Consider the following 144,179-nt stretch of genomic DNA (forward strand, 5'->3'; position numbering starts at 1 on the left):
CCTCAGAGAGTGGAGAGAAGGTGGGGGAAGGAGCCGAGGCCAGTGTGGCTGGAACGCAGGACTGGCATCTGGCTTGGGGAGGGAGTAAGTGTGCCAGGGGAGGAGTGTGGACCAGGAAGGCCTTGAGTTCCACATCATAGGTCATTCATTCCTTCATACATGTCAGCCACGTTGACTGTATCTGGGGTACCAGAATTGCTCAATCAATATTAGCATCATTATTATTACTACTATTAACATCAAGTCCTTTCCAGGCACTATGTCACTGAATTCTCAAAACAACCTTGGGAAGTAAATTCTATCGTCCTGGTCTATAAGACAAGAAGGAAGGTGGGCCCTGCGTCATTTGGCCAAGGTCACTGACTCAGTGGGGGCGGAGCCAGCAGGTGGTGGAGCTGGACTTAGAGTCCGGTCTGAGTCCAGAGCCTAAGGACTCTCTTCCCTGAGACGTGGTGCTTTCTCAGTGTTTAAGGCCACTGCCCTAACACAGTGCTTCCTATTTGCCTCGCTAAATTGGATCGTATATGAACAATGCAATACCATTTACATGGAAAAGAATTAGACTAAAGGAACCCAGTAAATCAGTCGACGGGGATCTTGGGTGAAAGAGTATACCTTGAGTCTAGGCAGTATTTCAGGCAGCCTGGGAGGGGGGACTCCTGGGCTGTATCCCCAAGGCCATCTAACTCCTTGCTGTCCTCACCACAAAAATTGCCGTGACAACCCTCGGCAGGGCTGGGTGTTAACTGACACCCTCTGGGCCACTTTGCTTGGAACAAGGGCTTGACTGCCTTGGGGGTCAGTGTGGACTGTCCCTGTCCCCAGGCTGTGACCAAGTGCCCAGATATCTTCTCTGGCCCAGGGCCTGCGGTAGCTTCTCTTCCCACCATTCACCCTTGGCCCAGGCATTTGGGTCCTGGGTCAATTCACCTGGTTCTCTCCCCTTCTTTTGGGAGACATTCACTGGTCAAAGACACTTGGTCATTAGGTAACTGTGGGTCCTTAACCCCTCCTGGCAAGTTGCTGGGGAGGGGAGAACCACCCCCATGAGGAAGCAGACAGTGGGCCCCAGGGACCACCCCCCCAAGCCCTTCCCGTTCACTGGGCCCTGGTATCTTCAATCCAGATGATGAAGAAATCAGTGTGGATCCTGTGGCACTGGAACAGCTGTCTCTCCTTAGCATCCCATGCCGAGGGGCCAATCTGCAGACACGTGGTCTCGTCCGACAACCCTTCTCTGCCCTCCCCCAAATCACCCTTATTCCCTGCCTTTTTCTTTACAACACTTCCTCTGATTTGTAGTTCATTTTGTGGATGGGAAACTCCACATTGGCAGGGTGCGTGTCTCCTTATCCCCTGTTGGGTAGCCAGCCATGAGCGCATGTGGGGTGCGTGGACTTTCAGCCTGCATCTCTGGGCGTTCCTGTGTTACCCGCTTTTCCTGCTTAAGTGCCTTCTCCACTCCCTGGCCTTCACTGTTGAGTCCCTGGAGGCTGGCTCTCAGGTCATCTTCATTCACCCCTCAGTCTCCCTCCTAAGCCATCAGGTCCTAAGCCATCCTAGGCATCAGGTCCCCTACATGACATCTTTGTATGTCTTAAAGGCACCCCAAATTCCCGTGACCAAGGCAAAGACACATGACCTCTTCCCTATGGCTTGGCCCCTTCCTGGAGTTCTCTGAGTAAGTGACTCCATTGGGCAGCTGTTTGGGCCAAGCGGGACGCTGGGAGTCATCCTGACTCCTCCTTGTTGTCTAACCCTGCCCCCCACCCCGTCTGAACCCGGCGGCTCCTTATCTGTCCCCAGATCCCTCTCCTTCTCCCCCCGTCTGCTGTATCCACCCCAGTACCTGCCCCCTGCTCCTCTCCCCCCTGCCTGCCTCCTTCACCAGCCTTCACACTTCTATTCTGGTCCCTCCATTCTCCACGCTCCTGCCAGAACGTTCTGGAAATTCAAATGCGATCACGTGGCTGTCATTCCTCCCTCCTCCACACGTGCAGTTTAAAACTCTGCAGTAGATTTTTTTGCTCTTACACTCACAGCCGACAGCCTTGACCGCAGTAGGGGGACTCGGGAGATGTATTCTGGGGTGGTCTCCTGCAGACACCCCAATCTGGCCTTCGTGTGGTGTGAGGCATCTCCCTCTGGCAGGGCCCCCTCTTAGACCGCGTCCCTTCAAGATGCCTCAGCCTGGTTACCCCCCACGGTCTGCTCTTGGCCTGCAAGGAGATCCAGCCTCCTGGCATGCCAGGTGGCTGGAGGACCCTTGCGTTTGCCCCTTGGCATCCGTCCTGTACGGGCCCACCAGTGAGGGACACTCGGGAGTGCAGTTTAGCTGCGGGCTTTCCTTTAGATTAGAGTTGTAGAGCAGTCTGTTAAGTTTCCCTAAACTCCACACGACCTGTAGAAATTCCTTAGAGTGGTATCCGTGAGGGGAGCGGGGACTCAAACCCAGTTCTCGCTGAAGAAATGTTCTCTTCCTGCCTTTCTCTCTCGGCTCTTCCATAGCCAGGAGTGGGGCTGGAGGAAGTGTCACAAGAGGAGTGGGGTCACCTCTGTTGCCGGTCCTCAGTACGCGGGACATCATTTCACGTTGGAATCTGGGGGCGCTTTACCTTCTCCCGAATCCTTCTGGGGGCTACAGGCAGAACTGAGCCGAAAGACTTCTAGTTACAGAATCCTGTTTTACACAGAAAGGGCTCAGTGGTAGGATTTGGTTAGAATCTACTAATATGAGGCAAGAAGGGGCATGTTCCTTCTGGAGAGCTCCAAGCAGCTAAGAGCCCCACAGGGCCCAGGACATGGAGGGGCTGTACCAGCTGACTGCGTCCATCACCACCATACCTGGGGGCCCAAAGTCAGGGTGCAGGGTCTTCTGCAGCCCTCAACCTCCCCCTCCCACCCTCTCGGTCAGCCCCTAGATGCCATCTGGTGTTCCCGTCATACACTGAGCACAGAGAGCGTATGGACAGTCAAAGCAGACCTCAGGCCATGTGACTATGGATAACATTGTCTAAGGGCACTTGCTTCCCAAACGTACATCCTTCTCCAAAGGAGATTTCTGAAGGATGGTGCCTAGTGCATACCAAAAAATGTGTGTGTGGAGCTTAGCAATAGGGAAATCATATGAGCCCTTACCTTCCAATCTAATCCAGTAAGTCTGGGTATTTCTGGGAATATTTATTTTAAACACTCTTCCCTATAGATTCCGATGCTCAGAGAAGGTCTGAGAACCACAATTTAGACTGCGATGGAGCACAGTCCATTTAGTTTTTAAGGATTCCATGTCTTGTTTTCATGGCTATATTTTTCATTCTAACCACAAAGCGATAGGGAGAAGAGCAGTAACAGAAGACACCATGTCGCTTGTGCACATAGAGATACATAGAAATTTAGACACACAGACATGTGGATATAAAAATGTAGAAAAATCTAGAATGACTTCAGTCTGCGAAAGCATTCTGCTCACAGGTCAAGAATGGGCACTTGCCGTCTTTTCCTCGGGGTCCTGGGAAGTGGGTGTGTGTTTCCATGCTCACCTTACCAGCGACTGCTGAGATTCCCCCTAAGAATGTGGTCTTCAAAGCAACAGGGAATTCCTTTTCATTTGTGCCTAATCTGACTGTGTCCTCCCTATTGTCTGCAGGTCAGAGTAGTAAATCAGGGGTGCAATTTTTTCCACTGTTAGGAGGACATCCATTCAGTGGAATGTGCTTTTAATTCTGCCCACTGGTTCTCAAAATGTGCTGGACATTGGAATCACCAGGAGAGATTTCAAAATCAAATGTCCTGGGGTGCCTGGGTGGCTCAGTGGGTTAAACATCTGCCTTTAGCTCAGGTCATGATCCCAGGGTCCTGGGATCGAGTCCTGCATCGGGCTCCTTGCTCAGTGGGAAGCCTGCTTCTTCCTCTGCCTGATGTTCCACCTGCTTGTGCTGTCTCTTCTCTCTCTCTCTCCCCCCGACGTATAAATAAAATCTTGAAAAAAAAAAAAAAAGACCAAATGTTCTGGGTGTAACTCTAACTAATTCCAACAGAATCTCAGGGTGGGTGATCAGTTCTCAGATATTAGTATTTTTAAAGTCCCCAGGGGATTCTGAGTGCATCATGGTCGAGAACTATCAATTTGACCTACATTCCACCCAAGGAAGAAATAAAAGTATAGCAGGACGGCTCACTGAAAAGCCAGGAGAAAAATATTCCTTTCCCTTGTGCCCTTCCTGCACTCATGATTTCATGATTACTTTCTGTATCCACTTGTCCTTCTGTGGTTTGATTTGCTTTTTTCCTTTTTCTTTTTGCAGACTTCAAAGACTACCCTGTGGTATGCACCTGTATTGTAGTTTTGGTACATTCAGAACTGGAAAGATCTTATGACCCAGCCATTTTGCTTCAAAGTCTGACCACATGACTGCCGGTTATCTGGATGCTTTTTAAAGAAGGACGCTCCTAGTCTCTGGCCGATACTCGCTGAATCACAATTGCTAGGGGTGGTTCCATGAATCTGGATTTTTAACAAGTTCCTCAGTGATTCTTATACTCCAAAGTTTGGGTATTTCTGCCCTGAACTCACTGGTCCAGTTATAGGTGCAGTCATGTTTAGGGTCCAAAATATTGGAGTGGGGACCCAAGAACAAGCTTAATAGGAATGTGATCTATTTTAACCCCAGGAAGATGAACATTCTGAGAACAGGGATGAGCAGAGGGCTGATTTTTAAGTTACTACCTACATGAACTCTAGAGATATAAATGAAAATCCTTAAGACTATTCCCCAAGGCTATCCTTAATAAACTGAGCTAGGAGAAATTTCCCAGTCCAGATTCTGTATGGGATGCAGTACTGACTGCCTCCAGCATTTCCATTGTATCGGCTACCTATTCTCACAACCATGCTGCGGAATATACAACCACAGAACCTCAATAGCACAATAAGAAATAGTGAGCTTTGGGGCACCTGGGCGACTCGGTTGGTTAAGCATCTGACTTTGACTCGGGGCATGATCTTGGGGTTCTGGGACTGAGCCCTGTGTGAGGATCCACCATTAGCGGGGAGCCTGCTTCTCCCTCTCCCTCTGCCTCTCCCCCAGCTCATGCTCATGCACAGGCACTTGCACAGGCAAAATCTCTCTCAAACTCTTTCTCTCTCTCTCTCTCTCAAAAAAAAAAAAAAAAGAATGAGTTTTGCTCATGCGTCTGGGTTGCCTGGGAGATTCCTCTGATCTGGACTGGGCTTGGCAAGTGAGCAATCAGTTGTAGGTAGGCTAATGTCGTTACTGATCTTGGGTGGGTTTCTCCAACCCGGGCCTTGGCGAGAGCATCTGGAACAACTCAGCGGGCTGCCAACGTCTCATCCTCCAGCAGGCTGGCCCCAGACACAGCAGGATTCTGAGAGACAGCAGAAGCATACAAGGTTTCTCAGAACCTAGGTCTGCAACTTGTACAATGCTGCTGCCGCTTCACTGTTGGAGAAGTCAAGTCACCCGATGAACCCAGATTCAAGAGAAGTAGATTCCAACTCTTGATGAGAGAAGTTGTCGAGTTCTAGTCCAAAGGTGGTGGCTGCTAGAAGGATATTAACCGTTGCACTTACGCAATCTCCCACATCTATTACTTAAACTTTGCCTGTTTGGGTAATGCCTAGCTTGAAGGCACGGAATTCTAATGGCTCCAGATTGGTCCTGGGCATCGGAAGGCTCTTGTGTGGGAAGGGATGACCTTGCATGGCCATAGTGTGCTCGCAGGATCTTAATTTACCGATGGGAGCCTGGCGTACATCGTCAGAGGGGAGGGCAAACGTATTCAGGCAGAAAACTTCTAAAGATGGCATTGCACTTACTTTGCACATCTTGTTTCCATGAGCCCCTGAAATTCTAGGCAGGCTCTGGTTGTCAAGGTGATGCTGTGGTTTCAAAGTGGGACGCATCCATTCCTGTGCTCAAGACCTACCGAAAATCGCTTTCATTTCCTTTTCCGAATGAATAAATACAGTGCTTGAGCCTGACCGTGACAACCCTGCATGGTCTGAGCAAATGACACTTTCTAAATTCATCTAATGCGAAGCCTTACACATCTGGCCTGAATATTGTACTTCGGGTTTTTGCTCCCTTGGTCGTCTCTGCCTAATTGTGCTGTTCCTTAATCTCTGCGAACCCAAGTCTTACCAGTTCTACCAGTTAAACCTTCACTGAAGACACCAAACAAAAGGAAAGACTTTCCTCTTTATTTGGCAAGGAAGAAACAGAACAGCAACTAAAATGAAACAGACCTCAGAATGTTCTACCATCCACCTGTTTGACCTTAAACAAGTCGCTTATTTTTTTCACCTATTTTTTTTTTTTAATGCTTTCAAGGGGGAGATACCTACTTGAAGGGTGACTGTAATAAAATGAATGTATTTAAAGTTCCTAACATTTAGAAGTTTCTGGAAAAATGATAGTTTTATGACTCCCTGCTATACGAACTATTCCCTTATTCTTTCCTCTGTTGTCTGATGTCCCTCAGCTAGCCTCTTCCTACCCACACTTCCCCTTTCTTAAGGACAGGCGCTAGGCTCTCCTTCATACTGTTATCTACATTTTACAGAGGAACTCAAGAAACCACAGGATTAGGTAACTTGTTCCAGGCCAGACAGCTAGCAATGCTGGCGTTGAGATTTGAAATTATTCTGGGATGTGTTTTCTAAATTCCTATCCTGTACTGCCTTATCTTGGTCTAGACTATCCTGGAAGCAAAGCCAGAAACCACTGTTTAGGAGACTGGAGAAAATGGCGAGGACAGGGGAGGGAGTGGGGAAGAGGGAAAGGCAATAGAGTTGGGCGAGTCCTTGATTCTCCAGGCCCTCGGAGTCTCCAGACCATTGCCTGGGAGATTAAAAGAAGGAAGCGTCCATCCTGTCCTTATGGCCAGGGGTTAACTGTTCACTCCCAGCATTTCACATACCTCATGCAAACGCAGTTCCCTCTGGCATCCTACACTAGCACTCAGGGCAGCCCCTCTGAGGAGGGTGGTGAGCAGAAGCCAGATGTCAGTAGCCCCAAGGCCACCAGACATGCTCCCCCGCTGAACCTGGGTCAGCAAGGGGCTGCCGTGACTGTGCAATGGTGCCGAAGGGACGTGCCCTAATGCCTCTGGGCAAGGGAAGGAGAGAGCCAGCGGGTCGTGGAGAGTTCTGTAACCGGGCCCTTTTTCCTAAATTTCACCTTGATACGAAGAGTAAGGATTTGTTCACGTTCATTTTAGGAGCAGGCTTGTGCCAGAGGGAGTATGAGTTCTTGCCTCAGCTGCTCTCAAAAGAGTTCTAGGGAAAGGTTTGCTCACCCGTGTTTTGAAACATGTCAAAGATGTGAGATGAGGGACAAGAGACGTCTTCTGTGTGAGAAAGTGAGGTGCGTTAGCAACTATGATTTTGAACTGGTGACTTCCACCATTTGGTGGAATGGTGCTAAAAATAGAAATGTAATATAGTTTTAAGCTTTCCTGAGTCTTCTCTAGGATCAGGCTTGTTGTTCTCGTAGGGGAAATTCTTAGCCTTTGAATTTACAGGTACAGATTTGATATAATTGGTTTGGGAAACTTCCCCCTTGGGGACCATCTTTTAAATCAAAGTGCCCCTACATGACTAGAGGAAAGAAACCTGATTTTTTTTAATTAAAAAAAGTTGCAATTTAGCTGGATAGGAAAGTTATCTAACCTCTTGTTTGGAGCATAGACTATCCTTTAAGTTTTCAAGTAAAATGTCGTGTTGGTAGTATTTACACCATCACGCAAGGAACTTAGACTATAAGGAAGTTCCTTATAGGAAGTGGTATTAGAAGGACAGAAGGTCAAACCCTCAGTGAGCGAGGCTCTCTGATACTCAGTTTCCTCACCTGTAAAATGGAGGTAACAATTCTCCTCAAAGTTAACCTGAGGAGTAAATGAGATCATGTATGTGAAAGGACAAAGCACACACAGAAACCTGGACTTTTATTTCACTTTGAAGAATGGTTCAAAGCTAATAAATTCCCAGGGAACAAGTGTCAAAAAGGCGGATTCTTGGGGGTGGGGGGGCGGGTGTCTTGAGGAAGGGCTGGGCTGCTGACTTGGCTGCATGTGCCCCTTCCTCTCCCCTAGATGTTGTCTATTATTGAAAGAGGCTCTCATCAGCAAGGACCTGGGTTCTGCCAATTGTCAGTGGACAGCTGGACACAGGGCACAAAGGGAGAGCTCGCGCCTTTGATACGAAATTTTATGTAATCAGCATAAATCAAAATTAGGACTTGCATGAAAGGCTTTACACATCCTCTGTAGCTTTCCAAAAGCCTGTCTTCCATATCTCCTTGAGACCTTACCATCCCTGCCCATTCCAGGTGAATAACCTCCCCTTCCCCATCTGTTGTCCTTCCCACCTCTTTATTTCAATTAGAAATCACACTGTTGTCAAGCTTTCTCATCTACCCTTTGAAACCCGCTACCGTTCTGTATATTTCAAATACATGATTACATTTCACCTCATTCTCCAACAACCACATCAAGAAGGTAATGTTCCCTTCACATGGTGGTGTGGAAATCAAGGTTCCCAGAGATTAAATTACTTCTAAGGTCACAAAGCTAGTATTAGAATGAGAAGAAAAAGTTTTTAAAGCCAGGCTCTGACCCCAGGTTCAATGCCCCTTTCCCATTCTGCATTACCATTTTGGCTAACAAGAGACAATAGTGAAATTAATGTGCCTCTTTCTGTGACCACAACAGACGTTTTAAAAGGCAGCAATAATTATGTATTTTGCACCACTTATGCTATCATAATATTCCATTAATGCAATATCGAGTGATTATATGAAATGTCACCCAAAAAACTGTGGGTCGGGAATAAAAGGAAAAAAAAAAAAGACAATTCTGATGTGTTTCCGAAAGCACGTCTCAATATCGCGCAGAAATGAACCTAGGTAAGAATGCTACTCCAATGTAAAGATAAATATTTATAAAGCAAATAATCAGAGTTCAGTTTTGCCAATTTTATTGAACCAATAAAATTCCTACTAATAACAATGAAATAAATTTCTGCAAGTATAAATGTGATACAGTTTAACAAAACCCATTGTTCTGTACCTATAAATAGATTTTCAAAATGTCATAAAAAGTGCAGTTATGAATTGTTGTTAACATGTTTAATACACAGTTCCTTTATTTCAAATTTGTTTGTCTTGACCCACTAACAGTTCCTTCTGCATCTGTTCAAATAATATTACCCATCCCTCCAAAAAAAAAAAAAAAGCCATTAAAGCACTCCAATATTACACATAAACTGATCCATTCAGGTCAGCTTTAGTCAGAATTGTAAAATCGGCAACATAAGAAAAATAAAACCTACTTATACATACAAAAAGCTTTCATGGGTTCTATAAATTCCTTTACGGCTGACTCCCGTGGAGGGCACAATATAGTTGAAAAGGCTTATATGGTTAACTACCTTAGACGACTACATCTAGAGCAGGGTCTGGTTTGCCAGAATGAGTTTAAAGTGGCTGTTTATCAAGTCTGCTATTTCCAGAATTGAAACTATAAATACAGGACTGCCGTTTGACGCTGAAACCTGTGTGAATCCTAAGTTGCATCAATGATCTATTTGATAAAAGCTTATTCTAATTGAAAACCATATATAGTAAGACTGACCTATATAGCAGTCTCAAAGATCATGTCATCTGCCTCACATTAGTCCAAAGTCACGTGCTTCGTAAAAAAAAAAAATTACAGTAACAAAGCACAGGACTACAAAGGCAAAACATCACAGCTTCTGATTACATTGAATAAAAAGTACCAAGGAACGCAAAAGATAAATCTGTATTAATACTGATGAATTAAAGAACTATAATAGACATTTCACAGCATGCTACATATATCGCTCACAACTGAAGGATAAAAGGATGTCTAAAATTGAAAGTCAAGAAGTTGGCAATCGGATTTCATGTGCAATTCAGCTACAAAGTCTTAATATATACATTCATCATGTAGCCGCCCTGCAACAATCAGGAATTTTTTTTTTTTTAAAGAGATTTCAAGTTCAAATCCTATTTCATAAGCTAAAGGATACATCCAGTTCTTCCATGACCAGGAAAGTTATTTTCGGGTTCAAAGGAGCTAATCTGAGGAGCAAGGCCATGTTGCAAGTTGACCTGATGGGGTTCTCTGTCACCTCGCTCAGACGGCGCACGTGGATGGGACTATTCTATTAGCATGGAGAAGATGCCAGACTGGCTTGGTTGGCTTCCTGTGTCTATCTTAATTTGGGCTGAAAAGGGTATGTATGAAGAGAAAGAGGAAGGGGAAAAATCGTATTTTCTTTCCGGAGAAGATCTATGGATGCAAAGAAAGCATGCCCTAGAGTTTGGCTCACTGTCCTTGACGAACAAGGGTACCACTGAACTCTTGCCTTTCCTTTTAGAGAACTTGTGAAATTCAGAAAGGAGAAAACAGTCTCTCAACATCACAAAGGAAATGTCTTTCTACCCAGCTGATGGGTTTCCTTTATCCTTCCTTTTGATCTTTCCTGATGAGATTTGGAAGTCTGTGGAAATCTGTAAAGACGGATTAATTTAAGAAAGAGATGTAGAGCCACTTTCATTTGCTAAGTGTCGTAAGGCACACACTCAGCCACTCAGAAGTCATGAACAATACTTTAGCATTTAAGACCGGAGGTTCTCTCTCCCTTTGATAATCTTCCTGTGGAAATTATACATTCATTTTTTTAAGAGGTTCAACCGAGGGGTACAAGAAAAATAGACTGTTTTAGCAAAATTTATATACCAAAAATTCTATTTATCATACTTAGACTTACTAATGTTTGATGTTGTCCTATCAGCTATAAGTAGAATGGGGTGTTTTTTCTAAAGGCTATTTTATAAGGTACGTTTCATTATCTCAAAGATTTCCACAAGCACTGGGAAGAAATCAGATATTCCTTCTACACCCCCCACCCCCAGATTTTTCCTTTTTCAATTCTCTACTTCGTGGTGGTGCAGTCATAATGAATTTAAAGCTAGAACGAACACCTCATGATGTATGATTTAGTAAAAACCGTCCCTTCAGCGTCTATTATTAAGTCTCATTTCTTAACGACCCATTGATTCACTCCTGGGCCCCTGAAGGCATTTCACTAGACTCTGCTGTCTGGCTGGGTTGCTCAGGAACAGAATGTACAGCATTCGAATACCACCTCAGATTGTAATACTTTCTACTTCCAAACAGGGTGGTTCATCCTCAGGTCAGACAACCATTGGTAGAGCAAACGTCCCCTGTTAGAAACCTGACAGGTTTCCATCCATGGAGGACACAGCGCGGGCACTGGCTAGAGAGGAAGAACTTGCTTCTTCCTCTTCTGTGCACGTGTTCCTTAATGACAAAGTCTGGACAGACCTGAAATGCAGCCGGGGGAAGATAGACTACAAAGTCAATGCATTCCCTTTCTGTCCCGTCCCCTCCCCTCCCCCCATGACAGCAGGGTATAAGAAAGGGGATGAGAAGCTTAGTCTGACCCAGGAAAGCTTGTCCAAACTCTGATGTATCCAATTTTGTGGTATTTTCTCCATGTTATTTATCAAATGGGCTTGTGTGATCCAATGGGATCGCCTGAACACCCTTTGTTGCATGTCCTTCTATTAAGAACTGTTTCATGGCCCAAGCGATAGCAATCAAACAAGTTCTCTGAAACACCAGCCGTTTCTACGCCAGAAGGTTCCTGTTTCACCGAAGGGTCATGGATCGATCTGGATTGCTAGAGAATTTTAAACGTACATTCAAATAACTTGGACTGACACCAGTATTTATTCCCTAATATAGATCCAGTTTAGGATGGTAACTCGGTCATGTTAAAGTCCCACTAAATGCTAAGTTCTGCATGATAGAAATAGTTCCATTTCTGTATCATGTATAAATATAAAGACTTCTACTTTGATAGAAGGCAAAAATCTTCTATGATTTATTAAAATATGGAAGTAGCATTACTGAACAACAGAGAGTGAATCCATGAAAAGTTTGGATACTCTGAATTTATAGGCTCTTTGGGGATGAGGTAGAGGACAGCAAGGTATTTTGGCAGTCGGGAAAGGGGAGAAGAGTATGGGATGGACAGGACTCCACTTGGTGCCGCATGGTTTCTGGGAGGGTGTCCAGGGCAAGGGTTAGCCAAAATGTAGCTGGACGACTGAGGCATTTAGGGGAGCTGGGACAAAGTCCTGTTCTTAATGAGTGGAGAAAACGTAACTCAGAAAAGTAAATGCTGGTGACTATCAGCAGGTGGCTGGTGATGTTTGGCTTGGATGGTGGCCAAGGTGGGCTGAGGGCAGGGGCGGGGGGGAAGCAAGCGTGGAGAAGGTTGAGGCACTTGGGGAAAAGAAAGCAGGCAGGGAAGGACCGAATGCGGGTCGGAACTCCCACAAGGGAAGGTTCCTTGATACTAGGTGTGGGATGCTGAGGATGGCCACACTCAGTGATGTTCCATGTGTTCTTTGACAACCTCTTCCTTCCTCACAGGGCTCTCTCTGCCTCTGCCTCTAGGGTCCATTTCGCCACAGCTGCTTTTGTTCTAGGTCTCACCTGAGTGGACATTGCTCACAAAGCCAAATTAGCATGGAAATCAGCTCCACACACAGGGGCATTTAAATTCTGGTGACCGAGAGGAATACATTCATGTTACAGTACTGTTCTGAGGAAAGACTCCATAATTTGATTCTCAGTCTCCAGAGGGATACAGTAGGGAAACACAGATCAAGAGGACGGCCACCACGAGTGGGTTCTGATAAGACAAATTAAGTAACTTCGCACTCGATCTGAACTGAGGGGCCGCATGTCTCTTAGGGTGCTGTGGAATTACACCACCAAGAAAATTCCGGGTACTGTTCATATATCATTATTGTTGCATACTTTTTACTTCATGCAAGACCGCCTATTTGCAGAAAAGAAGAAAAAGTCTGTTAGATAAAGAGTTTAAGGTCTTGCTTTTCAGAGGAATGATTTCGAATTGTCTTCAAAACACAACACAAAACAAAAACCTCATTTTACTAACACAGTGCAAATCATTTGTATCACATGCACTGAAATTTATTATTTTTTTTTCCCCTCGATGAACTACTTGTCTTTAAGAGTTTAAAAGAATCTTATGGTCATATATGCATGGTGAACTATTTTTAAGTATAGATCTTCAATTTTTTGCCAATCATTTTATTTTGTCATGGCATAAAAATCCAAGATTTTTGGATTAAAAAACTCTATAAGGTGGAAGAGGAGAAAAAAAAAAAACTGCTCTGGAATAATGTTGTTTAGTCTTCAGAAGAATTTAAGAACTTTAGGAGACTTTATAACACAATTAAAATAGGGGCTCTGGTTCAAATATGGTTTTAATATAAAGTTTCCACTGAGTTTTCTGTTCTAAAAGAGCCCTGCATTGCTCTGCCATTATTTGGGTTTAAAGGCCAAGGCCATGGTCTGGATTCCACACTAGCCATCTTTTATGGTAAAAGTACCCCAGATGGGATGAAGATTCTTCCTGGGACTGAGACAACACATGTGGTTCAAGAAGGTGAAGAAGGTAACAGGTGGTCTCATCTCAGAAAGCCTCTTTGCTGCTGATTATCGTGAGTCCATCTGAGTGGGTCTAAACTGAAGGATCAAGTGGGCGGCTGCCAGGCCACCCCCACCGCCAAGCGATCCGCTTCCGGAACAGAGTCACCTTCTGACGGGAGAGTATTCAGGTATTTCCTATGGTGATCTCAGAAATCACAAATTACTACTGAAGCTGGGAAGTAAATAGACATCGATCAAGCATATACATCAGCGGGTTGTTAGACTAATTTTAACCTGATAAGCAAGGAAGTCAGAGAATTCACATTCGCATGTGCTTTTTTTTTTTTTTTTTTCCCAAGTACACTTGCACGTTTAAAGTTTGGCACAATGTGAGCCCCCAGGTGTAGGTTAGCATACTGTAGAATCACGTCATTACACTAATTGAACCAGGTATCTCTTTTAAAAATATCACATTTTAATATAAAAAGCTATACTATAAATTACTACATAGTAAATTCAATACTCTGAAAAAATACCACCCTGGAAAACCACATCAGAATTTCAAGTTTGCGTTAGAGAAGGTTCCCAGCAAACTTGTTTAAAATGGTATTCACGCCCTGGAATGCTGCACGTGCTGTAGCTTACTGGGGGTGCCCTAGCACCCCCAGAAGTCGATTTTTCTAGGCTGGTTCACTGAGGTTCATAAATATATTGTTTTGTTTTTGTTTATAGGTCCAAGTCAACTTAGGTTCCTGATTACTGAGGAGATAGATCAATACGGAGCTAAAAAGAAACTTTGCTAGAAAAGAGATCTAGTAAAGGCACTAAATATTTCCAAAACTCAAACTCCAACTACTTACATTTCTGGGGGTAAAAAAATAAAAGACAAAAACTAAGTGGCCATTTTCATTACTTACACCTTGTTTCCCCTTTTGGTCTAAAGCTCATATGGTGTTCTGTGAGAATTTCTCTTTTTCCTTTTATAAAGATCATTTCTAATCCTGTAACACAGGTCACCTGCACAACATAGAGGGCTATTAAATGAAAGGACTGTAGGAAAAAGAAACAAAACAAAACAAAAAGAACCAAACCCAGATGTCAAGAATAAAAGACATCCCCAACTTGAAAAGTTCTAAGGTTGGGGACGTCAAATGAACATTTTGCTATCATCTATGTTTTGTCATTTTCCTACTTTCCTTGCAGTTAATACATCTCTGTATAACGTGATGCCGAATAAAATCAACATATGGTATATGCAATTAAACAGAAGAGATCTGGCATGAATTCTCTGAATAGTATCTTTAAATAAACCACCCTGTCTTAAAAAATATTAGTGATTTTTTTTCCTCACACGGAAGATCTCACACGAGATCCTGGGATCGAAAAATGCAGAACGGCCTCATGTTTGTAGGCTTACAGTCACCTTTCTATTTTCTTGTCTGGAACAAAATCTAAAAGAAAGCAACCTAAGATGTTGTACCAGAAACGGATGAGGAATGGATGGGCCGAAAGATCTAACGAAAACCCTCATCCACGATCCTTTCATGACAAAACTCCTATAGAACAAGTAAGGAAGTAAGTCTAAGACGAAATCTTTGTGGGAACCCTAATGGAGAATTTCGACAATATTATTTACTATGAACAAATGGAGCAGTTTTTTTGTTTTTTTAAATCAGCATGTTTAAAATTCAAGTCACCCTTAATTAACCAAAAAGTGTTCAAGCAGTGCAGTCGTGTCCCACTGGATAGCTGTAAGCGTCTCTTCAGGCACTTCACTGGTTCATTAACACAAGACAAATTAAAGCTATAAACACATAAGGTTGTGCTCTGTGAAGATAGTCTAATCAAGCAACATAAACCAATGCAAAAATGTGACTTTTTGGATGCTTATTCCTCCCCTAAGACTTGATATTTTTTTAAAACCAGTTGTCCAAAGAGATTTTTTTTCCCCTGGGGAAGGGGGTGCTTTGGCATTAGGAAAAGAATATCGTTCAACCCCAGTAAGGCAAAAGCCTTGCGCGATAAAGAAAATTGGAACAAATTTCTTTATGGCTCTGTTCAAAAGGACACTTCTGCAATGACGTAATGGGGGGGGGGAGTTCCGCGGAGTACTTTTTCCCAACATATTGCACTTTTTTTTGTTGTTGCTGTTCGATCACATTAATGCATAGAAACAAAATTTTTACCTCTGAATATTCAACTGTTCAACCTATTAGAAGGAAAATAACAGGAAAGAAGTTCTAAAGGCCTACTAGGAAAAAAATACAAGTATATTAACCTTCCTCTGCTTAACTGCAATACAGAAAACACTATGAGAAAAGAAAAATGTGCAAAGAAACTTTTTGGTCAATCTTGTGTGGGTACAGGCTTGTACGTGCCGACCGAATGAACTGTGAGCAGCTCTGTGAGCACTGATTATCCCGGTGACCGAGGATGGCTGTCCGTGATAGAAAGGATTGTGCATAATTTCACTTTTAATATATACATCTGATATAGAAAACGGAAACTTCTGTTTCCAAAGAGAAAGAAAACAGCTGAATTTGGCATTTCAGTAGCATGCTATAGAATTCATCATGATTAATTTCACATTAAATTATGGACAATGGCTGTATCACATTTCATGTTATCGCCAATAGCAGTAAAAAAACCAAACCAAAACAAAACAAAAAACAAACAAAAAAACCCAAAAACAAACAAAAAAACCCCCCACAAACAGTGCCTGACAAATAATCTCCTGGGGACACAGACACGTGTCCTGTGAGCAGCTTAGTTCAACAGCGCATGCTTCTCCTCCACCAGATTTAGGACACAACATTAAAGTTTAGAATGGCCAGAGGAGGTCATTCTGTGCTGAATTCCACTAGCTGAAAAACAATTGCTTGAGCAGATTGTAAGCGCTTTTCCTTACTTAAAATAAAAAAAAAAAAAAAAAAAAAGGAAAGAAAAGAATACACATACGTACAAACCCCAAAGCGCTGAAGTTAAGCATTAATAAACCAGGTTCATGATTTATGACCAGTATCCAAAAAATCCAGCTATAAAACAATGCAAAGTAGTGCTCCTCAGTATTATTTTTGCAATTGTTAGTAATGTTAAGCATCAAGAAAAAGAAAACACGTCATTGCACATTACAGCCGCCAGAAAGAACGGCTAAACTTTGCCACTAGAGAATTGAAAAATTTTTGATGCTACATCACAAACAGCTTCTGATGTGTGTCTTGTGTGAAAAGGTCTTTCCACACGTAGGACATTTTCGCTGGGTGATGATGCTATCAGGTCAAATGCCGAGTTATGGCACGAAGCGCATAAAGGAGTTCAGCCTGCATCCGTGCTTCCATTAGAAGTAGATTCACATGAACCTAGAAATGAAAATGTTATCTCCTTAGTGATCGGCATAAACAACTGAAAAAAACTTACTTTTTTTTTTTAAACATATCAGACATTCATGAAGGTTTACCATGCAAATAGGCGTTATCTACACATGTAAATGACGTAACGATCATTGATGAAAGCTGTTCAAAAAAAAAGCAATGGGTCTTGTGAGCAGTGAAAATGACTGCTAAAAGCCTGCAAAATACCAATCATTATGTCAGGATATATATTAGGAAAAGCCAATCAATCTCCTGGATTATGCAATAACTTTAAAAAAAAATACACACACACACACACACACACATACACACACACAGGAATACTATGCAGCCATCAAAACCCCCAAAATCTTGCCATTTGCAATGGCATGGATGCACCTAGAGGCTATTACGCTAAGTGAAATAAGTCAATCAGAGAAAGACAATTATCATATGATCTCATTGATATGAGGAATTTGAGAGGCAGGGCGGGGGGGGTCATGGGGGGAAGGGAGGGAAAAACGAAACAAGATGGGATCAGGGAGGGAGACAAACCATAAGAGACTCTTAATCTCAGGAAACAAACTGAGGACTGCTGGAGGGGAGAGGGTGGGAGGGACAGGGTGGCTGGTTGATGGACAATGAGGAGGGTATGTGCTATGGTGAGTGCTGTGAATTGTGTTAAGACTGATGAATCACAGACCTGTACCCTGAAACAAATAATACATTATATGTTAATACTATATATACACATATGTGTGTGTGTGTGTGTGTGTGTGTATATGTATGTATATATATGTATTTATTTATTTATAAATGACAACTTTCCTGCAAGTGCTACTATCTTTCAGTCATCAAATCTTATAGGTCTAAATCTTAGAGGTCTAAAAATCAGCTCTACACTCATTAGAGCCTATGTTCATTACTTGGGAAGCTTTTAAACAACATTTTTAAACAACATTTCTTACTGGATCCTTGAAAGATCTTAAGGTGAAAACCTGAAGCCGAAAGCAGTTTGTAATTAGCGTCTGGTCCTTGTTAGATTTGGGTAGCTTCCCTGTAGTCTTTCAGATACAACTGTGAACAAGCCTCTAAGTTTTGGGGGACATACACCCCAGCTGATGGATTAAAATGAATATCCACTTTTTTTTTGAAATTTACTACAATGCTTTTTATATTATATTTATTTTGATAATGCTCTACAGGTTAGACATGCTGTTAGATATATTCTCTTGATGAGTAAAGAGAATTTCTAGATACAACCTGGTAAAGGGAGAAAATCTAATGCAAACATATAAACAGGGCATAAAGATCCATCAAGAAGACATGCTGGCGGTAACATGGGTATTTATCTGATGTGGGATTGTCTCTAAGGTTTCAAAAAAATCGGTTAGGTTTGGAGGTTGTAACATCCTCTGCCAAGGTCACAGAATTAACTAGTGACTATTGGGACCCTAAAGAGATTTTCTTACTCTCAAAATCTTGGAAACTGGTATAAATGGAAGATTCTTCGACTTACAGGTTGAAAAGACCTAGGATATAAGGTTCTTACACTATAATGTTGGTAGAGATCCTTAACATTTATTAGGTCTTAAATAGTGATTTCTATACATTTCATCCAAAGAAATATTCTCACATAATGGTACATACATTTGGCTCAAAGTTCATGCATTAGATTATCAAAATACTAAATTACCAAGTTGGAATGAGAAACTGTTGTTCTAATAAGTCAACTCTAGTGGCTAGAGTTAATCTCTAATCCGACATAACTTCTGGGCCTGGCCTGATCATTAGGTTTGATTTTTATGAATCATGAGAACTGTAGACATTTTCCTAAAAGTACTATAAAAATATCAATATCTGGACCCAGCCTTTCAAAGGCTGATGCTACAAGTGTGCTGTACCCACCACGTTGGCTGAAACACAGAATCAAAATTTAGTTAATATTCAATAAACTGGAATTTAAACACATTTTGAAAAGACAGCCGAATGATGTCACTTCTTTTCTTTAATGGCACTAACTTATCAATATTTTCCTGTATAATGTTTGCTGATCATTACTAATTATACCGGACACAGGCCTAAGGGGTCTATAATGTCGAGTCATGAAACACACCTTTTCTGAGTGCTTGAACTGACGCCAGTAACTATCGTACATGCGCTTGGTGGTTCTTTCCGGATAGCAGGTCACTGTCTTAATGTAAACCTTCAGGCTTCGTTCAAGTAATTGATTAACTTCTCCATAATCATAGTCATCATACCTATGGGCCAAAGACAAATGAAAAAATCAAAATTTCTGATTTCTAAGTCGGTATCAAGAGATGTTTATGGTCTAGCATTTCAATACCAAAAACTCATTAACTAATTGTTGTCACAAATATTTACTGGGTGCCTGTTAGGTGCCGTGTCCTTTCCATGGAGCTTTCTAGGCACTGGTGATACAGAGATGAACAGAATAAACAAAGATCTCCAGTCCCATGGAGTTTCAATCCTACTGGAGAAGAAAGTTAAAACATAGACAAGCATGTGATCTGTTGGGGGGAGTTCACTGCTGTGGAGGGAAGGGAAAGGAGGCTGTGAGAAGAAAAGCTGTGCTTTTTAGGGAGGGGGTGAGGCTGTTCTCTGAGGAGAAGGTGTCAGCGGAGAGCCCTGAGGCGGGAGTCATCATGGGGGGCAGAGGGAGTGACCCACTGTGTCCCATGCTGCTGACGAATCAAATGCGACAGGAACTGAGCCCTGAGCCCTGGGAGCAGGTGTGAGGAGGGTCACAGGCAACCTTGCCCAGAGGGGTTTTGTTGGTGCGGTGCTGTAGTGCATTCAAGAGGGAATGGGGGATAAAATAGTGAGCAAGTGTCTGTTTTTATGCCAGTACCATGCTGTCTTGGTGATCACAGCTTTGTAGTAAAGCTTGAAATCAGGTAACGTGATGACGCCAGTTTTCTTTTTGTTTTTCAACATTTCCTTAGCAATTCGGGGTCTCTTCTGATTCCATAAAAATTTTAGGATTATTTGCTCCAGCTCTTTGAAAAATACCAGTGGAATTTTGATCGGAATGGCATTAAAAGTATAGATTGCTCTAGGCAGTATAGACATTTTAACAATGTTTATTCTTCCGATCCAAGAGCATGGAATGGTCTTCCATCTTTTCATGTCTTCTTCAATTTCTTTTATGAGTGTTCTGTAGTTCCTCAAGTACAGATCCTTCACCTCTTTGGTTAGGTTTATTCCGAGGTATCTTATGGTTCTTGGTGCTATAGTAAATGGAATCGATTCTCTAATTTCCCGTTCTGTATTTTCATTGTTAGCGTATAAGAAAGCCACTGATTTCTGTACATTGACTTTCTAGACCAGTGGAACAGAGTAGAGAGCCCAGATATGGACCCTCAACTCTATAGTCAAATAATCTTCGACAAAACAGGAAAAAATATCCAGTGGAAAAAAGACCATCTCTTCAATAAATGGTGCTGGGAGAACTGGACAGCTATATGTAGAAGAATGAAACTCGACCATTCTCTTACACTGTACACAAAGATAAACTCGAAATGGATAAAAGACCTCAACGTGAGACGGGAATCCATCAGAATCCTAGAGGAGAACATAGGCAGTAACCTCTTCGATATCAGCCACAGCAACTTCTTTCAAGATATGTCTCCAAAGGCAAAGGGAACAAAAGCGAAAATGAACTTTTGGGACTTCATCAAGATCAAAAGCTTCTGCACAGCAAAGGAAACAGTCAACAAAACAAAGAGGCAACCCACGGAATGGGAGAAGATATTTGCAAATGACAGTACAGACAAAAGGTTGATATCCAAGATCTATAAAGAACTCCTCAAACTCAACACACACAAAACAGATAATCATATCAAAAAATGGGCAGAAGATATGAACAGACACTTCTCCAATGAAGACATACAAATGGCTACCAGACACATGAAAAAATGTTCATCATCACTAGCCATCAGGGAGATTCAAATCAAAACCACATTGAGATACCACCTTACACCAGTTAGAATGGCCAAAATTAGCAAGACAGGAAACAACGTGTGTTGGAGAGGATGTGGAGAAAGGGGAACCCTCTTACACTGTTGGTGGGAATGCAAGTTGGTGCAGCCACTTTGGAGAACACTGTGGAGATTCCTCAAGAAATTAAAAATAGAGCTTCCCTATGACCCTGCAAGTGCACTACTGGGTATTTACCCCAAAGATACAGATGTAATGAAAAGAAAGGCCATCTGTACCCCAATGTTTATAGCAGCAATGGCCACGGTCGCCAAACTGTGGAAAGAACCAAGATGCCCTTCAACGGACGAATGGATAAGGAAGATGTGGTCCATGTACACTATGGAGTATTATGCCTCCATCAGAAAGGATGAATACCCAACTTTTGTAGCAACATGGATGGGACTGGAAGAGATTATGCTGAGTGAAATAAGTGAAGCAGAGAGTCGATTATCATATGGTTTCACTTATTTGTGGAGCATAACAAATAACATGGAGGACATGGGGAGATGAAGAGGAGAAGGGAGTTGAGGGAAATTGGAAGGGGAGGTGAACCATGAGAGACTGTGGACTCTGAAAAACAACCTGAGGGTTTTGAAGGGGCGGGGGGTGGGAGGTTGGGGGAACCAGGTGGTGGGTATTAGGGAGGGCACAGATTGCATGGAGCACTGGGTGTGGTGCAAAAACAATGAATACTGTTACGCTGAAAATAAAAAAAATAAAATAAAATAAAATAAAATAATTTCTAAAAAAAATAGTGAGCAAGTAAACAACACTTTGTCAAAGAAATGGGCTGTGTGTGGGAGCATGAAGACGAGGCAATGGCTAGAAGGCAAAGAAGGAGGAAGAAAGGAATTTTTTCTAAAGATGAGAGAAGTCACAGCAGTGTGTATATACTGATGGGAAAGATCCAGTGAAGACGGTAAAGTTGGTTTTGCAAGAGGGAGAAGGAAGAATTTTTTTTTTTAAAGTAGGGGCTTGAACTCACGACCCTGAGATCAAGACCAGAGCTGAGATCAAGAGTTGGATGCTTAACCGACTGAGACACCCAGGGGCCCTGGGAACAAGGAACTTTGATTTTTATTTATAGTTGACATACCATATGATATTAGTGATAGGTGTAGGACACAGTGATTCAGCATTAATACGCTCCACAAAATGCTCCCCACCAATGTAGTTACCATCTGTCACCAGACAAAGTCATTACAGTCTCACCGACTGGAGTCCCTGGGCTGAGATATTGCATCTCCATGACTTACTCATTTTGTAACTGGAACTTTTACCTCTCGATCCCCTTTACCCATTTAGCCCTCTTCTTCCTCTCCCCCGACAGCCATCAGTTTGTTCTCTGTATCAGTCTGTTTCTGTTTCCTGGTTTTGCTTTTTAGATTTACCCACAGGTGAAATTATATGGTTCTTGTCTTTCGCTGGCTTATTTCACTTAGCATTACACCCTCTAGATTCGTCTGTGTTGTCACAGATAGCAAGATCTCATTCTTCTTTGTGGCTGAGTGATATTCCAGTGTGTGTGTGTATACACATACATACATATATGCAGTATGTACATACACATACATATGATATACTGTCTATCTACCATATCTTCTTTGTCCTAGAATAGGGATCTTTAAGTGAGGGGAGATGAGACTTTGTGCTCAGGTACACAGGACTATAACAGTCCATCCATTTCGAGAGAGAAGAGAGTCAATGGGCACAGAGACAAATAAGAGGGTAAATGCAGTAATGGGAGTTCGTGGGATTTCTTTTCTTTATTTTCAGTTAATTTTTTTTTCAAGATTTTATTTATTTATTTGACACAGAGATCACAAGTAGGCAGAGAGGCAGGCAGAGAGAGAGGAAGGGAAGCAGGCTCCCCACTGAGCAGAGAGCCCGATGCAGGGCTTGATCCCAGGACTCTGGGATCATGACCTGAGCCAAAGGCAGAGGCTTAACCCACTGAGCCACCCAGGAGCCCCTTCAATTAATTTTTAACCCAAACATATAATTAGTTAAAAAATAAGTATTCAAAAATCTTATATGAGCTTTATTTGGTAGCATCCAAAAGTTAATATAATCACCATAACATTTGTCATGTATCGTCTTGAACATAATTTATCACAATTGAATTGAATTATTAGTGTTTATTTTTCTTTTTTTTTAAAGATTTTATTTATTTATTTGATAGAGATTACAAGTAGGCAGAGAGGCAGGCAGAGAGAGAGGAGGAAGCAGGCTTCCCACTGAGCAGAGAGCCCGATGTGGGGCTCAATCCCAGGACCCTGGGATCATGACCTGAGCTGAAGGCAGAGGCTTAACCCACTGAGCTACCCAGGCACTCCAGTATTTATTTTTCTTAAAGTAGGTAGTTATGACATACGTGTTTTAAAATGTGATGATTCAGTGTTAAGTTATTGTCTGGAATGACAAATGAGCAAACAGCATAGTTAACTACCATCGTGCCGGTGTCTTCTAGGTAGAATGCTTGACTATTAGCTGATGTTTCAGGAAAATTTTTTTACATTAAAATGATAGAAAATACTTTGCTTAGCAAATTGAATTCTAACTCCATGCCATAAAGGCTTTCTGTGACTATATTAGAAAGGAGAACGTAGAGTCAAATTAAATGTATTCATAACTGGGCATTTTTTCTTTCTGCAAATCTATCTCCATAAACGCCTTCAAAACCCAGCTCAAAAAGGCACATTCTCCCAAAAAAGCTTTCCTGATTAGACCATTCAATCTCACTCACTCATTTACTCACTGTCCTCTCCTTGCCAATTTCTAAATTTAGAGGCCATTAATTTATATTGACTGATAGTTTCATTTCAGTGTTCTTTTTTTAATTAACAAATAATGTATTATTTCAGGGGTACAGGTATGTGATTCATCAGTCTTACACAATTCACAGCACTCACCATAGCACATACCCTCCCCAATGTCCATCACCCCACTACCCCATCTCTCTAACCCCCTTCCCCTCCAGCAATCCTCAGTTTATTTCCTAAAATTATGAGTCTTTTATGGTTTGTCTCCCTCTCTGGTTTCATCTTGTTTCATTTTTCCCTCCCTTCCCTCATCTCTCAAATTCCTTGTATCAGTGAGATCATATGATAATTGTCTTTCTCTGACTGACTTTTTTCGCTTAGCCTAACACCCTCTAGTTCCATTCACATTGTCAGGAGGTAGGCTGGATTTAGCCCACAGGCCATAATTAGCTGACCTTTAATCTAAGATGTTAGTAGAAAACTATTTCATACCTTAACATTGGTAGCTTCTTTCCCTCACTTACCCTTAATGACATTCTTCAGAATATAGTAGGCCTCAGCTCCAACACTCATGGCTTTCTTGATGTTTAGAGCATCAATAAGGAGAACCATGAATTCCTGAATTGCCATTTTTTGCCATTGTGGGAGTTAACATGATTCACACTAAATATTAGTAAGATAGCATCTGCATTGCCATCCAGGTCAGCAATATGGCAGTATAGTGAAACTCCATTTCCAGTATATCTAGTCTTATAAACGGTAAAAGACTCCTAGTGTACATTTGCATGAATCTGGGTTTACTGTTGGTGCCATTCTTTTTCCCTCCTATCCCACAACACTCAATGTTTTATTGTTGTGCTCAGCAGTTCTGGAGATACCTTTCCTACAGAGCTGGTTTTTCTCTCTCTGACCTCTAGGGCATCACAAAGACCAGTTGACCTGGCAGCTCTGAAGATTTTTATATTAAAAAAAAAATATATATATATATTTTATATATAAAAATCTACCTCAAGGGGCACCTGGGTGGCTCAGTTGTTAAGCATCTGTCTTCGGCTCAGGTCATGATCCCGGAGTCCTGGGATCGAGCCCCACATTGGGCTCCCTGCTCAGCGGGAAGCCTGCTTCTCCCTCTCCCACTCCCCCTGCTTGTGTTCCCTCTCTCACTTTGTCTCTCTCTCCTTGTCAAATAAATAAAAATCTTTAAAAAACAAATGTTCCTCAATAGACAGGGTTCTATCAGAATCAAGGAAGTCTCTGGCAATGATCTTAAGAACAGGCTTAGTTCTGGCTTAGGTTCTGGGAACCCAGGAAAAGGCAGAGGATGCTGTAGAGTAGTGTTAATGCTATCAACTAAAGAATCCTAAGAATAGGAAGGTCTGATATTGAATTTGAAATTATCTATGTACGTGAAATTATCTATGGTGCACTGTAAGCCTATTTCCCCAAATCTTAAAATCAGCTGTTCTTATGTGAGCTTTATGAAGACACAATCTATCCCAGTTTTATTTATACCCTAAATATCATTCCTTTAAAAATATACAAACAAACCAGCATTTATTACAGTGGGCCAAAGAGGCACAATAAATGTTTTTTAACTGTCTAATTCTTCCAGGAAGGATACTTAAATTGAGTCTGATTCTATCGTATCCCCCAATGATTACTGATACTTTTTTCCCCCTCCTTAGTAAATTCTCATTACTGTATTTGCAGGTGCACGCTAAGATTCCGAACAGTCAAACAAGGAAAAATGTTCTTCTATCAACTGGAAGTCATTTTTCAAAATCAGAAGTCCACATGTAGTATTTTTCTCCCCAGGGCTCTATAGCACTAAAAAGGACAGGAGCAAAACTTGCGTCAGAACTGTCACTTAGAAACGTTTAAAACAGTCTCGACAATGAACGTACCTGATTCCAAACATACAGTGAACGTAGTTAAATAAAGCTCTGCGCAGCGTGGTTGTGTCAACATCCTCATGGGAGGCCATAGTGTTATAGGTGAGATTGTAGACCATGCGGAACTTCTCATCAAGAAGATGTCCAATGTCAGAATAAAGTCTGTTCACCAGGGAGAACCCATGATTTTCCCAGGTATAGTCCTGAAAGAAGAAATTATATCGAGTTACCAAATGGGCAGTCTCCATTTAAATTCCATGTTTGTGGGAAACAACTACTGAAGCAAGGAAGTGAAGATATTTCAAATGTAATAAGATATTTCAAATGTAATAAGTTGACAGCCTTACTAAGAACCCTTCACATAGGTTCCTGGATCAGAGCACCATGCAGTTTCCTCAGTGGGGTCCCTGGTTGGATATACTGGTGATGAACTCTGGCCTCCCCCTTCGGTCGGGTACTATGCAAACTACATCCTTATCTGGAAGAGCCCCAGGAGATCTGAGAAAATTCCCATGTGACCAAACCTACTCAGTGACACGGATAATTAGCAGATTAGTGAAACAAGTGCAAAGGAGTCTGTCTTAATTCAAACTTCCACTCTCTTTGGGAGCCACATCGCTACTGTGACTCTGTCCTCTAGGGGTTTTCGTGGGGTAGCCCTTAATCCCAGAACTACTGGTATATGATCTTACTACAAAATGCCATTTTATTATAAATGTAACTTTATTGCTTGATTTTCTCCCTGCTCCTTAAGAAAAAAAGGGTATGAACATTATACAATTACCATGTAATGTTGCAAGTAACCGAATGAAACCATTTCCTTTTGCCTTCTTAGAGGGGGAAACATTGAAATAATAATTTATCTACTGGGAGATCAAATTAGACTGGGCCAAAAATGAGATTACATAAAAAGATCTACAGACTCTATCAATTTAGAAGGCAATGGACTTACATCTCAACATTTCACAGTTAAAACGACAAGATTTTTTCTCTAGTTTCTTTGAATTAAAGGCATCTTATACCTGAGCTCGGAATGTTGGCAAATGTTCTTCTCCTCGTCTGGCAAAGTCCTCATACCCAAAACCAGGGTCTTCAATATATCGGGAGACATCAGATGTTATAATCATGTCATCTTCAAAATCTGAGGACAATAATGAGCAATCTAGAATAAAGGAAACTGTGCATAGAACAATGAAACGCTCCATTTCCCTCCACTTTTTAGCTTTCCCATGGATTTTTGAAGTGACAATATTGACTTCCTCGCTTACGTTTGAATTCAATTTCAATTCAATTGCGTTACCAAATACTGGCAATCTTAACATTTAACTGTATTTGTCTGGGCAAAAACATGACTCCATTGAAATAGCTAAGCAGTAGCAGTGAAGAATCAATACCCTGGCTTTCCTTATTCAGAAAAGGAAGATGGCACAGTGCTTTGAGTACAGAGCTTAAACATTTTTTGAACTCCTACTTGATGAAGTGGGGTATGGGGAAAGAGAAGACAGGAAGGTGAAAGAGGACTTGAGTGGACTTTAATGTTAAGATAGATTTTGTTAAAATTTAACAGTACTTCATATGGATGTATTCATGCTGAAAATCAGTGCAATCTCATCCATTTTTGGCTCACAAAGAGGCATTTAGGGAGAAGGTCTGGGAAGGGAATTGGAACAAGGAGGAAAGTGACCTTCTGGGTGCCACCATTATTCAGAGCTGGCTTGGGCACTAGAATAGAAAGGGTCAGTTTGAGAAAATCCATTGAGTTTTACACCTAACCAACATGCGCTTTTCAATGTACATGGAAATAAAAAGGCATATAAAGTACGAAGTAAAACAATGTGTTGATGAGATTGTGATCAGAATATTATAAGTGGCATTCAGGAAGATAAGAAGACTACAACAATCTTTTAAGACAGCTGACTTCTGCATACTTGATAATATTAGAAATCTACCACTGAAAAATTTAAGTACCCAATGCATGTTAATTTTGCTTCAAGAAAATTCTAACTCACTTTTTTTTTAGGGTAGTTAGTCTGTTTTTATAATTACTTTTTTCTGATTTCAGTCACCGAAAGGGAATGAACAGCTTTTATTTACCAACTCCTATTCTAGAAAATGAACATATTGTTTTCAAAATTTAAAAAAAGGCTCCTTCTATGCAAAGAACAGTATTTTCTTATTAAGAATTTTAATCAATATCAAATAAATGTAATACTTAATAATTAATAAACAAGTATTAAACAGCTTCTAAAACAATTTTTTAGCATTTTATTTACTTACTTGAGAGAGAAAGATAGCACAAGCATGAGGTGGTGAGACGGGCATAGGGAGAGAGAGAAGCAGACTCCCTGCTGAGCAGAAAGCCCTACTCGGGGCTCGATCCCAGGACCCTGAGATCATGAACTGAGCTGAAGGCAGATGCTTAACCCACTGAGCCATTCAGGTGCCCCACCTAAACAATTTGATGGCATAAGAACTGGACAGTCTTGAGAGGTTTAAAAGAACAGTTACAATTACAGTAATTCATCAAAAAATGTAGTAAATTAGTAGTGCCTTCATTATCTTAATCTTTGCTATTTCATGAAAATCCTAGCAATAATTACTCTTTCCTCACAAGGTTGAATCCTTAGGTCACTGCCATGGACTAACAGGGTGCTCGATAATGGCAGGAAAGATCAACTACCCAGGCTATCCAACTCTGGAAATATTAAAATTCTTACCTAACTTCTTTATTACCCATGATGCAAAGAGACTGACATTTGTTGAGCACTTTTTTTATTTGTTTGTCGCGAGAGCCCAAGAAGGGAGAGGGCCAGGGCAGAGGGAGAAGCAGGCTCCCCGCTGAGCAGGGAGCCTGATGTGGGACTTGATCCCAGGACTCTGGGATATGACCTGAGCCAAAGGCAGACATTTAACTGGCTGAGCCACCCAGGAGAGGGGCAGGGCAGAGGGAGAAGCAGGCTCCCCGCTGAGCAGGGAGCCTGATGTGGGACTCGATCCCAGGACTCTGGGATATGACCTGAGCCAAAGGCAGACATTTAACTGGCTGAGCCACCCAGGCATCCCTGCTGAGTACTTAATATATACCAGGTAATATGTTATGTGCTTAATATCAATTTTTTGTTTTATTAATGCAAAAAGAAATACCTTCTTAAGAAATTAGTAAACTACCTGTAAGCTACTAATAGCACTGTCCATACCGTAAGTAAGAACTAAAACGCAAATTAGTTTAGGATGGTGTGGAAAATTTGTGAACTCTGAAGTACTTAATCTGATCTGAGGCTTTTAAGTGACTTTCAGTTTTCTAAAGCGAAATCTCGGGCTTATCCCTAGTCCAACCCATGACTGCTGCTTTGTCTCCTTGGGCTGCAGAATTCTGTTCGGGTAAATGGAAACACGTGGAAAATGGTGTTTTCAATGTTTTGTCTCTCCATATTTATGAATGAGGTTATGTTTTCCTTAATTCAGTACATCACATACTAATCAAAAGAAACAAAACAAAACAAAACAAAAAAAATTGAAAATGTGGTTAGCGATCACCAACCCTGCTAAGAACACTAGGAGTTTTGTGGGCTGTGAAGTAAAATCAAACCCAGGATGGTGAGTGAGAACTAAAGTCTGCAAAACAAGTTTCTCCCCTGATGTGATCTCTCCACCCACACTGCACAAGCAGTTGATTTCACGGGGCAAATACCGATTCTGGAGTTGACGATCACACAGCTGGTTCATTTGATGATGTTAGTTTCTGATTTGCCCGTAAACATTTTCAACTTGTCATATGACTTTGAAACATTTTAAAATAAACAATAATGAGCCCCTGGACTCCAACAAGATAGAATTTATTCTATGAATAATATCCATTTATTCATTTTAAAATTAGGAGTCAATCAAGACCTGTCTTCTAGACCATTTTGTTCATAGAAAGAAATGAACTCAGGTCTCTCAAACTACAGATCCTTTTTTTCAAATTTAAGAAGTTAAGATCAGTACTCTGATCAACAAATCTAAAACTCCAATTTCAATTCTTTTTTTTTTTTTTTAGATTTTATTTATTTATTTGACAGACAGAGATCATGAGCAGGCAGAGAGGCAGGCAGAGAGAGAGGGGGAAGCAGGCTCCCTGCTGAGCAGAGAGCCCTATGTGGGGCTAGATCGATCCCAGGACCCTAAGATCATGACCTGAGCCGAAGGCAGAGGCTTAACCCACTGAGCCACCCAGGCACCCCTCCAATTTAATTCTAACTAAACAAATATTTCCAAGTCTGGACTCAAAGGAAATAGCATTTTGCACATTGGCTCAATTCTGCTGTCCCAAACATAATATAGAAAACGCTCTATTATAGTAACAGAACAGCCTTCTAACTTGAAAAACAAAAAAAGAGTAAGAGCTGGTTAACTCTTACCAAGCTATGGAATACTACCTCTGTAGAACATTTTAAACATTTATTTTCTTCCAAAGGCTTGAACAGCTATTCTTAGAATCTCCACATGGAATCTGGAATGCTCTATCACACGGGTCAAACCAAGAAATTCATAACAGAAAAAAGTACATTTCTATTTCCATTTTAAAACATGGTAAGGTTATAAAAAGGACTCATGCAGCTACTCCACAGAGTCATTTTTCTGTTACCTTTGTGTGACCAGCAAATGTAGTACTGGGAATGCTGAAGGGTAAACAACAAAATGACTTATTTCCTTGTCCGACTTACAAATGATACAGCCTCTTCTGTCAAAACTAGAACATAATTTTTGGCGAGAATCTAAGACTTGCTAGTCAAAATTCACTACTGTACGAGGCAGGAGTCTCTGCTCAAGAATCCAAGAAGGTAGAGGCGGGGGCCCAAAATATATTTTCAAGGGGCGCCTGGGTGGCTCAGTCAGTTAAGTGTCCAACTCTTGATCTCAGCTCGGAGCTTCATCTTGGGGTCATGAGTTCAAGCCCCACATTGGGCTCCATGCTGGGTGTGGAGTCTACTCAATAAGAAAACAAAACAAAACAAAACAAAACAAGCTCTCAGAAGAGCTTTGATTAAAGAAACAACATCTATTTTTTAAAATAATTTTAAAATTTTTTTATAAACACATAATGTATTATTAGCCCCGGGGGTACAGGTCTGTGAATCGCCAGGTTTACATACTTCACAGCGCTCACCACAGCAGGAAACAAAATCTATTTTCAACATTAAAAAACGACTAAGGGAAATAAAACATTTATATCCCTCAAGCTCTAGTGATGTTCGAGAAGCTCTTAAAAATAATGTCTAAAAGCAAATAGAGGGGTGCCTGGGTGGCTCAGTGGGTTAAAAGCAAATAGAGATTACTAGCCTTAATAAAAATCTTTACATTTTATAATCTTGGTTTCCCTTGAAGGTTCACCCTAGGCTTATGATTTTCCTCTGTCCCATGTGTTCCCTCTGGATGGTTTTTATAAACAACTCTCCTGGTTTTAACGCCCAATCATATGCTGATAATTTCCAAAATTTTGTCTGGAGTTTAAAAGCCTGTCCTGACCTTCAGACCATCTGCCAGGCCCTCACTACTGCGGGTGGTTTGTAAACTGGCAGCCTGGCCACCACGTGGAGGAATGAGAGCCATGTGTCCTCTCAGGTCCTAGACAGACTGAATCAGAATCTGCCTGTCGGTGAGATTCCCAAGTGACTCAGTGCAATGGAAGGTTAAGAAGCAGTGTACTAGACATCTCCACACTTCAGGTTTTACAGGCCTCTTACCTCAAAATGTCCGAAATATGACAGGCTGCATGCTTCTTAAGGCTAGAAAGGTTATCACGATAAAGCCTCTGTTTACCTGAGCAGCCTGTGTGATGACATCACCCGCTTCATGGTTTATACCCACTTGCTTCTGTGCCCGGCATCCTGTTCCCTTAGCAGGGGGCCTTGGCTCCATCGATTATTTACCACCAATGCCAGCCGCTGCCTGACTCCCTTGCACTCGAGCCCCTAAGACTGGAGGAAGTCTTCCTCGAGGACCCCTTCTAAGCACACTCCTTCCCCACTGAGGCTGGGTTCAGGGTCCTTTTCTAGGTTCATATACTGCTCACACTCTGCTATGGATTGAAACTGTTTCTCTCCCACCAGCAAGAAGAGCGCCCGGAAGGCAGGAATCGTCTCTTATTTAGCCTGAAAACCTTAGTACCCGCTACAGGGCTGAGACCATAAAGGGTACTCAGTAACTGCAGAATGGATATTAAGGCAATAACTAAAACACCAAGTTTCTTTATTTGGGATTTCCTGCTGCTTAGAAGCTCTGAGAAACTAGAACTTAATATAGTCAATGTGGTGGATAAAATCTTTCATAAAAAAGACCACAGGGGAGATGATAAAAAGGGTTTTTGTTCTTTCTGGCGAAACTTCTGAGAACTACTGGTCAGTGCTATGTTTAACATTAACAAACATGTTATGGCCCAATCAGTTACCCTCGGAATTTATGAGACTGATTGGCCTTAAGACTAAACATTTCTTAAACCAATGGAACTCTATTTTTAAAATGTTATGTAGATTGATGACTTTGGAGGGCTTCAGTTTTCTACTGAGTCAATGCTATTTTTTAAAAGACTTATTTTATTTATTTTAGAGAGAGAGAGAAAGAGAGAGAGTAGAAGAAGGGACACAGGGAGACGGAGAGAGAGAATCTCAAGCAGACTCCTCGGGGCTCGATCTCACGGCCCTGCGATCATGACCTGAGCTGAAACCAAGAGTCAGATACTCAACTGACTGAACCACCCAGGCACCCCAAGGCTATTTTAATAACATTTACTATGTGGTGTTCAATATCTTTTTTAGTCATAACTGAAAATTGTCTAATTCAAAGTCTCTTAGAGTATTAGGGGGTAAAAAGTATCTTTTTAAGACTAGAGCAAAGATGTCTAGCTTTTAATACAGAATGAATTCCTCCAAATTCAGTATAAGAAAATGACCTAAATAATGAATTTTTATAAAATCCCAAAGATGTCTCCAAAGAAATGCAAATGCGAGTACAATGTAATTTTAGAACTAATCTGGAAAAGTAGCAGCACAAGAACAATCCTCCCACATACTCCCCACACACAAAAAAGGCAGAGATGCATGTGTTGTTTTTTTTTTTTTAATTTTATCTATTGAAAGAGGATTTCACTTATCACTTAAAAACATCACAAAAGTAGAACAAATTAGGTATCTCTATCTAGCTTTACAGGCGACTGCTCTGGCTTCAAATCGTGTTTTATCCAGGATGAGTGTGGACTACAAGGTTGGGAGTCCCTCTCAACTGGACCTGGAGTGTATTCAAAGACACACCAAAAGAAGGGGGGGGACAGCATCAGGGGGGCTGTAGGAGGAAGAAATAAAAGGGACATGGTAGTAGAGGCACTTTTACAGATCCGTATGGAAAACTTGGAACGTGGTCTGTCAGGGATGCAACAACCCAAAGGCAAAGACAGTACAGGGTGGGCTGGGGGGAGCTCACCTGAATGTGGAAAGGAGTGAAAAGTGTCTCCAGAGACCACAAAAAGACTTTCCTTCTTCTCCTTCTCAAAACGAGTGGTCATTTCTTCCTGAGATGCCTCTTCATCTTCCCTCTCTTCTCGAAGCCTCTTCATTCTGTCCATCAAGGCCTCTAGCTCACTTAGGGAATCGACGATCTGGAGCCAGGGAAGATGGTGTTGGGTGTTAGTAATACCAAGAATTATTCTGGTCAAGGTTCCTGTCTAGTAAATGCCACCTGATTATGTACAGAGGTGTGGGCCCTTAAGTTCCTAAGTGGGTTTTCCATTAATGCCAAAGAAAATCAAATGACAGATTCAAACATTTTCTAGAGTATGATGTTTTTGCTGCAGTTATAAATCTAGAAAACTTATAAGTATAGATATATTTAATCTAGAATTTGAGCATTTGGTATATATTAAGTTATAGTTTATTTTTAAAAATAAGGTGGCCTTATGATTTGTCATAATATCTATTTGCTTTACTATTTTTTCCGAAGATTTTATTTACTTATTTATTTGAAAAAGAGAGAGAGAGTGCATGAGCAGGAGCAGAGGGAGAAGCAGACTCCCTGGTGAGCAGGGAGCTCAGTCTCAGGACCCCAGGATCACGACCTGAGCCAAAGGCAGATGCCTAACTGACTGAGCCACCTAGGCACCCCTATCTATTTGCTTTAAAAGCCTTATCCTTAAGACAATTCAGAACTTCATGTACAAGTTAAGTTTTTACAGTAGTAAAAGTTGTGCAAAAATAGTTCAAGTATACAATGTCCTGTTGAGTCAGACAAACTCTTTCTAGGTATTTTTCAGGCAAAATAGTGAAGAAAAACAAAGTTCAGAACACTAACCCCGAAGTTGTTGCCTGTAAGGGATGCATTCTCTATGTTGTTATCGTTGGCAAGATCGCAAACACAGAAATTGTTGACTGATATAAGCCTGAATCCATTAGAGATTTCTGGATCTCTCTCCGGATTGATGCCACTACCAAAAACAAAGCTTGCCAAAGCATGATAATGTGCCAGTAAGACCACAGCATGTACCAGCTCGGGGAGAGACCAGTTATTTTCTCCAGTTTTGACAAGTTTCTGTAATGAGAAAGTGAATCAAAGTAAGAATGAAAACCACAGAATGCTGCAAAGCAATATCAGAAAGCATGGAAAATCCACCAAATTTTTAGGTCCATTTATAGCAATCAAACTTAAACTTTTAAAACTCCCTTTTAAAACTTCCTTTTAAAAATGTTTCATATAATAAAGATATGGCTTTGGCCAAACAACATTATATTCAACTGGCAAAACTAACAATATAATTATGTTGTAGATTATTCTGAATTCCTTAGAGGTACCATGGATCTTCTGTTTCCAAAGCACGCTTACATATTGTGTTGTTTCCATAAGATAGTTCAGAGAATCAAAGAACACTGAAGCTAGAAGGGCCGTTAAAGATTATCTAGCAAAGCCATCCACTTTAAGGTTTTTAGGTAAAGATTTGACCTTAAAAGTCACATAAAAATCCAAAAAAACCAAACAAACCCCTAATTCATTAAGTCAACTTTTAGGTGCCTTTTCTGATGGAGAAAGAGCTGATGGCAGAGGATAGGAACAGTAGAATTACTACCTCACCTTTGAATAAGAACTTTAAAAGTTCCAAAGCACTTTTTCGTGTGCTATTTCACTTGATCCTTCAACTGAAGGATGGAATCACAAGTGAAGGCATTAAAAACAATGATGTCTCCATCCCCACTTTCTCCAAGAGCCAATTCCATCTGTCAGCACATCAGAGAGTCTTTCCCATCGGTGTCCTCTCTGTCTAGCTTGGTACACATGCGTGTGCGTGTTTTGCTGCTCCCTACATTTCTACACTTTAAATTCTGCTCACTTCACAGCCAAGCCCCCACCAGAAACCTCTTTGGCTTTATTCTCCATTAACTGCCCTCCCCTCCAACACACAGGAAATTTAGTATATTACCAAAAGCTCAGTTAAAGGAAAAGGAAAAATTAATCAGATTCTACCACCCTAAGATAACTTTCCCATATTTTATTTTTATAAGCATTATTATATAATCAGAGTAACACTTCTAATTTTCTCTGCTTTGCAAACCTGACATTTTGACATGTTCAATGTCTTAGACTGAGCATGGCCTTTACACTGCATAGAAATGGATATAGAGAGCTACTTCTCCATTTTTTTACTGTTAGATATTCAAATTGCTGCTAAGTTTTTTTTTTGTTGTTGTTTATTTGCTGTTATAAATAGCACCTTCATCCCTTGCTGTATCTATGCTATAAATAGCATTTTTAATTCCTAATGGGATTTTGAGGGCAATCACATTTTAAGGACTTTTCATAATACTGCCAAAGAGCCTTTTCCAAAAAACAGGTAGAATTTACAATGCCTTTGTCAGTTTTTCCAAGAGTATGAAACCTGAAAGGATAGACAGCCAGCACTCATCACCTCGAATTTCTCATCTCACATTCATTTCTGTTTCTTTAATTCATTATAATTTGTTCCCTTTTTTAAGCAGCCTCCTGAAAACAACTTTCGCGAAGGTCAGGTATGACTCCCAATGGCCAAATCCAAGTATTTCTTTTTAGTAGTTATCCTATTGGGTCTCTGTAGGATTTATGCTTTCCTTACTTCCTCCTTTCTTGAAATTAATCTCCCTTGACTTCAGCAGTTCCACTAAATTTTTTTTGCACCCTTTCTCCCCTGAGATGCACGTTTCCCTGTCTTCCTCTCAGCCCACTTTTTCTGCTTGCCTCCAAATGTTGGCTTGCTCTATTTGACCCCAGATGGATCATTCATTCGTTCAACTTGACCTTTGCCTACTGCCAATAGCTATCCGATCCTATTTCTAATCTATCCTTTATCTTGAGTTACAGACCTGTATTTCCTTCAGTAACTAGACATCACTATCCAGAGGTAACAGTATTCTGCTTTCAGCCCAGAGTGTGCTGTCCTGCTCATGGCATTGCCTTCTCCCAGTCAGGAAGGTAGAAACCTTACTTATTCTCCTGTCCTTCCCCTCTCCTCCATCTTCACATTCTGCTAGTCACCACGTCCTGCCTCTTTCCATGCAGAATGCTTACATACAGTCTGATCTCTCCTTTGGCTTTAAAAAAAAAAAAATCATCTCTCATGTGGACTACTGCAATTGCTTTATGATTGACTCCCCTGTTTCTAGACCGTACCATTTGTGATTTATCTCCTGCATCACCACACACGTTCATATTAAAACTCAGCTCAAAAACCTCTGATGACTCCTAATTCTTCATCATACTCATCTCCAAAATCTTTTGATCACATATACTACTACTTTTTTTTTTTAAGATTTTATTTTATTTTAGACAGACAGAGGGAGGGAGAGGGCACGAGCAGGGGGAGGGGCAGAGGGAGAGGGAGAGAGAGAATCCCAAGCAGACTCTATGCTTGAGTGTGGAGCCCTACATGGGGCTCGATCCCAGGACCCTGAGGTCATGACCTGAACCAAAATCAAGAGTGGACACTTAACTGACTGAGCCACCCACTGCCCCTTGATCACATATACTTCTGACAGTAACATTTGGGGGCTCCAACCTCTGATAGTATATACCTTTGTTTATAAATAAACACTTATAAAATACAGCATTTTATATAGATGAGTAATACACATGTACTATAATACTAATATTGTAAAATATACAAATAGAGAAATTTATTAAGGTAAGAATACATGTGGGTGCACACACACAAATGATTTTCCAACATTTTGAAGGATTGCCTTCTGCATCCCCTGAAGTAATATAATATAACTCTGAAGAACATATGTTTCTGAGGATAAAACATAAATTCTTTAATACAGTACTCATTGTGTCATAAGGACATGCTCCCCATTCTTCCCATCTCCTACCCCCACACCTCACATAACCTTCCCTACTATCAGTGACATGAAGCCGTTAGTTACTTTTCCAACATACAATGTTTCATAAGCCCCCCACCCCCGCCTTTCGTTGAAAATTGCCACGTACTCTTCAAGACCTATCTCAAATGTTACCTCTCTCAGCTGTTCATATCTTCACATACCACTGTGCTGTGTTTATGGTCATTATCTCCCCCTCTTTCTTCCCCTAGATTCCAAGCATGCTGAAGGGCAGGGTCTACCTTTTTGGACCCACCAAAGTACATGGCACAAAGTAATTAACATAGGACATAAAAATAAGGATCAATTCCTCTATCTAAGTAACATCTTATCAAGTCAGAACATAAAGCTTAGGGCAATGTTATGTTTCATATATTCCCAGACAGGTAACTCAATTTCTAAGAGTATAGAGACTGATAAAAGCTCAGTTTGGTTTAACTGGGCAAATAGCTAACAAAAATGTAGTCTAACCGAGAGGATCAACAAAACCAAGGACATGTCTACACATTAGAAGCAGGGAATTCAAATACCTATGTATTGAATAGCGACCAAGTGCCAAGCACGGTGCCAAGGCTTCACCCCGTGTGCCTTTGACGGAAGCCCCTTTCCATCTGCAAGTACTCTAGTCAATTGCAACTGTGTTTCTCATCTCAGCTCTAGCTTCTAAAGGCATTGAAGCGTTCACACCAGTTGGCACATCGCTTTTTATTTGCAAAACTGTAATTTGCAGATCTTAAAATTATGAAATGTTAGAACTAGAAAAGAGCCTGGAACTCATTTAATCTAGGCCCCTCATGTTATAAAGGGGAGAGCTACTGAGGTCCACAGAAGATAATTTACTCAAAGTCATGAGCGGGAGAACCCAGGGAGTCCATTGTGCAATTTATTTTGTCTACCTCCTGCTTGAAAACAGAAATCAACTTTTCTCATGGCCACTCACTAAGGTACCTAGGTAGCTCATTATTGATTACCTTAAGAGGAATATCCATTGGCACTTAAATTTAACCCACAGACTTTCTACATTTATCTTTTCTATATACTGAGAGCCTATGTTGTAAGTTTCTAATATGCAAGTATTTTAAGATTAAGTCTTAGCCCCCCCCCAAAAAAAAGAAAGAAAGAAAGAAAGAAAGGAAAAAGGAAAAAATAGGAAAAGAAAGAAAAGAAAAATGAACTCTCAGCCAGAATCATGAGCAAATCTCTTTTTCATTTCCAAACAGCACTCAGTACCTGAATGTGCTCTTTTGTGATCAGCCAGGGCCGGTGTGCAAGCAGCTTGTTAATTTCATTAAGATTTTTCAGTCTTTGCGGCACATATTCCAAACCATTCAACCACTCAGCAATACCTCCTGTCTTTAAAAATTCATCCACGTGCATGTTTATTAGGTAGGAACACTGATGTCTAGCTGCAGCCTAAAACACAAGAAGACTCTGTTGATAAAGCAATCGTGGTACATGTCACATTCCACTAGTTCTAAACCAATAATAATAATGATAATTGATTTGGAGTTTAATAATTTTAATAACCAATAATTCTTTTCTTACAGATTCCTCCTCCTCCTCCAACTTCTATCACAATATGCCATAGATTCTTGAACCAGTACACATAGTCGATATTTGTACAAGCGAATAACTGTCCCATGTAGGCAATTACCTCCTCAGCCAGAGGTGGGTACGGATTAACCTCAAATGCACTTCCTGGTTATATCAAGAACATACATGTCCCTTTCATCACGGTAAATGACATAAACTACGTTCTATTTAAAACTCAATAAAATCTCACTAACTTGTATTCTACCCACTCAGAACACAGGCTAATTTGGGTGCTCCTCTTACCCCCTTTAAGATAACTACGATTTCAGTCTTATCTGGGCACATCACCCACTGAGATAAGACAAGTTCACTGACACCTTCCTGCCCGTGCAGTCAAACCAGTCTTGACCCTGGGAGTTTGGGAAATCCTTGCAAAGCAGACTTTTCACTGCTCCTTTCCCTAGGCCTGCTTCTCAGGAAAACAGTATCGTTTCTTCATCCTATTTTCTATATCTTGCTTATCTCTTAGTTTATGATGGTTCTAAGGCTGCCTAGGAACTCGCTGTGGTCAAATCTGTAAGCGGGAATTACAGTCTCAGTCGTGTTCATCCGTGAAGAAACACAGAGCGCTGCCCTTTTCTTGTTTAAAACTTTGATGAGAGCATAAACAAGATAATCAAATCAAAGTTGGGAAAAATGAACCTGCTGACTGCCAGCTACCTCTGCCAGCCAGATGTTCTCCTAAACCACCCCAACACAAGGCACTGGGACCAGTTCCTCCGTCTTTTTCTCCAGGAATAGTCCACCCGTGACACTGTTCCTTTCTACCTTTCTCATCCCGATTTATAATTCTCTCCCCACCCCCACTGAAACATTAACTAGTTCACTAGTTTGTACCAAGTACTATATTTCGTGGGGTTATGACTCATTTAAGAATTTTTCCCCCATTGGTGCTAATGGATACTCTCCTCTCCTCTGGCCAAATCAGTAACATTCTTCAAGCAGAAAATGTCTAAATCAGATGTCACAACCAACCTGTTTTATATTAATAATAAAAAACAAGGCATCAAGAGCCAAAACACGACCTGTGGGATCTTAGGGATAGTCCCTTGGACCCTACAAGCGCCATCAATTTATGAAAATTCAAGGAGAAACTGAACCCTTTAAGACATGTAAAGCATTCCAAATGCATCCCAGACACGCGGTATCCTAAAGACCGCCACAGGCTTCTTCAAGTCTTACTTCTAGAAAAGGGTACTGAGCTCTACACACACACACACACACTAGGAGTGGGGAGAAGGGACGCGCAAGGGCGGTGTGGCGGGAGCACAGGCAGCTGGGAAGCGGACGCACCATTATCGCGATGTAGTGCCTGTGCGGCAGAGGAAGGGGGCCGTCCATGCGCAGCATATAGAACTGGCTCCGCAGGAAAGACTCCAGGTACTGAGTGTGCAAACTCATGACCTGCGTGATGTTGTCCAGGCGGCCGGAAGTAGAGTACTCCTCCACAAGAAAGTTCGTACGCTCATCCACCGTGTTCGCTTGGACAACCTGGTGACGCGGAAGCACACAATGAGTACTGAGAAGCGATGGAGCTTTTGTTTACACACATGATGCCACTCTGGAAGCAAACGCATGTTCTCTGGGTAGGAACAGACCCCGAAATTACGCAGTTGCTCCTACCAGTGACGGAAATAAAAATAAAAAGAAAGAAAAGAAAAAAGCACCGCTCATTTTTGGCTCTGGGACCGCAATTTATTAAACAACAAATGTCAAATCATCAAACACACAGCTCTGAACTTGGAGAAAAGCGGCTTCCATCTGCTCTACCAGGCACAATTTCCAGGGCCCACTTGCCTGGCCGTTATCACGCCAACGGGTGGAGAGGGAAGCGGTGGTATTCGATTCCCACAGTTACAATTTTATCTCAACGGCCCATGAAGTATCTAATTACATTGTCTTAAGACAAGAGTTCCAGTCTGCTCTTGTGCTTGTTTTTGTTCAACATAAAATAAGTTTTCTGAAATCTTTTTAGAAACAAAGGAAAACATGATAATTTGTAGGAAAGTGTTAATTGAAAAATTAATAAGGACACTAGAATACTGTCATTCCTATTTTCAGCCTATTGTATTAATTGTTAAAAACAAGGTTGGTTATTAAAATGGACATCCTCTATCCCAGGGAATCAAAAGAGTTTTCTCAAAAATAGATTATTATATGTAGCTTTATACACAGTGACAGCTTGGGCATCACACCAAGAATTGGGTCTGAAGGTGTTAAGAGCTTATTAGCACCTTGTAGAAGGACCCGGCTCTGTGGGAATTAATGGACATGAGATGAATATTTCTAGGACTGGTTCATTATTTATTGATATTTTAGAATTAGAATTCTAGACTTAAGAATACATTTCTTATTTCAGATTCAAAATTAAATTCGAGCTCATACACCTACTTAACCGCAGCCCTGGTCTAGAATCCATATTTTCTAAAGTCGAGACTACTGGTCTTCCCAGAGATCCATACTGTTATTAGAAACTTTGTTTACTCTTTAAGTCTGGCTCCACAGTCTCTTCTGAAAAATAAGTACAAATTATACAAAGGCACTACTGACCGAGGAAGATGTAATCCCAAAGGAAATAGAATGTTTGGAAAGTGTGAATTGTGAGGAACTGTTAATTACAATGGCGTAAAAAAGCAATTTCAGTTCAGCTAGTTATAAAGCCAAGTACACTTTCATTTGCCCATTTCCCCCCATTTTGTCAACTACAGGGACCAAGTGATGTTAAAAACAATAAGCTCCGGATTAACCACATGTAATTAAACATAGAATATTTGTTAATTTTGTTTTGTCTTCTCCAGCAGAGTTTCTTTTGTTTAAGCAATGCCAAAGGCGTCAACAAATGCAAGAGGTCCTGAGAATAGCGGTGGCTTCTGCAAACCACCTTACCTTCAATATATAGTGTGAAAAAGACTGTTTCAGGAAGTCTTTATGTAAATGAGGTAATCACTCTACCAAGATCCCTATGCTGTAGGAGAAAGTGGGCACAAACACAGCCCTTTTTGTAAGTACTGGTCCCACCTAGATCAGCTAGAGACGGAGTTCCCAATGTTAACTTGTTAACATGTTTCCCATGTTAACATGGCTGTTCACATTCCTTTAACCTTTCCATTCAGATGGTAAGGTCACTCAAAAAGCAAAATGAAGATGTAGGACTACTCACTCTGGCAAGGACCTGGCATGTATTTTTCGAATTTTATTCATTCCTTCTTTTAAGACAATGCCTGGCACATAACAGGTGCTCTGTGTATCTTTGTTGACTGCTTTCAGAACAATATAGGAATAATGCTGGTGCTTTAAGATAAATGTCTTTGCAGTACTGAATCAGGATATACAATCGTATTCAATAAGGCAATAACTTCTTCCAGCAGAGAAAAACTCCCCAGTTTAGTGGTTCTTAAACTTTTCTTAGCTCAAGTATCTATCTGAGTGGCATCTAGGAATCTAGGATGTCGGGCACTTTGCTGTGATCTTTCATAAGGATGTATACCCACAAAAAGGCACAAATTTTCTCTTGATTGTCATTTTACAACCTCTCCTTCTTGCAATTACCATCTTGCCTCCCGCCCCCCCCAACTAAAGGTACATACTGTACAGAATGAATTGACATTCTGTCCAAGAGACTTCTTAGAACCAAAACAAACGAAAGAGTAACGACTAATGGTGTAATGTCATTATATTACGTACAATGTAACGACTAATGTCGTTAAATTAGTAACGACTAATGTCGTTAAATTAGTAACGACTAATGTCGTTAAATTAGTAACAACTAATGATATTCTGCTTAATAGGTTTAGTTGGGAAACTCATTTTTTCAACTCAAAATATATTTTCTTAACATTTATGAAACCTATAATCACCATGAAACAGTGGACATTTAAAAACCTGAAACCTTTGGGTTAATATTAAACTTTATTTAAAAGAAACGTTATTACTGTTAGTAGCCTTGTTCAGAAAAGTTATACTTGAAATCAAATATGGTAAAACTCACTTTTTTCTAACCTTGCAGAATTCTAACTCTAAACTAACTCTAAAATAAGATGGCAGATTACTAAACACACAAACTTTTAAGTGAAGTTCAAAAGAAAATACCTCTGTGGTTCTCTGAAATATAAAAAAGGAACAAAAAGCAAAACACAGGTTTACTCCCATATTAAAAATGGAGATATCCTTTGATACAATCCAGTTATTTTTTTGTATCACACTTAATGTATTTTAAGACAGATAAACTTACTTCCTTCTCTGGAATAAAGGCACTTGGTCCTCTTGTCAAGGGCTGAGATACTCTGATTCTTTTATCCTGTTTTCAAAAAGAAAAGTTTTATGTGTTAATGATGACTTTCTAATTAAAGTTAAAAGGGTGCTGAGGTACTGAAACAAACTGAATAAATAGAACATAAAATCAAAATAAGGGACAGGTCTCAGATCACAGAAAATCCACAGGGCTAATGTGTGAATAAAATAATGGGGCAAATTCCTCAAAAAGTTAAAAATTGAACTTACGATCCAGCAATCACATGACTAGTTATTTACCCAAAGAACACAAGAACACTAATGCAAAAGGATACATGCTTCCCTATGTTTATAGCACCATTATTTACAATAGCCAACATATGGAAGCCGCCCAAGTGTCCATTGATTCATAAATGGATAAAGAGGGTATAGTATATATATACAACAGGATATTATTCTGCCACAAAAAGAATGAAATCTCGCCATTTTGCAACAACATGGATGGAGTCAGAGAGTATAGTGCTAAGCTAAATAAGTCACTCAGAGGAAGACAAACACCATATGATTTCACTCATATGTGAAATTTAAGAAACAAAACAAACATGCAAAGGGAAAAAAAGGAGAGAGAGAGAGAGATGAATCAAGAACCAGACTCTCAAACTGTAGGGAGCAAACTGATGGTCACCAGGGGGAGGCGGGTGGAGGGATGCGTGAAATAGGGGAGGGGGATGAAGGAGAGCACTTGTGAGGAGCACCAGCTGATGGACAGAATTGGTGAATCACTATATTGTACACCTGAAATGAATTTAAACACTGTATATTAACTAACTGGAATTAAAATACAAACAAGAAAAAAAAAAAAAAGGATAATGGGGCAAGTGCCAACCCAGTCCAAAATTTCATTTCCCTCAGTCATCTTCTACAGCCCCGGAGATTTTTAGCCCATAGCTGGCGTGACGGAAACTGTCGATCTCCATAATAAAATCATATCTAACAGTATACTACTGCACTGCTAGACCTCAATCTGGAAGCTCCAGGAAAGCTTGAAATCAGAGGATTCCATGCAATTCCCCAAAGCAATGACCTGACCTGTGGGGTTCTTTTTCCACAGTAAAATAGGAATAGACATATCTAATATAAAGTTTTGAAGCTTTAAGTAAGAAAAATGTAAAACTTGGAGAAGTAGAGGTTAACTTAAGGTAAGAAATGGAGAACTTAGCAATCCATATTGGCCCACTTGCTATCCTATTGAGGACTAACTGGGAGATTGTCAGTGGTATTCTGAGTGTTAGATTTATTTGAAGTTTTTTTTTTGTTAATTTTTTTTAATTAAAAAATATTTTGGTAACCCCATTTAAGTGTGATATCTATAAAGCTGCAAACATTCCAATCAGGTAATAACTTCCTTCTCTGCAGGCATGTTGGAAAGCTGGAATAGTCAGAGAGAGGCTCTCAGGGCTCTGAAGTCCTTCTTAGCCAGGAGGAGAGAGAGAGGAGACATGGCCACTTAATTTTCTATACTAAAAGTAATATTCTAAAGTTCTAAAAAAGAAGCCCTCTAAAACCGTAACATAAAAACAGGGACTATGCTTACACCATACACAAAAATTGACTCAAAATGGATTAAAGACTTGGATGTAAGACCAAAACCCATATAACTCCTAAAAGAAAACATTGGCGGTAAGCTCCTTGACATTGCTCTCGGCGGTATTTTTTTTGGATCCAACTCCAAAGGCAAAGGCAACAAAAGCAAAAATAAACAGGTGGGACTACATCAGACTAAAAAGCTTCTGCACAGTGAAGGAAACCATCAATGAAATAATAAGGCAACCTACCGAATGGGAGAAGATATTTGCAAATCATGTACCTGATAAAAAGTTAATATCCAGAATACATAACGGACTCATATAATTCAACAGCAAAAGCAAAAGTTCAATTTAAAAAATGGGCAGAGGACCTGAAAAGACATTTTTCCAGAGAAGACATTCAGATGACCAATGGATACATGACAAGGTGCTCAACACCACTCATCATCAGGGAAATGCAAATCAAAACCACAATGAGATATCACTTCACACCTGTCAGAATGGCTAAACTCAAAAATGCGAGAAACAGCAAGTGTTGATGATGATGTGGAGGAAAAGGAACCCCAGTGCCCTGTTAGAGGGAGTGCAAACTGGGGCAGCCGTTGTGGGAGACAGGATAAAGGGTCCTCAAAAAATTAAAAGCAGAACTACCCTAGGATCCAACCATTCTACTTCTGGGTATTTATCTGACGAAAATGAAAACACTAATTAGAAAAAAATATATACACCTCTATGTTTATTGCAGCATTATTTACAATAATCAAGGTATGGAAATAACCTATTCATGAATGGATGAATGGATAAAGAAGACGTGGTATACTGTACATGTACAACAGATTACTCCTCAGCCATAAAAGACAAAGAAATCCCTCCATTTGCGACAACACAGACAGACCTTGAGGGTATTAGTCTAAGTGACGTAAGTTAGAGAAAGATAAATATGGCATGATTTCACTTACATGTGGAATCCAAATGATGAAACAAATGAACCCACAAAACCAAACCAAACTTCCAGATAGAGAAAATAGGTTGGTGGTTGCCAGAGGGGAGAAGAGTGGAGACGTGGGCAGACTGGTGAAGGGGGTAAAGAGGTACTAACTTCCAGTTATAAAATCAGCAAGTCACAGGGATGTGATATACAGCGTGGTGACTACAGTCAATAATATTGCATAGCAAATCTGAAAGTTACTAAGAAAGTAAATCTTAAAGGTTCTCATCACAAGACCAAAAAATGTGTCACTGTGTGGGGTGACAGATGGTAACTCGGCTTAAGGGGGTGATCATTTTGGAGTGTATACAAATGTCGAATCATTATGAGGTACACCTGAAACTAGTATAATGTATGCCAATTATACTTCAATGAAAACAAAATAGGGACTCGGCCATGGTTTGCAAAGATTATAAAGACTGTGTGGGAAATTGAAGAACATGAGAACAGAGGTCTCCTGGAAAAGAGTGCATTAAGCTTCAGGTGCCACCAAGCCCTCCTCAGGCAACTTCCACACCGAGGAAGTGACTGTAAATGGTTCCTTATCCAATGCTGGCAATATCTATTTCGTGTGACCTTGTCTCTTGTCCAGAGCAGATCAGACGAAGCAGCATAAAAACAGATCTGCCGCCTATGGGTGCTTTGATGCAGAAGTTCTGCCCAAATACAACTGAGGGCAATTTGTTGGACGGGTTAAAATTCTAGAGTTACTGGAGGTATATGCAAGTAATGGACCCTGACAACAAGAAGAGCAACAACATAGCACTCAGAAACAGAGGCAGAGAACACAATAAAGGCACATTAACACGTGTCTGCTGCTAAGGGGAAAAGCACTAGTATTTCTATAGGGTCACCAGCTAAGTCAAGTCTAATCATGGGCTCTCCTGTGTCTTTTCCTCCCTTCCATCCTCCCCTCTTTCTCTCTCCATAAGGAAACTGGAGTCTTTTTTGTTCCTTAAAATCAAAGAGCCTACCAAACACAAAATCGTTATTCTAATCCATTGCTTTTATTTTTTTTAAGATTTTTATTTATTTATTTGACGGAGACACAGCCAGAGAGGGAACACAAGCTGGGGGAGTAGGAGAGGGAGAAGCAGGCTTCCCACTGAGCAGGGAGCCTCATGTGGGGCTTTTAGTTCCCAGGACCCTGGGATCATGACCTGAGCCAAAGGCAGACACTTAACGACTGAGCCACCCAGGCAACCCCCAACCCCTTACTTCAGTGAACAGCAGTTACAAAACCAACGGACAAAAGGAGACAGCCAGGCGTTCAGTGATTTTTTTGAGAATCTGATCAGGTACTGTGACAGACTCAGAGGATAGAGAGCAAGCAAAAGAGGGAGGGTTCCTGCTCTCATGAGCATGGCATACAACCTCCATCAATTTTCAGAATTCTATCGGAATAAATATATTGAGTAATGATAACCTAAAATGGCTTAGGTTTCAGAAGGGACCAGGCATTTAGGTAGTATTTATAAAGTGATGACAAATATATCTTAACCTACTGGTCAAAAATACTAGACGACTCCATGTAAAAAGGAGTGATTTAGAAATTCTAATATCGGCATTTCCTGTCTATATCAACCCAAATCTAGTTTTACCCAGAAAAATAATTTAAAAGAAAATAACAGATTTCTTCCCTCTGCGAGCTGCTGTGAGTTATAGGAAACAACATTTCAAATACTCTCTCTGTAATACAGCCTATGTGAATGCAGTCCTATGTGAAAAGCAATTTCCTTGATGACGAATCATTTCAAATGAATAGAGCAGTTAAGAGAAACTGATTGTGAGGACCTACCACAGGTCTGAGGAGAAAAAATGCCAATGGGAAGGTAAGTGGGGGTTTTTGTTTATATTTATAAAAAATACATAAAATTCAGAGAAAAGACAGGGAGAGAAAAACCAAAAGCATATGAAGGGACTTCGGGAGACAAAGAATGATTTATTACTAATAGGATTTGTTTGTAAAAATCAGCTTTGAGACATTTATTAACTGAATTTACCGTTACATGCTTGAAATTGTTATTCTGCCTACCATAATATTTTCTGGAACAGAAGATGTTTAAATCTGAAATAAGTCTTCATTACAAATGGAACTGCCCACTGCTGCACTTCAAAGAACATAACATCTCTTCGTTTGACCAATTGATAAGAAGCAACAGAGACTCAATTTCATTTGTGTCAACATTCGTTTGCTCATTTAGTCAGCAAACATTGAGAATCTACAATGTGCCAGACACAAATAAGGATTAACCTGACAGAAATGCCTACAGCCAACCACGCAGCATATGACAGAGCCCAGAGCAGATGCATACCCACGGTGATGAAGGAAGAGATCATTTTAACAATTACCACTTGCTCAGTCATCCCCCTTTGGTTGAACATTGAAGTTATGTCCAGTTTTCCCTATTATAAATAATGCTATGATGAGGATCTTTGTATAAAGAGATTTGAGGGCAGACTGTGGTATTCAGGATAGGTTCTTTAGAAGAATCCCCGACGTGGATTTCCTGAGCTTTAGGCCAAATAGCCTTAAAGTTCTTGTTGCAAACCGCAAAGGTGCTAACAAAAATCTTTTACCAATTTTATGTTCATCAGCTGAGAAAATGCCCACTTAACTCATTCACTTCAAAAGTGAAAAACAGCATCCAAAAATGTGCTTGAAACTTTCCATGATATCTGAGGTAAAATTTCTTACATGGAGATGTGTAATATAATTAATAATAATACAATATTTTAAATAATAGTTTTTTTTTTTTAATAATACAGTCTGGGGGTGATGTAGCCCCCGAGCCTGGGACTAACACAAACAAACCAACTAACAGAAACTCCCCAGTTGGGCAGTTACTGCAATAGCCCCGGGGAGAGATGATGTGGGCTGACCTAAGAGAGCTGCTTAAGCACTGACGGGAAGGAAAAACTAACATCATTTTTTTAAAAAAATTTTTTATTTATTTGAGAGAGAGAGAGAGCGCACGAGCATTGGGGTGGGGGCAGAGAGAGAGGGACAAGCAAAATCTGCAGTGAGCATGGAGCCTCGGGTGGGGCTTGATCTCAAGACCCTGAGATCATGACCTGAGTGGAAACCAAGAACCAGATGCTTAACCAACAGAGCCACCCTGGTGCCCTTGAAAACTAACATCATTTTTAAGTTTTGCCATCATGTATCCTTTTTTGGTTACTTTTTTTAAATGGCACCACTACTGAAATGATCAGCTAGTTCCTGCTTCTATAAAAGGAGCACCTTTTCTGGTGAGGATTCTAGTACTGTCTCAGTTAGCTGCTTTGTATATTTATAAGAAGGTGAAAAACAAAATTGAAAGAATGATCATGGCAGCTCATAAATTCTACTGTGAACTCCTTTTTCTAAGTACCACACCCCTCAGCCCACCTACTTTCTGTCTTTATGTTTTGAAAGTTGATAAGGTCAAACCCAAAAGAAAGAGGATGGCACCATGTCCCAAAGATTCATCTTCAAACCCTAAGCTGAAGCTCTAGTCTCCTGTAATACCCTGTGACACCTTTCCTCAGCTTTTTAAATTTTTTTTAAATTGTATTTATTTTTTTTCTTTCCTCAGCTTTTATTTCAAATCCAAAATGCCCAGGACCAAGTTGCTACCTCGTTCACAACCTGATTAACTTTTCTGACGTCTCTAGGCCTATGTTGCCTTGTACAGTAGCCATCAGTCACATGTGATGACATTTAAATTAATTAAAATTAAAGCTAAAAGTACAGTTCCTCAACCATGCTAGTCACATTTCATGTGCTCAACCACCACATAAGTCCATGGCTAACATAACATAAAGGACAGTGCCTACATTCACCTGCGGCGATGCAGAAAGTTCTACCAAATAGCACTGCTCTAGAGTCTTCATTTAAATTAAACAAAAAAAACCCAAAACAAAACCAAAAACACATCTTTGGCATTTTAATGGCTTTTTGAAATGATAAATGATTTCTCTGCAGAGTTATTGATTTGATGATCACAACTACTCAATCCCATAACCAAGCATTTTAATGTCATTGCAGAAATGCTCTCAACCAAATTGAGAGTGAATGCAGATAAGGGTAATTCAGGAAAAACAAACAAACAAACAAGCAATCAGCCAGTCCCAAGAATCCCTGTCTCAATTTCTGCTCTTAGAACAGTCTCCAGAAAAATAAAACCTTTCTCTCCCTTTTACAAAATTATGGTAAAAAAACACATACCATGAGATCTGCCATGTTGACAAATCAAATGTACAGTACAGAATTGCTCACTGTAAGGACAGTGTTGTACAATAGATGTCTAGGATTTATCTTGCGTAACTGAAACCTTATACCCATTGAACAACAACTTCACATTTCCCTCACCCCCCAGTCCTTGGCAACCACTACTTTGTGCTTTTTATGTCAGCACACTCTTCAGATCCCAGCTGAGATGCTCCTTACATAATCACCAGCCTTCTTGCTTCCTCGCGCCGTTCAGATCTGTCTCCTGTGCAACTCCACTCTTGGTTGCCTCTCTAACACCAGAGCACCCATCCTACGGAGTCCTTGACCACTCGTGCATTTTCCCTGGACATCCCTGGCATTTCTTTCATTACTATTCATTCTCTCAAGTCAGCATCCTTTTCTAGGGTTTACATCTTCTTTCCATAAAACCAAATTTACTGAGTTGTGTGACAGTCCCTGTACCAGGAGGTGGGCGGTAGGGGGTGGAGAGCAGGGAAAAAAGGGCATGTGAACTGAAAATGAGCAAGCCAGGCAACTGACTCCTGAATCTTGTTCTCTAGCCCAGAGCTAGCTCTTCCTGGCTCTGCAGTCTAGCTGTGGGGCATTCTGAGTTGCCGTTGACTTCATCTGTTTGTAATTTTTGCACCTTAAAATCAACGCGTTTGAAACCATTCTTCTGGGGCGTCTGACTTCAGCTCAGGTCTTCATCTCAGGGTCCTGGGATCAAGCCACAAGTCGGGCTCCCTGCTCAGCAGTGGGGGGAGGGAACGGGAGGGTCCTGCTTCTCCTTCTCCCTTTGCCCCTTGCCCCACTTGTACACTCTCTCAAATAAATAAATGAAATCTTAAAAAAAAATCTTCTACATCAAATCCACTGTCCCTTCTCACTTTCCTGATTGAGTTGTAAAGTCACCACACGTAGCAGTAGCCTTGGTTCCAATGGAGAGTTAGCTTTGACTCCTCATCCTAGGAGCCTGCGTTCAAACAGTTGCCAGACCCTGTCAACTGCCTTTTCCCCACTCAATCTTTAAGTCATCCTCTCCACAGACCCTCCTCAGCCATAAGAATTGAGAAATAGTTTCCCCTCACAACTGAGAATAATGTCAATTCAGCGTCTTAGCTTTCCCTCTTGTGGGGAGGCTTTGAGAAGATAACACATAAAAAATGCAATGCATAATTCAAAATGAGGTCTTAGTTTTAGTTTTCTTTCTGCCAATTTCCCCTGATATAAAACAAGACCAAACACCCCAAATAAGAATAGCTATATTTTCTCAACAGACGCTGCTCTAATAGAACTCAAGGGTTGTTCGTGGAGTGAAAGTCACCTGCAGCCGCACTAATTTTGAGGAATAACACCGCCATATTTTCCTCTTTTTAAGTATAAAGGTGATATCTTATTCTGCAGAAGCAAATGGCTTTGATCATACCAGCGATTCTTGTACAATGGCCTTGTTTTGTTTCTGTGAAAGTCTAAAATCCCAGGGCGCCTGGCAGGCTCAGTTGGTGGAGCATGTGACTCTTGATCTCAGGGTTGTGAGAAAAAGCCCCACGTACGGTGCAGAGATTACTTAAAAAAAAAAAAAAAAGAAAAAAAAAAGTTAAAGAAAATCTAAATTCCCAAAGCTAGCTCTCGAGTTTTTTAGCTGCATTATCTATTACAATAGTCACATGTGGCTCTTTCCATTTAAGTTAACTTTAAATAAAGTTAAAAAATGCAGCGCCCAAATTGCATTCCTGACCTTTGAGGGTGTACAACAGTCACAGGTGGCTACCGAGATTTGCACAGTGCAAATCTAGGATTTTTCTAATCATCGCCAAAGTGTCTGTGGTATAGCATTGCTCCATAGCATCACTTAGTCCTGATTTTGGCCGCTGGGATGATGCAAAGATACAAAATGGTTAAAATTTCAGGAATGAACAAAAACATAATAAACACGTATTAAAGTAACTTTAGGGGCACAGGTGGCTCAGTCAGTTAAGCAGCCAACTCTTGATTTTGGCTCAGGTCATGATCTCAGGGTCCGGGGATTGAGGCCCATGTTGGGCTCTATGCTCAGCAGGGAGCCTGCTTGAGACTCTCTCTGCCCCTCCCTGGGGCCCACCACTCATGCTTTCTCTCTCTAATAAATAAATAACTCTTTTTTTTTAAAGTAACTATAGAAATAAAAATTGATTTGCATATTAAAACTGGAAAACCAAACTACAATGGCAGTAAAGTTGGAAGATACCATTCTTCGGAATCTTAATTTGATGACAATGTTCAAATTACTATGTAAAAAGAACCATCTCTAAAATGTTGACTTTGGTGTTAAAAAAATAAAAGAGCACAGAGAATTTTAAGAAACTTTAAACAATAGTAAATGTAAGTAGGCTTTGTTTTCAAATGTCTTAGACAGTAGTCACAGGATTTGTTTAAATTTTTTCCATAAAATTCCATAATTTCAATCAAGAAAAGAAAACTAGGTATAAAATAGGAACCGAGACTCTGTCAGTTCTATGTGTTCTAAGATTGTCTTACAAGGGTTGTAGGGTCAAGAATGCTACCATGGGGGCGCCTGGGTGGCTCAGTGGGTTAAAGCCTCTGCCTTCGGCTCAGGTCATGATCTCAGGGTCCTGGGATCGAGCCCCGCGTCGGGCTCTCTGCTCAGCAGGGAGCCTGCTTCCCTTCCACTCTCTCTCTGCCTGCCTCTCTGCTTACTTGTGATCTCTGTCAAAATAAATAAAATCTTTAAAAAAAAAAAAAAAAAGAATGCTACCATGAGGAAAGTTTCATTTTTCAGATATGTTATTATAGCTGAAAGAAGTTATGTGTGAAATTCATCAGTGGAGATTATGCCTATTAAGTCATTATCTGCTAGAAAACAAAACACTGTAAGGATGAAGATTAATTACATTTAGAAAACGGCTTCTTTTGACATGTAACAGCTAAGCAATTTGCCAGATAACTTTATATAAATCAATTTCAGACACTTGGAAGTCAGGAATTCTTAAAATTATGAGTTTTTAGAGGTAATCAACAAAATATGTGGCCCAAAAAAGCTGATTACCCTGCAGAATTAAGTGCTACAACTTCCTGCTCCTAAATACTTTAAAATTATTAAATTTCATTTTCACTTATCTCACCAGTTTATCACAGGAAAGCAAAACACATGCACATCCCATTTATTAAAATGTAAAAACTACATATGAATTTATCTCTTTAGGAGAGAAAATATTGAGTAATATGTATCATTAACTTTACACAGAGACATTTAAGAGAGGTTTTTAAAATCTTCAACATATAAAAATTATGGCAAAACAGAAATCTGACTCCAGAGTGCACAATGATCCCATAGCTTTTAAAGATATCCTGAGGGGGTGCCTGGCTGGCTCAGTTGGTAGACCATGTGACTCTTAATCTCAGGGTCGCAAGTTCAAGCCCCACATTGGTTGTGGAACTTATTTAAAACAAAATAATAAATAAGTAAGTAAGTAAATCCCAAGAAGGCAATTTAATACCTTCAACACTCGTTTTTTTAACATACAACAATGACAAAGCATCCTGCCTATGAAACACATGGCCCAAGCAAAAATTTTAAGTGTGACTACAAGAAAGCCAACTGCAATGATCAATACGAACAGTACATTTCAGTTGTTGAGTCGCCTTCTACTCTTTACAGGCGTTTGACTTTGGCACAAACTACTGCAGGAAGGGCAGAGACGGACAGGTGGCTCCATGCTATTCGGTAATGCTGATGCCATCTTTTTGTTCCTTGGCAGACGATTTCAGGGATAAGGCCTGGGTTTAGAGAAATTGATGACATTGCATATTTCAGAGGAAAAGGGCAACTGGAAAGGAACATAGAGATTAAAAACTCTTATCACTACCTAAAGGAGAAAAGAACAGGCTCTAAGATTAATTTTAACAGACTGGTAATTTTACAGTAAACCCAAATTTAAATTTCTGTAATGATCTGGAATATACATTATGTTCCCACCACCTAAATGGCCTAAAAGACAATTTAACAAAGTTGTGACTTCTCCTACACTAGATTAAGATATGTGTTGACCTGCATGATATAATAACTGAGATCCGAGGTCATTTTGTGAGAAAAGATCTGGTAGCGGAAAATGGCAATAGCACCAAGGATGGGAACCTTTCAAATCCTGCCAAAATCTCTCCTATGACTTGGAGCTGGGGCGTGCAAAGAACCACTGACGCCAGGAGCCCCACCAGGCATCGTAGCACGTGGCAGAGATGTACTGATACGCCAAAGAGCGCTCAAAATTCCCCTTCACAGGTGGGAGAACCTGCCTCATTCCCAGGGCCTGAGGCCAGGAGTGGACTCCTTTTAACACACCCAGTAAAATGAAGGCTACCAAGTCCCTCTAGCAACAACAGCTCCAACCCGGCCACAGCCACTGGAAGAACATGCAAAGACCTTATTGACTTTGAATTTCAGTGATTCCTTATGAACACATACTGGCTAAAATTTTACCTTGAAATCTCAAAACACTTCCACTAAAAGCAATGCCCTTATCCAGTGTATTTTTTGTAAAGATTTTATGTATTTATTGGCGGGGAGGGGTGGAGGGAAAGGGAGACGCAGGTGACTCTCCGGGCAGGGAGCCCAACATGGGGCTTGATAGCAGGACCCTGAGACCATGACCTGAGACAAAGCCAGATGCTTAACCAACTGAGCCACCCAGGTGCCCCCTTACAGTGTAATTTAGCGATTTCCTTACCTTCTCATTCCCCTGCTAAGCCATCAGCTCCTGGTGGTCCTGCATAGTGCCTTGTCCACCTTTGAGCATTTCAACTTAATACAAACTACAATGTGAGATAAACATCTGGCCCATTTTTGAAAGTTTTACGTAATGATCATTTGAATAACAGGATTTTTTTTTTCTATTTCATTTTTCAAAAATTGAGTTCCAAGAAATGAGGCATCATGATTAAGCAACTCTCATTAAAAAAACAAAAAACTTGGTGTGCCGTTTGGTAGGAACCATTTGGTAAATGTGTTTTACCAACAGTGGGCCTAAAGAAAAATAAATTCACCTACTAAGTAGGAGTATTATCGAGTAGAAATCAGTAATAATAGTTGCTGTAGCAGCTGCAGTCAAGTACACAAAGATGAATGGGCCTCATCCCATCAATAAATTAAACACGTATATCCATATAGCAAAGGGGAGCTAATGAGTTAAACTTGCACTGCAGTATAGCTGAATTTCTAAATGAGCTTTCCCCTGGCTAGTAATAAAAATCTCTTAAATTTTATTCATTAGAACACATGGTGAACTCTGTGCAAAGTGCAGGCAAGTTTTTCTATTTTTATACAGACTATGAAATAGCAAACTTGTAAAAACAAAAGGACCACTAGCACTCTGTACAACCACAGCCTAACACCAACTTACAAAGGTAGGAATATTAAAAGCAAATATGGGAGAGGTGTCTGGGTGGCTCAGCCAGTTAAGCATCCAACTCTTGATTTCTGCTCAGGTCACGATCTCAGGGTTTTAAGATTGAGCCCCACGTCATCGGGCTCCAGTTGGGTGTGAAGCCTACTTAGGATTCTCAATCTCTCTCTCTTAAAATAAAATAAAATAAAATAAAATAAAATAAAATAAAATAAAATAAAATACGGGGCTGGGACAGTCTTAAATTACTTGAGTAGCATCATACTACAAGCTAATCCTTTAAACTGGAAGTAAATCTAAAATCATGTTCATGTCCAGGCCATCCAGAGGCAAGCAGTAAAGAACACACATGCTTTTCCACTTTGCATGTAATGCCACAAAGTAGCATAAATCTATCAAGTTAGTTTCACCTGTAAATTAAAAGTTGGTAGTTCTTTTAAAAGATTTTACTTATTTATTTGAGACAGAGAGAAGGAGAGCTGGGGGGTCAGGAGGGGCAGAAGGAGAGGGCCTTCCTCCCACTGCTAGCTGTGGGAGTCCACCCCAGGACTCGATCCCAGAGCCTGAGATCATGACCTGAGCCAGAGACAGACGCTTAGCTGACTGAGCCCCCCAGGTGCCCCTAAAAATCGGTAGTTCTAATATGACAGGTCTTTTCTGTATTCTGTGGAACTTAGATATATTTAACCAGCGCTTCCTGAGACTCTGCCTTGCCTTTTTGATGTCTATTGAAATTCTACCCATTCCCCCTTTAAGACCTGGCTCAAGTATCATCTCCTTTGGTCTCCCCCCCACTCCTACCAATTCCCAAGACCTGCTTTGAATTTAAACCTATTCTTCTTAAGATTCACAATTGTGTTCCTCTCTTTTATAACTATTAACATATACTGTTATCTTTTCACTCCTTTCAAATAATAAATAAGCTCCTTAAAGAGCAAGATCAATTTCTGATACAGTATCTGTAGTGTGACAGCAGAGCAGCATGAAAACAATGGGGGACAGGAGTCTGGTACAGACTTTTGCTTCAGGGCAAAAGTATCCTGTGCACCTGAGGCCATTGTCTGTCTTCTCAGTGAGAAACAACAGTAAGTCAAACTCATAAACAGTGCTGGACACCAATCCATTACACTTTCCCTGCACCCCCTGGGTTCCCTATGTGGCATGTTTTCCTGTTTATTTTCTTATATTGATAAAACAAATAATATCTGCAATTTCCCATATTTTGTAATATTTTCTAGAAATCAGTAATAATATTATTACATGCTATGACACTAATAATCTGGAACAACAAACGCTCCTATATAAGCTTTTCAGCATTGAGCACTTTTTTTTTTTTTTTAAGAGATGCGGAACTAAGAAATACACTTGCTAAACATGTTATTAAAATTTTGGGCTCAAGCCCAAGACAATGAGGAGAGGACTATTACTCTTTGTATCTGAGATAATGGGAGTCCATAATAACTACCTAACTCAGTACTTCTCTATTAACATATAGACAATATACTTTCCTACTACCAATTATAGGATCTCTCCCCAAGTCCCACAAAAGTACTAAGAAGGGCTTTACTTCTCTACAAACAATGTTTCAAGTTTTGTATTGTGTAATAATAAAAACTCTCCTTGATTTTAGTAAGTTTTACTATTAAAGTTAGGTCCTAATTAGATTAAAGGAAATTAAAATTGGGAGTTTGAGAAAGTAAGACTTTTGAAGAAAAAAAAATGCTATGAATGTAGTTTCCTTGGTATATGAAGGAAACATAGTTTCGTTTTTTAAAGATTTACTTATTTATTTGAGAGACAGAGCATGCAAGGGGAAGGGGCAGAGGGAGAGGGGGGAGGGGAAGAGAGAGTCTGAGTGCCCAGCCCTGAGGTCATGACCTGAGCCTAAACCAAGAATCAGATGCTTAACGGACTGTGCCACCCAGGTATCCCAGGGAAACACAGTTTTAAATCAATCTTCTAAACTCAGCATCTACCGCGTAGGTTGTAACAAAATCAAAAGGCCTTTAGGTTATTCTAATGCAACACAGGATGCCGGCACAGTTTCCAGATCTTTCAAAACAGGATGATTAACAAAATACAGATCACTTGCTTAGCTTAGAGGAATCAGGAGAAAAACATCAAATACAATTGATTTGTAGATTTACAAAACATCAGCATTTTAACCACCACTTCTTTACACACTGAGTAGTAAAAAATAACAAGAAACTTACACTCTAATTTAAATTGAGAAAGTACCTTGCACAGCCCCCCAGGAATACAACAGCTGAGCAAATTAAAGTGTGTTCGATTTTACACTGAATTATATTCAATTTAGTTGTAATGAAATTTAAAAGAAAAACAGAAGTTTTTGTTTCATTTTGGAAAGAACAGTCGTGTTTTAATTCTTGCCTGGAATAGAAAGTCTGATCTGAATAATAAAATAATAATCATAATCTAATAGTTAATTCTCGTTAACTTCATTTCTGATCTATGGTGCCAACCCCTAAGTCTACAAACAGAGAATACAAAACGGTGCTTTAATGAGCATAGGTAAATTTAAAGCCTATTGAAATTACAATTAAAGCCATGAGTTGTTATGCTCATTTGTTTTTTTATTAAAGACTTATTTATTTAGTTTAGAAAGAGAGACGAGGGCACAAGATGAATGGGGGGAGGGAGGGAGAGGGAGAATCTCAAGCAGACTCCCCAACCCTGAGATCATGACCTGAGCTGAAACCAAGGGTCCCAATGCTCAACTGACTGAGCCACCCAGACACCCGTTATGCTCATTTCAATGGATGGTTCACAAACTTTTTGATATTAGGACCTCTTTATACTAAAAATTGTTGACTCCAAAAGCTTTTATGTAAGTAGTATCTATCAATAGTTACCATGTAAGAAATTAAACCAAAGAACATTTTGAAGTATTTATTCATTTAAAACTAAAAACAGAAGTAATAAACCCATTACATGTTAACACAAGTGAATTTTTTGGAAACTGCAGACAGCAGCAAAAAATCTTTGAGAAAAGGAGCATTATTTTACATTTGAGCAAATATCTGGCTTAATTAAAAAAAACTGGAGTCTTATATTTGCTTCTGCATTCAAAATGTTGCTAACTGTTGAAGTGATTGTACAACGTGAATGAAGTCTGGCCTTCACAAAGATGTAATTGGAAAAGGGAGGTCTATTTTAATAGCCTTTGAACACCATTTTGCACATTCTTTGATACTACACTTTGATACTACACTGGACAAATGGTAGCTTTTATAAGTTTGTTGCAATGTAGAATCTGAAGCCTTATTAGTAAGTTTCTTACTGTGCTGCATTAAAATCCATTGGCTTATCTTGTAATAAATGGATCATTTACCCACATATGATTTTGTAATGTTAACCACTGGTCATTTAGAAAGTATTGGCTCCTTGAGCTTTGCAAGTTTTTTAAAATAGTGATACATATAATATAATATTAAAAATAAAATTTGTTAATACCACCACTCATCACATCAGAGGCATCTCTAAGTACGGAGAAGTGGTCAAGCTCATGGTAGAGGATAGCAGTTTTCAAAAATTCTTTTCTCATGAAAGTTCACATTTTATCATTAGCAATAAGTTCTGTCAGTTGTTTTCCTCAAAGTGGCAGGCTCACTTGGTTAGTTTTTGTGACTTAAGTTATCGAAACTGCCAGGTACCAATGTCTGAGTAACCATCAGACATTCTTTCACGTGCAAATGCTGTTCAATAAAATAACTAGTGTGGCTCACAACTCAGTCACACATCTGCTTTGCCTGGAGAAACCACCTTACTTTGGCGTGCTGCAGGGCTCTGTGCATAGTCTCTATTTTGAAACAGAGACTTAAAAGATAAGTCTTTTTGCAAATGATTGAGACCGTTTATAAGGTTACCTAACTAAAAGAGAGTTAGGTATCCTTATAAACGGTTTCAGTCATTTGCAAAAGATTGCCACAATTCACCTTCACAGTAAGACAAAGTATCAAGAAGCTCTTAGAACAATTATGATGTTTTGGTTTTCTCATTACTACAAGGTCATAGAACTTCTATGGAAGTGCTCATTTTATTTGTAAAATAAACTTTCAATCGATGAAGTACAAACAGACGATCAAGAAAACCCTGTAGGAGGGGCGCCTGGGTAGCTCAGTGGGTTAAAGCCTCTGCCTTCAGCTCAGGTCATGATCCCAGGGTCCTGGGATCGAGCCCCGCATCGGGCTCTCTGCTCAACGGGGAGCCTGCTTCCTCCTCTCTCTCTCTGCCTGCCTCTCTGCCTACTTGTGATCTCTGTCAAATAAATAAACAAAATCTTAAAAAAAAAAAAAAAAGAAAACCCTGTAGGAAAAGCACAATTTAGGAGGGATGCAGCCCCTACCATATAGTAAAATATATTTCTATAATTAGGAGTTGTGTTGGCATATGAACAGATTCACAAACCAATGGAATATTTGTAATTATGACTCAGTATCTGGAACTGGTAATTCAAACACACACACACACACACACACACCTTTTACACATTACAAAATCACCATAGGCAAAATCAGATGACAAACACCTGAAATTTAACCCCAAACAATAGTTACTTCTCTAATTGTTTAAGAAGCTCCCAAAAATCAACAGGAAAAAAGCAAAACCAAAGGAAAAAAACTGGGCAAGGAACAGGCATTAACAGAAGAAATTGCTCATAAAAAGAGAAAAGCAAACATTATATTTCATATATCAGATTGGCAAATAACCAAGTTAGGCAACATAGTATTTATTGACAAGACTATGAGGGAACGGACACTCTCAAAAATTGTGGGAATGCAAGAGTCCAACAACTCTCAGGGACAGGAATTTAACAATGTCTGGAAATATTACACATGCATTTATCCTTTGACCCAGCAATCTCACTTCTGAGAATCTAATCCATCGATATAGCCATAAAAAAGGACGAGGAAAATGTTCATGTACTAAAAATAACTTGAAACCGAATCTAATCAAGCTTTTAGTCCAGATTTCAAATTAACAGGAAACAGAGGGTGAGAGGCAAAGTTAAAAGACAACATGAGAAAACAGAGGAAAAATATCCCGATTATGAAAGACCCTATAGGACAACTGACCCAACTGGCTCAAGGCATTAAAAAAAAAAAACAAAAAAAACAAAAAAACAACAGCAGGAGCAACGAAAGAGGAGAGCCTATTCTGAAGACAGATTTCAAAGACACAACTTCAGAGAACTCAAGTCAGAAAAAGTCAACTCTAAAAAGACATGGAACAATGAGAGGAAACTGAATAACATGAAATATTACATAATATCACACAATTATTGCCAATTTTGTTAGGTGTGATAATCCCATTGTAGTTATACAAGAATGCATTCATATACTTTAGATGCTAATGTAGCAGGCGTAAAAGGAAATGGCTTTGAGATTTAATTAATTTAAATTACCTCAGCGACAATAACAGCACTGGATTGATGAAGTGGCAATATCTTGCAATATTGAATTGGTGATGGCTTTTGGAGGTTTGGTGTACGATATTTTCTGCTTCTGTATAGCTTGATGTTTTTTATGATCTTTTTAAAAATTTTATTTATTTATTGGAGAGAGAGAGAGAGACTGAGAGAGCACAAGACGGGGGGAGTGGCAGAGGGAGAAGCAGACTTCCCGCCAAGCAGGGATCATGACCAGAGCCGAAGGCAGCTGCTCAATCAACTGACCCCCCCAGACGCCCCCCAGAAATTTTCTTTCTAAAAGTTTATTTGAAAGGTCTTGGGCTAAGTACTGGGAGTACGAAGATAAAGCGTAAGTGCTGACCTCAAGCAAACATCATGTAAATAAATATGGATGTACAATTACAATAGACATTAGGAGCTATAAGGGAGACGACCAAAACAGAAGTACCTAACTCTGCCTGCAAGGGGGTGGATCAAAAGAGCCTTCCCGATGGGACAGATCTCTAGGAAGGCATGAAAATGTGTCAGGCCATCTAGAAAATAGATGGGTGTATATGCATACAACATTCCAGGTAAAAGGAACAGAATATGCAAAGTCATGACACGTTTAGGGAATTATATGCTGTTCTACCCGATCCCTGAACCTCTCTCAGGGAATAAGCCTAGAGACATAGGCAAGAGTCATATCATGAATGCCAGACCAAAGAGCCTAGACTTCATATGAACAACAGACAATATTAAACAGATTATATTTATCTTTTAAGAAAATATTTCTGACATCAATGAGAAAAAGGATTGGTGTGGGGTTGTCTGGAGAACGTAACACCTGTTAGAGGGCTCCTACAATTTCTAGGAGAGAGAAGATCTGGGTTCACTAAACAGTGTGGATTAAGAAAAGGCATTCTGTTGAGAGCTATTTAGGAGACAGAATAAACAGTATGGAGGGTCTGACTGGATTGGGGGCGGGGAAGGAGTGAGAGAAGTCTAGGTTTCCTGTCAAGTGACTGGATGGATGAATAATGGTGGTACCAAGTGATAGAAAAGAAATCAAGAGAAGGGGCAGCTCAGATTTAGGATGACTCTAATAATCTATTGATATAATTGTATAAGGCGGGAATATAGAAGGATATAAGTTTCAGGGAGAGGAGACTGGCAAGAGTCAAGTGTTTGATTATTTTCATCTGCATTTAAGGACTCAAACTTCCTGTTAGGCTGAACACTCTAACATTTTTTTTTTTTTTTTTGAACACTCTAACATTTAATGGCAACTTCTCACCACCGGTTCACGAAGTCTCTGTCAGTGACTAATACGTGTCCCACCTCCACCACCACTATCCCATTATTATACACCATTGTATCCCCAGCTATGAGGTGGGAAGGGGAGGGAAGACAGTAGAAAGAGGGTGAAGTTTTTCATATTCTGGCCCTTATCTAGCTTTTCAATGCTTGTTTTCCAAGTGGTCCTACCATGAACACCTGGCTTCAACTACCCTGATCTGCTGACTCCCAAATTCTCCTTTGCATATTTCTGTACCTTTGTTCCTTTGTCCTTGAACCTCCACCTAGGGATTGCCATGTCCCTTCTTCATCATATTTATCCCGGTGTTACTAACTTCTCTCCACAGGCCCAACTCAGTTCCTACATTCTCTATATTGAATCATTCAACAGCAAGTTTGTACCTTCTTCTGGTTTCTCACTTAAATGACACCTGATCTACCTTTACATAGCTTTGTCTTCTATTTCGCTAATTTAATTCTAGAAGTAATTCCCCCTTACTTGATCATAAATTCAGATCCAGTGCTCAGCAAAAGTTGACTGACCCCATAACATCTCGAAATATTACTGAGACGATTACACATTTAATGATATGAAGTAGCTCTTTTGGGGCAATGACCACCTTAAACAATTTTTTTTGAGATTTTATTCATTTACCTCAGAGAGGAAGAATGAGTACATGCAGAAGGAGAGGCAAAGGGAGAAGCAGATTCCCTAGCGAGCAGGGAGCCAGGCATGGGGCTCTCAGTGGGGCTCAATCCCTGGACCCCAGGATCATGGCCCGAAACAAAGGCAGACACCCAACCGACTAAGCCATCCAGGCACCCCCTGCCTTAAACAATTATTGTCATCCCGGATTCAGGCTAGTCCTAAGACACACACTCACACACACACAGACAATCACAACTGAATAGAATCATCCCACATCCAAACATTTGGAATTTGTTTGGGCAACAAAATTCTCAGAGTGTAGTTTTGATTGAAAGAGCTATAGTTACGTTACAATTAAAATCCATGGAAGGTATCTTCTAATTATCAAAAAGACTGTCTTTAATTTGTTATTCTCCTGATATCTCTTCCCATTTTCTAGATTAACTTCTATATAGACGCTATTCACACACCTTTCTCTTCTTTATCATTCTGTGTAACTAATTTAACTTATGTTAACTAAGGACAGCCTCTTCTTCAGGCCTCAGTGTTAGTATATTAATCCCTAGTTTTTTTAATCAACTCAGAGATGAGAGGGGCTCTTGGGTGGGTCAGTTTGTTAAGTGTCTGCCTTTGCGAATCTCAGGGTCATGATCCCAGGGTCCTGGGATGGAACCCCTGCTTCTCTCTCCCTCTTCCTCTCCCCCCAGCTTGTGCTCTCTCTCCCACTTTCTCTCTCTCAAATAAATAGGAACAAAAATTAGAAAAAAATAAAGATGCGCATTCATATGATGTAAGATTTACTAATTTTTTAGCATTAAAAAGACATCAAATGGGAACCAGAGCATTCTAAGTTAAAAACACACATTAAAATCAACCAACCAACCAACAAATCAGTGTGCACTAACTGGATTCTTCATTAAAAAAAAAATTATATACTTATTTGAGAGAGAGGGGGAAAGAGGGGCAGAGGGAGAGGGAGAAGCAGGCTCCCTGATGCACAAGGAGCCCGATGTGGGGCTCGATCCCAGAACCCCGGGATCATGACCTGAGCTGAAGGCAGACACTCAACTGACTGACTGAGCCACCCAGGTGCCCCTGAATTTTTCATTGTTAAACAGCTTGTATGACAGCACTTTTAAGACTATAAAAAGTAGAAAAGCTGCCTAAAGGATTTTACAAACTAGCTGGTGAAATTAGACATAAGTACCTCAAACAATGATAAACAGAACAGTGTGTAACTAAATGCTACCGGCAAGGTGATATGATGAAAAAGGTACCAAAAACCTGCGTTCTTCTTTAGCACTGAGAGAACCTGTTCAATTTCCAGGGCATCAATTTTCTCACTTGAAAAATGAAACAGATCATCTCTAAGGGCCTTTTTGTATTCCCATTCTCTGGTTGCTGTAAGCAACTCTAAAAAAAACAGTCTTCAGAAACAAATAACCAAAATACCTTAAAATTACCTTCTCATTATTTTTACTAGTTTAAAACAAATATCTTTTTTTAAATAACCATTTTAGTTAATCTCTTAAAAAGCTGATAAACTCAGATTTTGAATTTTTGGTAAAAGGTCATGAAACCAAGATTAGAAAATAAACCTTATTACAGATATACTACATAACTGACATATTTTTATAACAGAATGACTTTCACTTTAAATTTATTTTAAAACCTTTTCAATGTTCTACATTTTCTGTTCTGTATAAATGATCCAGTTGAGAAGACATACCATACTCTAAAAAAATTTTTAAATTAAATAAAAAAATCCACGTCCTGTAAGGATTCATGTTGCTTTATAAGATTAAAAATCTCCATTATTAGCCGAGTTGGAAATAAGCTGAAAATAATACAGGACTTGGAATAATCAGGACTGCCTGGGAAGGCTCTGAAGTCACTGAAACCAGGATGAAGGAACTGTCTGAGGAAATCACCACACTCTTAAAGAATCACTCCGTTTTCCACCAAACATAAATGTAAAGCCTCAAAGGGGATCTAATAATAGATAAACCAGAACCAAGGAGCTACTTTCCTTTTCAGTCCAGAGGTGGCCTTTGGTTCTCACAAATTTCTGTAGCTGATTAAACTTTTCCCAGCAACCTCAAAAAAAAAAAAAAAAAAAACAACAAAAAAAACCCCTCTATTATTGTAAATGATTTTTCCAAGTCCTCACAAAATGATGTATGGGCTTATTGTTTTCAGATATTTCTATTAAGAGATTTTTGTAGAATTTTATCTTCACCATTAAGGATTATTAGGCCTCTATATATTAGTGAGTCTTTATTGTCCACAATTTATTTTTTAGGGAGTTCATATAATCTTAACAGATCTTCAAATACAGCTATTTCTTCACTAGAATGCAATCTCCAAAAAAATCCACATTTTTCTCTTCTAAAAGAAGAGTCACGTGACCATCGGTATGCCTAACATGTATACAATGATCAGAATTGATGGGTTGGCCACTAAGACAGGATGCCTCCCTCATCTGGCTGGTTGGTGCGGCCTTTTGGCTGGGGTGCCATGCTTCTCCTCCACGTGGGCTGCTTTTGCTTCCTCCAATATGGCAGCTGGGTTCCAGAAAACCCCACAACCAACTGGCAAAGGTTGAAGCTGCAGGTCTTCCCCTTGAGTTTTTATTGATAATTCTTCAAAGCCTAACTTTACTTCCAAAAGCAAAAAGTTTTAGTTTTCTTAGTTGCACCCCAGCCTACCTTTGTTCCAAGATGAGTGTATTAGAGTGGGGACAACCCAGTTCTTCTGGCACAATTACAAGTGGAACCAAGACCTACAGACTAAGTTCACAAACACAAAGTACCTTTCCAATCCAACAGAACTTGATTCAGAGACTAATCAAATGGTGATTTTATATTATGATCAAGAGCAGAAGTGAATTTAGCGATGTTAAGTCACTCTTACCCATCATGTAAGTAAAGTTATTGTTAGTAAGTCTGAATAGATATGTGATTACTTAAGCAGAATTTAGTTGGCAAATATTTGTAAATACTTTTAACAAACTAAAACAGACCTCTGCATTTCAGGAGTCAATAGTTTCTTTTGTATTTTATAAATGCTATTATTTGATTTCTTAGTGAAACTAATTAAATTTTCAAATAAGGATGCTATATGAAACCTTAATTTCACTGCTAAGCACTGTAATAACATTTATTTCTATAGTGGCAAAACACAAAATACAGATTTATAAGTCCTGCATGGCAATATTCTACAATGTTATAAGGCTATGGTGTCCTTCTCCACAAAAGCTAACAAACTTTTTTCCCCAGAAAATGTGTTTTTGTAATTTAGAGAACAAGATGATCATGTTTTTCCTATTACAAAAAGATAGACACGTGTTTCAAAATACACATTTCCCTTGAGAAAAAGAGAAGTAATACAACTGGAATACTGAAGCATTAAAGCAGCAGGTAAATATTTAATCTCTTCCAGCCTTAATCTATTCTTTCATATAGCAGGGATCTCAACATTGTGAGATTGTTACAAGGATCGAATAAGATAAGGTATGAAGAATAAGCCTAGTACTGTGTCAGGAATATAGTAGACCCCAAATGAAAAGCAGCCTTATATTCAAATTTTAGGTAGAATTTCTGACAAGATTTACTAATTTTCCTACATTCTGGATTATGTTTCCCTGAGACCTTCATTAAGAACCAAAGTAACTTATTGTTAGTACTATAACCCCCTCCACACCCACTTTTGAGTTACAAAGCAGTGGAAAGAGGATGATGTGAAATCCAATGGAAGGCCTCACACCAGAAGAGGATGGGCGGAGCTCCTAACACTGGTGCGCTGAGGTAAAGGGCAGATGTTTGAGGTACCTGTGTGTGGGGGAGGGGGGTATTCCTAGGTAGCTCAGGTCAGATGGGTGCACTTTAATGAATTTACCTCATGTTTCTCACAGATGAAATTGCACAAAGTAAATGCAGAATTCACCATCTTGCTCAACTAATTCCCTTCCATATCAACTGGAACAAATTTGCCTAAGAGCTACACCAGAATGGACAGAATTTTGCACTCTAACACTGTATCACTTGAACACAGCTCTTTTTAAGACAGAAAGGAAGACTAAAGACATTTATTATTATTATCCCACTATGCCAGAGTTAAGACTTGGAATACATGCAAGTTAAATTTTTTCATGGGCAAAAAGTTAACTTAGGCAAGATGAAGGGAGAGAAACTCAAGTACGGAAAATCTGCTTTCAATCATGTCATATAGTTTATTAAAATAATACTCTATAAATAAACACTTGTCTTCCTTCTATCAAAGATCTGGCCCTATTTTTTAAAAAACAACAGAGTTAATTTAGGCAATTTATAGTTAGATTTGCATTATTTAAAAGCCAGATTCATGAAAAAGATAACCAATTTTACCAAGAAAATTGAGATGCCCTGATATCATTAGAATAAAAAAATAGGATATATATCTCAGATAATAATCAATTACTTCCTGGTGTGTAGACAAAGTCCGTTAGTTAAACAGTAGTGACAAATCAAGTCTGCAAGTTCTAAAGTTGTAATCAAATAAACCAGCAAAATTCCTATCAACAAAAGACATTCTATGTATTTATTAAATATATAACTTACAGAAACATTAGCCTTTAGAAATGGAGACCACTAGACCATTCCTTCTATACTAGGTGGAATAAAGTCCAAATTATCGATTATTCTGTTTCAAACACTCTTAGAAGAGGAAAACCGAAAACTATCACCTCTCTTGGTTAAGAACTATGTCTCACAACTCTCACTCAAGAAATGCAAATGTATCTCACTATATTAGAGTTTACAGACTTATAAAAGGAAAGGAAATAAAATCATCGGGGCACTTAGATGAAAACTCAGCGATTAGTAATAAAAACACTGGGTCAGTTCATTTCTATATACTTTTCTGTTCTTTTTGGGTACTGAGAATTTCTATCTAGGTTGAGGGAAAGAACACATATAAGAAAATCCTTGAAGGTACGGTGGTCATAGTTTTAAGCAAGTTACTTTGTGTACCTGATATCCTCATCCATGAAATGGGGATAATAATAACACCTACCTCAAAGGGTAGTATGGTGCAAAGCCTAAAATTAAGGCTCAACATTATGAGCTGCCTTGACACCTGATAAAATAAGTAGAATCTCAAATAACCTAACTATAAATTCCCATCCTCACGCTGCTCACATGGGTAAGGTCCCCAGACCAAACAACCCTCCTTACCACATGGACCAGGTACAATTACGGTTTTTCCCCAACTAGCAAGTTTCAATTCCCCACCAGTCCATGGAATTATTTAAACAAGCTAATCACAGAGTCCCACAGGAACCAAGGGGTATCTCAACCTCTTGATATGACAAAGCTCTCACCCACCGTCCTTAGTTTTTCACTCCTGAGTGCAACCTCCATGCAGCCCTGCGGGGTGTGCAGTGTTTTCTTTCCCTGGGCTGTGAGTAGGTAGAACAAATTGCTGATCTCATCTGTCCAGTGCTGGGTGTTGTGTGTCTGGCTGTCCTATGACCCAAAGTTGGGGATCTCTCCCTCACCAAAGGGGTAAGTAAGAAGCCATTAAAACAAGTCGTGACAATAATTATATGAGTGAATATCCGTAGACTTCTTAGAACAGTGTCACATTATCAGCTACATATCTGCTATTATTACAATTAGTCAATATTGAGTTCACAAAGCACAATGTAATTAGTCAAAATGTTTAAACATCACCTAACAAGTTAAAGGAAAGATTTATAGAATAGACTGAATTTATAAAACTATTCATTGGTTCACAGTAGTCCCTTAATTCAAAATTTTGCTCATCAAATGTCTCAGACAATTAAAAATGGAAAACAGAATTGGAAAATATAGCCACTTAAGTGAGGAACACTCACTAACACAGGAACTAGTTATAGATACTCTTTAATGAGTAGATGATCATTGTCAAGAATTAAAATTTAGACTGAAAAAATTCTTAAAAATACAGTCACCAAGACCACATCACTCTGCTTTGAAAATTAAAAAGGTATTTAATACTTAACTAGTCTTTTCCACACACTGTATTTACATGATTGACATTTTATTCATGCATTCATAACTGTTATAAAGTAACAATTGATGAATATCTGTAAAAAGCCAAAATAATATGTTTTCCATTTTTACCTCCTTTCTTAGCTATTTAGAAAATATATTTCTCTCCAACCACATAGTAACTGAAACCTAGGTCATATTCTGTATGCCCTTTTATTCTTCAAAAATGTAGGAATGTAAATATAAATTAAATAACTGTAAATTAAATTGTTTCAGGGGCACCTGGGTGGCTCAGTCAGCTAAGCCTTTGGCTTTGACTTCGGTTCAGGTCATGATCTCAGGGTCCTGAGATGGAGCCCCGAGTCTGGCTCTTGCTCATTGGGGAATTTGCTCGAGATTCTCTCTCTCTCTCCCTCTTGCCCTCCCCCTGCTGGCACAAGCCATCTCGCTCTTGCTCTCAAATAAATAAAGAAATAAATCATAAAAAATAAATTATTTCATACGGTAACCATCTTTCCTTATCCTTAGGTCTTAATGAGTAACACCTCGAGATTAACATATAATATTCAAATTAAATATTTGAGAAATTCTTGGAATTTGTACAAGAAGTCTTATCTACCATATAGTCTAAAAGTAGAGCAATACAATAGTGGCTATGTTTTGAATTCAAATTTAAAAAGAAAAAAACTAAATTTCTGTTTGAATACTAGTAAGTACAACAGGTTCCTAAAGAGAAATCCTGGAATGATGCATATGATAAAAGAAAGGAAACTGCTATCCAGATAGCTACAATACCTTCATTCATTTCCAGATTGTATACATCGATGTCTACACGTTTCAGTCCTTATTAACCACCTGCATACACAGTATTATTCCCTGGGCAGTTTACCACAGCTACTATGGATATCTATTATATCTATGAGCTTTTGTTTTTGTTTCAACGGGCCTTTAATTTATCATCTCATTTGGCTTTGCTCTCTGCACTGAAATTATTTGTTCTACTTATTTCAAAATAGTAATAGTTCTTAAATTTTTTGTGAAATACACATTTATTGTGGGAACAAAAGACAATAACAGGAAGTAAATGATAAAAATAATTTCCAGCAATCAATCCCATCGCCCAGGAATTGACATTACTAATTTGAGTCCACACTTCTTTTTTAAGTAATTATTTGAGAGAGAGAGAGAGAGAGAGCGGGTGTGAGTGGGGTCGGAGAGGGCACCCAGGAATTGACATTACTAATTTGAGTCCACACTTCTTTTTTAAGTAATTATTTGAGAGAGAGAGAGAGAGAGAGCGGGTGTGAGTGGGGTCGGAGAGGGAGAGAATCTCAAGCCAACTCCCTGCTGAGCATGGAGCCCAAAGTGGGACTTGATCTCAGGACCCCGAGATCATGACCTGAACTGAAATCAAGAGTCAGATGCCCAACTTACTGAGCCACCCAGGCACCCCTGGAGTCCACCTTCTAGTTTCTTTACCTTTTTAAGAATGAAAATGGTACGAAGTCATATGACGTCAAAGGATATCCTTTAAAAAAAGAAACCCAGCCTTTTCTACTCAATAACCTATTTCAGACAATACATTCACTATTCACTTCAATGCACAAATCTAATCCCAAGAGCAGTCCAGTATACCACTGCATTTAGGTCACATATCTGCTCAGTTGATTCCCTTATTAAGAGTAACCTCAGACCAGGAAGCATTTACTGATGATACTTTAAAAAGTAAGAGATGATTCACCTGGAAATGAACCCTTACTGAGATAAGGCTTAGTTGAGAAGGAAATACATACAGAAAAGACAAAAGATTACAGATGATAATGTGGTTTTATTCTTTAGCTCCTACTAAACAGCACTCTCACGGACCTTTATGGAAGGCGAGGTGGCCCAACAGTGAGAACCAAAGTTTTGGCTCTTAAGTAGGTATGGATGCAAGAGGGAACAAGGAAGGTGGGCAGGTTGCCAGTGGAGTCTCCTAAGTGATCCGTAGACACAAAATTATAGGAAGCAGTTGGGGGAAAAAATAGGCACGGAGTGTTGCTTTTATTTTTAATCTTGTCACTGCTTCCAGTGTTCCCCGGAGAATTCTATTTAAATATAATCAAGAATGACCCATAATTTAGTATTTTTATTCTTTATGAGAATAAAATTACAACTAGAGCTAGGCAACCCTTTTTTTCTCAGATATGAGCCCCAATCCTAAACTTACATCTGAGCTGCTCAAATTTTCCATTAATCTTAAGATAATAGTTATTGCTCCTTAATTAAGGGAAGGATTGTTGTATAGCATTTTGAAATGCTCAGATGAAAAGTGCTATGTAAAAAAAAAAAAACATGTTATGCTAGCTTCATCAGACAGGCAATAACTGACAGGAAATATTCTCATACCTTCCTTTTGCTGCACTGCTATTTTAGACCATGAAAATGCCTTTCTAAATTTCCTATTTTATGAGTCTCAAAGTCAAAAGCTGACTGCCCATTGCCATGGAGACAGTTCTATTTAAGGTACTATATTAGTCCTTTCCTCGCAGAAGGATAGAAAAGTGGTCAATAGAAAAGCATCACTCTCCATGGGTTAGAATTAAGTAATTACATATGGTTCTGGGGGCAGCAAACACATAAATAGAAATTTAGGAGTAGGGGGCAATTTAATACAGCTTGTTATTTTTCTTGAGAAAGGTTAACACAGGTTAGATTTTACCACTAAGCTAGAGACGATAAGAGAAAAACTCCCATTACCTCAAAATTATATGCAACCGAATAAGAAGATAAAATTATTTCTATTTACTATCCTAGAGAGAACTGCAACTGGCCGAAGCAATTTTTCCTCTCAAAGAGCAACCTTTTATCCTTTGGATTTATAGAGAGCCCACGTATAAGAGACATTCCATAAGTTTCCTTTGTGTTAATTTTCAGACTTCCTGATTTGGCTTTCTGACATCCCATCTGTAACTGAAGGGTAAGCTACCAGTTTATAGGTAAAGAGGAATAGCCGTAATTCACATGTATGTTTAAATTTGTCTAAGGGACTCAAAACAAAACAAACAAGCAAACAAAACAATCAAAAACTTCCAATCTTTCAATCCTAAACCTGTCTTTAGGACAAATATTATCACTTCTCTTTCTGTTTCAGAAAAAAAAAGGTCCAAAATTATAATATTCTGTGAAATAAAAATAATTTAAGATGGTGAGACCCGGGGCGCCTGGGTGGCTCAGTGGGTTAAAGCCGCTGCCTTCGGCTCAGGTCATGATCCCAGCGTCCTGGGATCGAGCCCCACATCAGGTTCTCTGCTCAGCAGGGAACCTGCTTCCTCCCTTCTCTCTCTGCCTGCCTCTCTGCTTACTTGTGATCTGTCTGTCAAATAAATAAATAAAATCTTTAAAAAAAAAAAAAAAAAAAAAAAAAAAGATGGTGAGACCCATCCAAGTCTATCAATGTTGGTACTAACACACTATTTTTATGTAAATAAGCAATTTCAAAAGATACTTTCATTTGAGTTCTGTCATAAAACAGCTTCTAAAACCCAACTCTCTTTTTTCCCCTTAAGCTAAAGTTCAGAATCCAGCAACAATAAAATAAGACATCATATTTCTTAGGGTAAGAGCATGTTGTACCAGATGGTCTCAAATCTATATTTTTTTAAACAGGCAAAGAAATCTTTCTGATTCTAGAGCTGATACTCTTTATTATCCATAAAGAGTAGGGATTTCATACTGACTTAATTTGAAACAATTTCCTCTTCTTACCCCATTTCTCAAACAATCGATAATGCATATTGGAAATAAGATGGATACACACAACTGTGATTTGTAGAAGCATTTGTTTAGTAACTGTAGACCAGTGGTTCTTGATCTTTAAGAACCCATCAGGATCACCTGGAGGGGTTTTTTACAATACAGATGGGTAGGCCTCACCTCCAAAATTTCCGATTCAGCAGAGCTGGGTCAGGGCCCCAAATAGTGCATTTTTAACAAACTCCCAGGTGATGCTGATGTTCCTGGTTCCAGGACCACACTTCAAGAACCATTGTCCTGGACATTAAATAGGCTTATTAGCTTACAGAATTCTTATTCTGTTAATATATCACTTCCATCTTTCCCCAAAGGAACCATTTTAAATAAAACAACAGCTTCGGTCTCAGGGGTGGGTCTGGGGGAGGACAGTCAATCTTAGCAATTTGGAAAGGATATCCATTCAATCAAAACCAAGTTAATTCCTAACACTTGTTATACAGTGGTTAGGCAGCTGCTGGGGTTACAATGACATTCAGGAAAACAAACCCTTGACCAACAAAAAAAGGTTGTGTCTCCTGTGGATTCAACTGGCCTTGAAAAGCAACTACCTACTATAAACTTGTGCAGAGAAACTTAGTAATTGAATGTAAGTTTTTTCTTAGAAATAACTGTAAACCAATTATGCATTTACATATGTTCCAGAAAACGTATGTATCACATTTCTGGGAGTTCAATCTAACTTTCCCACTGACTTACATTTTCATTTTAGACATGCCTTATCTTGAATTGATTGATCTACAACTGACAGCACATTGCATTTTGGTTTTCAAGTGCTGTACAGCTCTGTCAAATAGTTGATTATCCATAAACACTAAAATGCATTAAAATGACTATAAAGATAGAATAAAAAGAAGCATCCTTTTATAATAACAATATACTCCTCTACTATTTTATGGGTATGAAATGCATACCTGTCACTGACAAAGTAATGAGCTAGCTATAAGTACCAGTAGACAAACTACTTCATTCTCATGACATCAGAGTACCTTTGATAAATGGTAACACTGTAGTTTATTAAAAGCTAAAACTGTTAAAATGTACAGGCAGGGCAAGTTCAGACTTTAGTGGCATTCTAAAAGAAAAGTTCTAACACCTGATAGCATACTGACAGTAGGATTCTGAGTGAGTTTCTTACTCAGTTTTTTAAAAAATTCAACTGTTTCTATAAATATCTGAAGTTAGATGGAGTTATCATCAAGGTACTCATTAATGATCAATTCTTTCCATTTGCCACTGTGGCAAACATTGTTTCTGCAATAGCTTTAATAAAGACCATTAGTAAAGGAAACAAAAGAAAAAAACACATAGATGTACTTACCTTTAAAAGCTTACCATCAATTAAAAGTAAATTATTTTCCATGAATAGCTGCTTTTACATCATAGGATTTGTTTTAGAAACCCAAGTGCATCAATCCTAAAATTTATGTGGAACCACAAAAGATCCAGAACAGCCAAAGCAATCTTGAGGAAAAGAGTAAAGATCACACTCTCTGTTTCATCTATTACAAAGCTCTGGTAATCAAAATAGTATAGTATTGGCATAAAACAGATACGTAGATCAATGGAACAGAATAGAGAGCCCAGAAATAAACCCAAGCATATATTGTCAATTACTTTATGACAAAGGAGGCAAGAACATACAGTGGGGAAGGACAATCTCTTCCAAAATTGGTGCTGGGAAAACTGGACAGCCACACACAAAAGAATGAAATTGGACCACTATCCTAATCCATACACAAAAACTGACTCAAAATGGATGAAAGACTTGAACGTAAAACTAGAAGACATGTAACTCCTAGAAGAAAACAATGGTGGTAAGCTCTTTGACATCATTCTTGTTTTTTTTTTTTTTTAAATCTGACTCCAAAGGCAAAGGCAACAAGAGCAAAAATAAACAAGTGGGACTACATCAAACTAAAAAGCTTCTGCACAGCAAAGGAAACCAAAATAAAAAGGCAACCCACTGACTGGGAGAAAATATTTGCAAATCATATATCTAAAAAGGGGTTAATACTGAAAGTATATAAAAAACTGGTACAGTAACAAAAACCTCCAAACAACCCAATTTAAAAAAAGAGCAGAGGATCTAAATAGACATTTTCCCAAAGACATCCAGATGGTCCATAGGCACATGAAGAGATGCTCAATGCCACTCATCACCAGGGAAATGCAAATAAATCAAAACCACAATGAGATATCCCCTCGCACCTGTCAGAATAGCTATCATCAAAAGGACAAGAAATAACAAGTGTCAGTGAAGATGTGAAGAAAAGGGAACCCTTGTATATTGGTGGTGGGAATGTAGATTGATACAGCTACTATAGAGGACAGTATGGAGGCTCCTCAAAAAAATTGAAAGTAGAACTGTCATATGACCCAGCAATTCCACCTCTGGGTGTTTATCTTAAGAGAACAACAAGCCTGACACCTAAAAAGGTATCTGCATCTCCAGTTCACTAAAGTATTATTTACAACAGCCAAGACAAGGACATAACCTAAATGGCCATCGATGAATGAATGGACAAAGATGATGTCATATATATACACAATGGAATACCACTCAGCCATGAAAAAAGACTGAAAGCTTCTCATTTGCAACAAGGACAGACCTTGAGGGTATTATGCCATGTGAAATAAGTCAGACAGAAAAAGACAAATACTGCATGGTTTCAGTTACCTCTTGGAAATCTAAAAAAATAAATGAACACAACAAAAAATCAAACTCATACAGAGACTGGATGGGTGGAGAGGAGAGATACAGGGGAGAAGACAGTGGAGGGGTGAACAAAATTGGTGATGGGGATCAAGAAGCACAAATTTCCAGCTATAAAATAAATAAGTAGTGGGGATGGGCTATACAGCATGGTGACTGTACTACTGGTAGCACAATGGAAAGTTGCTAAGAAAGTAAACCTTCAAAGTGCTCATCACAAGAAAAAAAAAATGTCATAACTTTGTGTGGTGTCAGGTGGTAACTAGACTTATTGTGGTGATCATTCAACAAGGTATATAAATGTCTAAGCATTATGCTGTATACCTGAAACTAATATAATGTATATCAATTATACTTTAAAAATAAAACCAAGAACACCAGATTAGTGATTACTTCATAACATAAAAGAGAACTAGATAAGCATAATCATACATATCAGTACTTGGGTTATATAAATTTAATTCTCCCATATAGAATCATAACAATATGCAATCATAACAAGAGTTGGTCAAAAGAACTCCCTACCAGATCTAGTATGAAGCACACAATATTAAAATACATAGCTTGTCTGTCAATCTTCACTTCAGTGAAAATTCTGATTCAGGGTCTGAATCTTGCACTTGGTATTGGCTTTGTCATTGCTCTAGACATCATTAGATCTCAACCACGGAAGACATCATATACTGATACTTTTACAAAGGTGCAACCCTGGTAAATGGTGCCATTTTATATTCACTCACTAAATACTTGGTGTGAAATTTTAAAACTCTTCATCTTAAAAAGTATCCTGAATAATTAACGATTTTCCATTTTTGAATTATTGACAGCCATCACTTCTGCTCACCAGAGGAGGGGTTTGTTTCCACTGAATTACCCTCTCCTCACACATACTGCCCGTCCCAGCACTTGGGTACGACCCTTATCAGCTCTGGAGTATGTGTTTGTCTCACTCACCATATGACACAGTTCTTGCATGCCTCTATGTTAATGTTGGTGGAGGAATTAAGACAATGAGTTCAACACTTTAAAATTCACTATAGAAAAAGTATGCGTGTTGCGTTGCCCATCTGTAGTCATAAGAAACGTCTAGGGAACTATCCTATATTCTACTCACTCAAGACCTCAAAGACACTAAGGATGACAGAGCTCTGAAATCCTAACATGGGGATTCTGACCAGCACACAGAACACATTCAGAATCTTAAGCAACCAGTTTTGCACTATGGTCTCTCAAATCAAATCATTCGTTAGTTAGGTTTTGCAAAATTCTCAAAATGTAACTGTAATTAAAATGTAAGGCTGTGGAATATATAATGGTACTCCTACTAAAACCCCAACAAGGTGTGACATGGAGTTACTGCGAAAGAGCTAAAAAAAAAAAAAAAAAAAAAAAAAGGACTCTGTGTTAATAAGTGCTTAATGGCCTGACAAATGTGCTTTCAAGGATATTTAGTATCTACAGGTTTTTTGAAATTTTACTTTGGATAGATCCAAATTATGTTATCTATCCAGGTACTAAAGACAGGTCATTCTAATTAGATGTTTTTGCAGATGTGCTGTTTATTCATAGTCAGCTTTGGATTCATTTTGCACACTAATGAAAATACAGTTCGAATGATATAGGAATTTTTTTTTTTAGAGAGGTAATATACTGTCTATATGTTAGTAATGAGCAGGCGCGATCCAGAGAGGTCAGCTAATCTGGCCTCTGATGCCCACTCCCTTGCACTGTCCCCTACACCAAGAGGTCAGCTAGCTAGACTGCTGGCTATATCCAGCCTGCTGTCTCTTTTTTTACTGCCTGGGTTTTATATTTTTAAATAATTGAAAAAAAAACCCAAAAGCATATTCATGATATGGGAAAATAATATAAAATTACAACTGCAGTGTCCATAAACAAAGTTTTATCAGAATAAAACCCACATCCATTCCTAAGTATTCTTTTGTGCAAGAGACATACTTAGTATTTAGTGCCCTTAAGGATGAGGGGAAATATGTGTTTAGGCAAATAAAAATGTAAAAACCATTCTTTTTGATAAAAATATATACATTCCTATTTTATGCTTATTCTCTATGAGTTGTCTTTGGCTGGTTTTGCCATCCAAGAACAGAGTTGAGTTGTTGTTGCACGGAAACTACCTAGGCCTCATTTTGGGCTTGTGGACGTAAAATATTCACTATCTAGTTCTCTATAGAAGAAATTTGCCAAACACTATTTATACCATCTGTCAAATGAGGGACATAATTGTGAAGCTCTGTTTCGGAGATCCAGATGTAGGCTGTATCGGCACCCAGCTTACGCCAAGAACCCTGATGTCCTCACTGTGTGTGTTTTCAGCACCTAACAGGTAGGAGCATCTGAGGTTTGCTGAATGAATATATAAAAGAATGACAGATATTCATATAATATGTGAGTGGTTTATAAACATTAACAGCCTTTACATTTCTTGCCTGTTTAAAAGTATGAAGGCCATGAAGGAGTAGTAACATTGAGATACAGAATAAGCATAAAATGGCAATGTATGTATTTTTACGGAAAAAGAGAACTGTTTTCACATTCATATTTGCCTAAACATATATTTCCCCCCATTTTTAAGGGCACTAAATACTAAGTAGGTCTCTTGCATAAAAGAACACTTACGAATTCATACTAGTCTTGGGTATTCAACAATGCACTTTGCCTAAATAATATTAAAACTTAGACCTTGTGGTTATTTTAATAGCTACCCAATATAAAACAATAGCTTACAAGATTATTAACTACATAGGTCATACTCTATTAAAAAAATAAAAGTACAACACAAATAGATATTCTGCACCCCCCCAAGAATTCACTAATTTCAGCTAATATATTATACAAAAAGGTTTATAGAGAAGAAATTGAATATTATTTGGGATTTAGTGCTGTGATACCTTTCTTTAGCTTAGGTGATTTTTGTTTTAATCCCTTTTTGGTGGAGTAAATTTGCTGGGTGTGTTTTCCTTTATTAATTTATACCAAAAAAATAAGATATACAAGTTAAATCCCTAATCTCATATAAAGAAGGAAACTTTCTGAGGGGTTAATTTCTTTTTTCATTTATATTACCTTAAAGACAAAATGTAAAGTAAAAAATATCCCACCCAGCTTAAAATGAACTGTGCTGGGCCAGAGCCATAGGAAGAAAGTATAAAACATATAAGGATAAGCCAGCTTGATGTTGGGCCCTTGGTTATCCCAACACCTCACCATCACCCAGTATTTATCTCCTTCTTTGTTTCAACTGTTACTTGAATACTGGGTAGAACTGCATCCACAGAATTTTCCTGTTAGACACAATAACCAAACACAGTCTCAGAGGGAACATATGACAAAATATTTTTGGTCAAAATCATTTACCCTTTTTACTGTTAAGCATGCAAGTTAGGAAAGCCCTCCAGTGAAGCAGTTACTTAGATTTTGGAATGCAATTTCCCCTGGAGACAATGTTATACTTAGTGGCTAGGTTTCCAAGCTAATGAGTAAAGGTGTGTTGAATATAACTGTAATATTAATAGTAGTTAACTAGATATCTTACTGTGTTTCTATGGAAAGACTCTCAAGAGTTCTAATTTACAAATAGCAGGACCACATCTTCCCACAAACTCCTCTCCCCAACATAAACCCTTTGTAACAATGGTAACTCCTCTGTAAGTCTTCTGTAAATGTTGTCGCATACAAAAGGTAGGTAAGGGGAGCCGGTGGCTGGACACCAGTCCCAGGATCTGGGCTTCCTTCTAGCATCATTTTTGCCTTACCATAGAAAGCCAAAATGAATGGTGGAAATGAGCATTTATGTTACATCTTCATAAATAACTTTTTTTTACTGCAAAATGTCACTAAAAATTGAGAACATTTCTTTAGAGGTCCTACAAAACACTCAAAATGTTTCTAGACGATGTCTTGAATGCATCAGTGTTGCTGAACTAATGAATGACTGACTGGCAAAAGAAATAGGTCAATGTTTGCTGGAAAGTTAGGAAAAATCCATCCTGGGATTAGGAAGAATGATCAAATAATTAACAACAGACCTAGGTAACAGATCTAACTAGATAGGCCGAAACCGTCTATGAGAATCTCAATTTGTCAATTGATTTAATCTTTTAAAGAAATTTGCATTTCTAATATAAAAATAAAATAGAAAATATCTGAATTTGAAATCTCTATTAATCTCTTGATGAATCAAGTCCTAGTAAGTTTTATTAATTTCACATTTTGTAAAAGTTGTTCCATAAAGAAAAGGTGTAATGTAAGGAAATTCAGTGTTTGTATCTGTATAAGGAGACAGACCTGGTTTCAAATCCTGAGTCTACCATCTATTGGTACTATGACCTTAAACAAGTAATTAAAGCTCTCTGAGCCCTAACTCTTCAACCATAAAATGTAATAATTCTTTATAGGATCATCATGATGATTAAATGTGATACATATGCAGGGCTTATATAGTTAAGTTTATGGCACACAGGAGGTATTCAAAAGAAGCTAGTGGGTTGCCTGGGTGGCTCAGTCAGTTGCGCGTGTGGGATGGAGCCCCACATCTGGCTCCCTGTTGAGCAGGGAGTCTGCTTCTCCCTCTCCCTTTGCCTGCTGCTCCCCCTGCTTGTGCTCCCTCTCTGTCAAATAAATAAAACCCTAAAAAAAAAGAAGCTAGTATCATTACTGACATTATAAAATGCACTTCAAGACTAAGAGTTATGATCTCAGGTAATTACAATAATCTTTCACAGAATCCAGCTTTAGTTAGCCAGGAGGTTAATTTCAGCCTTCTCAATATTCAGCCTATATCTATAACTGGAAAGAGAAATTCCATTTCTTCAAGCGACTAGTTTCATCTTTGTAATGGAAGGAGATGTAAAAATAAAATATATACCTAGAAATGAGAACATATACCTACCTCCACTACAAGTAGTTGTTAATTAGTAGAAAAAATAAGTCTCACTCAAATGTGTATTTTACACTTTAAGAAATCTCTGGTGCAAGAAATAATATGGCTCTAAATCAGCCATTTTTATACTTGTTCATCCTTATTCATATATGATATGTTTAATACATTCTTCATGAAACCTAAGGTTAAATGCCCGTTACTCCTTATTGGAAGCTTTGAGCAACAAAATGCAAGGTTATTCCAAACCACCATGAAACATCCCATAATATTCATGTGTCCCTCCGGGGGCAGTCAATATCCTGGCCCGTGGACCAAAAAGTGACTCACTTCTGGGTGGACCTAAAAAAGTAAAGGCTAACTAAGGGGCAGTCCAGGCCCAGGAACAGTTGTCTGGTTCAGTTACCAAGGGAGTGCTTGCTGGCCAAGGGGATCACAGCTGTCTTGGGAGATTTCCAAAATAAAGGGCTTGGGGAAAGTGGAAGAGGGAAAGGCTTAGCCAGAATAATATGTGAAAAGAACCTTAGAAAGAGGCCTACAGGGAATCTTGGAAGTTTGAAGGTATGTCCTTAGTACTCCAAAACTGCCATCCCTTACGGAACCTAGCACATTCCAGGAGATAGAGTATATGTCCATAACAAAGCAATGGCTATTTTACATTTCTGAAAAAGACCAATAGCTAAGGCCATTGTCCTGACCCTCTTAGTGAACTGACATCCCCGCCCCCTATCTGAACTCCCTCCAAAACATAGCATACTTCACTGAAACATTCCCAGGGTCATGAAGATGGTAAAGTCATCTTTGCCACTGAACTCAAAGTGTTCTTTCTTCGTAGAGAACAAAATATGACTGTAAAGACCAGACATATCAGACAAATATCAAACCTATTTTGGAAAATTTGAGAGAAGTTCTCATTTTATCAGATTATATTATATTCAATATAAGTATACTGCCAATGTTTATAAGAGCAACAGATCTTTAAATGAGAATTCTAATTTTGCTAAAAATAAACTTTCTGTTAACTAGATCCCAAACAAGAGGAAACCTAGTAGGGGAAAGATATATGTAAATAATTGTTAATTACAGTTTAATGTGTTAAGTGTGATAAATGCAGTACATTTGGGCAGAACAGCAGCCCTGAGGAGCTAGAAGGAAAGTGGTTTAAAGATCAGGAAACACTTTGGAGATGTCACAAGCTCTGAAGATTTTTGAAAAATTGGAATTCTACCTGTTAACCATAGACTTAGATGGTATAGGATATATGTTTTTAAGTAGTTTATACCTCATCTACTTATGCACTTAAGGTAACTGTGTGGGACACATCACCAATCACTTTGGTTTTGCCATGTATTTACTGTATATTGGTGAATCTCACCTCCTCCCCCATCCCTGCCCCCCACCACAGTGGTATCGTAGGGATTGTCTAGATACTGGCAGTCATTTACAGGTCTCACCAGATCTAATCGAATAAATAGAGCTTATGCCCACTGAACTGCAGGTGGCTGTCTGTTGCAGCTTGTGTGGACAGAGTAACCTGCACCTCCTACAACACAAAATAGAAAACGCCCTGTCTTTGAGGATTGCAGTATTTAGGGACTCCCACATTCAGAGCTGTCCTATCTCCTATCTACAGTGGTGGTTTTCTTTTTCCTTTATTCTAGCAATGCTTGTTATCAGCAGTCTACAGTAATACTTCTGATTCTTTCTTGTCTCTTCTTCTTCTGTTGCTTCTCCCACATGTCTCAACTTTCAAGAAAAAAGGCTAACCTGGCTACTCTGAACCTTTCCTTTTCAGCCAAGAGCCAACTGATTAGAACACAATGGACATAATCTTTGGATCTGACCATTCTTCATTGCCAAGTACTTAGAATATTCTCTCAGAGCCAGAGACGTGTTTTTGCCCCTCCCTGGTTTTTACCAGGTAAGGGGATGCTTGCGAAAAGTAAAGGTCATTTCTAGTTAGCCTAACCCTTACTTCAAGAGTGGAGAAGCTTCTATGATGTCACTGAAAAGGTACTAGGCAGCCTCTGCAAGTGATCCTCACACAGAATAGAGGTGACTGGGTTGGCCTCATCTACATTTTCTGTGAGCAGTATCTGCCTTTTGTTTTCCCCATAGATTCCTGAGAATTACATTTATATGTACCATACATGTATATGAACTCTGGCTCAACAGTTCTCAAATGTTCTGGTCTTGGAACTGCTTCACACTCTTAAAAATTTCAGAGGAAACCAAAGAGATTTTGTTTGTGTATGGGTTATAACTGTCAATATTTACTGTATTAGGAATTAAAACTGAGAAAATGTTAATTCACTTAAAATAATAAATCCATTACATGTTAACATAAGGCACATATTTTTAGGAAAATAACTTTATTTTCCAAAACAAAAAAACAGTGAGCAGAGTGACATTAATGGCTTGCAGATCTCTTTAGTATCTGTTTAATAGAAGACAGCTGAATTTTATATCTGACTCTGTATTCAATCTGTTGCAATGTTTTGATTGAAATATGAGAGGGAAATCTGGCCTCACACACACATTAAAAAGTCGGGAAATGAAGGAGTTAACTGTGAATATGCTTCTTTGATAGCACACCAAAACTCCACAAGCAGAGCTTCCTAATAGTTCCCTACAACGTGGAATCTGAAACCCTATCAGGAAACTGAACCTTCTCTACCCTGTTATATTAAAATCTATTTGCCTAGCTTGCACTTCCAATGGATCTTTTACCCATGTAGGCTTTTGATAAACATTTGCTCAAAAATGAGCATTTTTGGTCACTGAAGAACCACTGACGATATTTGTTGCCAGGAAGAGAAAGAATGGCCAGGTGGAGTGTTTGGGGGATCTAGAGCCATTCACAGACGCTGAAGATATTATTCCCTGGCAGCTTCAATACTTCAGGGGACCATAAGAATATTATTTTATTACAGAAGTGGTTCTAAGAATTAAATGGACCCTTTTACTAGTTGTAGGATATAGGTCACTGCACTTAAATTTTCTGAGAGAAGCAACTGAGATAATGTGAAAGCACTCAAAAAATAGTGAATGAAAGTCTAGACAAAACTTGAGTTATTACCCAATACTTTCAAAAAGGAAAAAAGGGGTAGAAATGGGGAGAAGAGACTGACACCTTTCCTCCCATAACTCTTTTCCTAAATTAGAACTATTCTTTGCTTTACTCTAGATACCCCCAACTTCTATTAAATATAGTCATCTTTGACTTTTTAGTCCTTTCAAACTAAATAGTAAATTTCCTCATCTGCCGAAGTGTCGAAAAGGTGATTTCATTTTATCTAATTATTGAAAAAAATAAAAGCAATGCACTGGATTAGTACATAAGAGGGGGAAGAGTAGGTATAAATAGAAATATGCAAATCAAAAACCAGTATGTTGATCATTCTAACCAAAGCATAGTATCTTTACCTCTCACTTACAGACATTATAGTTAAAAAGGACAGAAAAGTGAAGACTAACCAAATTACTCACTATGTACTGAAATATATTGCTGTAACTCACAAAACTACAGTGACCTGGAAAAATAAATAGGCTCATATGTTTCTTATATTTATAAGTTACACTTCATGGTTTACAAAGCACTTTAACACATATTCTCTCTCTCGAGCTATGCAGCAACCTTTAAGTCAAACAGAAATTATCTACATTTTTACAGAAAAAAATTTGTCTTCAAGGAAATTAACTAATTTGCCCCAAATTAAAAGACCTGCCAGAGACATACCAAACTACAAGATCTATCAGAGACCATGAGCACATCTAGTGGCTTCCTGCATCACTACATTAGAAGGTATGTTTTGGCAGTTCCCAGGGGGTAGGAAGGTGGGAGAAGTAACAGAATCCCTTTTACAAATGAAATTTCAATTGGATCCAAATGATGCAACATATAAATACACAAAACAATGATTTTAATGTGCTTTAGTTATGAAGTAACAATTACTGTTAACAGGAAGTTTGTTAACAAATAAAACTGTAACAGTAGAAATATAACATGAGTAGATACACGTGGGAAGGATATTTTTTTAACCATCTTTCTTATCAATAGCATATTAACAAAAAGGTTAAAATACATGTATAAGCATAACAGAACAAGCTTTAATTCACAGCCTGTACATAATAATCTTGTAACAAAAGATAACTTTTAAAACAATCTGTTAAAATTTGGTAAAACATATTTTGGTGTAGCTGTATTTTTAAGTTACGACTTAAGAATAAGTGTAATTGTATTTAAAAAGGCATTTTAGGGCTTCCTAAAAAGCAGCTTGAAAACCATTGTATAATGGTTTGCTATCATATATTCACTGCTTCATCTCTACCTAGTTAAGATAAACTAAGATAAAACAAGTAAAAAGATAAATTAGTAAAAAACTGATTTTGACAATCAAAAAAATATATATAAGAAACCTAATTAACCAAGAATACAGCTACAAAAATCAGCCAAAGCAATTACATTCTACATTCTATTGAATGAACCTTATAAAATTGCTATTAATTGACAATTTTAATTATAAAAGTGAGGTTCATATGGCTCAACTTAGTATTTCCCATTTTATTTTTGGAGTCCTTTCGCTTAAAAAACCACCAAAAAGTTGCCAAAATAATTGATTATAGAAACAAAGTGGAAAAATGAGATACCCAACAAAAAAACCTATCTCTAGAACTACCTAAACACAGTAAGAATTTTTAAATGTTAAAGTGCAATTTTATTCACTTCACTAGCACTGGCAGCTCAATACTCAAAAATATTGTAATATGCCCCCTTTCATTCATCAGAAGATTAGTGGACTGACAGTTACCTACCTTAATGCAGTTTGGTACTCCACTTTGAAATTTATCCAGTTGTCACCGGAATTTCTTCAAGAAACATGTATTTTACTTCAGAACTCATTAACTTTTCCAAAGTAAGTGGAAGCATTTCCTTTTTTATTAAAAACTTTATTGAATTATTTCATTGATAACAGAACTTAGAAAGAGTTATAGATGTGAGGATAGTTTGTTGTTCCTTCATTTGTTTCCCTGTATGGGAAATATATTCTTTTTACTAACCTAGGCTACCAAATTAGGCATATTCAATATTTTAAGAAGTCTTTCTACTTTGGAAGACACTGAATCAAAATTGTAAAAGCACTTCTAATAATGAATGTGACTCTCATACAATATATAACTCAATTTTCAGACATTGTTTAAACCAAGTTATTCCATTGAAGGTGAATCCAGTTCCTTTTGAAGTCCCCTCCCCCCAAATTCAACACATTGCAACAAATTAAGCTACTTAAAGAAAAAAGCTTCATGCCACATAAAAGGTGACTCTTTCCCCATCATTAATGAGGATTATAACAGCAAAGAGTAATTCACACTGGGTGTGCATGAGTTTCATTCTTCATTATGAACTGAACTAAAATTCAAAATGCTATGACTCACTTGGTTATTACTGAACACTTTATTAAGTGGAAAACAAGATAAATTCAAAGAATCACACTTTCAGAGTTACAGATGAATTTTAAAGTTATATAGTTTCTATCAAAAAGAAAATAATCTTTATTAGAAATAAACTCTTACATGCTATTTTTAGAATGATGAAGAATTTAAAATGCTAAACACTTGATATCTTTTAAGAGCACTTAAGAATAGCACTCTTTAAAAGCTACAAATATTGCCAAGTCATGTCATAACTGGCTCAAACAATCCCATTTCCATCTAAAGTTATTTCATGCTACTGCATGAATCAATATTAAATGCCTTGGAGTTACTAAAAGCTGGAATATTGGCAGAGGTACATAGCAATTACAAAATATGAAAATGGTGAATATCCATTTTCCATATACCTCTTTAAGAATGACTAGAAATGAGGATGTTCTTTCTAGGCAAATAGAAATAAGTTTCTTAAAAGCTAAGAGAAAGATATAAAGAATGCCAGCAAAGAGTGATGGATCCATAGCCATGGTTCTCTTTAAAAAAAAAAAAACAACCTAGATTTTGAAGTGTAATATCACCTCCAAACATTTTATTAGCCTACCAAATTGCCAGAGCCATTTAAAAAAAAAGTCAAAGTCAATATAGTCCTTTTGTTCCTTATTCAGTTAAAACAAAACAAAACAAAACAACTAGCTGTTATTTTAACCAGGCCTGAGTTTAATCAGATGTGTCTCAACCAAAAATTTTTTCATGTTAAAGACATAACTTACCACTTTTGACGTCAGGAAATAATAATAATAATTTTTTTTTTAAAAAAAGCTAGTTTCGATGACATCTGACCCTGAAGTGAAAGAGTTAACATTCAACTAAGCTGATCTGCACTTCTGATCCATTACATTTCTCACAAGCTGCCCTACAATGAGCTGAGCAAGTATCAACTGTAATTTGATCCCAGAGTTTATGGAAAAAAATAACTGCACATACTCAACATGCACATTTAATAAAAATCTGTTTCAAGAGAAACATATCCAATAAACACAATTTAAGGCATATTTAACCGTTCGATTAACTTCAAATCTGCAATCCTTTTGCTTTCTTCATGCTCTCAAAATAGTGGGGGGAAAAAAGCAGCAGCCCTACTGCAGGGAAAAGAAGCTTGAAAAACAACTTTGATTGGCACTTGGCCTGACCCACAGAGGAAGAAAAACAGTTTTTGGACAAAGAGCGCAAATATTTGAGCTTGCTTACTTACATGCTTTCTTTCTATTTTTAATATATAAATAACAGTCCCAATTGCACTGTATTTGGAGAAACTGACTAAAAACGGTGCCGTATTCGTCTTAGTCTTTCAGTCCCGATGCATTTGCACAGCTCAGCAATTTTAATTCATTTGTACTGGACAAACAGAAGCACCTCAACTACTGTTTCCGCTTAATGAAATGTAAAAAAACAGTTTGGAGAAAAAGAAAGTGATTATTATATTACCCAGTGGAGGCCGTTAAAGTCTGATAAAAAGCTTTTCTCGGTCTAAAGCGACATCTTCTCATTCCCCTCCCCCACCCCTTAACGGAGTGATTAAGCCAAGTAAGCTAAACAATTCTGGAGTAAACTTTCTATCAGTCACTCGGGGAAGCAATAAGCTGATTTGTACGTCTGATTTTTCTGGACCTACACGGGGTGGGGGCGGAGGGGGGATTGCTGAGGAGTGATAACCCGCGTCCACCTCTGTCTCCTCCTCCCCCAACCCCAGAGGAACTGTAAGGTCGAATAGCATTTCCCATGGGCATAAAGTTCAAGCTGCTTTACCAGTTCCTTTTAAGACTGAACTATAGACACAAGACTGCCGTCAGGAGAATGCAAAAAGGCGTGTTAAAGGAGAGCGCACAAGAAAGGCAGAAACGACCGAATAAACAAAAACCACCCCCGCCAAGAGTTAGCCACCCAGCAAAGAGGGAGCCAGGTTCCTCAAGACCAGACCAGGCTGTTCAGATTCCGCACCGACCTCCATCCACAGCACCCGGAGGAGGATCGCTCCCTCTCTCCGCCCGAGGAGCAGGCCGGAGGTGGCAAGGCAGGGAGGTGAGCCGAAAAACACACTACTGGCAGCAAAAAGAAAATCGGAAAAAAAAAAAAAAAATCCGAACCCCTCGGGACTAGCATCTCTCCCGGCGGAGATAAAACGCAGCAGTGCAAACCTCCACCCTCAACCCACGCCCCCTTCTTCGGTCCCGGCGTGGGGAAGGTGCCCGGGGATCCCTTTGAGCCTCGCCCCAACAGTGCGCCCCGGGACCGAGCAGCCCGAGCCCCGCCGGCAGGAAGCGCCCCTCTCGGGCTGGACCCCAGGCCGAGCCCGTACCTTCCGCAGCACTTTCCGGCAGTTGGTACAGAGCAGGTAGTTGGCGGCCGCCGACGGGCTGCTGCCGCCCCGGTTCATCGTGGCTGCGGGCGCCGAAAGCGAAGACGGACGGCGGGGCCGGGGCCGGGTATCACTGCGGCTGCCTGCGCCGCTGCGGGGTCGGACCGTCCCCCTGCCGCCGGCTGCGCTTCAGCCTCAGCCTCCCCCGGGCGGAATGTCGGGATGGGAGGCGACGGCCCGAGAGCGAGCGGCGCTGCCCGAGGCGACCACCGCGGCGGCTGCCGAAGCGCCGGCGGAGACGGTGGCGGCTGCTCCTCACCGGCCCGTTGTTCCTCCCGCCCCCATCCTCCAGACCCCCGCCCCCGCCAGGCTAGGACAAGCAGCCGCCACCGCTGCCGCCGCCTCCGCCGCCGCCGCAGCGCCTCAGTGCGGCCCCGCCCCCGCCTCCCCACCACCTTCACCACCTCCACGCTCCGGTACCGCCCCCTCCCGCCATTCGGACAGCCCCAGCCACGCCCCTGGGCCTCTAGCCCGCAGCCAATGAGCAACCAGAGCCCGGTTGGGAGCCGCGCCGGCCAATCACAGAGGCCGAGGACGCCTTGAATCTCCGGGCAAGTTAAGTTTATCTCCGAGGCTCGGAACTAGAGAGAGATGGCGGGTTAGTTAGGTAGTGGGGTGGAAGGGAATACAGTTTGTGCTGCTCCGCCAATAGGAGGAAGAGGGTGTGCCGTATGCAAAACATCCCTGGAAGCCCAGCCCCTCCCCGAAGACAAGCCACGCCCCCTTCTCTAGGTCCCTGCAAAAATGGTAAGGAGAGTGGGATAAAAAAACTGGGAGCTAGAGCCTCGCTAGAGGGTCTCAGCCTGAGCTAAATATTTCCTGGTTTCTTGAGAAAGGCTGGGGACGGGAGAGAGGCGGTAGCTAAAACGTTCACACTATCAGGGCAGTGACTAGGCTTTCTCTTAGCCAGAATCTTAGCTTAGCTGTAAAGAAGACTGCAGTCACGTAATGCTTGCCATCCAGGGATCTCAGAGAACTTTCTGCATCATGTATCTTGCTTGAGCCTTGTTTTGGAAAAGACCAATTACCTGAGTCTTGGGTGGGGAGGGGGATAGGGGTAGACGTCTGAGATATATTTACGCCACTAATCGAGTTGTGGGGGGGTGGTGGACACAAAACCTCCGGTTTAGCGGTTTCCCCCTCCATCTGAAGTACCTTCTCGCAGTCCTTTCAGCAGTGAAAGTTCCTTTATTTGTCCAGCACGAAAGGGCCAAAAAGACAGGTTTATCCTCTCACCCAACGGTCCTTTCTGAGACAGTTGATCAGAAGCATGGAGAACACAGAGCCTTGCTCGGGAAGAAAGGTTCAGAGAACAAATCGTCTGTAAACTATTGGGCTGGACTTGCCTCTTCCAAAGCTAAAAATGGTGAGTCAGGATTTTGGCGTCCACGCTCTAGGGAGAGAGGGCACATGTAATTGGGGAAAGCTCTGGCTGGCAGAGTGGGGGGGCGGGCAGGCGAAGGGGTAGCCAAGTCTCTCGGGGAGGCCAGCAACGCGCGTGCGGGTCCAGTGCGGGTTCCCGACGCGAGATGCCCGGAAACCTGCTCCCCAGTGAGAACAAAGGCAGGCGCCAAGCGAGAACCTGATTGGTGCCGGGTCCCCACCGGTGTCCTCCTGGCCCCGGAGACAACTTGCTTCACCCACTGGCGCGGAGCTCCGTGCTCACTGGAGCCCCAGCTCCCCACCCGCCCTTGGCCGTGACCACACAGGACTGTGCGTTATGACATCACCTGTTTTCGCTCTTCAGAACATGATCTGTATTCTCAGCTTCTCCTTTTTTAAAGGTCTCTAGTGGGCCGGGATTTGTGAAGGCCTGCAGTCCGCAGAATGAACCTGGAGATGATGTAAAAGAACGGTTTCACTGGTTTGCATTTCTTTCTTTTCTTCCTTTTCTTTTTCATTAAAACACACACACACACACACACACACACGAACAAACAAACAAACAAAAAACCCTGGTTCCCTTAGGGATTCAGTGTGGTGTTATAATGCAAAATCAGGAAGGTACACTTGGAGGAGCTAGCAAGTTTAGCATATCAAAGCTATTAGACCAAATTGTGTGGTTAAAACTGTCAATCTCATTTTTCAACAACTGCCTCCTCTGTCCCTTTTAGAGACCAACACACATACACCAAAGTCTACACAAGGAACAAAGGAAGTGGAAATCTGCCAGTGCCAGGTTTGATTAGATTAAAATCGACTGGAAAACCCCTGAAGGGTCTGAGTTTTGTGGTTGGGAAATGTGTTGATCCATTTAACTAGTGATAGCCAAAGATCCCTTGATGCTGTTGTAGACATATATAACCTAGAATAGCAATGGTGTGGGGAAGGTGCTTAACAATCAGAAACTGTAACAGCAAGAAGATTAGGTAAGGAGAGAAATCACCACCTGCTCTTCAATGCAGAGAACCAAGAAATCCAGGGAGAAAGTTAGCAAGGCACAGTTTTCCTAAGAACTGAAACACATATGTGTCCCCATTTAGTGGTAAATTTCTTGGGCTATGTTCCTGGCTGGTTCTCTCTTGTAAAGCAGATTTTATGTGAATACATTTTAAAGGATAGGAGATATTGAAGGGTGAAGTGAATTTTTGTGCAGAGATTGAATTTTCTCAGATAGTATTTTAGATTCAAATTGGTTTCAATCATATTCTTCGTATAACTTTTCCTCCTAGTAGTTAAAATCCCTTCACAGTGATGTTCTTTGAGCTCTTCATAACTAAGTTCCCCAGAAAGGATGGCCAGGAGAGTGTAATCTGCAGCTTTGTTTGTTCTGACAAAGATGGCTAAAGGGAGGTTTTAGGGGAATAGCTTCATTGATACATGTAGGTGACCAAAGGATGGCTCTCTCCACCAAACTCCTCCAAACTTTTGTAACATTAATTATCCAGAGGGACATTTATTTGACATTTAAGGGTGTGCTGCATTGTGACATTTCTTATATTGAACCCTTTTATATGTGTCTATGTTTCACCCCTAAAATCTTCAATCCAGTAACTCATTCTCAGCACACAACCTTCACACTTTCTTCTGGTCCTCACAACCCCCACTCTCCCACCGTCCTTCTCTGTGCTCATGTTAGTGTTCAACTTCTGGATCCTTCCTTTCTCTTCCACTTTTCACCTGGTCTCCCTTTCTTTTCTAACCAGCCTAGATAGCATAAAGCCCTGGATCACACTCTTAAGAGGGAAGAAAACAAAAAGCAGTTCTTTTGATTTCACACAGGATAAGGAGAAACTCCCTCCCTTTTGTTGTCTGGTATGTATAAAATAAAAAAGACCTTCAGAAAAGTAAGATATGGGTAAAATAACAACCAACATTGAGAACTACTTTTTAACTTTCTTATTACAAAATTAGGATGATACTTTATTAACTGACATTGTTTTTAGAAATTTTTGCTTGTTTTGAAATATTTCTTAAAAGGTGATACACCCACCCCACACACATAGGACATTCCATAACTTCTTTAGCCATTATCCCATTATTGAATATAGAAGCTGTTTCCAGTTCTTCATGGTTATGAATAATGCTATGATAAGCCTCCTCATACATAAGTTTCTGACAGCCCCTCTGATTCCTAGATATGGAATTTCTAACTGAAAGGATGTGAATATGTTTTAAGGCTCTTGTTACAATTTGCTAAAATATTTTGTGGATAGGTTTAACCACTTTGCACTCATCCCATAGTGAATGAGAATACAGGGGAGAGAATAATTTGGAAAGCACACATCTGAACTGTCATTTGCCGGCTTCAGGCCCATAAATAGTCCACTTACCTCCACTTCTAATGCTTTCCTCGCCCTTCTGCCTGGTGATTTTCAACTCCTGTTGAAAGATCTTCTGGTGGGGGTGCCTGGGTGGCTCAGTGGGTTGGGCCTCTGCCTTTGGCTCAGGTCATGATCTCAGGGTCCTGGGATGGAGCCCCACATCGGGCTTTCTGCTCTGCGGGGAGCCTGCTTCCCCCTCTCTCTCTGCCTGCCTTTCTGCCTGCTTGTGATCTCCCTCTCTGTCAAATAAATAAATTAAAAAAAAAAAAAAAAGAAAGAAAGATCTTCTGGTGGAGTCAAGCACTTGTCCAAGTGTCTATGGTGTCACCCTCTTACCTTTTCTTTAGCACAATCTCAGTATTGAAATGATTGCCTTAACTTCTGTTTTCTCATTAGACTGTGAACACCTTGAGGGCAGGGATGAAGTTACATTTATTTGTATTCTCTTTTTATCTTCATCTTCTTCTTCTTCTTCTTCTTCTTCTTTTTCTTTTAAGATTTTATTTCTTTATTTGGGGCGGGGAGCAGCAGAAAAAGAGGGAAAAGCAGATGGGGCTGATCCCAGGACCCTGGGATCATGACATGAGCCGAAGATAGACACTTAACTGACTGAGCCACCCAGGCGCCCCTACTTTGTATTCTCAATTCCTAGCTCAACAGGTAGAGAAGTGCTGTAAAAATCTTGGGAAAAAAATAATGATTTATTTTATTTCCAAGATTTAAAAATCTTGGAAAAAAATAATGTGTTACTTTCCTAAATACACCATTCATTCTTCTAGGCTATCTTTTGAATCTCGAATAACAGTGATAGCATCTTATAAAAGGGCCCCAGTAAATATTTGTGAATTGAGCATTTCACAAAACCATTGCTGCAGAGCAGATTGGCTGGATTCATGTCCTTATCTGTCACCAATTCCTTGTCTGACATTGAACATAATGATTCCTATGACTGCGCCTTGCTATTGCCTTTATAAAATGGAAGTTCTTGCCAGAAACTCAACGTGTAGGGAGGGTTGGGGGCCACTTTTCCTGTTCAGTAATTTTGAAAGAAGGTACCCTGTTAATAACATGCTGTGACTTTTGAACTTGAAATTGTTTACTTCTCTAGATATTCTCCTACTGACCTGAGAACTGGGCCCCATTATAGTTCCTAAATAAGGATTCAATTGAAAAAAATCAATTGCTAAAGATATTTTTAAAATTCCATGTCTTGAGACAATAGGTCATTTTCTAACATTTTGCCTTCTCAGACTTCTTTTTCCTTCTCCCTGGGGCACCCAAAGCATTTGGATAGCAGAAAGTGCTGCATTATTTACAAATTTGCAAATACTGTAATTTGTTTTGTGCACAAAGGAATTTGCACTTCACACAATTGTAAATTGATTGCTCCCTTTGAGCTGTTAATTAGATTCCTGCTATTTTTTTTTTTTTCCCAAGGCCCAAGACCATTACTACTCCAAAGGAGAAATTAAGAGGATCTGATCCAAACGGGCTATGGCTTTTGTGCCCATTTCCATCCCACACCCAGAATCACCCACCCCCACCAAGAAAATTCTTACTGAAGCTCATTTTTCAAAGAACCACTATTCTACCAAGATCCAAATTTCTGTCTGTTGTTTCTTGTAATTTCCCATTTCAGAGTTCCCTGCATTTAACTCCATACAAAGCAGACATCCAGGGAGAGGCCTACGGATGTGGGGTTTGTTGTTATTTGTTTGCCTGCACAATGTGAGCCAGCACAGGGCTTTTTTGGGGGAAAAAAAAAATACTTTAAAATTTTTACAAGTTAGGAGATTTTACACCCCAAATCTAGATTTCCAAATCTAGATTTCCAGTTTCTCTTGAAAAATTGTGTGATCTGTTCACACTAAGCTCCTTTTGCTGGAGCCCAGTACCTGTTATTCGGGTTTGGAGTACTCTCTACTTTACGAAGGTCACTGTCACTCCCTGGGGGTTACATTTTGCCACTATATTTATGTCATGTTTTTGCCATTTGTAGGGATTTGCAGCCTCTATAAACTTTCTTCGGCATCTCAATCACTGATTTGCTGATTGCCATTCTTACCTTTATCACAGAATATGAATCAAAAATAAATTTGCCATCTCTAAGGGACAACCAATATTGAGGACAAGGATCAGATGCAAGGAAAATCATACACAGGTACATGCCCTCACCACCCCCCTCCACATCTCCACCAAGAAAATTCTTACCAGAGCTCATTTTCCAAAGAACACGTACTCCACTAAGATCCAAGTGTGTATGTGTGTACAATGGGATTATATGTATGTGTTTGTGTATCCCACAAGTTGGAGGACAGATGTCTAAGCGGGTTACTGTGTCCTTTATGCTGCTAACCCCAGTCTTTAATTCTGCCCACGTACCCATTCTAATTGTAACTTTAGGAGAGAGGGACCACAGGGAATATGGCAATAGTAGAAGGACATTGAAAGTGTTTTCTTTGATGGACATTATCATGTAGAGACTAAAAGCCCTGGCCCTAGAGTCAGGCTTGGGCCTTTGAGTACTGACTTTGCCCCTTATGAGACACATGACCTTGGGCAAGTCCTTTAATTTCTCTACATTTCCGTTTCTCGTCTCTGAGACAGAGTCATAATGTTACATATCTTAACGGGCAATTGTAAAGACTGAATGATTCATTGCATTCATTATCTCTCAACAAAACTCTCAACAAAATGCTTAGAACGTTCATAAGGTCTCAGAAAATGTTTGCTGCTAGCTCTACAATACAGAGGATGTACTGCTCTCTGCACACTGTGACCTTGCTATACTTACTTAGCCAATCTATGGACCAACTTCTGTTCTGAAAATGAGGATATTGTATTAGCTTAGTCACAGAGTTGTTTTGAGGACTAAATGAGCTATATGTAAAACACTTTCGAACAATGCTTAACATATAAGAAATGCTATTTAAGTGTTTACTATTATTACATACTGTGGTCAGGGGATTTTTTTTTTTTATTTGCCTTTTTTTTTTTTTTTTAAGTGGAGACCTTAAAAAGTTCTTAAAAAGAGTTAAAAAGAGTTGGGGTACTTCTCAAAAGTAAGATAATGTGGGGGCACCTGTGTGGCTCAGTGGGTTAAAGCCTCTGCCTTTGGCTCAGATCATGATCCCGGGGTCCTGGGATTGAGCCCCGCATCAGGCTCTCTGCTTAGCAGGGAGCCTTCTTCCCTCTCTCTCTGCCTGTCTCTCTGCCTACTTGTGATCTCTGTCTGTCAAATAAATAAATAAAATCTAAAAAAAAAAAAAAAAAGAAAAGTAAGATAATGTGGATTAAAATAGCAATGAACAGAAAGCTGGAAGACCTAGGTTAGTTCAGGACTGCTGTGAACTATGTGATATGGTCCAGCCTCACCTATTAAATGTGAAGAGGTGATTAAGTAGGCCAAGGGCCAAATCCAGGTTTTAGGGAGACTAAAGCTTATATAATCCTTTTTTTAAGAAAAAATAAATAAAATTTTAGATGCAAAGTTAGTTATGAAAGTGAACACTTAAAATCAGCAACAAAATCACAATGAATTTTAAAAGGGTAAAAATACCATAAACGTCACAAAATTCAAATAAATGTTTATTAATTAGCTATCTGAGACAACCCTTTATTACATATTTCCCACATTTGGGGGGCTGATTTCCTCTTCATATGACAATGATTTTTTGCAATATTCTTCTCTCCAGAGAGAATAGAAAGGTAATTTTATCTTTTCCCTACCATCCTTTTCCAGTGTTGAGTGCCTTAAGACATATATATATATATATATATATATATATATATATATATCTATCTCATGAGATAGCCCCTAATCCTACATCTTTGGGACCTGGTGCCGGTAAATTGGCCCAATGGACAGTGGAACTATTTAGAATTCATCCTTACACTGGAACAGCTCAAAGGAACAACCACACGCTGAAGTGGCTGAGATCCATGGATCCATGTATATGTGTATATAACCTAGTAAACCTAGACCAATGGTATCTCCATCTCAAGAGATCCCTAGCCAGAGCAACACAAATGCCCACAGCTTTGCCAGTTCCTCCAGCATGAGGGTGAGTTTGAAGGTGGTAGGTTGGGCTGCAGAGACTGTGGTCTTTACCAATAATGGTTATGTTTAATTAAAAATATGACCATGTGAACAGATTGCTTGGACCTCTCCCAAGGCCTTGGGAGGGGCCAATGCTAGCGATGGACCCTAAGGCTTAAAGTTCATTATATTTGTGGCTTATCCATGTCGGAGTAGAGAATTGCAAAGACCCTTTGAGCCCTAAAATTCTGTGGATCTGTTTTGTCTCAGTATTTCCATGAGAATCTAGTGTAAGCAGGATAGGAGCATTTCTTCAAGTGGACAGGAAGAAAGTGAAACTTGTTCTCTCCTCAAAATTGCCAGAGTTGTGTTGGTTTTCCTTTGTCACTCAGGGATTATATCTCCTTGTTAGCCTGTTTGTCTCCTTGGTATTCCAAATCCATTGTCCCAAATTCTCTATACCCTTCTTTTAGAGATGAGGAAACACTGACAGATATTTAATGTATTTTAAGGAAAGATTATTGTGAAATATGGTGTCTAGGTGTTAAAAAGGAAGGTCATGAATAAAGTAGAAAAAAATCCACATGATAGTATGGAAGTTTGGGAGCAGGGTCTAATTAGTGGGAATACAGAGGAGTTACCATAGCAGACTCAGAAGTCTTCAATACAGGTAGTGGTCTATTGTGAGGGCTTTGTAGGAGTCAACGTGCAGGACTGAGGTGAGACTGAAGGGATCCTTGAAAAAGAACAGTATACACTTCAAACTTCAGACCCTCTGATGGTGACTATGGTACATGAAGACTTTGACCTTCACCAGGGACATCTGAGTAATTCAAGTGCTTGAAACCTAAGAGGTGCTCAAAAAAGCTTATTGAACGAAACGATTGGATGTATCAGGGTTTGTTAACTAGAAAGCAAGTGGGTATGTTGTTTTTACCAACAGAAGTTTTCAAGTTATCCTAAAATTATAAAAATATTTCATGCAGGGATGCCTGGGTGGCTCAGTCAGTTAAGCGTCCAACTCTTAGTTTCACCTCAGGTCATGATCTCAGGGTCCTGCGATTGAGCCCCACATTGGGCTTTGCACTCAGCAGGGAGTCTGCTGGAGATTCCCTCTCTCCCTCTCTCCCTTCCCCCTCGTTATGCTCATGCACATGTACATACACACTCTCTCTCTCTCTCTCAAATGAATAAATCTTTAAAAAATATTTTCATGCAAAGGTAAAATTTGCCTTGTTATCAAGAAGAAACTTTCAACATTTGTGTGAATGGTAACAACAAAGAGCAATTTCAAATATAAAATGTTGGCTTGAGATGTTATATTTCTACACAAATGGTAAGCTTGGAATCACAACAGCAATTTGTGAAGTTCTAGAAGGCTGCACATTTTGATAGTATGCTTTGAAATATATGCTGTCCAAATATTCCCTTACTCACTCATTTATCTATGGGACCTTTACCAAGCAGTAAGTCCTGGTGATAAAAATAACAAAAGCCCTGTTTATAATCTAATAGTGAGACTGAGGTGTAATCTCTGCATTGATACAGAAAATAGAAGATAGGATATGGAGAGTAGAGGGTAAGAAAGATTATTAGCAAAGAGCTTAGAAAGACCCTTTGAGGATTTATGCCTGTAATTGGATGTCTTATAGTGGTAGAGACATAGGATGCAGAATTCTTGCTGTGTCTCAATGCAATTTATAATGTCAACAGGAAGTCAGGACTAACCCTTATAAATATTAGAGAACAATGCAGAACAATATATGATGAAATCACCTCTGAATTCCATGTACATTACTTAATTCATTCTTGCATTCCTGTACTCATTCACTTGGCATATGTTTGTGGCATACCTACCGTGTACCAGGAACTTGGCTAGTTGCAGATATAAAGTGATGAATAGCGAATCAGGGTCTTACAGATCTTCCAACCTAGCACGGAAGATGGACTTTAAACAAGTCATGCCTTTATGTAGTGAGTATTTTAGTAGGGAAAACACAGGAAGAGAACATACAGCCGGGGACTCTAGCCTGGTTTAGGCTTTCCCCGGGGAAGTGAAACGTACACCCAAGCAGTGGGCTGTCCCCTGGTTTCTGACCGTGACTTCTAGGTATTCCATCCAGTGGGTCCTTTCCATTTGCAGTTCTCGATGCTTTCCATGGAGTCCATATTCCAGTTATGAAAATCCGAGGCATCCTGGCTTTTTACATAACCACGGATAAACTTTTACACTAGGAGCAATCCTTTGTTTTCAAAGAGGCATGATCCCTATTAAGAATTCACCAGAATTTAAACCTCCTTTTCCTGATTAGAGACTATCACTGAGCATTATTTCACACATAACATTTCCCACTTACTCCACCATTCTGCTGAATTCCACTTGTGCATGTGCAAATTCTAGGTATGCCCCACTTCCAATACATAGGACTATATCATCGCTTTTAAGACTGTATAGTGTTTGAAGATAATCCTTGTAACTCTCATCTCTATTCCTCAATCCCCATAACACCCGTGGTAACAATATTATACTCAAAATAGTGATAGTAATAGAAACCATTACTGCTACTTATTGAGAGCTTACTATGTGCCAGTCATTTTGCAATAACTTACACCTAAATTTTCTTGTCTAAATATTTATTTTTAAAAATAATATTATAAACATTGTCTTGCCTAACTGTATACAAAACCCCTATGAAGGGGTCATTATTATATCCACTTTACAAATGATTTATGGGGAGTAACAGTTTTGCCAAAGTCTCACAGTTATTATAAAACAGCTGTGATTTGAAACCATATTTGCTTGATGCCAGGGTTTATAGTCTTTTGCAACCCTGCCTTGGCATTTACAATTAGTCATTATTATAAATACTCTTTTTTTAAAAAAGATTTTATTTATTTATTTGTCAGAGAGCACAAGCAGGGGGAGCGGCAGGCAGGGGGAGAAGCAGGGTCCCCACTGAGCTGGGAGCCCAATGTGGGACTCAATCCCTGGGCCCTGGGATCCTGACCTGAGCTGAACGCAGATACTTAACCAACTGAACTACCCAAGCATCCCTATTATAAATATTCTTTGAATTAATTCTCTGTATTAGGTTACCAAATGGTGAGATCAGCTGACTTAGATCTCCGAACACTCACCAAATACAGTTTGGGCACCTGCATTAATTGGATTCCTATTAATATACATGCCATGGGAGTAGGCAGAGTAATATCTATTATCCCTATTTGAATATTTTATTGCCCACTGGCGTGTTGCTCTAAAATAAAACCATTGAGTGGTCCTGGAACATGAAAAATACTGTTGTTGGCACTCTGTTGGAATTCCTCATGCTTTGATATTGAAGTATGCAGATTCCTAGGCGCTTGGTCAGTCGTGGAGACAGTGGTAGATGGACTGGCGGTAGAGGTGATGAAGGTGATTAGCTGAGACAAGCTCCTCTCAGAAGGAAGATGAGTACACTGGTTTCCACATGGGCTGTTGGCAAAATAGTGATTTTTATCTCAACCTTTCCCATCCAAATGCTCCTCTAAAGAAATCCTTCTGCTGGTGGTCTCCTTCTAAATAGTCATGCTCCAGGCTACGTGTTTGTCCCTTGTCTCAAATGAGTGGACCAAAGGGTAGACACTTGATTTGAAGGCAGCCCTTTCTGTAACCCGGCCAGCCATCTGTATAGACTAGCTTAAAATGATAAGTGGGGCCAATCAGATGCCTGTCTTGGAGATTTGGCAATGGGAAGCTAAGACACTCAGCCAGTTGGCATCCAAGTCAGATTGTGGGAGGATGCCGTGAACCATATGCAGGCTCAAACTTTGAGGGATCCGAACAGATAGAGAGTGAAGGTTGAGGAAGCCGGAGTAACACACAGAAAGAAAGTGAAGGCGGTAAGACAGGATTACTCAGGGATGCCTCCAGTCTTGGTGTGTTTCTTGTCCGGTCCTTGCTGGGTAGTTCTTGAAACAATTCCCTTCTGCCATCTCATCTTCTCCCAGTGCCAACTCTGTGAAGTAACTTGAGTGCACCTCTCTTTCTTTCAACCAAACAAGATTGACTGAAACAGTCTTCCTTCATTTTCATGTCAAGCACTTACACATATGAAATACTGCTTTTAGTTCTCATTAGTAAATGGATATGAAAGTCAGACATTCCCAAAGCAAGAACTAGAACTCACTGTGCCAGAAAACCCCATTTTGGTTTTTGCACATAAAAAATTCTTACAGCCCACGTTTCATTAAGAAAGTCTGCTCTGCATAAACCTCAAAGTTTTTAGAAACTTTTTGCCTTCTTAGTTGGAGAGTAGGGATCAGTCATCCATTACCCAAGCTTCTTCTCCCCTTCACGTTTAATGCCAAAGTGATTCGAATGTGTTTATGTGAAGAGAGGCAAAAAGCATTCTCCCTTCCCATTCTTTATCCTTTATTCAGACTTAATGCATCCTGGCCCAGTTTAATGATGGTCTAGGGTTTTTTGAACCAAAAGATTTTTTAAAAAGTAAAAAGAAACAAATCAAAGTTCAATTTCCTCAAAAGTTTCCAAGAACGAAGTAGCTGAGGAAAAAGAGTGAACGAGGGTGACTTTGTGTCAAATTGCAGGTTAAAGATCACTGTGGTAGTCTTCATGAGGCATAAAGGGGATCAGACATGTTCTAGGAGGCCACTTTGTTTTGGAAATATAAACACATGTGAGCAGGGAGCCCAATGTGGGGCTCGATCCCAGGACCCCAGGATCATGACCCGAGCCAAAGGCAGACGCTTAACCCCGACTGAGTCACCCAGGCAACCCCCATGTATAAGTGTTTAAATTTACTCCAACTTACCAGATGTGGTAAGTGCCTAAATGACAGCTGTTTGTGTAGAGCCCATCACTAGCCTTAATAGATCTAGGCTTTTCTTGGTTTTCATTCCCGTGCCTCACATGCCTTGTCTGTGCGGGAGCCCATGCTTGTTCCCCTTGCTGAGATCAGTCTCTCTCATCCTCTCTCTCTCCTTTCTCCTTCCCCTTCTCTCTTTCTCTCCTTTATATTATGCTCATCTGCAGCTCAGCAACCCTTGACCTTTTATCTCCTAGGTAAATAGTTCTGAGGTTATGTTAAGCCCTTAGAAAATGAAGGCAATACTTCACCTTATTAATGAGGATCGTCTTTACAAGTGTCCCTTGCCACACCTTTGGAAACATGGATGCAGAACCAAAGGAAATGGTGCTTCTCCCTGAGCAATCCTGGAAGGCTTTGGTTGCATTGCACTTGCTGTGGATGAGATAATTCTACTTCCGTAGAGACAAGACCGGTCACTTTGCATTTTCTATTTCTCTGAGAAAGCATGAACATTCAGAGATGCCTATGTCTACCGGGAACTAGAATGCTGAGGAATGGAAGCACATGGAAACATTCATCTACGATGCAAGGATAACTTTAGCTGTGACTTGGAATATATTGTCTAAGAGCTCTGTAAGGGTGAAACTGAAAACTCTTTTTTTTCCGTCACAGGATTGTATCATCTAGTCACTGGTTAAAAGTCTTCAAATTTCACTTTTTAGTACTTTAGAGGGTTTCTTGAGGAGTAAGTGAAAAAATATATGCAAAGTGCATGGAACAGTGCTCCTCCGATTATGAGTACTGAGCAAATGCTAGCTATCACTGTTTTTATTTTTATTTTTTATTTTTTTTAAAGATTTTATTTATTTATTTGACAGAGATCACAAGTAGGCAGAGAGGCAGGCAGAGAGAGAGGAGGAAGCAAGCTCCCCGCTGAGCAGAGAGCCCGATGTGGGGCTCGATCCCAGGACCCTGGGATCATGACCTGAGCCGAAGGCAGAGGCTTTAACCCACTGAGCCACCCAGGTGCCCCAAGATATCACTATTTTTAAAAGGTTTCATACAACAATCATTCTGTTTTCCAAGAGGAATTGAAATTTACTTGAATTTTAATGTTCTGGGTTCCCTGATACCATTTACCATTGCTTGCTTTGATTTAAAAGGGGCCTTGAGTACTTGATAACATGCAAGGTTTATCATTAAGCATCTTTATTGCCCTTGTGTTTGCAAAGAACATTTTTGTTTTCCATTAGCCTATCCAATCACATTCCAAGATAGAGAACTCCCTGTCAGAGATAACGTCGACTATTAAAGAACCTAAGTGCTTGCAGAAATGAGATGACAGCAATGTATTCCTCATTCTAACCTCCTCTAGGTGAAGAAAGATGATCTTTTCTGGACCTTGGGCTCGTGCGTGTGTACAGGTGAGTGTGTGCACACGCGCATAGATGTGTATATACCTTTATTGGTCTTGTGCTGGATAAATTCTTTTTTTCTAAGCTAGAGATAGCCAGTCACCATTATTATTTAGTGTTTTAACTGAAGAATTGCAGTTGGCCTGCTCATACAATTTCCACCGAAAAGCTGGAATTCTGAGATAGCATGCCTCAAAATATTTAAAGTGTTTTGCCTACTAGCCCATAGCTAAGGATCTCCAGTTTTAGTCTGTGGGAGGTAACTACCTCTTATGTTGTGAACAAAATCATGAAAGAAATTTGCCCGATGTATTCTGTATGACTCGAGCAAGAGCCCAACTATATTAATAGGTCTGGTTTTTTAAAATATGGGTCTGGGCTGAGAGGGTCCTTTGGGTGGTGTCATGGGCAAGATATTTAAAGGATGGACCAGCCGTCGCTTCTGTCATCTTTCCCTTTTACAATTGCCCTCTGTTTATAGAAGCCTATTTGTGAGTCTTCCTTGGTCATCAGGCAAAATGCCTTGCTTCTTTCCTGGTTGTTTACGAAACCAAGGGCCCAGGCTACAGGATATTTATACTGTTGTCTGTCAAAGCGTTCCCTGGGAGAGGAGATAAGCAAGTCAACTGCCAAAAATATTGTGGCTTGCAAATTATGGGTGCATGTAAGAAAGGTCGCTGCATTACCAAGTCATAAGTAAATGCTTGTGTTCTCTTGAGCAAATGATGCAACTCATTAGGTTGATTTCACCTTCCTCCGATGTCATGAACATAACTTTTGCTTTTCCACTATGGTTCTTAGCCCAGTGCACAGGACATCTCAGGTAAGAAAGGGCTGAAGCAAGTCTGAGTTGGATTCTTCTGATAACACCAAGAAGACTGTCTCCCCTTTCCCCAAGAACTAGGGAGCATACTTGGCCAGAGAGGGATAGGGTTCTAGATGTGGAGGTTAGCAAAAAGGGGTAAGACTTTTTTCTAGGTAGAAAAAGCAAAGTAGGGAAGGCAAATGTGTGGGTATGTTGGAGCCATAGTTCCTGTAACGTTGGCCATCCAAAGTAGCTTCAGAATGGAGCCCTGGGGTCTGTCTCCCTAAACAGGACAAGAAGCTGAGGTGACTGGAGGCTAGCCCCAACCTGCCAGCATCACCTCAACTCTGTTGTCTTTGTTCTTTGTCTCTGGGGCTGCAGTAACATTCCCAGGGAGGTCTGGTGAGTTGCCCAGAGCCCATGGATCCCAGGGACATGTTAGCAACACTGACTTTGTGTCACACTGTGTCTGGGGCTCCAGAAGCAGATTGAACAAGAGTACAAGAGTACAGGATTTCAAAGCCTTTTACTGTCTCTTGCCTTCTGCCCTGTCACTTAATCCGAGCTATTTCCAGGTTTTCACGTTCCAGTCTCTCCCTTGGATTAATCTGCTGCTTCTCCACATTGTCAGCCATATTCCCTGCTCCATTCTAACTACAACAAACTACCAAACCCCAGGACCTTTGCTCTCTTGCTCACCTTCTCCTCAAAAGTCACCCAAAGTATCCTGGAAGCAAAATAGAAGTGCTTAAACACATTTTGCAGTGAAAAAACCAGGGGATGAGCTCCCTAACAGGGCTGATTCACCGCTACCGTTCTTGGCTCCTGCCAGAGGGGGGAGTTATGGGTGGGATTTTGCCCAGACACACTTTGGCTATTTTGTGTTTAGTGGTGCCCATGTTGCCAACAATTGTTTAAACAAATGAAGGCAGGTGTCCTTGAGGAATGGCAATGGAGGCTTTGGTGACATTCACTTGGCTGAAAACTTGCAGGTTATACCTCAGTTCCCATCCATGAATTGAATCTCAACCCAGTCATAATTGCCCAAAAGAAAAGATCATTTTTATTGTGAGACTGTAAGCTGTCTGAGACACACATCTCTGTCTGGGTTCTATTCATTTGTGCATCCTAGGAGGAAGGAATCGAGCCCATCCCATTATAGGTGTTTGATAACTGTTCATACAAATTCCTACCTGACGAAGTTATACTCTAGCAGTACAGTTCAACAAATAGCACAATATCAAATGGGTACAGCAGAGTAGTTTTTGAAATACACAGAGAAAAAGATCCTTGTATTCATCATGGGGCTTTGAACGGATGTGAGCTTCTGAGGGCGGTGTATCTCAGAGTACAGGGTTAGGAAGAGAGGGGAAATACAAGAATGTCTTGTATACGAGATATTAAGGACTATCTCAAAGTGAAGGGTAGGTGATAAAAAGAACTGATGTTTTAAATTATAGAAATGTGAAATGGATATAATTCCCTGTTTATCTGAAACACCAGGTATTTTCTTAGGATTTTAATACTGTTATTCCTAAAAAGGGGGAAGGGATTTAGACTAGCTAAAATCCCTTCCTCAGAGGCGCCTGGGTGGCTCAGTAGGTTAAACATCTGCCTTTGGCTCAGGTCATGATTCCAGAGTACTGGGATCGAGCCCCGCCTCTGGCTCCCTGCACAGCAGAGAGCCTGCTTCTCCCTCTTCCTCTGCCCCTCCCCCTGCTGGTGCTATGTCTGGTTCTCTGTCAAATAAATAAATAAAATATTTTAAAAAAATCCCTCCTCATCTAAAAAGCTATGTACCTGTGATTATAAATGATAAAAAATTATACAAAATGAATAAAACTGAGGACTTTCTCTCTCTTTTTGGAATGGACCTAGCCCTAGAACAAAGGATCTTAACCTAAAGTCTATGGTTATACAGACTTGTGTCTTTGAATTCCCTAAAATCGTGCACAAAAATTTTGTATATGCACATTTTCCCCTGCAGGACAAGGACCCATAGTTTTCATCAAGTTCCCAGGAAATTTTGAGACCCCAAAAGCCTTATGAGCCCCTGGACTTATAGAACGTTTTAGACTGTCTCCTTATGAGGCTTGGCAGAACGCTTTGTAGCGCCAGTCATTATACTAAACGTTTTGTATGTATTAACTAATTTAACCCTAACTTCATGATATTGTAGCTTTTCTGAGAAACAAGGAACTTTTTCAGAGGCTTACAGCCAACAAGTGCGGAAGCTAGGTTACCAACCCAGGCCAAATCAGAATCCCATGCTTTTGTTTATCTAATCAAGTCACCTTCGTTTTCAGGAGACAGCACAGTTGCCAAAAACCCAGAGCCTTTCCAGCTTCAGCCATCATTTCCCCTTTAAATCATCTTTTATATGTATATAGTAACTGCTTTCTAAGCATCCCCAAACTTCACCACACGCAAGCAGCATTCCTCTGTGGAACCTTTGAAAGTCTTCTAAAACACAGAAGTAACCCCCTCCAGACCGCACACCTCAGTTTTTTTCCATTGTGCAACTAGGCTGCAGTAAACATAATTTCATCTTAATTGTCTCCTCTAGATTCAAGTCTGGCCACATGGCACAATGGACAGCCCATACATTTGGAGAGACTCCAAGAAATCCATCCCAAGCACTGAATGGTCCTGGCACTGTTCCAAAATTTTACTAACTTTCCACATATTGTGATTCCAGACACGTTTATACCTTGGTCCCCAGGATAATGGAAGCCACAAAAGAGACAAATTAAAATGTCAGCCCAGCTGGGCCCACATTGTGGGCCAGCAATTACCATGGAACCCCTTGCCTCTTAGATCACCTGAGTGTAGCACATCTGGGCTTCCCGTAAGAGGGATAACGAAATAATCCAGAGTGATTTCCTAGACATTCCCTGACTCAGTTTAAGTACGGTGTGCTTCTTAATAACTGCTCAGATTTCGATAAGCAACAGGAAAAATTTTTAAAAATCAGGCGAAAGGCAGAGAACAGAATCCTGGGAACTTTGTAACCCAACAACCCCTGCCATCATCCGGGACCTAACTAACTTGAAACACACGATCGAGGCTGGAGAGGCAAGTGAAATAGAGCATCGGTGTTCTCCACCTGAGGGAAGAGTATCGTTCAAACCTCACTGCAGATTCTGACGAAAGGTATGAAGGAAGGACGCCATGTCACTACAGATGGAGCAAAGAATGTCCACAGCAAAGGGCACATCTGAGAGGTCCTACCCCTTGTGGGATCATGGTAGACGTTCAAAGCATCCACCTGAGAGAAATAAGGGAAACAGGACCGGAGTCGGAAGAACGGGTGACATAAGGAATTAAACGGTGTGGGAATTGAGACATTGCTTTTCTCCTCACTTTCTCCTTTTTTTATTCTTCAGAGACCTAGCCACGGATAGGAGCTGCTCATTTCATCAAAGTAATGTGTTGTTTTCTGTGCGCTGGAGGTGGTGACTTCAGTGTCCACGATGGGACGTCCGTGAGTGTTTGTTGGGTTTGAAACTGAGTGCTCCAAGCCAGCAGATAACATTTTTTCTTCTGGTGGGCCAGGGAAACACTGAGATTACTTCAGCAAGAAATAACTTTCCTTCCAATCTGTATCATCACTCAGAGAGGCAGCTGGTCAGGTTAGCAGAGAAAATGGATATTTAGTCACAAAGAAGCTTGATTAAACTTTGGCTTTATCTTTTTGTATCTTGATACGATCATATGGAGATAGGTTATTTCCTCACACTACTTATCACCTGCTGCGATTTTTTTTTTTTGTCCTTCTTTGCCTGCTCTATGAGATTGTAAGCTTCATAAGGACAGTTTTTCTCATCATTATATCCTCAATACGATAAATTTTTTTTGAAGAAATGAATAAAGAAGGTCAATGTGCAAAAGTTCTCTGGTTAGTGAATTCTTACCAGGTTGGTAAAATGTAGTTTGAATTGCTTGGGTGTATTTAATAACCAGCGGTTGTCAACCAAATTTATATTATGTGCAAGAAATGGAATATGGAATGCAGTTACATGTTTTATTGTTGAAGCAAGGATCTAGGCCGTGGGGGCAAACTGTGGTTTTGTCCTCCTGCTTTTATTTTTCCTTTGGGTAAATTCTTAGCCCATTTTAGTCTGGGAAATTGCCCTCTTTTCCATTCTCAGCCCTGTGTCTGTCCCCCTCCCTCAGGTGCACTGGATCCAACATTGCTATGTGATTCTCTGTTCTATCAGAGAACCGCTTTCCTAGGGCCATGGGCTTCTCTCGGCCACAGTTCCAGAAGGTTCCTTCTGAGCTGTAGGGTGGGGGAATATCCTTCCCTTGTTCTGGGAGAAGCGAGCTGGAGTTACGGGGCCAGGGGGTCTTTACACTGAAGTCAGCACAGGGGAAGGCCGGGCCTGGGAGGGGAAAGAGGGACACCTGATGACCCCATCTGAGGCAATAAATCACACACGACTTAATTTTTTTCCCTGTCATTTCCCACAGAAATAACTCTCACTGGTCCAGAGACTAAAGTCACGTCACTTAGTTTTTATATTTGAAAAAGAACGAAATCATTTGGGTGGCTCCTAGAGAAAGTGAAATTTGGTACATCTTGGTCTTGTTAAAAATTCATTCTTTTTATTAGACTGAGATCTCTGCCTTTGATATAATGTTTGAGCTCCTGACCTACGGATAATTCAGAATGCATGCAATCTTTCCTTTACTTCAGTGTTCCATAATGAAGAGAGCTCTTATGGCTCATTTGTTCAATTAGTCCATGAATATTTATTGAGCACCTACTATGTGCCGGCACGTCTTCTCTAGGCTTCATGTTTAGATCATTATTTGAACTGTTTCTCATGGGGATTTTGGAACAATACCAATGATCCTTCCTTAGAAGGACTCCACTGTGTCCAAGAATCCCCCTTAAAATATTGCACGTGGAGCAGAGCATGGTAACATTACGCATGCCTGACGTACCAGTCACATGCCAGGCATGAAGGTTACAGGGATGAATGAGACACCATTTTGTACTCGGAGCACTCAGGGCAGGAAGGAGAAGGCCACCCTGCAAATGAACTGGCTTAGCACAAGGAGCTGCTGCAGAACCCAAATTGGGGAGCGGCCAATTCTCCATGAGAGAGGAATCCTAGAAATGTTTCTCACAGAGGATCAAGAGTGTGGATTTCTGACAGGCAGATGGAGCTGGAGAGGGTAATCCAAGGCGAGTCAACCGCCCCAGCTAAGGTAGGGAGGGATGGCACAGCCTCGTGAGTTTAAGGATCCACAAAAGCTTTGAGAGGCCAAGAGTGTGGGTACAGGATTGGTGACGTAGAAGAAGTAGGACCAGAAAGGTAGGCAGGGTTAAGCCTTGAAGGCCAGACTGAGAAACTCGGTTTTCATTTGTTTGTTTCTTCTTCCTACAAGGTGACAGGCAGTCTTTTATTTAAAAAAAAAAAAAAAAAAAAGTCTTACATAAAAAAATAAAGTTTTTATTTATTTATTTAAAGATTACTTATTTATTTCTTTGTCAGAGAGAGAGAGAGAGCACAAGTGGGGGAGTGGTAGGCAGAGAGAGAAGCAGGCTCCCTGCTGAGCAGGGAGCGTGATACAGGACTTGATCCCAGGACTCAGAGATCATGACCTGAGCCGAAGACAGACGCTTAACCGACTGAATCACCCAGGTGTCCCTATCTCTAACAATTTTAAAAGAAGGGGAGAAACATGATTATGCTTACACTGCAGAAGGATGCTTTGAAGGTGTGTGGCCCAGGGGCTGGACCTCTAGGAAGAACAGAGGCAGGAAGAGCAGCTTGGGGACCAGAGCATCTGAGTGAGAGATGTGGGGGGACCCCGTGAAGGCCTGGGAGGATGGAAAGAAGGGGCTGGTTTAAAGACAGGAAGCATCCATGAACTGTCGGACGTGGCCTCTCAAAGTCAATCAGAAAACCAGTATTATCAGCATCATCTGGAACAAACGCAGTGTCAAGTGTTACCCCAGACCTGCTGAATCAGAATCCACAACTTACCAGTGTCCTCCAGGTCACTCATGGGCACTCAAGTTTGCGAAACACCGGCCTAGGGACTCGGGATACAGTGGTGGAGATGCAGGACGGCCGATGTCTCTGCCCTCATGGAGTTCATGGTGTAGCAGCGAGTGTCATGGCTGAGGCTGACGTTGAATGAGGACTGCAGAAAGTGCTAGAAAGGGGACACGTGGTTGGGATCCAGGAGAGCGTGCAGTAGAGGGCTGGGCTCTGGGCTGCAGTTCAGGGAGTGGTTCCCTGAGTTAGTTAAAGCAACATGCCAGAGGAGGCAGGAGAAGCAGGTAGAATACGTGTGTGTGAGGTAGGCTGGAGGGAGGAGTCTTTTCTGCAGAGCCCAGCCCTCCTTCGGGGTTCTTGGAGGAACCGAAAAACTGGAGCTGGGTGAGGAAGCAGAGTCCCCTCAAGTCAGAGGTCAGAGGTCAGGAGGCATCAGGTCAGCCTTCTAAGTCAGGTAGAGGATTCTAATTTTGGTTATCAGCTTAAGGGGACAGGAGGAGAAAGCCCAGAGCAGCCTCAGGAAAGTCGTACAGGAGAGGAGCACGGACAGCCTTTCCTGGGGCTTCGGACCCCAGCCCCTTCCTTAGTGGAGCCCTATTGCTTTAAGCTTTTTCACTTTTGACCCAGTTTAAGAAAGTTCCGTAGAGCTCATACTCTGTATTTGTCCTATGGTCGGCAAAGAAGGGCTATTAAAATACTTAAGATGCGATCCCTGCCCTGAAGGAAACTACGGTTTAATGATGACATTTGGTTTCGTTAAAGAAGCCTGTAGTCAAACCAAGAACTTCTAGTTAATCGTTCCCTATGTCTTCTCACATAGGCTGCTTCCCAGCCAGTTCTCTCTCTCCTCCTGTTTTTATATATTTGGTTTTTTAATACAAATTTTTACATTTTTCTTGGTTTCAGGCCATCCTCCCAGCCTGCTCGATCTTTCTGAATCTTACTTTCATCGTCAATTCGCTAGCTCTCTCCCAACTTTCTGCCATATGCTGATCGGATAAACATGTCTTCTTTTTGCTAATTTAAGACCCTACTTTTAAAATTGGTGACAGGTCTCAGAGGGACTTTAAGCCCCCTGGCATGGCAGTATGAGAGATTCCCTTCTGGGGGATTATTGATTGATCAATCAGCACGTGTTGGATGCCAGACGGTATTTTTATCCCAGGAAGCGTCTTGTAGCCAGAGAGAAGCGCACTACTGATGGGACCCACGGCCCCTGTGGATCACGGTGTTTGCAACGTTGTGTCTTACTTCAGTCCTTAGGGAATGGCTGTTTTACTCATCCCTGGATTCCCCACACCACGCGCAGTGTGCCATATATAGTGGACACGAAGCACACATTTGCTCGGGAAAGTAGCCTGCATTGTTTTTTATGGACTTGCAGAAATTGTACAAACCAGCCAGGTTATCTGATACATTTCCGGGACTGAAATACAAAGTTGAGCCTTTCTGCCACCACCCAGGTCTACCCAAGTTAGTAACGCAGGCTCCCGTATGTTTCATAGAGTCAGAGCCACCCCACCACAGGCTTTGCTCTCCAGAAACATTTTCTGCTATTTTGTAAAAGTTTTTAGTCTCTGTAGTTTATCCTAGAGATTCTGCAAGTGATGCAGTGAAATCAGGAGGAAAGGGATGTGCAACTCCTTCTATGCATCGCTGATCCCCAATTTCATTTATTGAGGATATCAAAAGGGGTAGATTTTGCCAATAGAACTCTAATTAACAAGCTTATAAATGTAATAAAAGCTACAGTTTTATTTGGCAAAGCTCATGAACAACAACAGCAACACAAATCCTTCTTTTTGATGTTAATCATCTAGATACATTTATAGTCTTTCATACTATGCCTGCATATTTCACTTTTTTTCTCCCTTTAACAGAACTATGAGTGCCACTGATATTCATTCTTGAAATTTGCTTTCATTCCTTCCTCATTATCTTGATTTTTTTTCCCCCTTATGGCCTCTGAATTTTTGTCTTTTTGGCAAAAATACGCAGTAGCCTTTACTGGGATTCTTCCATATCTCACATCCTGGTTCTGTGATATGGATTTCATGGGCCTCCTCCTCTTTAATCCTCGCCTGTAAGAAGTACATCCATGACAACCCTTGATTTATTTTAAAAAAGAAAAAAAAAGAAAGAAAGAAAGAGACGGGCAGAGGTTAAATTATCTGCACGTCTATATTGGTTTCTGTCCCTCCTCTCAGTCTGCTGGTGTGTTGCAGAGCTGAGGTTTGAATGAGGCCTGGTTCCAGAGCCTGAACTCTTAACCCAGTAGGCATGATTTTGCAAAGGGCCTGAGGACCTAGGAAGCCAGGCTGGCAATGCCCTTTGAGATCATCTAGCCCAGAACATGATGGGTGCTCCTCGACCTGACTTTGTCTGTCACTTTCTACGCAAAAGGAATCTCCCCATGGAGATCAGAGGGCAGGGAGGGGAGGTTGGGTGGATTAAGAGAAAGGGGTGATCCAGCTCCTGGGATCCCAGGAGAGACATTTCATGCCTGGAGCTTTGAAAGGGGCTGGATGTTGTCCAAATGTCCTAACCTACGTTAACATATTTCTTCATCAAAAACTACTTGTTTAAGTGAGATTGGGATCTAATTTTAGTTTTAACCACCACCAACTAGCATTGCGGCCATACGATTTTTTTTTTTTTCCTTGAACATTTACTGAGAGCTAACTCTGTGCCTTTTGGAAGACAAACATTTCTTGCAAAGGGATAGTAGGAGCAAAGATGGGGTTCATTCGTTCAACAGAGCGGGGAGAATTGGATGTGGAGACTGCCTAGGTTCACTCCGGAGAGTTCGTGAGATCAAGAATCTAGTTTTCAATATGAAAAATGATTTGTTACCTTAGAATAACACCGAAAGACAAGCATCAGTAAGCTTGTACTTCCAGAGGCGGTGAAACCATGAGCATCTGAGCAATATAAAATGAAGCCTTTTCAGAGAGAGACTTTGCTGAAATTGAGAGTGACCCACGTAAATATAAGTTGCACACAGGAGTCAAGAAGCATGAAGACTGAGAGGGACACAGAGCCCCACAATGTCCCCCAAGAGGGAAAAGGTTACTATTAAGAGGATGATGGAAGCATGCAAAGTTTCTGAGATAGCTATGTCAACTGCAAAGTGTAAGTCACTGTACTATGTTTTGGGGCTGCAGTCACAAAGGTCAAGATAGAAAATAAACACCTACAGTTCCACATCTGAGTCATCTGGGCCACTCACTCCCTCATCCCCTCCTCCAACATTTTAAGTCTCCCAAGTCCTTGTGGAAGGAGTCTGTCTGCTTTAAAAATAAGGATGGCTGAGGGAGTATTGTTTTTGCCTAAGCAAGCCAGATGTGGTGGGCTCCAAGGAGTAACTCCGTGGTTTCTTGCTCTGCTTGTGTAAAAATAACTTAGGGAGGCTGACATATCTCAAATGTGTATTAAAAGTTGAAGCAAGGGGGTGCCTGGGTGGCTCAGTCTGCTAAGCATCTGACTTCTGCTCAGGTCATGATCCCAGGGTCCCCTGGATCCAGCCCACTGGAATTAGGATCCAAGCTTAGTGGGCAGTCTCTGTCTCCCTCTCCCTCTGCTCACTACCCTCCTTCTGCTTGCACACACACACTCTCTCTTTTTCAGATAAATAAAATCTTAAAAAAAAAAAAAAAGTTGAAGAGAGGGAGAGTGTGGAGCAATGAATGAGATGAAAGCAAAGCCCCAGCCAGGGGAGATGAAAGCCAAGCAAATGGTTGTTAATCATCCCAGCCAGAGATCAACAAGAGAAATCCAGTGTTGCCTCCAGAGATGAGATGAGATGAGGAGCCCCACTTTCCACCGCAGAAATGCCTTTGCCACCTAAGTCACTGAGCTGGTACGAAGCCTGCTATTTCTGCTCTGTCAAAGTCATCCCATTAAAACTTAAAATAAGCCTGCAACTAGAGAACCTTACCCCTTATAGAAGCCTTATGTAATGTATGCAAATGTGCATCTGAATTATTAGCCTTCTATTTTTTTTCCCCTTAAAGCTTCGCTTAATAAGTAAAAGCTTGTGAAAGCCTGGGGATTTTTAAAATAAATGTGTATCTAAGAACATCCTTAAAGAAAACCTTTAGAATAGTGTCTTAAGAACTCCCAAGAGGTTTAGAAGAAAAGGTCTTATACAGAGAAGGAGGGTTGCTGGGTCAGTCCCGGTACTGGTTTAGCCACTTTGACTGACCCTTGCAAGTCAAGAAGTCTCCCGAGACTGAAAGATGCTACGTCCCAGTGGGCAGAGTCAGAAAGACTGGATTTGAGTCCCAGCTTTGTTATTTTTGACTATGTGGCTGGCAAAGTGTTTAATATTGGGGGGGCTTGTTTTCTTATCTGTAAAATGGAGGAAGCAATATACTTAGTTCATAGGATTGTTGTGAGAGACCAATAGAACAAACATAAAAAGCACTCTGCAAACCGCAAAGGGCACTAGCCCTCTTCCCCCCTGTATCAACACCTCACAGAACAATGGGAGAATAATGAGGGCTGGGAAGATATTTATCACAGTAAGTCCGAAGTACTATTTCACTACAGCTAAGTCACAGTAGCAAGTAAGAACGTACTCTAGTTCTGTTAATAAAGGCAAACTTAAACTAATGAGAAAGCCGGCCTCATCCGGGAGATGTAGGCAACATGGACCGTCTACACTCCAAGAAGACAGATATTCGAGAGGGGGCTGGGGTTGGGTAGCTTGGAGGAGAGAGCGCCACACAAAAGCTTTTGCTCCATTATGGGGGGGGGGTGGGGGTGGGCAGGCACACTCTCATTTAAGAGCCGGAGGGTGATGGAAGGATCCCACATGAAGGAGAGCGTTCTGTTTGAGCTACAATCTGATTTCCCTGTTGAGTACAATGTCCCCTTCACCAGAATCTGAAGTCAGGATGGACGGCGGCGAGGCAGTTTTCCACCCAGCAACAGGATGATGTCAGCGGCCAGGAGAGCAGCCAATCAGCAAGCAGAATGAATCAGAGCGTGCTGGGATTTTGCTCAACCGTTTCCTAGCAAAGCAAACTCAGCTCTCAAGTGCAGAGGCTATTTGCACTTCCTCTGCACTTGAAGCTGAGGCTGAATGGCTCCTTAGCTGAAAGGGTACCAATGGGTGTGCAAGCAGTTAAGATTATTTGCATCCAAACAGTCGGTCGGTCCTGTGGGTAATGAGTCCTATCTATCGAAGCAAGTGGGGTTTTTTTTTTTTGGTTTTTTTTTTTTTTTTTTGCCTCAAAAATTTCAGCGTCAATAAATATTTTAAATGCTTGATTTATATGTGGTGCCTTATAATTGTTTGAAACCTGTTTTGTGCATTCTGTGCTGCTGGGCAGCTCTTGGTGCATATATAAAGAGCAAGACTGCACCTTGTAGGGTTTGAACCTGCTTCTGATGTTTCGGGGCTTCTCTCTCATGACGAACGGTATGGAAGCCAACAGCTGTTTCATTTCTGGGTCGAAGGCTCCAGTTCTCCAATTTCGCTAAAATGTGTTTTTTGTACGCTTTAAAAATAAGTCTAAGTGGGAAGGTTATGCTGTGACTTGTAGATGTTGCCCCATGGTGGGGGAGGGTAGACCTCTGTAGTCATCCTAAAAGCACGCTGTAATCTTCTGACATGTTGCCAGGGTTTCTGACCTTAGTAGACAGAGTAAGCAGTCCGCAGAAAAGGGTACAAAGGGTTCAACCTCCCTACCTTGGTGTTGGCATCCCTCGCACTCCATTACCCTTCCCAGGCAGGATCCTCGCCTATCTGGCCTGCGAGGGGGCGGGGTGGGGGAGGGGGGTGTTGGGCACAGGCAGTGTGAAAACACATCTTTCCAAAAGAAAAAAAGAGATATAACAAAGAGGCAGTGATTTTCCATCGCGTCTTCTTGCAGAGTGGTTGGTAGAGCTCAGGATGCAACAGAGACCAGGAGGTATTAGCCCAGACCTGCACCCTACCCTCCCTCTCCTCCGACAGCTTGCCTCCTGGCTGAATGCCTCCTTCTCCTTGTTACTGAAATGAAAACAGAGTTTACAAGAGCTAGCTAATCTGCGCTAGAGACAGGCCATTCCGAAATACTGAGAAGACTGAATTTGGGTATATGCTTTAGAAGGAAGTAGACTTAATACATTCGAAGGCTGATCAGGACCTCGAGAATGGCGAGAAGGGCAGGCTCCCAGGGGTTTGAATCCCAGCACCAGGACCTACCTGCTCTGCTCCTTGAGCCAGGTCCCCATTCCCCAGGTGCGGACCAGGGTAATGCTCGGCTCCAAGGAAGCCCGTGAAGATGAAGGGAAGCAATCTCTCATCCAGTACCAGCAAAACACGGCACCGCCACTCAATAATTCATAGACCCTTCACTCCTTTTAAACTGGAAATAAACAACGTGTTGGCAAATAGAAATCCCGGAGGGACCCGCTTTCACCAGCACCGAAGGGTTTGTAATTAGCATGTAAAAGGATTGCTTCCGAGCCTTGAAAGCAGGTTGTCCTTTAAAGTCTCTTAGGCCGGCTTGAGAAGCCTTGTTTACACTCTAGCATTAATTTGCTCAGCAAATCCTTACTGCCTGGGCAAAATTAAATTTTGTTCAGCCTCTGTTTGAATGACCCCAAGCTCCAGATGAAGGTGCTTTAGTGTGATTGGAGTTTCACTTTTCTGGGAGCCTTGAGAGGAATGCAGTGGGCCTTCGAATGTTTCCACAAAGCCCTGGCACTCTTTGCAAGAAGGATGTAACACAGAAGTCTGCCTCATCCTGTTCTCATCCTTCCCCTTCGTCATCCTTCTTCGTCCTTCGAGGGGCCGTGCTGCTGATGCCCACAGGGGTTGAGAAAGCCTTTCTGTAGACTGGGCAGACTGGGAGTCTGTGGGGATGTGAAAGTCCTGGCAGGTTAGAGGTCAGAGCAACTGTGGTGCCCAGAGGAGGCGGGAGGAAGTGCGGGGAGTGCATTTCCTGGGCGAGACCAAATCAGCTATTCTAGAAGCTCATTCCTCATTAGTCAGCAGTGGAGAAGACGACAGAATGCTAACATTCTATTCTTTCCACGGGGCCTTTCTCCTGAAAAATGCATTTGCTGTGGAAAATAGAATGTCATAGATTGTCCACCCAAGCCTTTGCACCACGGAGAAAGAATCAAGAAGCTGCCTTCTTCCCACTTGACAGACAGATCAACCGGCAGTAATGTGATCTTGGACAGGTGACTCGACCTCACTGGTAGAAAGTTTTCTTATCTGTGAAATAGGGGTAGAGCAGGTGACCCCAAAGAGTCTAAAAATCCCCCGAGACTATGCAGTGACCTCCCGATATTTTATAGCTTTTCTTCCTCTCATCTCTCTCATCTAGTTCTTGAATCCTTCTCCATCTCTCCAGCTGTACTTGCCCTTGAGGTTCAGGACCCAGTTATTTCTTGCCTAGAAAATTTCAAAACTGGATTCCCCTACAAGCTGTATATATAGCACGAGTGCCTGAGGGATCTTTGTAGACACAGGTCTGAAAACATCCACCCCCTACATACGGATTCTACAGCCCAAGGCCACCCACAGAATAATACGGTGGCAACTTTTCAGCTTGGCCTAAGGCTCTTCACATCAGGACCAACCAAGTCCCTCCCTTCAGGCCAGCCTCCCCCCAGCTCCCTGCCAAGTTCCCCGCATCCCCATCCCAGGGCTTATATATTCTAGCCATACTACTGTCTCCTAACCAAGCCTCGAACTTCCCTCTTCTAAAATCATTCACCCGTTGATTCCCTTTACTGTTTTTTAGTTCCCACAAGACCACATGACTTTTTTCACTGTGCTTTTCTCCCCCACCTGGCACTTTCCTTAGCATGGAGTAAGAGCTTCGTGAGTATGAACTGAAGGAAGGAGTCTTTTCTTCTTTGCGACCCATTTCAAAGGTTTTTTGGTTTGTTTGTTTGTTTGTTTGTTTTACCTATGTGAACACCCGAATTAGGAACTCCCTTGGAGCGCCCAATGTGTGCCCCAAGTTTGTTACACTTGTACCCCCTTATCCGCAGTTTCTCTCAGAGTCCGAGTTACCCAGAGTTACCCGCGGGCACACAGCCCCCTGGAAGCTGATGATCCTTCCATCAGATCACCAATAGTAGCCTAATGCTCTGTCACAATGGCCGCATTACTCCCTTCCTCTCTTCAGGCAGTCATCTTAGCATCTCGTGTCATCTCCAGACGAAGGGGTGTACAGCACAGTAGGACACTTTGGGGAGCACCACATTCCCATAACTTATTACAGTATGTTGTTACAGTTGTCTTGTTTTATTATGAGTGTTTGCTGTTACTGTCTTACTGAGCCCACTTTGCAACATCAACTTTCTCGCATGTTCTGTGTGGACAGGAGAGAGTGCCGTGTATGTAGGTTTCATTAGTCTCTGTGGTTTCAGGGATCGGCTGGGGGATCTCGGGTTGCAGCCCCTGCCGCTAAGCGGGGGAAACGCTGTATCGCTGTATGTCAGTTCTCTATGACTCCTCTTGCTTTATACGTGACTTCGCACACGGGTACCAAATAAATGCTTGCGCAGTAAAGGGACAGATAAATGATGGACATATGATTACTCTGAATGTTTGTGTGCATTTTTTGTTTAATTAGTGTGAAACTCTCTGAATCATCTGCAGGAAGTGGAAAAGTTTAACCCTAACTTGATCAACTTTTTTTTTAATTTCAACATGTGTGACCGAAGTGGTTTAGTTCGGTTGGGCCAAAACCTGTGCCAATGATTGGTTTCCTACGGAGTCCTGCCCTTATTTGGGGTTAAGCACAGCCAGCTCCCAAACCCCAGGTGGGTAGCAGTGCAGGGCAAGCCCCCTCCTCGGTGATAGGGGGACAGAGTGAACGAGTGTGAGGGGTCGGCACAGACCTACCAGGAGAGTCAGCCACTGGGGATGGAGAGTAATGTGAAATGGGCCCCATGCAATGTGGGTCCCTCCTTTGGGATGTGTCTCTGGTTTGGCGTGTCACCTTTCCTTCTTCTCCATGGCTAAGTTTGGCCAAACAAGGCCCTAGGTGGGTGTGGAGGAAGCAAAGCCTCCTGGGAGGTGACACACACACTCCTCTCCTTCCCTGGCTAGTCTTCTAGCTGAGCGGTCTCGGTGCAAGGCATCACTGCGAGGCTTAGTTATATCCACAGGCTGGGAGAACCATCTTTTGGATTGTGATGATAGATAGATCTATAGACAGGTAGATAGAGATGATATGAAATGAACGTGTATGATATGTACCAATATGTGTATATGGTTAAAGTGAATTGTAACAACTCCGCAGGTAGGTATTATCCCCATTTTCCAGATGTGGACCCTGAGGTGGCATGTTCAAGTCACATAGCTAGTGACTGGCAAAGACAGGAAATTTAACTCAGGTCGTCTGATCTCATAGACTTTGCTCCTTCCCAGTCCATTAAAAGCTATCAGATTAATAAGTTAATTAAGTAAACAGTCTGTATTTAACTCCTACTGTATGCCAGTTCCAGTTGAGGTTCTAGGGGTGATGTGGCAAACAAGACAGATAAAGTCCTTTATAAGACAGTGAAGGCTAGAGCGTAACTGGCAGCCTCTGAGGCAGCCCTTAAGGACCTTCCCCTCTGGGTGATCATGTCTACCTGTGATCACTTGAGTGGGAGCTGGACCCAGGGACGCACTTCTAATAGAACATGGCAGAGAGGAAGGGATGTCGTTTCTGAGACTAGGTTACAAAAACGCTTTTTTAAGTCCTTTGAAGTACTTTATGCATATGGGATTCAGTGAAATGCACATGTTACTTATGTAACATTACTACATTAATTTACATTCCGTTATGTTAACCAGCAATTAGCCCTAGAGACAAACCTGGGATTTTTAAAAATATTTTGTAAAAAGAAGAACTCCAACTGTTGATACCGCATGTGTTTAACTTCCAAGAGACCAACAGATTTTTATACCTTCTGCACAATTTTGTTTAATGTCCCTGTCCAGGTCATTCCGAGTCCTTAGTTCATACAGTGGGTTCGTTCTGATGTTCTCCAGTGACCCAGACTTCTGAGAGCTAGATGTATTAAAAGCCTGACCTTGGCTTTTATGGGTACTAAAAGGCAACATTAAGGCTTTCAGGGAGTATTTTTGCATTTTCTCAAGCTATAAAGAAATATGAGATGAGAAATTTCTTCAATTAGACCAGGCCTGAACAAGAGTTTAAAAATTAAACATTTATGAATAATAAATACAGAAAAGAGGTATAACCTCACTAAAAAAAAATACAAAAGCGACGATGAAATAGAATTTTTCACCTTTCAAATTGGAAAATATGATCCTTCATCCATATAGGATACAGCAAAATGCAGTCTTCAAGCAGCTTATGTAGGAGAAATTACTGGAACAACCTTTCAAGGAGGTGGTTGCCCACAGGTGTCAAGGTTCTTGACCACAGTCTACCTTTTTGACCCAGTAACACCACAGGGCGGTAGTCCCTCAATTGCAGCCGATGGGCACATCCTGGAAATTTAGTATTGGTGGGATTAATTAATTAATTAAATCGGATACAATGCTAACAGAGTCTAAAAAGTCATACTGTTAAAAAAAATGTACAAAGATGTTTATGGAAGTATTTATGTTAACAAGGGAAATGGAGACAGCCTGAGTGCCTAAAATAGAGGTTTGATTAAACAAATAGAATACCCACTTGGTGGAATATTTTTCTGCCCTTAAAATGGGACTTTAGGGGCGCCTGGGTGGCTCAGTAGGTGACGCCTCTGCCTTTGGCTCAGGTCATGATCTCAGGGTCCTGGGATTGAATCCTGAATCAGGCTCCCTGCTCAGCAGGGAGTCTGCTTCTCCCTCTCCCTCTGCCCCTCCCCCTGCTTATGCTCTCACTCTCTCTGTCAAATAAATAAAATCTTAAAAAAAAAAGAATTCATTTGTAAATGTCAGATCTGCTCCTCTTCTTCTTCCAAACCTCCTTATCCCAGTCAACGCTATGCTTTTTGCCCAGTAATCCCTTTCTCATCCCTCTGATTCCTCTCTCCTTCCCTCCATTTGCTAGTAGGCTCCAGGTTTCTGATCTCCCTGGGAGCATCTCCTACACCAGCCTCCCCCAATCTTTCTCAGTCTCTGTGTGTGCCAAATAAATAAAAACAATCTTTTAAAAAAAAGAAAAGAAAAGATAAGACTTCAGAAGAAATTTTAGTCACAAAGCACAAAAGGGACAAAGATTGAGAAACTGGGGTGGGTATACTGTCATTCTCAATCTGCCTATTTAGAAGGCAAAGACCTAGCTATGCATAGGAAAAACTCATTGACAAGAAATACTCCAAAATATAAACAATGGTTGTCTCATAAGTGACTTGTTTCCTTCTTTATTGATTCTATATTAAAATTTTTTTTCTACAATGAACTTGATTTGCATTTACAGTTAGGAAAATAACAATACAAATATTTTAACAATAATTTTTCAAATCTGGGCACTTGGTTGGCTCAGTCGGTTAAGCATCTGCCTTTGGCTTGGGTCATGATCCCAGAGTCCTGGGATAGAGTCCCGCATTGGGCTCTCTGTTCAGTGGGGAGCCTGCTTCTCCCTCTGCCTCTGCTGTTTACCCCTGCTTGTGTGCTCACACTCTCTCTCTGTCAAATAAAGAAAATCTTAAAAAAAAAAATTTCAAATCTAAGCCTACAAAATTTAGACCTCTAAACTATGACTATATATCAAGACAAAAGTTTCCAGTAAACAAGCAAGCTAATGGCACTTTTGGTCTTCTCCAAATATTTAGAATCTTGCTAGTCTTTCTCCTTTTATTGCTTTTAAACCAGGTAAATCCATTTGGTTAAGCCTACCATGTGGAAGAATGGTGCTGAGCATATGCTCTAGAACCAGGCTTTGCTGGTTTATACCCAGGCTCTGACACGTGATGGCTGAGTGACTTTGGCAAATGATTTAAGCTCATGGAGTCTCAGTTTCCTCATCTGTAAAATGTAAATATTAATAGTATCTATCCCATAGGATGATTGCATGTATTAATATATGTAAAGCACTTAGAACCATGCCTGGCATGTGGTGAGCGGTACTTGTATTTGCTATTGTTATCATGTGATTTCTAACCAAGTAGAGTTCTATTCACCGTCAAAGGTTTGGAATCTGAACTCTTTCCCTTTTCTTCACAAAGCTAGAAGGGCATCCTGACAGTGAGGTTCAGCATTATTTGGATATCTATGTATGCACGATTTATAGAAGAAATGACAGATAGAAGATGATGAATTGAAAGAACTTAGATGAACTGAACCTTAAATGCTGTGGCCTTTGGGAGCAAGCACTTGGAAATGTACTTTACAATGGGCACTTGGAGTTCTTGCCTTTGAATTGTGGAAAATAATCTTAAGCTCTCCATCCCCAGAGGAGTTCTCTCAACCTTAATGGAGGAACAGAGAAAGCTTGGGAACTTCGGCCCTGGGAAGTAGAGGGGCCTCTTGTTTTGAGCACTGAGCAGACGTTTGAGGTCTAGATCCTGTTGTCCCTCCTCCACGAGGATGTCTTTCTTGGTCTGCTCAGCAAGACCAAGTCCTCCCTCTACTCAAGTCCCTGAGCCCTTTTGCCAGAGCCCTACGGTGACTGTTCCTGCTTCTGTCTTGCATTATGATTATTACGTATGTGTGTCGACTCAGATCTTAAATTTCATGTTGATTCTTCAGCTACACAGGGCATAGTAGAACCTCATTTTTTGGGAGTCAATTAAGTAACAAATCACACAGATACTTAGAGCTGGGACAAGATCTGAAAGATGCCACTTTTAGAGCCAAAGATCTGGAAGTATGGAGAATGGAGAGAACCATAATCTGTAGTCAAAGAGACTTTGGGTTTTAATCCAGCTTTACCACTCATAAACTGTATAATCTTGGGAACGTCCTAACCTTTCTGATAATCATTGTCCTTATTTGTAACCATGAGGATAACAAGTCCCATCTCATGGAACTGTAAATTGGATATAGGCAGGTAATTAACTTGCAAGGGGTTGTCCCTCAATAACACAAGTGAAAAACGTTGCTCAAAGCCACACAGCTTGGTAGCTGCTAAAGCCACTGCACTGTACTCTTTTGTTTCTCTTTCTTTGATCAACTTTGGGGTTTGCCCAAATACTGTGGCTGTCTCTGAGGATCTCTCAGAAGAGGAGGGTGAGGAGAGGAAGTAAGATCTGTTGAGAGTCAGCTCTGTACTGGACAGAGCCACCCAGAGATTTACCTACAGCCTTTCAATCTACTCTTGATGGCAGAGCCCATGGAAATGGGTGGAAAAGTCAAATGAGCCGACTTTATATTCTTACATTTCAGGCACTCTTGAGTGTTTTCTTGAAATCATGCTTACTTGAGTCCCCTTAATTCAAACCCTGAGATATCTGGAGCTAGCAGATCAGATCACTGGATGAAAGCTCTGGGAAGTGAGAGGAACATTCACCATGTGGGAGGATTGGGACTTGCAGTGACTTGAAACACCCTCTATTATGAAGTTTGTGGAGCTAAAAGGCTAAACCCAGTTACTGACAGTCCTGCGATGTTTCCAGCAGCGTGATCACTTACAGTGCTAGATAATGTACCACGGTCAACCACCTGGCAAGCACTCACCACTGGCCCATCAATGGCTTTTAAAAATTATAGACAACTCCTGGGGCACCTGGGAAGCTCAGTTGGTTAAGTATCTGCCTTTGGCTCAGATCATGATCTCGGGGTCCTGGGATCGAGCCCCATGTCATCGGGTCTCCTGCTCAGTGGAGGGGGAAATGTCTGCTTCTTCTCCTGACCCTCCCTCCTCTCATGGTCTCTCTCTCAAATAAATAAGTAAAATCTTAAAAAAAAAAAAAAAAGATTATAGACAATCCCTGCCTCTAAAAGACAAGAATTTCAAGCAAGAATAAAAACAGCCCATCCCAGATGTAATCTAACTCTTTTGATCTGTATTTTACAAAAAAGTGCAACCCAACAAGTGGATTTTCCTTTTTGGAGGAAAGAAACATTAGTGGGGACCTATGTATTGACACTCTGTTGGGTGCTCTGCCAGGTTATCCTAGTTTTCCTTCACAGTCAAACCAAATAACACCATTCCTACTGTACAACTCAAAAGCAGTTTGCTAATAGGCAGTATGTCCCATGCAACACAGTTCTTAATAGGAAGGAATCAAACTTTTTAAAAAAATCTATAGGGTCAGTGTTTTTTTGGGCACATTATATATCTCATATTTGATTATCTTCAGAGTGATTTAAAAAAGTAAACAATTATTTATTAAGTTCGTTCAACAGACATTGGTTGAACAAGGAGTGTGTTCCAGACATAGAGTAGTCAGTAGAGATACACATTTGAAAGACAATCTGTTTTCTCAAGAGGTTCACTTTACAGTGCCTTATTTTTGAGGATGGTGTGAATCTGTCTCTAAGATCAATTGATTCTCTTTCGATCTGGTTAACAAAGGGATGATATTGACTAAATCACACCAAGTCTCAGTAGTGACATCTATGTTGAAATAGTAAGAATTTTTAGAATGTAATTTACATGTTAATCATTGACTCAGTGTGGGGAGAATGGAAACATTGTAAGTAGTTTGCACTGTTAGGCATGTGGGGTGTGGCAATCTTGCCACAAGGTTAAGCTGTCCCTCCGTGTGACATCGTGAACCCCAAGTTAATGATAGCTGCTCTCCTAATAACATGACCTTTGGAGAAGGGAACTGCTGGAAACCTACTTTTCTAAATGTAGCCATGGAACTTGTTGAAATTCATGGAGAACATGTTGGTAATGTGTTTCAAAAGAGGTGTGTGACGTTTTAGCCATGAAGTCTGTTTGCAGGGATACCGTACCTGGTTGGAGACCAACAAATGCAATCTCTGGGTTACATGGTTTACTCCGTTGGCATTGAGACTCCTGCGCCAAAGTTTATGGTGGTGTAACACAGCGGTTGGTAGATAGCATGTCTTCAGAGACAGGTAGAGTGGGGTTCAAATTCCAGCTTTCTCATTAACTTACACTCTTGTGCTGATGTAGGTTACTTACCTAGTAATGGTTTCTGCAAACGTAATAATAGTCCCTACTGTCTAGCATTGTTGCGAGGATAAAATGAAATGTTTTCTGTTAAATAGTTAGTGGAGTTTCCAACAAATGGTAATTAATAAATAGTATTTATTATTTTATATTATTTAAATATTTACATATTTAAAATATTTAAATATTTAAAAATATTTAAATTATTTTATTTTAATTTTATGTTATATTTTATTATATATTTCATATATAATACAATATATTATATATAATATAACTGTATATAAATATATAATATATAGATTTTTAATATATTAAATTATAATTATTAAATATTTAAATAAATATTTCAAATAAATATTAGCTAATTAGGAAGTTGGTTTGTGAAAATGAAGAGGTGTAATACTTTCTTGCCTTGTGTTAACAATGGACGACAATATATGTATATATCCCATGTCCTTCCTTTTAAACAAATCTGAAAATGATTCATATAGAATGTGAGCTCCATATTTATCTAATCACCTCTATATCTCCTGGGCCTAGAACAGTATCTGGCCCACAGTAGGCAGTCAATAAATATGTGTTGAATGAATGAATTCACTCAACCCTTTAGTGCCTACTGTTAAGTCCTGTAAGTGTTGTTGTTCTTTAAAGATTTTATTTACTTATTTGACAGAGAGAGCGATCACAAGTAGGCAGAGAGGCAGGCAGAGAGAGAGGGAGAAGAGATTTCCCACTGAGCAAGGAGCCCGATGCGGGGTTCGATCCCAGGACCTTGAGATCATGACCTGAGCGGAAGGCGGAGGCTTAACCCACTGAGCCACTCAGGCTCCCCTGTAAGTATTGTGAGAGACACAAAGATGGGTAGCACGGGTTTCTCTCCCGAGTATATTGTACTGAATTAAGGGAGAGAAATGCATCTACAGAAAATGGTCCTGCAGGTACTTCTCTGAATAAGGTGAGGACTGTAAGCTGAGAACTCACAGGAGGAAGAAGGATATGGGAGGATAATAGGAATGCAGCCAAGAGGAGTGATATTTGAATTGAACTTCAATCGATAGGGGGAATTTTGACAAGGAGGCAAACGGGGGGAGAGTAAGGAACGGAGATGGTATTCCTGGGAGGGGAACATCACAAGCAAAGATCTGGAGGCAGGAAAGAACCAGGTATGTTTGGGGACAGGGAAGCACAATTTTACCAACAAATAGACTTGAAGGGAACTTAAGGACAGGCGTTATGTTTCTGGAACACTTTGCACAGAACCCAGAAGCCCATCCAAGGTTCAGTAAACAAGCTGTGAGTCACGTCAATGGAGGGTGGAAAATGAGCATCTAGAAGGCCCAGTGAGAAGATTTTTAGCCACAGGAAGGAGAGGACTCGGCTGTGGAATTAGCTACAGACACGGATGCAGCATGGGATTGATTAGAGTGTTGTTTCCAAACCTACCCACCAGCAGTGTCTGGGAGGATTTCACCAGATTCTAGGAAATTAGAAATTTGGAACCCTGGGTTTATTGGCTTGGGACTAGCCTGTCCCTGCACTTTGACTCTAAATAAAGGATGTTAGTGTTTCCATGACATGAATCCTTTTATTTGGAAGAGTGCACGGTCCCGAGGAGCAACTGCATAACCCGGAGTGGGATCTAGCAGGTGGCATTCAGCCCCTCAGTTTGGCTGTGAGAACTGGTGGAAATCCTATCTCAATTCTGCTCCACCAAAGAATACACAGAGCTGAGCTGTGGTGTACAAACTTTGGATCTTTTTCAAGTGTCTGAGATTTCTTTTTCTTTTCTTCTTCTTCTTCTTCTTCTTCTTCTTCTTTTTTTTTTAAGATTTATTATTTATTTGAGAGAAAGAGAGAGTGAGCACATGGGGGAGGGGCAGAGGGAAAGGAAGAGAGAGAATCCTCAAGCAGACTCCCAGCCGACTGCAGAGCCTGATGCAGGGCTTTATCCCTGGACCCTGACATCATGATCTGAACCAAAACCAAGAGTCAGACACTTAACTGACTGAGCCACCCACGTACCCAAAGCATCTGGGATGTCTATAGAAGATCATCTTCCAGATCCTTCCCTCCTGCCTGGATTAGTGGAGGGCAGTGATAACAGTTAATCTTTATTAAGCACACACAATGTGCCATCTTTTCTAAAGATTTTATTTTTTTAAGTAATCTCTGTGCCCAATGTGGGGCTCAAACTTACAACTCTGAGATCAACAGTCACATGCTCTATGGACTGAGCCAGCCGGGCACCCTGCATTATCTCACTTAACTGAATCTTCAAAGCAACCCAATGAGATGACTTCTGTCATCCCCACCACTTTATAATTGAGAAAATAAGGTTCTGTGAGGTTTAGATTAGTGAAATAGTAAAACACAGATCTTGGGCTCAAAGCCAGGTCCGTTCGCTAAGTTAATTGCATTGTGATACCGTCACGGGAAAAAAAAACAACATTTTTTTTAAACATTAAAGGAAATTTGGTTTGAAAGAATTGAAGGAAAATGTAAAAATTCCTAGAATTTAAGGATAGTCTCAGGATGCATAAGGGGCTGAGATCAAGGGTTGGCCAGTGGAGGGGCGCGTGGGTGGCACAGTCGGTTAAGTGTCTGGCTCTTGGTTTTGGCTCAGGTCATGATCTCAGGATCCAGGGATCAGGTCCCACATCAAGCCCCGTGGCAGGCTCTGTGCTCAGCTCAGGAGTCAGCTTGGGATTCTCTCTTTCCCTCTTCCTCTGCCCCTCCTGTTTGGGCTCCCTCTCTCTCTTTTTCCTTCTCTAAAATAAATAAATAAATAAATCTTGGAAAAAAAAATAAAGTTAGCAAGTGGAGTGAAGGTAATTGCAAAAGTACCAGCTCCTGCTTTTTCTCCTATGGTGACAACAGCTTCCTCTCCCAACCCTCATCAGATGCGAGTGGTCACTCCAGACTAGCTTCAGGGCCTCCCTGGTAAGGGCAGATATTTTAAATAAAACCCCCGCAGTGCATCCCCTCCCTTGTCTGTGGCCACAGGAGCAAGGTTGTGAGGTCTTCCTGAGTCCAAGCAGGGCTAGAATCCTGGGCATCCCACTGAGCAGGACTCTTGTTTTCATTCCAATTAATCCTTAAACCTGGGTACTTGCAGTTACCAGACCCAAGCCCCATGCAGGACCCAGGAGCTCACATTTCCCTTGCCACACCCAGCCTGGTATGCTTCCTGGTGGCGGTCCTGCATCCCAGCTCCACTCTGTGGGCGCCCCTGGAGCTGAGGAAGGGAAGCGAGCTGCTCCCGTGGATTCCGAGGCTCCCAGGCAACAGGAAATCCAGAAGGAAGCTGGGAAGGCAAAACGGAGTTAGTTCCAAGATTTCCCCTCTGGAATGAAGTCCGCATTGCGGTGTGGAGGCAAAAGCCTCCACTCTGACAAAGGGAAATAGATCCGTCCCATTTTGGGTTGTGATGCTGGAAATTGAAGCTGGCCTCTAAAACTCTTCCCTAGGGCTCCGTGGTCTCTGCTCCACAAACGCCAGGCTCTTGGTGACGTCAATTCCCACCCCAGAGAGTCTGTCTCCATTTGGAGTGTGTACAAGCAGAAGCGCCCCCAGACAGCTAAAGGGAACCGTGAGGGTGGAACGGAAGTGGCTCAAAATGCAGACCTCGCTCAGCCACACTTGCATGTGGGGCAAAAGCAAAAACAAAGCCAAGCGAAAACCAGATCTTGGACTCATCTGCCAGCAGAGAGATGCCTCACTAGGATCAACAATTGGATAAGGGCTCAGACTCCGAGGTGCATCCAGGAATGGCAATCTGTTCCACATCCCCCTGTCTAAAATGGCTTCCCTTTGCTCTTAGGAGAGAGATGAATATCTTCGATGTGCCTACAAGGCCCGCAATCTGGGCCTGTCCTCTCCTTCACTGGGCTGTAGCCACATTGGCTTTATCTCCGTTCAGGGAACATGCCAGCACCGAGCTCCACGTTATACTCAGCCTTAAGCTAGCACACCCTGCTCTCTCTCCCTACATGTTTGTCGTCCACCCCCATCCTGACCCCACCCCGCCCCAAAACAACACCACACAAAGCAAAGCAAAATCAAAAACATCTCCTCTCCTTGCCAGAAGAGAACACTAGCTCCTTGAGTGCAGGAACCATGTCGTTCTTCTCCCCCACTCCATCCCATGCCTAGCATAGTGCCTGGCACGTAGTCAGTGCTCAATAAATATTTGAATGAATGAATGGAGCCAGATTGTCTCCGACAGTCACAGTTGCATCGCAAAGTATTGTTCTGTTGGACAAACAGTAGAAAACACAGAGGCTGCTTATATAGCACACTCCCACAATATCTTGCAAACTAGACGCCAATCAATCAACAATTTGCACCTACAGGGTGCCAAGTGCCATGTTTAGTGCTGTCAACTTGACAGTTGAACAATTCTCTGCGTGCAAAAGCTTCTGAGAGCAGCCTTAATGGGGGTTCTGGTGGGGAGACTCTAAGGAACGGGCCCTGTGTCTTTTCTGCCCACGAGACAGGAATTGAAATGGTCAGTGTGACATTTTTAACTCAGCCAGTGAACTAGCTCAGCTAAATGGAGAATTTCTGAGCCAACATTCATTCAGTAACAATTTGTTGAGAGTTTCCTGGATTGTCTTGTGAAAGAGGAGTGAACGAGGTAACTCCGGTCGCTCTGAGAGTCTGATGGGTGAAGCCACCAAAGCTTGTGCTGCGGGCCCCCAGGACTGCCAGGCAGCCTTTCCCTCCTCTTGGCAGAGCAGCCCCTTTCCTTCTCCTCGGCGACTTTTCCAGATCTTCTCCCTTCTCCTCAAACTCTCTACCACTGAAGGGTATAACCTCCCGCTCTCTGACTTCATTCTCCCAGTCCTCAACAGATGACCTCAGCTCCTCCTTGAAGAAAGGTGAGGCCTTGAGGCCTGAAAGGCCTCAGCATCCTCTGTATGACTATAGATTTATCTTCGTTTCTTCCCAAGGTTATTTTCTTCTAATTTTGGGAGATTTAGAGATTTAGACGTTGAGATTTTCGAGATTGAAAGCTGAAAGGCCTCAGCATCCTCTGTATGACTATAGATTTATCTTTGTTTCTTCCCAAGGTTATTTTCTTCTAATTTTGGGAGATTTAGAGATTTAGACATTGAGATTTTCGAGATTGAAAGCTATTTCTTTCATTCCGGTGTCTTTCCAAATGTTGAGCCCTGATCAGTTACTGAGGCATGACGGCAACGTGGAGGGTTGTGAACAGCAATTGTTAATGAAGGAAACTAGAGAAGAAAAGACAATTTCAGGGTAAGTGACATGTGGTAAGGACAAATATTGTCTCCTAAACTTTGTTTTATGTCTCTGGTTGTATGTATGCCTTTGTGTATGCACTGGGTCTTGGGTGAGAAGCATTTCTTATGGTGCGCCATGCTGAGTTAAGAAGATCATCCTAGTCAAGGCCATGCTCCCTACCCTTTCACATTTCCACAAGTGTTCCCATTCCTTCCACCATCTGCTATCTTCTCTTCATTGTCAACCTCTTACTTTCTAGTGATTCTTAACCTTTATCTTTAACACCCTCTTATTTCTCCAGCTTAAAACTATATCATTCTTTGACCTAATGTTCCTTTTATCTCGCTCCTTTTCTTAGTCAAGAAACACAACCTAAACTCACTCCTCTTCCTTTTCTTCCAAACCCCACACCACTGAAACTGCTTTTTAAGAAACTGTAAATGCTCTTTATATTGCTAATGGAATGAATATTATTTTAGGCTGATATATGATATCGTATATCATGATATGATATATCATATCAGCATGGTAGATTCCTTTTCCCATCGTTCTTCTGCCATTCTGATCATTTCTCTGCTGCCCCTTTGAGAATTCTTCCCCCTTTTCCTGCCCCTTAAGCTTGGGTGTTCCTCAGGTTGCCAATTCACCTTCCAATCTTTTCCCTTCATGTGTTTTTCGGGCTTCCTGTCCTCCCTATCTGTTGATGATCCCCAAATCCGAATGCCTAGCTTATAACTCTCCTCTGAAATTTGTTTTTGTTTTGTATATCAAGATGTCTTCTAGGATCACTCTATTCTCCCATAGCACATCCCAAGTTGAGCTTGTCATTGCCTTTAAGTCTGCCAGCTCCTACTTCTTTTTGATCAGGCTGTTCCCCATATCTGAAATGTTCTTCCCTGTCTCAAGCACCTGGCTAATTCTCACGTGTCTTGGAAAGTCAGCTCAGGTGACATCTTTCTGAGGAAGCTGAGGTGTGGTGAAGGTTCTGCATCAGCTGTAGATCCCTGAACATTTACTACATGGTGTTTGTGTCTGTCTTTCTCATTAGCCTCTCAGCACTTTAAGGGCTGAGAAGTTTAAATCATTTTCACATTTCTGGTACACACAAGAGTCCAGCACCTTGTAAATGCCCAGTAACTATTGCTTAAAATTGTCATAATGGAGAACCAGAGACTATCATGTGAATTCATACTACACACAGAAACTCAGGTAATTTTCAGCGAAGCAGATACAGAGTCTGATGCCCTATTCATTACTTTCCTGTGTTGGCTAGATAATTGTTTTGCTTTTTAAATTGCTTTGTGCTGTGTCGACCTGGAGATAAAAAAAGCAGGAAATTTGATATATAAAAAACCAGGACATAATTAGCTGTTAACTAAAACAAATGACTTATAGACTTAGACATTACACATCTTATCTAACTAAGTTCTCGAATATCCCAAAGAGAAGATCTTTAAAATCATATCACCCCATTAATGGATTGAAACACATCCCTAAACTGTTCCTGATACTAGTTGATGCCGTTTTTCATGGCAGCCTTGGAACAGAACCGTAGCATGTCTAATTGAACCCTATGACTCAGGAGCTTTTGTGTACATGGGTTAGCCTGAAAAGTCACTCAGAGATTTATTTGGTCAGCTCCTCATCTTCCTTTAATACCTTTGTTCTCTGGTGTTCAGCTGTCATTCATTGTTAAAATCTAGGGAATTGAGAAATTGGTGTTGGAGTGAGTTTGGGAAACAGCTTCAGATACATTTCTTCTCTTCAGATCTTCAGATCTGAAGATAATTTCAGATCTTCAGATATATTTCAGATCTTCAGATGTATTTCTTCACGAGGATTTTGAGACTGTGCTGAGCTCCATGGGCAAGAGAGCTAGAACTGATCACAATGCCAGCTACGGGCTCATGGTTGTGCTGTGCTCACCTTCAATGTTTCTTTCTTTTGTCACTTATCTCTACTTTGTCAGAAGTGGGGTTTGTTGGGGCTGGGGCGAACGCAGCTAAGATTAGTCTATGTGATTATTACTATAAACTGCTTAACAAATACTTGAATTCATGAGTGCATGCTCTACTGATTTCATTAGTTCTAATAATGTGCACAGTGAATAGTGATTTAATTTCTCCCACATGAGTTGATATGTGGGCTCAGAGGGCCTGTGATATATTGGGAATGCCATTGTGTCATGATTTGAATTTACGGTGATTTAAATCTTTCATGTTTCCTCTGTGGCCTCATCAGAATTATACGTGGGCTCAGAAATAAGAGAAGGAAAACCCCTCTGCCGTCCACTCTTTAAAAATATTAATTATTTTGCATGTTAGATGCATACTGTATTGGTTACAAAGAGTTTGATACACATTATTTAATTTAATTCTCAAAGCAACCCTCAGGGTTACTCTCGGTTTATAAATGACTAAATTAAAACTCAGAGGGGTTAGAGTGACTTGTCCAAAGTCACACAATTGGTGTCAGAGCCCCAGTCCTGTTTGAAAGCAAGAGTTTTCAGCAAAGGACTTTGGAAATTCCCTTTTAAATCTAGTCCAATCAAATCCTGGTTTTAGGGTAAAGTATTTTGAGCACTTAAATCTACCAACAGCTGCTATGCATGAATAGTTAGCTCTTTTTTCTGATTTCTGGTTAGTATAAAATATTTATCAAGATAGATTTCTTCCAATGCTTCGGTGATTTCTTGATTTTCTTTTTAGTAGTAATAATATAGAAATGTCCTTGGTTTTAACTTTTGGGGAGGTTGAAGTGAATTTGGTTGTGTTTGCTTTGTCCCAATGCAATGATAAAAAATTTCTAATCATCTGTTTCTAAGTCCCTCCTGGAGTCAGAAACTGTTAGAACTAGAAGGTTCCAGAGACCATACAGTGCCAGCTACGGCAAGCCATGCCATCCATCTCTCCTTACTCTAGTACATTTCTATGGCACTGTGTTCACGAGGATCGTGAGACTGTGCTGAGCTCCGTGGGCCAGAGAGCTAGAACTGATCACAATGCCAGCTACGGGCTCATGGTTGTGCTGTGCTCAACTTCAACTTTTCTTTCTTTTGTCACTTATCTCTACTTTGTCAGAAAGTCCTACCAGTCAAAACCCTGGACGGTATCCCAAATCTGATTACTTTTCACCATTTCTAGTGTTAGTATCAATAGTGATTAGGATATGCTACGTTATGCTGCAGTGACAAATAAAATTTGTTTGAAAAGCAAATGTCTCCTTCTCGCTTGGGCACGTGTCCATTGCATCTCAGCGGGAGATCCGCTCCACTTCTTCCTCACTCTAGAGTGAATGGATCCACGATCTAAAATGTTACCAGCTACAGTTACAGAGGCTAGGAGAGCACAGAAAGGTCTCAGCCAGGAATCAACTGTCCCTCACTTGGATTCCTAAAAAAGCACACTGACCAGTTTCTCTGCTTCCATTCTTGCCGCCTGAAGTACACTCCCCACAGGGTAACTGCAAGGTTTATTTAAAATATAAATGAGAACATCCTCTCCAAGTAGTCAGTTGGTAAGAAGAAGGATTCTCTTTTAGAAAAGGAACTTCCGTTGTGTCCACAGTGCCTTCTGTGTTGCCATGAATTTCTTGTAACAACTTCTCTCTTAAGCCTTTCTTTTTGAGTAAGGAATGGGTGAGGCCATTTTCACACAGAGCCAGATGGAGATGGTAAGAGAGAGTCCTTACATAGGGTGGCCTCCCCACCGCTCTGGCAGAGTCCAAGAGGGTCTTGTTGGGGTTGGAAAGAGGTTAGGAATCTGCCAGCCACTCTGTGGAGTTCTCAACAAGGGTAGAGACCATGACCTGACCTTCATGACCCGGAGCATGTTCCCTGGTGCTAGATCCACTGGTTCAGCTTTCTATGAGAGTGAAAGGGCAGTAGCGAGTGGCTTGTTTTCCTTCCATACAGGACCAGGACAAAATAAGTGCTTTAGAAAGACATATTGCTTTCTCCTTTCTTATCTTGTCTCCTCTCCTACTTCCAGTATCTCTAAATCAGCTTACTCTTCTTATGCTCTTTGATGAAAAGCAAACCTTCAAAATCTTTGTCAGTATCTTACTTGAGGCAGTATCTTAATCAGTATACTTTTCACATTATTCTGACTACAGTGAGCACCACGGGGACATAGCTACCTATAATTATAAACAGCCTAGAGAGGAAATAAACTATAAATAAATAAGCCCTAAAATCTGATCTTTCCTTTATGTTTTCTGTTTTTCAGTGCTATTAATACCCATTCTCTGATCTCAGACTCTGGACTCTGTCTACTCTGACCCACAGCTCTTCCTCTACCCTTCCTGCATTGGCTGATTGGTTTGGACCTGACTTCCGACTTCTCCAGATTTATGTTGTCTGTGCAACCTTTTTCGTCTTGAGTAATCCTCCAGAGTCATTATCCAGATCTTTGCTCTTGTATAATTTCCTTTCACTTTGTCCATTATATTTTCCTTCTACACATATCAAGATGCTTTCACGAACAATACCAATGTATTTCTTGTGAGCAGACATCAGCATGACGTATGTTTCTGGGGGAAAAAGTTATGCTTTACCATACCACCATAGCCTAAAAAGAAATGCTCTGAGAAATATAATCCACTTTGGGCACCTGGGTGGCTCAGTCATTAAGCGTCTGCCTTTGGCTCAGGTCATGATAATGGGGTCCTGGGATCGAGCCCCACATCGGGCTCTCTGCTCGGCGGGAAGCCTGCTTCTCCCTCTCCCACTCCCCCTGCTTAATGTTCCTGCTCTCACTCTCTCTCTCTCTGTCAAATGAATAAATAAAATCTTTTTTTTTAAAGGAATATAATCCACTTAATTTGGAAAAAGTATTACAGAGGTTGTGACATCTTTCTCCGACGTACTTAAACTAATTTCATACATGTGAATTCATATAAAGGTAGAGTTGGAAGAGGCCCTAGGGATTGTCTGATTCAGTCGTCTCAGAATGCAACTGAAGAAACTGAAACCGAGAAAGAAGTAAAATGCCAAATATCACAAAATTAATTTGTGTTGGGCTGGAAGCAACGTCCTCCAAGTCAGGGGTATGGAGCCTTCTACTCTACGACACTATCTTTGAGTTTCACATTATAATCATTATTTGAGATGTTGGTAGCCAAGTGCCCTTCATTAAAACAAAAATACGTGTTTGAGAATCTTTGTTTTGGGAGATTCAGCTTTAGAGAATGGAATTGTTCAAAACAAGGAAAAACATCCATACCTACTAATAGGACATGGTTGCAAATTTTGTTTTTTGTATACCGGGATCACATTGCAATTTTCCTTTTTTATACTAGAGATCTTTTTGAAATCTCCTTTTTGTATTTTCTTCTTTGATATGAAGTCTGTTGTTGCCAAGTGCAAATCAAGTCAAGATAGGGTCTGAAAATGTAGAGCATTGTTTGGGAGAAACAAAGAATACCAGTGATAGAAAGAATACAGAAATCCATAATTTAACTTAGTTCCTTTTCCTAATTCCATTTTTTAATTCCAGAAATATCTATGAATCACAATTTCAATATAATTTCCCATTCTCTGGGTATTAAGTTTATATTTTATCATTCTAACCCACATTTGGCCTGCAACATATCTACTTACTATTTATTCTTTCTTAGATGGGCAAACAATTTTAAAAGCACTTAGAAGTTCAAAATCTCCTTTGTAAAAATACAATACACCTCCAAAGAGACGGGCTCCAGAAGCAAAGTAGTCCAAGTATCTCAAATAGAAAATAAATGTCCAACTGGGTCCATTTCTCCTAATTTTAACTACTTTAAAGACTTAAATTATATATATTATCTGCCCCAAGTTCCATTTTTAAAAAGATTTATTTATTTACTTGAGAGAGAGCAAGAGGAAGAGAAAGAGTTGGAGGAACAGAGGGAGAGAATCTTTGAGCAGACTCTGCCAAGTGTGGAGCCCCACTTGGGCCTCGATGTCATGACCCATGAGATCATGACAGAGCTGAAACCAAGAGTCTGAGACTTACCTGAGTGAGCCACCCAGGCGCCCCAAACCCAAATTCCTTTTTAATCTGGTCTATGAGGGTGCAAACAAAGATGATCACTCTTCACATACACATATTTCTGCCCCATTCTTGACCAGTTGAATCAGACAAGAGTCAAAACCAGGTTTCTATCAGGGATTCATCTCTCCCAGTAATGTCGAAAGCTGTGGAGCCAAGCAAGATAACAATTTGAAAGTCTGAGGCATGGGTAAGGAATTTGAAATGCTTTGTTCTGATAAAGACGTATGATGTGGCCTCCTTAGACAGATGCCTGCTTTCCCAAGGTGTTGGGAATTTACTGAAAAGTCTGCTGCAATCATATACGGAAGGACTTCTTAGTGTGTCAACTCCTGAGTCTGACTCTTAACAGAATGGGAAGGGACAACCAGTTTGGGAAAGGAAAGACTACCCGATTACCTTGAATTCTAGAGACTGAGCAGTTGTGATGAATGCCTATTCTGGCTAACTGAGGGTCAGCCACAAAATCTCCCTTATTTTCTTTTTGTCATTAAAAATGTTCCTGAAACATAAGGATGAATTCCTGCACTAAAGTAGTGTAATATGAGGCTCGGGGATTCTGGAGTTGGGGAGATCAGGGTTCAAATCCCACCTTAAGCACATAGAATGTATGTAAGCAAATTATATAGCCTCTATCAGCTTGAGCTATTCACAGATGGTAGTAACCATCATGAAAATTGGCTGTCAGGTAAGAGTAAATCAAAATTAATTTCAAGATGATATAACATCTCAAAAACAACAAATGGCATATAGCAGAGAGTAGATAATCCTTACCTCAGGCTCTTTGTTAGTTCTTGAGATGCAGAGCCTGAGATAGGAATTTTTGTGGCAGTGATTTATTGAGGTAGAGGCTGTGAGGCATGAGTAAGAGAGGCAGGATGAGGAAGAGCAGATAAGCTACATACTCAGCGGAAGGCTAGCTCTCCCTTGATCCCGTGAGGAAGTCTAGATGGTGAATGACACCACAGAACTTTCCCCGTGCTGAGGCAAGGGGAGATACTTTTTGGATCCCTTTATCAGTCAGTCATTGGCTACAGGCTACCTTTGGAGTTAGTGTGCCGCCTTCTAGGGCTTTCTGGAGAGATGTTCCCTCCACTAAGGGCAATTCTCAGGAGAAGAAGGCAGCTGCTAGCTCTTCACAGCCGCTTACAACAGCTTGGAGGGAGGAGGGGGCTACTGTTTGGTGAAAGAGATCTGGGCGGGCATGAAAGGGTCTTCTACACTAAAGACAGTGGGGTGCTTATTGAGGGCAGAGGCTATATTAATCTGTTTTTATATATCTTATTCATTCATCATTCAATCATCAAGAATTAATCGTGTGTCACTTCTATACCCAACACAGGCACATGGCACAGGCACACTAGTGAGTGAAAGAAAGATCATTCTCTAATGGAGCCCCAAATGCAGTGGGAGAGATATAATAAGCAAATCAATATAAAAAATAATTACATACCATGCCATAGGGTGACAAGTATTATGCTGAATGGATAAGAAGATTATCTTTTTTCTTTGTTTGTTTGTTTTGCTTTTGGTCAAGTAAAATTTAGTTCTTTGATTCTGGTGTTTCTTAAGTGGATTGTCTTTTAGTCACTGAAAATATATGGTATCTCAGGGCTTGATTCCTCACCTCAGGTCTCTCTGTCGAGTATTGCAGTTGTGTATAGTATAGAATCATCTAGGGACAGATTTCTTCATAGTGAAAGACAATTTAGAGATTATATTCAAGATCTGATTGAATTTGTACTGACTTCTGACATACTATAACTTATATTTTTACTATATGTGTGCTATAATCTAACTCGTCTACTTGTCTCCCCCCCCGCCCCGCCCCCTCCAAAATTGGAACATTGACACTTTTCAGTTGACTATGCTTTCTGGTAACTTGAGTTCATTCCTTTACTTGCCAATTCTATTGTATTATTCACTAATCCACACTTCAACCCACTCCAGCATTTGAGCATCTACTGTGTGCTAAACCCAGATGAAGTGAGGGAAGGATGAGGTGAGAGTCTCTGCTCGAGCTTACAACCTACTAGGAAAGATAAGCTGGGTGCACTAAAAGCTCTACCCTAAGGAAGAAAGCCCTGGGGCCAGGAAACTTACATGCAGGCCCACTGAAGAAGTTAGAGATCACTTGTAACCAGGAGGGCTTCAAGAAGCCCCACAGAGGAAATTTTGAGCTGGGGCTCCAAGGCTGGCTGGGATGTGGACCCTTGGACATGCAAGTGTTGAGAATTCTGAGTGGAGAGAATCAATCAAGAGTTAGAGGCAGCAAAGGGCTAAATGCATTTGTGGCTACAGATGAATAGCTCTGGTTGGGTCTGATTCCTGAGGCAAACTAGAGAATTAAAAATGTAAGTTTATGGCTCATTAAAGAAGGACTTGAAGGTATTCTTGTCAAGGATTTTGTGGTAGGAAGAAATGGAAACCCACTCCAGCTAAAATACATGGAAGGATTTATTAGCCTAAAGAAGGGAACTGTGCAGGATTCAAGAAGGAAAGTTTCGCCAGGTCCCACTGAAACTTGTAGGAAATAAGGATGTTTCAGGGGGTCTTATTCCATGTCCCAGGGGCTGAGAGGTCCTGGCTCTACTTATCTCGTCTGCTTCACCTTCTCTTTCCCTGCCTGGTTTCCTCTGTTTGCTTATTGTTCTCCTGGCCCAGCCTCGCATAGCCCCTTGTCTCTCAAAATTGGTGATGAGCAAAGACAGTCATCCCTGGGTCTCGCAGTACAGAGTCTGGAGGGATACACTGTTGATGGCTGTCTTTAGGCTCTTTGTCCACCCTAGTCAGGCCACCTGGGGCTGGAAGGGAGACATCCTAACGACCCTGCCTATTCAGCAAACTGTGCTGGTGTCCTTGGAAGGGAATCTGGGGAGTCCAGGCTGGGGACTTGGGGTGTAGATGGCCTGATTGAGCAGCTGGCTCCATTTTGCAGGAGGCAGTGGGGAGCCTTGGAAATTTTCTGAGTGGGAAGTTCAAGTTTGTTCGTTCGTTCATTCATTCATTCATGTGCTCTCGTTGCTCTGTTGCTCAGTTTCATGAACTGCTAACAAGGCTGTTACCCTCTACAGTGGTGTCAACTGTGCAAACTCCAGCATTTGAAAACAATCAGTATTTTGTCTCAATCTCATTGCACGCCCCTCATCTGGGAACATGTTCTATAGTCCTGCACCAAACGCACTATGTTCTCCCAGAAGCATTTGTCTCGGAGTCTCTCTCTCTGTGATACTGCGGGTTCCTTTGAAGGTTAATATTCCTAGAGCCACCATTTTGCCTGATGTACAGCACAAGTTCAGTAAATGCTTGTTTCTCATTTTCTGAAGCATTTATCTTTCCAAATTTCCTGATACTGTGTGTTGGATACATGAATCTGTATATATATTAGAAATGAGGTACTGGCACACACAGTGGTAAATTGGAAAGTTGTCAAGCATCTAAGCTCTTCTTGGTCTCTTTTCCTAAGAAAACAGCAAGAGAACACGGAGCAGGCTCTGGGAAGATGTAGGACCTTGGACGCAGCTGATTCGGGCCTGAATTCCAATTTGCCACTTACTGGTTGTGTGACCTGGAGTAGGCTCCTTACTTAAAGAAATCTTACCTCTGTTCTCTCATCAATAAAGAGGGAGTAACATGTGTTATTATTTACATACATGCAAGTTAGTGTGAGCATGAAGTGAGATGCTGGGTATGAACGCCAAGGGTTGTGTCTGATGCATCAAGGTACCCATCACCATAGCTATTATCATTGTCATTGTGGTTCTCCGGACTGGTCACCATGGAAAAACAATGACACAGTTATCTTATAAAATAGAATTCTCGGCGCCTGGGTGGCTCAGTTAGTTAAGCGTCCATCTCTTGATGTCAGCTCAGGTGATGATCTCAGGGTCCTGAGATCAAGCCCCATGCTGGGTTCTGCACTCAGCACAGAGTCTGCTTGAGATTCTCTCTCTCCCTCTCCTTCTGCCCCTCCCTCTCAACACTCCCCTCCCTGCTTGCGCACACCCGTGCTCTCTCTAATCTGGCTTGGATCTGGGTTCACGTCTGGAGCAAGTTAAGTCTCAGTTTTCTCATCTGTAAAACAGGGATAATAATAACCTCTGAGTCTGTAAGGTTTGAAGGTAAATGAAAGAACTGATGTGAAGTACTTAGCAGTGCACCCAATGTGTACAAAGTTCTCAATAAATGATAGCTATTATTATAACTATTGTTATCATTAGTCTCTCTCTCTCTCTCTCTCTCTCACACACAAACACACACACACACAAACACACACACACATACACACCCCACCACTACCATTACCAAATCTATCCAGTCCTTGCTCCAGCTGATCTTTATTCCACTGGGCCAATCTAGTTCTACAATCATTAATAAATATTACATGGAAGGGGGAGAGCCCATGTACACGGGTGGGTATGCACATGGTGGACTGTTTGCATGTGCATACAGCTCCAGAGTGGAAACATTTACCACTATTTTAAGATTTGCAACATTGTTGCAGAGACCCTGGGTAAAGACAGCAAGAAAACCACAGCCCCTAAATCCCCCTCAATCCCAAACCAAGTGTTTACCTCCCCAGCGAAACAAAGCCACTGAAAAGAGAATCAGCAGCACAAAAGCAGAGACTTGGAAAGTAACTTGGAGAGATATTGGAGGGAATTGTAAAGAACCTGTCCCTTCTAATCCCGGAGTTGCTGAAGCCACAGAAAAGCTGGTGGAAATTAACTGTTTGTGTCACGGGCAGTGCGCCATATGCTGTGTGCATTCCCTGGAGAGAGACCAACCAGCAATTGCTTCCCCCTCCCCAGCGGGCTGCTGAGCTCAGCCTGCTCTCAAACGAAATGCAATTCAACCAGCCAAGCCCCAGCATGCTTAACCTTTGGACCACGAATGCCAACGTTTCTCTGGAGAAAGAGTCAGTTGTGCTCGTCTTGGTGACTATGATGTAACCACTGGAGGGAAAAAAAGGCTTATAGCCACTCTGATTTTGCAACGGCTCCAACAAAAGGCTTAAAGGATTTCAGATGCATTTGGAAATTAAACTTCGCTGGCCCTCCTGAGCCAGCATCTCTTCTGAATACCAGAGGGACGGACAATGACAAAACCCAGGCCTAATTGCTGATGCAGGCTGGATGGTATTTGGGGTGTCTAGTCATGACAAGGCATAAACAAATCCCTTTGCCACTATTCGCATGTGAACAAATGTCATCTCATCTGGCTACTTTCTACCGGGCTCCGTTGGCAGGTTGCCCCACTGTTCTGCCTCCCGGTCCACACGTAGATCTTTGGGAAACTGACCTTGAACACAGAACATGGAATTTTTTAAAGAGAAAAATGCTCTCATTCCCTCTCTGTTTTTATAGATATTTCTGGTCAAAGGCGAACTGCCAGGAGGGATCCAGGACAGCTTGACAAGAGGTTAGTTCCTGCTGACATCAGTGAAAAGGGGCAGATCTCAGAGGTGGTGTCTGATATAGTAGGAAATGAAAAAAGGAAAAGTGGCTACAAAGACGCGATTTTTTTTTCAAGTGTGGCTCTTAACATAATAATTTCTTTTGGTGTGTGTTCTGTAGATTATAAGAAAGGAACAGGGTGTCTGTGAGTTGTACAGGAGAGAGTAGGGGGTGGGTTGCAGTGGGGGGCTGGGTTGGAGTGGGGGTAGGGCTTCATCACCATGTGTGAGAGCACTGAGGTGTACCCATGGAGGACAGTGGCCTCTACTTTCATTTGTCTTACTCTGAGTTCTGGGTCCCGGATTCTCTGCATAACCAAGTATGTCTGCGATCGTCCTCCAATGAATCTAAGTAGACAAAGTAAGGAAGTATTGCTCAAGAAGCATTTGCTCTTTGGTCATGTTTCCATAGTCATATATATTTTTAAACATTTTATTTATTTATTTAAAAGAGAGCGAAAGCGAGAGAGATCACAGATGGAGAGGGAGAAGCAGACTCCCCGCTGAGCTGAGAGCCTGATGGGGAGCTCAATCCCAGGACCCTGAGATCATGACCTGAGCTGAAGGCGGATGCTTAACCGACTGAGTCACCCAGGCACCCCCAGATACTCATATTTTTGTCACTGTGACTTTATAATGTGCAATAGTGTCTCAGTGCAATATGGCTCGCTAGCAGGCAGAACCTCACACGGTGGCAGCCCTCCTCCCAACGCCAAGGCAATACAGCTCAAACCTCCGAGGAAGCGGGGGTCCAGGCTGCCTCCACATGCCTTGGTGCAGAGACCTCCTCCCACCCAGTGGGTGCAGAAGCAAGCCAAGTCATGGCTGCCTTCCGCAAGAACCTAGGCAGTAGCCCTTAGTAATCAGAATAATCAGAAGGTGCTAGCAAATCTCCCTGCAAAATGATGGATTATTTTTACTCTTGCCATCCTATCTGTAATAGAAATTTACTTCTTTGTCCTCTCTTATGTAAATTGGGCTCCGTTAGAATTTTACCTCGGAAAATGAAAATGGATTGTGTGATGTGAGTTAAAAAGAAAGACATGCGGGGCAAAAGGGGACGGAGTGAGGAGGAGGAAGAGGAAAGAGGTCAGAAGAACATAGACCTGAAAAAAGCAAGCCAATGGTCTTAACGAAGTCTGAGCTCCTTTGGAATGAGCTACTCACACACTAGAGCCGGATTCCGGTTGCGAGAACGAGCAGAGAATTGCGTGTAGGAGTGTGTGTGCTCGTGTACACATGTTGGCGACTGACACGGTCACATCAGATGGCCCTGACGCAGGCCAGCTCTGTCACCCATGAGGGAGGCTCCAGCCATCTCAGAGTCATCTTCTTTCCTGGAGCCGACATGGCGCGAGCTTCCAGGTCCTGTGACTGCCTGCCTGAGCCTGGGTCTCACCGAAAACAAAACTTGAGACAAAGCCTGTGTGCAGTGGTTTGTTTGGGGGGTGGGATCTGGGGAGCAGGGAGATGAAGAGGGGAGTGAATAGAGAAGGACAGAAGCCAACTCTAGGGTGTCTTACTGGGTTGGCCGTTGCCTCGAATCCTCGATCCTGCAAGATCTTCGAGGAGCCTCATGGAACGAATCTCAGAACCATCCTTGCAGGACACTCCTGTCCACCGTCATTTCAGCAGGGCCTTGTGGGCGTGAACACCTTCATACTTCCGGGGTGTGCACAGAAACCAGAGAGCATTCCGGGGGTGCGTGATCCAGCAACATCAAAGAAGACTCTGGTCAGGAAGCATGGGGTACATGGTCTGTGGCTGGAAGATACGTTCTCAGTCGGTAGCCGCCCAGAGTGAGTTGAAGTCTGTGCAGAAATGGTGACCGCGCCAGTGGTCAGAATAAAGGGTGGGTGGGAGAGATGTGAAGGAGAAATGACCTTCCCCCACAGTCACGGCCTTAGTCTAGGGCACTTCTTCCTGAATAACACAGTAGCCTCTTAACTATACTCCCCGTCTGCAAATGTCTCTTCCAACTCACTACTCGGATACTGCCAGAATCATCTTTCCAAGACCCAGATCTGATTATATCACTCCCTTCCTTAGGAAGCGTCTTTCCCCTCACTCCTTCCTTCTTTTACACTTCTTGGCCCTCCTCTGAAGTTTGGGTACGGCACAAGAAGCATTTTTCAAAATCTGCCTCCCTGGCCCCATTTCTCGCTTCCCCCCAACAAGCACCCTCCGTGCTAGTCCCGTTGCTTCCAACTCGTGTACTCCGGGGTCCTCTGGAATTATTTCAGATCAGAAAAACCATATGTACATCAAGAAATCTGTAGCCTGAATAAGTAATGTGCCTTCGGCATATGTTGTAAGTTCACGAAACTTAACTCACTCTTCTCCCTGGGTTTGCAGTGGAAATGGAGTTTCTTACTTTTGCCTGCATTGAATCTTGTTTCTTGAATGACCATCTCCTCTACTTCTTTTCCCCGAGTTGGTAGCAGGTATAAATATTTGCTCAATGAAGAGGTGCCCTTTATGGTGGTCATGTTGTGGGTGGGGAAGGGTCGGTCCCAGGAGACCCACTGAGGGAAAGAGCAGGGAACCATCCTCCCACTGACTTGCTCTGGACCTTGGGGATGGGTCTTTTTGTTAACCTGCAGAGTCGCCTCTGGTTCAGAGATCACACTTGTGGTTGAGTATCCCTATGTCAACCTTCTCTGGAAATAAGCCTCAGCAAATGCTGAGGGAGGGGTGAGCATTTCTTTTACTCAAGAATCAGTTGAGCATCCTTGAGTGGGGTGGAGCCTCATGGCTGGAAACGGGTTTTTCTGCTAACCTGCTCTCAAGCACCATAGTAAGGTGCCTCACTTTCCCCTTCCTCGTGGTCGCTCCCTCATTTATTCTCTGACTTGTCCTCTTCCTGCAGCTCCTCTCTTCCAATTCTTCACACCTGGTGGCCCACCCCACCCTCTCTTGGGACGATCTCTTCTTGGGGTAGAGTTGGGGGGAGAGCGGGGTGGGGGCAATGGGTTCCTCTTGAATTTACCAAATGGTAAATGCACCCTATCCTTGTGAAATATTAATTGTTTTTGAAGATAGCATCATCTGTTCTCATCTGAGAAACACATTCTTCTGTCAAAATGACATCGAACCTATTGCAAAACAATAACCCTGACATTGTTGTGCTAAGGGAGGAATGTAAGCTCTGCGAGGGCAAGGATTTCTGTTGTTTATTCCCTGCTTTATGTGGAGCCCCAGAACAACCCCTTACACGTAGCAGGCATTCAATTCGTGTTTGTTGAATGATGAATGAACAAATAAATGGAAAATGCTCTTCTTTCTGGGGCTTTCTTTTGTTTCGAAGGACCTCCACATTGGCAGAGAAAGAATTTGGTATCCCAGTTTAGCCAATGGCTTATCATTTTCAAGGATAACTTTGTGAAAAATATTAGAAGTAATGTAGCCTTATGTAGTAATTTTTTTCTTCTTTCTTTCTTTCTTGATTTTTTTTTTTAAAGATTTTATTTATTTGTCGGAGAGAGAGAAAGAGCACAGGCAAGGGGAGAAGCAGGCTCCCCACAGAGGAAGGAACCCAATGCAGGACTTGACCCCAGGACCCTAGGACATAACCTGAGCCAAAGGCAGATGCCCAACTGACTGAGCCACCCAGGAATCCCAGTTTTTCTTTTTTCAGGAGTCCACAAAAAGAACTCTTCTGTCCCAGAAACAGTTTCTTGAGCCCAGTTTCATGTGCTGGAGGCCACCGCTGTTGAAAGACTATGTCTTGAGTTTCGCTTGTAACCATATGACCTTAATTCGTGTTTTTAAGCCTCTCGTTCTTGTTATTATCAGCTGAAGGGAATTATCAACTCTTTGTTAGGTAAGATCAGGAAGTGAACACCACCTCACTGTCTGCTGATACTCCCCTTTCTCTTCCTCTCTGATTTTCTCCCTTATTTTGCCCATTTTTTATTTTATTGTTAGAAATTTTGGGAATCCTCCTTGACTTCGTTTTCTGAGTATCCGGTTTGCAGCGGTTCTCGGCCTATTGGCTAAGATCAAGTGAGTATCCAGTGTGCTCGTTGCTGTATTTAGCATATTATTCCAGGTGACCTATTGAATTT

General features: G+C 40.9%; 1 protein-coding gene across 2 annotated transcripts; it reads right to left on the minus strand.

Moving 5' to 3' along the window:
• Positions 1-13,889: 13,889 nt before the first annotated feature.
• On the minus strand, positions 13,890-87,664 carry SESN3 (sestrin 3; the record flags this gene model as incomplete). 2 transcript variants are annotated; one of them, XM_080816058.1, is made up of 10 exons in its annotated part: positions 13,890-16,895; positions 19,003-19,147; positions 25,555-25,745; positions 26,565-26,683; positions 33,001-33,175; positions 33,865-34,101; positions 38,145-38,327; positions 39,801-39,998; positions 42,739-42,804; positions 87,490-87,664. In XM_080816058.1, 10 exons carry the CDS (start codon positions 87,565-87,567, stop codon positions 16,809-16,811), a joined length of 1,479 nt encoding a protein of 492 aa, XP_080672184.1. In that variant the 3' UTR covers positions 13,890-16,808. The 2 variants fall into 2 exon arrangements, with proteins under 2 accessions (XP_080672184.1, XP_080672183.1); XM_080816057.1 differs by having other exon boundaries at positions 26,565-26,704; positions 87,490-87,567.
• Between the last annotated feature and the right edge of the window lie 56,515 nt (positions 87,665-144,179).

Source organism: Martes martes (genome assembly GCF_963455335.1).
Source record: "Martes martes genome assembly, chromosome: 10".
Lineage (NCBI taxonomy): Eukaryota > Metazoa > Chordata > Mammalia > Carnivora > Mustelidae > Martes > Martes martes.